The following is a 121,613-nucleotide window of genomic DNA, read 5'->3' on the forward strand; positions in this document are numbered from 1 at the left end:
TTAAACGTAGAAAATTATGTGGCAATTTCCTACCATAGAATTCATTATTTTCTGTAGAAATTCTGAATGCACGAGGAGTTGTCTTGCTTTGCCAATTCTTGCTGAATCACAGAGAATCGAAGTTAATATGCACTGACTTCCAATTGGAAGCTTTAAAATCCAGTACAGTTTTGCATGCCAAACTATGAACTACAGCTATTGACTAGCTTTAAGTCGTTACAGGTTACTTTTAAGAATTTGACTACATTTCAGAGCTTCACCTTCACTAAAATAAGGCAAAGCAAAACCATTTAAAATAAACTGATTTGGCTGGAGCTGTGATCTGTTTTACAATACATCTCGGTTGACTAACTCAAAATAAATTATTATAATATTTTTAATTACAGCTGCTGTATTTATGCTAAAATCATTAAGGATTACTCCTCCATTTGTGGTGAACAGACCATTCCTCTATATCTTATGCCACAATCCTACAGGTAAATAACTTTTTAAATAAGATATATTGAGTTTGTCACCATCTCTCAGTATTTTATGACTTGGTTGACTAGCAATAAGTAAATTTTTGAATTTAACTGAAGGAGGTAAACGCTTGGGAGAACTCACAATGGTCCATCATACCTAACTGCACATCTTTGTAGCAGAATCGAGCCTGGGTTCAATGACATTTTTCCATTTGAGATAAAGATTGTAAGCTCTTTCATCTTCAAAAATCATGTTTTGTGGTATTTGGTAGTATCTGCATTTCCAGAGCTACCTAATTTTAAAGTGTTTTAAGAAAGCTAGCTCTAAGCTTACATGGAATATCCACCTTTCTCTAGGAATCAGTTTGCACTTCGTAACATGCCACTGAATACCCTTAAAAACAGTGGCCATGGACATATTGAAGCACTGCTGGGCCTTCCCCTCCTATCTTGCAGAAGAATGTGAGCTATCTAAAGGAAAACAGTGCTGCTAAAAAGTATTTTATTGATGTACAGCAACAGAAGTAGTACACTATTAAATTAACAAATGCAAAAGCCAGATCCCTGGAATTCCCTTTAACAAACTCCATTATCTGGAGACCTCCAGTGTCTGAAAACTTGTGTTAAAATAATCATGAAATTAAGATATTAACTTTACAAGCAACACCTGTATACCTACTCCATGCAGTCTTTGTAATTTTACCACAAATCTCATTAAGCTGCATCAGCACATTGGTTAATTGAGACATCCAGTGATAGGAAAGAGGTATTGGACAAACCTGGATGGAATTTAAGAACATACCTTCAATAATTTAAAGAAAAATGGACTAAGACAATCCCCTGTCTTTCCAATAATTAGACGTATTGTATTTCTGAGCTGAATTGGAATGTTACTACACCAAGATTGGTCATCAAGCCCATTAAGTTATCTTTTGTCTTGCCTGAGGCGAATCCCACTCTTGCTCTTTTGATTTAAACCATTTTTTAAATGAAGTGATGGAATCTACTTCAGCTGTTTCTGGCAAACCATTCCACATTCTACCGTCCCTCTTTAGAAATTTTGCTAACCCCAGCCCCCTTTTTTTCATTCTTGCTATGGCCATCCTAAATTTGCTCCTTCCTGTTGTCTCATTGACCAAGAGAAATAATCTATCATTTTACCATGACCCTTCATAGGGCTGTACATCATATTTACCTTTGTACTCCCATCTGCACTACAGCTGAAGAAGTTGAACTTTTTTGGGTACATAACTGTAAGCTCTCAGCTGACATGCAAGTGAATCTATGCACATCTTTTCTTTCCACACAATGGTTAGCCCAGAATTACAAAGCAGTACTCAAACTGTCACCTAACTCAGGATTTCAAAAGGCATTTGTTACCAGTGGAATATAGCAGCATGGATAGAAAGTTGATTATGTCTGTGCAGAGTAAAAAAGTTAATTTTGCTGAAATATGCAAGGATTGGCAAGAAACTTTAAAATTGTTCTGCTGAAATCTTTGGTAATATGTAATGCATTTTGGGAGGACAAACGAGGAGTGGGAGTATGCTCCAATAGAAAGCCACTGAATGGTGTAGCAAGACCCAGCCCCACAAATACATAATTTCCTGAACTTGTAATTTGATGGTCTTTATAACAAGAATGTGACAGTAAAGAATTAATGATAAATATACACAGCTGTGGTTAGTTTATAGTTTGAGTACTATATGCAGATATTGAAGGATATAGCATACATTCAGTTAATATTGTCATCAATTATTCTAGCTCCATTGATTTACGTGCTAGTTTGGATTATCTTAATTTGGCAGTTTTTCATTTGATTCCCTTCATATATCCTGTTTTTTTTTTGTCAATCATCTTACCCTGTAACTTTTATTAGGTGTACACTTGGAACTTATTTCCCTTTCCATTTTGCCTTCTTTGTTTTTCTCTTGTCCTCTTCCCTCTGCCATATTATTTTAAATCTTTCTCCACAGTGCTTGATTATTTATCTTCAAATCTGTTCCAGGATCCTAAACCCTTCTACACCCATAGGGCTGATTTTGGGTTTGCTGTACTGAGAGGTTCAAACTGTCTTGGTGGTCTGGCCTCAGTAGTATACTGTCAGCCAAGGTGGGTAATTGCCAGTTCAGGAACAGGTGAAATCTAGCAGCTCTTTTGCTGACCCAATCAACTATGGACTTGGAGTGAGTGAAGGGTAATCATGAGGGGGGGTGGGGGGGGGAGAAATCCTGTTCTTTTTTTTTTTCCCCCACTCCTAGCCCCACAGAAATAAAAGGAGATAAAACTCTGCTGTTTGTAGTCAGGCCAGCAGCAGTCCCTGTAAGCACTACTGGTTTAGGCAGTTCCAGGGTGAGTGGGATGCATAGCATATTAATCTATAAAAAGTGTTGAGATTGTGTGCAACAGGTACCACTGATTTGTTTTTAATGTAGGCAATAGCAGAAATCCCTGGAAGTCAATCTTTAAAATGGCTGGTAAATAAATATATCTTGTGGGTGGTGGTGTTGGAATAGGTAATTTTAGCTCTAAACTATACAGACTTTCATCATAGACATTTATGTGTTTGTGGGAAAGCTAAATGTCTACAAAACAAGTACTTCAATTTCGAAGGAGAATGTTAAATACTTGCGATGCTCAAACTATACACTTGAAACCTGCTTAACTAAAATAATAACTTAGTATGATTTGCACACTAACTGGTTTTCTCTTCTAATTGCTTATGCAGGGACCGTCCTTTTTATTGGGCAAGTTTCAAAACCATAAGAAGCCAATTTCAATTGGATAAGGTTCAAAATGGTTTTTCAGTATCAATGGAGGAAAAGTCATTGCTGCCTTCAAGTGTCTTGGTGATGAAAAGCAGTGCTATTATGTACAAACACTGACTTTAAGAATGGAAACAGATATAGCCTTACAATAACACATGCATATATTTTTGCCTTACATAGAATGTTTAATTGTAATTCAAGTATTTTTTAACAGTATGAAATCATCATGTCTTTTTTGTATCTAAGTTTAATATTGCACCTGAGGGAAACAATAAACATTCAGTGTCATTTGGCTGAGTATTGCTATTGGAATTGAAATCAAATTCAGAAATTTTACATGAAAGTGCTCAAAGCTGTTTATTTGGAAAATGACTAAATTGGGGTTCTTGAAGATAACAGTTCTAAATGTTCAACGCCCTTTTATGATTTCAGGTAATTACCCTCTTGTTTGATTTCTTGGAATATTACCAACCGTCTCCATTCATGTCAATGAGGGGGGGCTTCTACGTAATTACTGTCAACCATTTCAAAGGCATGTAACTGGGGCGGGGTGGGGAGCAGTGTTGAAAAAAAATCTGCAAACCCCTACTTGCAGTTATACAAGAATTCAGACTACCCTTCAGGCCAAATTTTTATCAGTTTGGAGTTAAATGTTTTGGGATGTAAATTCTTGAATTTGATAATTACCTTGCTGTGCAAGTTGCTGCTCAAAGGTCTTTTCAATACTGAGCAGCTCTATAACTTTTGAGAAAAGTCATTCAAAGTCCTTGATTTAAATGCTGAAGTAATCATGCATTAGTATTTATTGCAACAAGGAATTGAATAGAGTTCGCTGAATGATTGTAGCAAAGACCTTTTGCTTTTTCAATTTCAAGATCGTTGTGCAATTTGATTTTGAAAGAATGCTTTGTACTAAATCAATATTTTTCATTAGCAATAACCTTTCCTTAAATGTTAGCAGAACCTGGTGCTCTACCTGAATGTTACCGTCTCATTGCTCACTTGTGAAAGCATGTAATGTAGGACAATATAAATGTAGTGTGGAGACTTTTTTAAATGCTCTTCGAGATAATTTGTTTAATTCCAAACCTGGGTTCAAGATGTAGGTTATTTTTGTGTGACCTATAATTTTGGAGGCTAAGTGTAAAACATTTGTCATAAACAGTGGAAATTTAAGTGTTTTAATAAAATGTGAATTTGGTCTACCATATCTACTGGACTGCCTTTTCTTGTGTCAGCCAAATATCTTTGTAGCAAAGAAGCACTTTGATGCTGTTCATTGGAGGTTTCAGTGGAATTCTGAATGATCAAAGCCAATTTTGCAATCTGATTTTGAGTCCAGTATCTAAATTCCAATGCATAATTTCCAAATTTAAGCCACCTTTGGCACTGCTCTGTAGTTCTGGTGCATAAATGTATACAGGATCAAAGATTGTGTTTAAAATCTTGTTGCAAAATTTATTTAATACACTTTTTTGCTGGAACTTTGGAAAAGTAACTTTGCCAGGCAGTGAAAATACTGAAGTTCTGCATGTTAATGATGCATAAGATTGCAAATTAGTGTACAATATTGCAATCCCAACCCCCTTTTCTGGAATCTGATCAGTGAGTTGCAAATACATTGACATTGTTTTGTGGAACATAATATTAGGTGATGTGTCAAAGTAACTGTTTAGATTTTGCCATGCTCAAGCATCAGACTTGTGGCTTTATGAAGTATAAATTCAAAACAGACATTTAATGGAGAATAGACCCGCTGTATTTGAAACAAAATGGAGTTGAGAGGTTGGGTAACCTTCCAATTCCATCAATATACATGGAACCACAAGGCCCTTGAAGCTAGCCAGTTTGTCTGAACAAGTCATTAAAATGCAACAAACCTTTCCTTTTGGATTATTGGTTGCTATTATTTAAATAATTACAGAAACTAGCTCACAATGGATGTGCAGACATCTTAGCTTTGGAATGGAATTCCCAAGAATGGATGTAGAGAGGAAAAAAGAATTATCATAAGGAAATGCAAAAGGGTAAAACTCTAATGCTATTATTGTGTGTCAATGGTCATGTTGTCAGAGATCATTTGTGAGGACAATGAGAAACACATGCTATGGTCACGCGACATTTAATATGACATTTTTAGGCAGGAGGAAAAGATCCAGACCAGCAAAGAAACAGGACTTGCCTGCGATCTAACAAAAGGCAGATCATTTGGGCAGGCCTTTTACCTATTAGAACCATATCAGGTTTTTGCTGCAGGAGCTTGCTTATGCCTTCATGGGTGAAACTAAAGAAACCTGCTGCTGCAAGCATTAAGCCACTGTGAATCCATCTTTATAAACCTCCTACCTCCTTTCTTCAATGGACCAAAAAGGAATCATAGGCCTGCAATATTCCAAGCCTTCGTCTTGGGTGGGTGGCAGTGAAGCAAGTACGACAGTGAATTTTTAGCCTTTTAAGATCCAAGTGCATGCTATCTCTTTAATCTCTTTAATCACTTGTGTCCAACTGAGAGTGTGTGCTGTTGTGTATGCATTCTGGCTGTTGAGTAATAAACCTTTCTCTTTTTATAAACTTTCAAAAAAAAAACTGTCATTGTCTGTTCCTAACCATTGCTGCACTTGGGGTTAAAACACTTTTTGTTTTTTTTTAAAAAATCTGTCGGTGCTTAGTCGTTAGGTGGAAAAGGGAGGAACCATCCTACCATCCATCCCGTGTCCATAAATATTTAGAATGTATGAATTTTCTTCCTCTTGCAACCTTGTGCCAAAAGATAAAGTACCTTTTTTTTTATTGAAACCAGTTCTGAGATAGTGGAAAACCTGTTTGTGATTTTAATTCTTTCATTTCCATCCTTTTTGGTTTATTCTGGTTGTTGTGATGTGGCAGATGATGTGTGACAGGCGTGGCCAAATCCACAAGGGAAACTTGGGGTCCTGCTATCACAACGGTTCTGCAATTTGTATTTGAGATTTGCAAACTGAATTCAGAAGTAATCAGTCCACCAAGACCTTTTTAGAGATTTTAAAAATTAATGTTTATTACCAAAATATAAAAGATTTCAAACATATACATAAGACTACAATTACTACTATAATTACTACTATAATAACCCCTAAAATTCCTAATTAACCTGACACACCGCCACCACCCCCCCCCCCCCCCCCCCCCCCCCCCCCCCACCTGCCAAAGTTACATTCCCTTTAAGGCAACAGTCCAGAATAGATTTTTGGATTTAAAAACAGAACCAGAAAGTTAACACCATACCCACTTGACAGTGGAAATACAAATGGCTTTTCCCCAACTTCAGTTTAGTTAGATAGCAGACTTGTGCACAAATGCTGGAAGCTTCATTAAGGCTATTTCACACACTTCAGTTAGATCTTACATGGCCTTCTAACATACAGCCTTTCATTCTCCTTTTTATATGTGTTTCTTTTTAATATGTAAATTCTATTATTCCATGTCTTTGAAACCATATCTTCCTCATAATATAAAAACTTTCATGTTGCCAATATTGTCAGTAACCTTTGGGAAAAACAAACACATTCCTTAGTCTGTTTATAACTAGCTAGATAAACAAGGTTAAGATCCCTTTGAAATCCAAATCTTTTTATTTAAAAATGCCAATTCCCTTCATACCTTTACATGCTAAGCTAGTATCCATGTTTACTCAGTATGTCAAGCCCCTAGCTTCTTTTGATAATTTGAAACTTGCAGTCCAATTGACTCTAAATGTGATTAAATCACATATAGACCCAATTATACTTACCCTCATAAACCTACTTCACAATAAACCAGAAAAATGTTATGGAAATTATTATACTTTCATCACATGATTTAATCTAAAGCTACTTAACTCAAACTTAAATTTAAATTTATGTGGGGCTAAATTCAATAGACCCTGAACTGGTGCCAGATCATGGAGATTAATCTGTATCCAGTTGTGATGCAGGTAGCCTGCCAATTTCCTTATGTGCCAGCTGTGAAATAGGTTTATGGGGGTAAGTATAGTTGGGTCTGTATATAATTTAATTACATTTAGCGTCAATTGGACTGCAAGTTTCAAATTATCAAAAGAAGCTAGGGGCTTGACATGCTGAGTAAACATGGATACTAGCTTAGCATGTAAAGGTATGAAGGGAATTGGCATTTTTAAATAAATGAAGAGATTTGGATTTCAAAGGGATCTTAACCTTATTTATCTAGCTAGTTATAAACAGACTAAGGAATGTGTTTATTTTTCCCAAAGGTTACTGACAATATTGGCAGCATGAAAGTTTTTATATTATGAGGAAAATATGGTTTCAAAGACATACTTGTTTGTCAATGTCTGCCAGAGAGTGCTGTCTTTTCAGCTGCCTTTGAAGCATTTGCAGTGTGAACCCCAGTCTCACTTACCAGGGCATAATTCATCGTGGAGTTACTTCTTTTGACATTCTGGAATCTACCATGTGTAATGCATGTCCTGTCCAGTGCAGTTAGCATTGCAAGAGAATGCACTCAATGCTGGGCTGGTGAAGACTTAATTGTTTGTGATGTGGCCCTGCCAACTGAAGATCATGACGGGTCAAAGGAAGTGTTGATGGGAAGCACTCCAGCAGTCACACTGGTTTGCTATATGGAATCCATGATTCTAATCCATGATTCTAAACCATACGAGAGCAGTGAGTACAACTTGTGTACTCTTCAAGTGGCAACCAAGGGAGCTTGTTGGCCTTCGACAGTCAATTGTCTACATCCTTGTGGCCAGTGATGTCATTTGAAATCATTCTAACTAGATGGGTAAACTGTTATACTGCATTGAGCTTGATGATGTCAATGCTGATCTGTGGTGGATTGTAATTTCCTATTGGTCACGGTTGGCTCGGTATCTATATTTCTTTTCAGGCTAATAATAGTAAGACCAAAGACGTTCGCAGCCTTAGAGAAACAGTTAGCAATGAGCTGAATTGCCTCCTCCATGTGTGCCAGAAGGTGCAATTATCAGCAAACAGAAGCTCCACACTAAGTTCCTCTGTGGTTTTGGAATGTTCTAATAGTCATTGCAGGTTAAAGAGACTGCTGTCTGTATGGAAGAGGATATCTATGCCCTTTGTTAAACCTGCCTTTGCCTCTTGAAGAATCATACCAAAGCAAATGAGGAAAAGGGTTGGTGCTAGGACATACTTGTTTAAAAACAAAAAACTGCAGATGCTGGAAATCCAAAACAACCTGGAAAATTACCTGGAAAAACTCAGGTCTGGCAGCATCAGCGGAGAAGAAAAGAGTTGACGTTTCGAGTCCTCATGACCCTTCAACAGAACTGGTTTAACTTGTTTAACATACTTGTTTAACACCATTTGAGATAAGGAGGTTGTCTGATTGAGAAGTTTCCATTCTGCTTGACCTGACCTTTCTGCCCTTTATGCAGTTGGTGGGGAATAGTGAGGAAGCTTGGTGGGCATCCAATCTAGCAGTACCCTCCGAAGCCTGTCCTGCTGACTGTACTGAATATCTGGTGAGATCTATACAAACAGGTCCATGTTTTGTTCTGTACACTTCTCCTGGATCAATCTCAGCACAAAAATCACATCTGTAGTTCCCCTATTGGGTCTGAAAGTGCACAGACTTTTTCTTCAGCTTCTGTCAGAACAAGTGTAGAATTGGAATCCCCTCCAACTGGGAAAATTATAGATTATGAAAATCCCAAAAACCCACGGACAAAAGAACTGTAAAGTAAAAGCCAAACCTCAGCACTAACACACACAGGCAGGCTATGCAGTAAGGGGTTAATTCTAAACATTGCAACAGAACTGATGCAATTAAGAGACTGGAAAGGAGAGCATTATCACAACAATGGTGCAAGGTAATTGCTTTTGCCTGGTAGTTAAAGGGCTGAATCATATACAATGGTACAGGACAGCTGCCATCACATAACCCAATTAAGAAAATAGGAATGCCATTAGTATAATAGCCTCAGATGATGGCCATTACACAGCATCATTCACTCCTGTCAAGGAAGGAGCCAGGGATCCTTCATCTTGGGGTGGAGTCCATTGTTTTCTGTTATGGAAGTAACATGAGAACTGGGTATGTCTACAGCTCTGTCTAGATCAGGGCATGGAAGTAACTGAAGGATGTCAAGGCACTAAATACCAGGTAATTCAGCAGAACAAAAACAGAATTACCTGGAAAAACTCAGCAGGTCTGGCAGCATCGGCGGAGAAGATTTTTTCTTCTCCCCGATGCTGCCAGACCTGCTGAGTTTTTCCAGGTAATTCTGTTTTTGTTTTGGATTTCCAGCATCCGCAGTTTTTTTGTTTTTATCTCTGAGGTAATTCAGCAGGTTGGCTGAGATGTGTTGGTGACATGTGCAATATGGGTTATTATAAAGGAGGATAAAACTGGATCAGGTTACTGCAGTCAGAAGTGTCAGGATCGGTTAGCATAACTCAGACCTACACTCAACAGCTGGGTTGGGTATTGCAAGCATTCCAGCCAAATCATAGTAGATTGGATCTGAGGTTTGTGTGAGGATTTGGGAGTAAGACGTAGGTCAGGATTTTCCATGCCCACCGGCATCGGACGTGTTCATTGGCATAAACGGACAATATGGCCTGATCGATTTGACGATGGCATGAAACCAGTTCATGATCATTCACTCACGCCACTGAATGGTCACGTTCTCTGCCATTGGACATCGGGAATCTCATTGGAATACATCAGCATATCGTTATTAGGCCTGGCTGCTGGAATCATACCCCGCCCCCACCCCCTCCCCCCTTGCTGGATTGTCCGCCCACGTTGGCAGGAAAGCACGCCAGTCTAGAACATGACTTGCCAACTGTGATGTGCGGAAGTTGAGACTTAACTGCCAGGGTTTTGTTCACATCGCGGACATCCGAGGAGCAGAAGATGCTGGAGCCCGGCACCAACGGCACACTGGAGGAACATTCATGACATGCTGGGTGGATTCTCATGGACATAGCTCTGCTGTGAAGCAGCTCATGGAAGTTGGATAGTCACCATTGATGCTCAAATCGGGTGATGGCCGAGGGGGTGGGAGAGGAAAAGCTTGGGTTGGCTGGGAGAGGTAGAGGTGTCGGTGGGGGTTGGGTGCGGGTGAGGTTGGGATGTGGGGGAATGAAGGTGTCAGGATGAGTGGAGGTTGGGAGGGGGGAATGAAGGTGTCAGGATGGATGGAGGTTGAGGTGGGGGGGCGTGAAACTGTCGGGGGGAGGGAGAATTGGGGGAGAAGATGGAAATTGGGGAGGTAGCCATAAGGGGGCTGGAAGGTGCAAGGGAAGGAGCGCGGAGGGGGGAGGGGAGGGTGTCCGGGGGGAGGGAGTGGGGAAGGGGCACAGAGAGGAGAGGAGAGAGTGTCCAGGGGGAGGGAGTGGGGAAGGGGCGTGAAGAGGGGAAGGGAGGGTGTCCGGGGGAGGGACTGGGGAAGGGGTGCGGAGAGGCGAGGGGAGAGTGTCCGGGGGGAGGGAGTGGGGAAGGGGCACAGAGAGGGGAGAGGAGGGAGGGAGTGGGGAAGGGGCGTGGAGAGGGGAGGGGAGGGTAGGGTGTCCGGGAGAAGGGGCACGGGGAGGGGAGGGTGTCTAGGGGGAGGGAGTGGGGAAGGGGAAGGGGAAGGGGCACGGAGAGGAGAGGGTGTCCGGGGGCAGGGGAAGGGGTGCAGAGAGGGGAGGGTGTCCAGGGGGTGGGAGAAGGGGTGCAGAAAGGGGAGGGGAGGGTGTCCAGGGGGTGGAAGGGATGCGGAGAGGGGAGGGAGAAAGGGTGGAGGAAGAAGTAAGAGTGGAAGAAGTAGTCAGGAAAGCAGTAGGACCAAGGCTGGAGGAAAAAGTGAGGCTGGAGGAAGAGGTAAGACTGGAGGAAGGAGTAGGGACTAAATGGAGGGGAGAATTCAAGTGTTGTGGGAGGACTGAGGGGTGAAGGTGTTCCAGTTGGGGGATGAGGTTCCTGAATGAGAAGGGGAAGGGGTTCTGCAGGCAGAAGTGGTTCTGGGGTGGGAAAGCATTTTTGGAGGGGGGAATGGGTGTGGAGGGGGGAAGGGGTGCGGAGACTGAAGGAGTGCAGAAGAGGTGGGGATGTGCAGGTGAAAGTGCACAGGAGGGGTCGGATAGGTCGATGTCTGCCTGTTGAGGGGTGAACTGAGGGTGGGCATGACCGAGGGCAGAGTGAGGCTGTAGGGTGGGAGGCTGAGTATTCGACAGTAGTGATATAAGGGAAAGCGAGGTTGGTTGGTGGGGATCTGGAGACAGACTCAGAACCATGGAGGAGGTTGGGGAGGTGAATGGGGATGGGATTTTCAGGAAGGAAGGGAATATGCACCTTCCCCTGGACATCCCTGAAGGAAAAAGGTTGGGGCTGGTAGGTCTCGGAGGGGAGGTGGATGGTTATGCCAGGGGGGTCAACTCTGTTGGGAGAAGGAAAATGGGTTACTGGGGTGGAACAAAGACAGGATAAACCAAATCCAGACCATGCTTTCCAAATCAAAAGTGAAATTAGAGCCGTGGTGGGCGAGATCAGGTGCTGCATGGGAGTGTGATCAGTGGGTGGATGGAAATGCAGGTCAGTTCAGATGGACAACTGAAAGTGAACCCCAGCAGGCAGCGTTCAAAATGCTCAGGACATTGAGATGAATATGAAGCGTGAAGGCTCTGCGTGCATGGGACAGTGCTTGCAGGAGGCTCCGAAAGGCCCTGCCATACACACACTTTTCCTTCCAGAATTATTCATGGGCCAGCTGCTCCCTGTGCTGTGACAGGTCTCCCAGGATGCTTATTTCCACCTCTTCACTGGAGGAGGTGTCCTCTTGGCTGCAGATGAGGATGTGGATGGAGCTGTGGGACTATCTGGCTGAGGATGTCGGTTGCTTGACAGAGCTCCCTGTGAACTGAAGTAGAGATAAGTAGTGCATGGCAGCAGAGTCAAAAGCAGGAGAGAGTGCACTCGTGGCTGCATTGAGGGAGGGATGATGTGGTGCAGGATCCTCAGGTGGGCATTTGCCACCGACCTCACCATTGCTGCAGGCAGGGTCCATGTCCTCACCAATCACCACGATGGTACGCTCCTCAAAGCAAGGGTTCGCTCCTCAAAGCTATGAGCCAAGTGTTGGTAAATGGGATTAGGTAGGTAGGTCAGGTGTCTCTCACATGTCGGTGCAGACTCAATGGGCCAAAGGGCCTCTTCTGCACTGTGATTCTGTGAGTGAGGGACCTAATGTGAGCCAGTCCACTCCCTGTGGGGGGCCTCTCCCTGCAGAAGTTAGCAAGCTTCTCCTGCATGAAAACAGATGGAAAGAATGAGCAGCATGCATGGCACTGTGTGGAATGTTTGTGTGGTGAATGGAGACATGGACAGGAATGAGGATGTGAGTTCCAGAGGATATGAGCCTGGTGGAGATGTGAGGGTGTTTGTGAGAGTTAGTGGTGTTGTCCCTTGAGGTGTGAGATCCCTGTGGATGTGTGATGGGTTTGTGAGTGTGTGAATTGAGAGTGATGAGAAGAGTGAGTTACCTCAGCAAAACAGATGAGACCATTCAACCTGTAGAGGCACTAGGTGGCTGCCCTTTTTTGCAGGGCATTGGTGCTGACCACCACTATCACCGGCTCCCAAGCCTGGTTGGTAACGCTTCTGCCCACCCTGCAGCCAGAGCTGGCGTAGAGGATATCACGGCGGGCCTCCATGGCATCTAAAAGGTGTTCCAGTGATGCATCATTAAACCCGGGGGCTGCAGTCTTTTAGCCTTTCACGGACATCTTCCCTGCAGTAGTCATGGGTTGGAAGCACTGAGATGTGTGCACGTGGCTGGACTTTAAATATGGCACCCTGTGTAATAAAACGGTGAGGTGATGATGTGATGGAACAATGAGAGTCCACCTGCCAGAGAAATGATGTGTTTCCTGGGAATACATAAGTAAGTTTGGGACGATACGGCGTGAAAGCCCGCCATCGTTTTACCTGCCTGCCACTGCAATTAGTGCAAATCTAGGATGATTCCGCCTGTAGTGTTTTGCTCATAATACTGGTGAGGTTTTTAGCAAGGCGTGGTGACTTTCCTCGACGAACTAGAAACCAAGGTCAAATCATGGAAGGGTCAGCTGTGAACTGGGGTCGTCCACCTCTGCTAACCGCAGAAGGGTTTGAACTGAGGCTAGTTAATTTTAATTTTGTGTAACTTTGTGTTTGTGTTGTCTGAACTAGGTTAGAGATATCTGTATTAGGTACTTAGTGCATTTAATAAAACATTAATCTTTGGTTGAGCCAAACAGTGTGTCTGTGCAATTTGATGCGATTTGTTCTTTGTGAATCCTAAAGTCCAAGAACCATTTGTAAGGGGAATGGGAGCCATCCTGCAAAAGGCAACAACAAAGAACTTCAGTACTTGCTAGAGTATAATCTGATTGGATGTCCATGTGTCATCAATACCCTCTAATGGCAAGGTACATGAAGGAGGAGGAACGATAGCATAAGATGATGGTAATTATTTAAAAAAGAATTTATTCCCATGTAGGTTTGTTTTTAGTAGACATGTGGCAAGCTTCTGAGAAAATATGAAATGCTACAAAAGCAATAAGTTAAAATTGGCATGCAACCAACAGCCCCCATGCATTCTTGCCACCCCTCCGCCACTTACAAACCCCACTCTTGAAAAATGCGTTCTGATGTGATTTCGTAACTTAATGCATGGGTGTCAATTCAATAATATTAAGTTTAAAATAATGGGGATGAATCTTTTCAAAGCAAGAGCCAAAATTAGCATCAGTGTAAAGGAAAAATGAGAACAAGTTGAAAATTCATTTATAATGCTTTATGCCTTCAGGATGCTTCAAGCACTTTACAAATAATAGGTTATTTTTGTCATCTGTGTAATAGTGCACTGTTGTTGGTAGCAATCATATGACAATTTTACCACAGGTCTTAAGACAGCTTTTCAATATGTTGTGTAACTATATTTTGACATGGGGATAGCCCTTGTTTTGTCAGCAGCTTCCTGTCCCAGCAACGCACAAGCCATAATGACTGCAATGCCTTCAGTCCCTTTTAAACTATCACAGGTCTTTTCATAAAGGCTTTTGTTTAAATAGTTACTTTCTGATTGTCTTTCAAATGACCACAGACTTTAACACAAACCAAGGCTGCTTTTGTATGTGGGGAACATTCTAACTTTAACAACTTCATTTGAAGTTCTCACTCAATATTTTCACAATAAAACACACGTACATAACTAGTTTTTGCTCAAATAAGTTCCAACTGAATTATCCTGCATGACTTTTAGACTAGATTTTCTTCACATGGCCTCTGTTTATTGCAAGTTCAAAGTGAGATATAATATTACTGTTTTTATTGATTTCAATGTGCCAAATTCAAAACATAAGTTGTGAAGAAATGATAATAGGATTGGCTACAGTCTGATGGTGTCAGTAGCAAAATCAATGGTTCAACTTTAGTTAAGGTCTAAGTTGAATGTTCGGAGAAGTGAATAAAAATTCTTTGTTATATAATCAATGAAGGATTAAGGGGTTTTGTCATTTTAAAAATAAACTACAATTTTATTCACAAGTGCTATGTGGCAGATGTAATATATTGCAATAAGACCAAAATTGAGTTCCCATGAGTGTCTATAGGAAGATCAGGTCTCATCCTTTACTCTTGAAAAGACAAGGCTGAGGAGGTCTTTATAATTATGAAAGCTTTTGATAGGGTAAGCAGAGTGAAAGTGTTTCCACTTCTGCGGAAGAGTAAAACTAGAGGCCATCAAATAAGATTATACATTAAAAAGGGAATTCAGATGAAATGTTGTCTCCTAAGACAGCGGAATTCCCTACCACAGTGAGTGGTTGAGGCAGATAGTTTAGACACACTTAAGTGGAGGCTGGATAAGATTGAGGAAGGAGAGAATGGAGGACATTGCAGCCCCTGCCTTGTTACACCTGCCCCATCACATCAGTTAACAACTGCAGAGGAAGAAGTGCTGAAGGTCAGTGGTATCTCTGGCCATTGGAAGTGAGGACTCCATAGCTGACTGGTGACAGAGTGAAATATGTGTAAACATGTTATGCAACACTTGGTCATGTTGACCTGATTGCAGCATGTCAGTGCAATATAATCATTTTCATTATAAGTTGCAACATTCTTACCTTGCTAGTATTAATTCATATTTTTTCTCTCTATCAGCTCCATCATACGTCAGCAGGAGTCCACAGACCTCATGTCTGACGATTCCTTATGAGATAAAAACACAATCCTTATGAGGATTGATTCCTTCTGAGAGCGCACTATAAAAGGACTCATGTTTAACACGCAGTAGTTCAGATACTCGCCAGCTAGGCAGTTAGTTGCTTTTTCACATAGTGATTCACATTTCACAAATAAACAAGAGAAAACAGTGGTGACAGGGACAGCGAAGAAGAGTCTACACCAGAGAACACAGCCTTTTCCAAGTTCTGCTCATCTGAATGCATATTGTGTCCCAATGGTCATCAATTGAAAGGATAATCATTGATGAATGTCACAAAAATGTGCAATGTAGAAACAGTTCTTTCCAAGTACACGATTCACAATTGCAGAGGGAATGGAAAAGTCTGCTTCAAACATAATGGAGTTAATATAGCAGGGCATTGTGATCATGTCACTTTGCATGGATAAAATGGCCAACATTGTTGAAAATTAATCACAGCAATCAAATAAGTCCATGCAAACCTTGGCCTTACAGTACCTCACTAATCTGCATCAAAGTGTTCTCCAGATGAGTGGTAGCAGCAAAATGCAGTTTGTAAGAGGAATGAAGGCAAAAGGGCTATGGAAGGAGGGACTTCTTCCACTTTTCACCCTTTGCCTCCTGAGCTACAATCATGTTTGTGAATCAGTAGCGAACATGCAGCTTCTTGACCCAATGGTTGAGTGTTCCCCTGTACAGGTTGGGTGAAATAGGCATCAAGACCCAGAGGACATCAGCCAAGAGCATTTCAGAAATAAAAGCCGTGATCTAAACAAGCCTGCCTCTACCTCTGTTGAAGTCACAAGAGTTACACCACAAAAAAGCAGTAGGAAAAGGAAAAGTTAAGCTTTGTAGTTTACTGAGGGTAAGCACATGGTTGCATGAGAAAATGTTATGTTGTAAAGTTTATTTTCTTTAGCAGAATTACATAAATTTTATTTGCATCACTTTCCTGTGTTGCCCATTCTGGGTGACTGGCCTTTTCACTTGTTTTGTTAATGAATGGGAAGACATAAATTAACAGGGACTGATGGGAGATGTAGAAGGTCTGGTTGGTTGTTTGCAGGACAACATTTTGTCAGTGGCATTGGGCGGCAGTTGGGTGGAAAGTGGGAGTTGCATATTATTTTAACATCAGTCAGTGGTAGTAACTAACTGAAATAAACAAAGACACAGCAGGCCTGGCAGAATCTATGGAGAGAGAAACAGAGTTCACATTTCAGGTCATGACCTTTCATCAGTATTACATCTGCTGCACATCTGAATTGCATTATAGCGCTCCTGGCCTTCATTGTTCCCTTTTCTCAAGGGGGTTATCAGGCAAGTTTGGAATGGACATCCATTGCCTTCTTGCAGCTATTCCTTGAGGTGGCTTGCAGGTCCATAGATGTCAAGCAGCATGGACTACAGCACGATGAATATAGTCTTTGCAGTTCCCTGGCAATCTAGCGCGCACCTGCAGAAATATCTTTCTATCATTGCACACCAGCTGTACACTCATGGAATGGAAGACCTTGTGATTTATGACTACTCCTGTCTGATCTTTGGCTGCAAGGTTGCCCTCTGCATTTAATTGATGATGCCATTTACCAGTGGGAAGCTTGTCAGAAATGAAAATCTGAGTGCCCACGCATTCTGACTGTTGTCACCACAAGTGAAAGTCACAGAACTGCCAGCTCTGGCAAACTCTCAATTTGTCAACTACTTTATGCATTTGCATCTGCCAACTGGAAGATTGTGGATATATTGTAGGTAGTGCCTTGGAAGGACCTGAAGACAAAAAGTAGAGGGTGGTGATTACTTTGCTACTAGTAATGTGCGTCCACTATATCCAGCAGGATGGAGGGTGCTAAAAAAATGTCATCTCCTATGAGGCCAAAGATGTCCGTCACCACCCGAGACTCTGGAACATCTGTTTTTCCAACTGGTCAGGGAAGCTGCAGTCTTTATCTGTTGCCTATTACACAATGTTTTGCAGATAATGCTTCTTACAAGTTGCACCGTTCAGCTGTTGCTCTCTTTGCCATGTCCAGCTGCAGTTTTGTCAACAGCAGCCTGTTCAAGGTCCAAGCTAAGGCCTAAGCCAAGTCATCACCCAAGCTGATCTGATCCTGTTACCTCCAAAGCGTAGAATGTAAGCTCCCGGCAAAAGTACTTTGAACAAATCCTTTCCAACCAGTTGGTTAGAAAGCACCTACTGTGTATTTATTGAAGTACATGTATCACTTTTGATCAGGCCCAAGAATTGCCCTTTTCTCTCCTAGGTTTCCATACCGAGGTCCAGGAAACTTGAGAATCCTGTGGATTCACTGTTAAAATTTGCGAGTTTGTTGAACTATCGCTTCAATTGCAAGATTAGTATATGTTCATAGCTAATCCATCTCTCCTGAGGGGTTTACATGCAACCAGCCCAAAGTGCCCAAGTTAATCACAGAAGTCAGAAGGTGGCATCATCTCTCAAACATGCTTAAATCCCAGCCTTGCCTAAACTCATATGCTGATTCACATTAAAACTCCCCCAAAGGTTTCTGTTTGTTCCATGCTAATTACTTTAGCCACAAAGATTTCTCATTCAAAGTGACCCATTGGTCAATTTTGAAATTTTAGGACAGTAGCTGGAAAATACTGTGTCTGATGGTGCGAAGCTAAATGTATGGGAAGAGATCTTAAACCATGGAAAAAAACTGACAACACTTGCATCCAGAATTCAAAGGGCAGCAAGAAATTACAGGATGCGAGAGTTCAATGTAAACGAGCAGCAAATAACTGTCAAATGAGATAAGTATGTGGAAATTCACTAAACTTAGGTAACAAAACGGCAAAAGATTTAATTATCTAAGTTTTGTTTACTGTGAAAATATGCCCAATCTGACTGATTTCTCTTCCCATTTAGGTCATCACTGTACGACTAAGCCTTTTATTTACTTAACAAAAACAAAAATACCTGGAAAAACTCAGCAGGTCTGACAGCATCTGCGGAGAGGAACACAGTTAACGTTTCAAATCTGTATGACTCTTCAACAGTACTAAGGAAAAATAGAAAAGGAGTGAAATATAAGCTGGTTTAAGGGGGGGGGTGGGATGAGTAGAGCTGGATAGAGGACCAGTGATAGGTGGAGATTGCCAAAAGATGTCATAGACAAAAGGACAAAAATTTGTTGACGGTGGTGGTATTAGCTAAGAAATGTGCTAATGGTGACATTAAGGGGAGAAAGCAGGACGAGCAAGGTAGCCCTTATGGGGGTGGGGTGGGGGGAGGGGATTGAAATAGGCTAAAAGGTAGAGATAAAACAATGGATAGAAATACATTTAAAAATAATGGAAATAGGTGGGAAAATAAATATATATATAAATTATTGGAAAAGGGGGGAATCGGAAAGGGGGTGGGGATGGAGGAGAGAGTTAATGATCTAAAGTTGTTGAACTCAATATTCAGTCCGGAAGGCTGTAAAGTGCCTAGTTGGAAGATGAGGTGCTGTTCCTTCAGGTTACAGTGAGCTTCATTGGAACATTGCAGCAGGCCAAGGACGGACATGTGGGCATGAGAGCAGGGTGGTGTGTTGATATGGCAAGCCGGGGGTTGAAGGGAAGATGTGTTTGGTGGTGGCTTTCGCGCTTCCACCCTCACGCCTTCCTCTCCCTCCCAGAACCATGATAGGGTCCCCCTTGTCTTCACTTATAATCCCACGAGCCTCCGCATTCAAAGGATCATCCTCCACCAACTCCAGCATGATGCCACCACCAAACACATCTTCCCTTCACCCCTCCGGCAGCATTACGCAGGGATCGTTCCCTCCGGGACACCCTGGTCCACTCCTCCATCACCCCCTACACCTTTCCCACAGCACCTTCCCATGCAACCGAAGAAGGTGCAACATCTGCCCCTTTACTTTCCCTCTCCTCACCGTCCAAGGGCCCAAAGACTCCTTTCAAGTGAAGGAGCATTTCACTTGCTCTTCCCTCAATTTAGTCTACTGCATTCGCTGCTCCCAATGCGGTCTCCTCTACATTGGAGAGACCAAACGCAGACTGGGTGACTGCTTTGTGGAACACCTTCGTTCTGTCCGCAAGCATGACCCAGACTTCCCTGTTGCTATCTTAACCTTGCTTGTCCTGCTTTCTACCCTTAATGTCACCATTAGCACATTTCTTAGCTAATATCACTACTGTCAACACCTTTTTGTCCTTTTGTCTATGACATCTTTTGGCAATCTCCACCTATCACTGGCCCTCTATCCAGCTTCTACCTGTCCCACCCCGCCTTAAACCAGCTTATACTTCACCTCTTTCCTATTTTTTCTTAGTGCTGGTGAAGAGTCATACAGACTTGAAATGTTAGCTGTATTCCTCTCTGCAGATGCTGTCAGACCTGCTGAGTTTTTCCAGCTATTTTTGTTTTTGTTTCGGATTCCCAGCATCCGCAGCTTTTTGCTTTTATCTTAGTGTTTAATTGACAGCCACTTCTCTTCAAGGAATTCCTACCTTGCTCCTCTCTCTGACAGGATTTCCGCCTCTCTCTTTTGCCCTGTTCACCTTCATTGCTTTCCATTTCTCTCCTGGTGTTTGACAAGGTGTTTACTAAAACCCGCTTTCACAGCCATATTTCCTTTCTCAGTGACTGTCTCCATCTCCGACTTACCCCACGTGGATTTCAATTGAAGTTCCATCCCTCGTGTTTCAAACCCACCCAGGATTACAGGTATCTCCAAGACATACAACCCTCCTCGGACTGCTGTCCTCGTTGCATCCTGAGATCCACACTCAGTGCCACGTGCTGCCATATGAACACAATCGACCTCTCCCTCCAGCAGCACCAATGCACCCTATTTCTAAGTTGTCCTTGTCCCCAGTTTCATTTTATTCTTCGTCTCATCCAACACCTCAACAAGAAACTTTGTTTCTTTCTTTCAGGTGCAAAGGAACACAAGCTCCAACAACTCATCGACACCAACACCCATCCAGGACCCTCCACTCCTGCCCATACCTCTGCCCCCACCCCTTCATCCAATCCCAGCCCCGGCTGTGTATTCACCATTCCCCCTGATTTAGGTGGTGAATCCCAATGAAGTGGGCAGCTTTGACCTGGATGGTGCCAAGTTTCCTAAGGGCAGAATTTTCACCTTGGCGGGCGTGCATCCGACCCGCTCAAACGTGAAATGATGTGCGATGATGTCAGGCGAGTGTCCTGACGCCAACGTGCAGTCACATGATAGTTCAGTCTGCGGGTGCACATGGGAATCGGCAGTGCACCCACAGACAATTAGAAGGCCTATTAAGGCCATTAAAGTGTTAATTAACTTAAATTTTTCGAAAAGGCCAAGCGGCCTTTGCATTTTTTTGGAAATGTCATCCATGGGCGAGATGAGGTTTCTAACATCAAATAAAAATAAAATAAAATTTTTGAAATTTCATTTATAACATGTCCCTACTCATGTGACAGTCACATGAAGGGACATGTTTTATAACATTTTTAAATATTTTATTTCTAATTTTTTAAACTTTTCATCTCCCTGAGACAGTTCTGTGCCTCAGGGAGATTTTCAGGCGCTCACTCGCGTGCATGCACGAAGTTCCCTGCTTGCCCTGCTCGCCCTTCTCCTCCCCCACACAAGCAGATCTGAGCGCTGCCACTTGCATTTCACGCTGGGCGGGCCTTAATTGGCCTATCGGCATGAAATGGCGGTTGGCTTCCCGGCCACTCCCGCCAAGCCTGCCCGACAATGGGAAAATTCTGTCCTAAATGTTTTTGGAGTTGGATCCCTCCTGGCAAGTGAAGAGTATTGCATCACATTTCTGATTTGTGCCTTTAGGTGATGGACAGGTTTTGTGGGTGACTCTTAAACAGCATAGAATATTCAAAAAGTGCCGTAAGAATAAAACCAGCCAGACCACTTGTCAGCAACTTAGGCAGCAGATTTGGACATGAAAGGGATTGTGGTGGAAAATTTTCCAATGGCTAGAGTCATACATGGTGCAAAGGAAGATTAGAAGGTGAGCCACTCACAGCAAAATTCCCTCTGACCTGCTCTTGTAGCCATTGCATTTATGTGACTGGCTCAGTTCAGTTTCTGGTCAATGGTAACCCCCAGTATGCTGATAGTGGGGAATTTGATGATGATAATGCCTTAGCATATCAATGGACAGCTGGTGGACCCTCTGTTGCAGATAGTCATTGTTTGACATGAATGTCAGATGCCGCTACCAAATATTGTCCAGGCCTTGCAGCCAGCGCGCATTGGATTGCTTCATTGCCTGAGGAATTGTAAATGGAACTGAACTCTACAATCATCAGCAAACATCCCTACTTCTGACCCTATGAAGGCAGAAAGGTAGAAGGAAGATTTAAATAAAAGCAAAATTCTGCAGATGCTGGAAATCTGAAATAAAAACAGAAAATGCTGGAAAAACTCAGCAGGTCTGACAGCATCTGACAACAGAGTTAATGTTTCACGTTAGTATGACCCTTTTTCAGAGCTTTCTTCAGCTACTACATCAGCAATTATGTCAATAACCTTCTTCAAGGTTATTGATGTAGTAGCTGAAAATTGCTGAATCTAGGACACTGCCCTGAGGGCTCTTAAAGCAATATCCTCGGGCTGAGATGATTGAATTCCAAAATCCACAACCACCTTCCTGTGTAGCCAGTAGAGAGTTTGCCACACTATCTGAATCCAATGCCTCGGTTGACGTCTAGTAATAACATTTGGTTTTGTTCTTATTTTATTTGGCCTTCCAGGCCATTTAAAAGTCAATCACATTGCCGTACATGGCTTTGGAGTCACATATCAGCTAGATCAGAAGGTTTCCTTCCCTGAATTAATGAACCAGTTGGGATTTTACAACTATCAGGTGTCTTTATGTTCACCATTGATACTTCTTATTTCAGATATTTTAACTGGAGTCCAATTCTCCAATTCACAAGTTGTCATGGTGGGATTTGATCTTGTGTCTCTAGATTATTGGTCCAGGCTCCCAGATCACTAGTCTAGTAACATAGCCACCATGTTCTTTAAAAGTTTATAGAATTTACTGAAGGTGCAAGAAATTCACCAGGCTCCTAAGACAGCACCTTCCAAACCCATGACCACTACCATTTAGAAGGACAAGGACAACAGACACATGGGAACCCCACCACCTGGAAGTTCCTCTCCAAGCCACTCACTATCCTGACATGGAAATATACCATCGTTGCCTGGAACTCCCTATCTAACAGCACTGTGGGTGTACCTACACCACATGGACTGCAGCAGTTCAAGAAGGCATCTCACCACCACCTGTTCAAGGGCAATTAGGGATGGGTATTAAATACTGGCCTAGGCTGAGCTGCACACATCCTGTAAATGAATTTTGAAAAATTACACTTGACCTCTCTCCCCAACACTCTTACCTTTAGTTATTTACATTACTCCCTGAACCTATGGTGATAACAGTGTGTTAAGTATTCTTTCAAATTTAAAACTATTCTGAATCAATACTTATTTTGTAAATAATCTTTTATCTGCAATCTATAATGTGGCATACCAATTATCCTTTTAAGTATAAAATTAAATGGTCACATTAGTAACCTGGGGAGTGATATATATCCAATGAACAGATTAGATGAATAATGAAGCAAAATTGAAGTTGCAGTTGTGTTTTGATGTTGTCTATGTCTGTTTACTCATTATTGCTTTTTCTAAGTGTTTTCTAGTTTTGCCTGAGGATAGATTCACAGTGCCAACTTGGAGCTCCCCATGCCATGAGTAAATATGGGGAATTTGAGTGTGAAGATCTAAAGGCCCATAGGATTTCCTGTCTATTTGCTTTAAATGGCAGATAAACTAATCTTCTCACCCAATTCTCCATCTGTGCTTACAGCCAGTGCAGCTCCACATTGAGTGCAGATTTATAAAACCTACTCCCATGGGCACAGAAGGAATTGAGTGCAAAGTTAAACCCATGAAACTAAGTCTGTGGCTTACTGCAAATTAAAGTGACAGCGTTTTGTTAAAGCAGCAAGTCATCTAAAATTTGTGTTCTGCTTCTGTTTGTCATGGCTATGACTGCAGAGACCAATAAATTGATTACCTAAGATTCACTGCTTCTGTGGATGCCACTGGAACATTTGTTACTTAATGTAGAACTCTGCACATCCCCAAAAGGAAACACCTGTTAGAATTTAAATGCCCTGCACATGCTGAAATAGATTAGTAAAAATTGTACATCATGGGTGTCACCTCCATGGGTTGAGCAATACAGCACTAGTATAAATTGTGTCCATTACTTAAGATTTTTGGCACTAGGCTTGGAAGGTGTCACAAAGAGGAAAAGAATGCAACACCTGAGATAAAAACAAAAAACTGCGGATGCTGGAAATCCAAAACAAAAACAGAATTACCTGGAAAAACTCAGCAGGTCTGGCAGCATCGGCGGAGAAGAAAAGAGTTGACGTTTCAAGTCCTCATGACCCTTCAACAGAACAGAAAGTTCTCAAGCTCACCCCTTGCCTGGGGTTTGGTAACCCTCAGGTTAAACTCACCACCAGTCGCCACTCTCTAATGAGAGAGCAGCCTTTAGTCCCCTGGGACTATGGCGACTATCAGTTTCATTAAGATATATTTTTTATTAGTTTAAATATATTTTGTATGTTTTCTTTACATGTAAATATTCTTCTATGCATTTATGTTTATAATGTTTGGAAATGGCTGAATAATTCAACAAGTAAATGTGCTTAAGCTTTCCTCACAAAATCTTATTTAAATATAGTAAAAAAATCCAATCACTACGATTTATTGGACCATAAATATTCACTCTTGCAAGAAGATTCAATTCTTTGCAAATGTTCTATAATGTCTATGTTTATTGATTCAGGCCCACTAAGTGTAAGAATGGTATTTTAATCACATGTACACTTTATAGAGGAAAATTCAGAAATATCTACAGCAAATACACTCAAATACTGCTAACTGTTGTAAACTACAGCTATAATAAAATCTTACAATATATATTTAGGAGTTATAGATCATTATAAAGTCAATTACGCTGTTTATCATTTGATACCATATCTAGCATCAATGAACCTTCCTTCTATTTCATGTGCAGGAAAATTGCCAGTAAGCAGACTAATTTTATGCAATATCAAAGAGGATTCATCCCACAGCACAGCTGAATTAGTGTTATGAGAACTGAAAATAACCTAGCATTATAATGGGACAAAAACATATTTGGAATAATTTTGACTTTGTATGATAGTGTAAAGGGGGCAATAATGAATCAGCAGCCCCTCTGACATCGTTTTTGATTTTTATTCCTATCGACATGTTGTGGTGTTGAAGTTGACAGCATTCAATGCCTCATCACCATTGCTGTTGTGTTGCTGATATTTAGGATTTCTTCAACATTCATCATACTTAGCTGTAAAAAAAGTCATACCAGATGTGTAATATATGATTACTCTGAAATAACGTAATATTTTCCATCAAATATTTAGAAATTTAACAATGGCAGACATTTAAGAAAATAGTTCATGACGTACAACAAAGATATATCCCAGTGAGGATGAAGGGTTCTAGGAAGGGGATAAATCACCATGGTTAACCAAGGAAGTTAAGGATAGTATCAAATTGAAAGTAAAAATATACAATGTGACAAAGATTAGTGGTAAGCCAGAGATTTGGGAAAGTTTTAAAAACCAACTAAAGATGACCAAAAAAAAGGGAGAAAATAAACTTTGAGGGTAAACTAGCAAGTAATATAAAAACAGACAGTAAGAGCTTCTTTAAATATATATAAAGGAAGAGAGGGGCCAAAATGAACATAGGCCCCTTAGAGAATGAGGCTGAGGAAATAATAATGGGGAACCAATAAAGTTGAATAAATACTTTGCATCAGTCTTCATGGTAGAAGACACTAATAGCATACCAAAAATACTAAATAATCATAGGGCAAAAGGGTGGGGGGGGAGGAAATAAATACAATAACTATCACTAGAGAAAAAGTACTGGGGAAGCTAATAGGGTTAAAGGACGACAAGTCCCCTGGACATGATGGGTTGCATCCTAGGGATATTAAAGGAGGTAGCTACACAGATAGTGGATGTACTCGTAGTAACCTTCCAAGAATCCTTCAATTCTGGAAAATCCCAGAGAATTGAAAAACTGCCAATGTAATGGTCTTAGTCAAAAAGTCAGGGAGACAAAAAACAGGAAACTATAGGCCAGCTAGCTTAATATTTGCAATTGGGAAAATGTTAGAGTCTATTATAAAGGATGTAATAGCAGAGCATTTAGAAATTCATAATATAATCCAGCAGAGTTAGCAGGCTTCATGAAGGGGAAATCATGCCTGACAAAGTTATTAGAATTCTTTGAGGAGGTAACAAGCAGGATAGATAAAGAGATAAAGGGGAACCAGTAGATGTAATATATTTGGATTTCCAAAAGGCATTCAATAAGGTACTGCACATAAGTCTACTTAGTAAGATAAGGGCCCATAGTGTTGGGGTAGTATATTAACCATGGATAGAGGATTGGCTAACTAATAGAAGACAGAGAGTTGAGATAAGGGGGGCATTTTCAGGATGGCAACCTGTAACTAGTGGAGTGCCACAGGGATCAGTGCTGGGGCCACAATTATTTACAATATATATTAATGACTTGGATGAGGGAAGTGAATATACAATCGCCAAGTTTATGGATGACACAAAAATAGGTGGAAAAGCAAGTGGTGAGGATGACACAAAGAGTCTACAGGGGGATATAGGCAGGTTAAGTGAGCGGGCAAAAATTTGGCAGATGGAATATAATGTGGGGAAATGTGAGGTTGTACACTTTGGCAGGAAGAATAGAGGAGCTGAATTATTTAAATGGAGAAAGACTGCAGAAAGCTGCAGCAGAGAGGGATTTGGGTGTCCTCATGCATGAATCCCAAAAAACTAACATACAAGATCCGCAGGTAATCGGGAAGACAAACAGAATGTCGGCCTTTATTTCAAGGGGAATGGAATATAAAAATAGGGAAGTCTTGCTAAAACTAAGCAAGGCACAATTTAGACCAAACCTAGAATACTGTGAACAGTTTTGGTCCCTTTATCTAAGGAAAGATATACTGGCATTGGATGCAGTCCAGAGAAGGTTCACTAGGTTGATCCTAGGTATGGAGGGATTTTCTTATGAGGTGGGGTTGAGACGGCTGGGTCTGTACTCATTGGAGTTCAGAATAATGAGAGGCAACCTTATTCAAACATATCAGATTCCTAGGGGGCTTGACAGGGTAGATGATGAGAGGTTGTTTCCTCTTGAAGGGGAGTCTAAGACCACATGGCATAATCTCAGAGTAAGGGGTCGCCCATTTAAGACAGACATGAGGAGGGATTTCTTCTCTCAGAGGGTAGTCAATCAGTGGAAATTTACCGCAGAGGGCTGTAGAGACTGGGTCCTTAAGTATGCTCAAGGCTGAGCTAGACAGATTTTTAATCAGTAAGGGAATCGAGGGTTATGGGGAAAAGGCAGGAAAGTGGAGTTGAGGATTATCAGATCAGCCATGATTTCACTGAATGGCAGAAAAGACTGGATGGGCCGAATGGCCTACTCCTGCTCCTGTGTCTTAAATTTAAAAGCAATTGCAATTAGCCATTGGGCGGGATTCTCCTCTCAGCATGCGGGTGCGCATCCAACACGAACGAGTATGAAATAGCACACAATGACATGGGATAAGCGTCCCGACGTCATCACGCACTTCCACAATATTTCAGTCAGCGGGCGTGCACAGGAGTTGGCAACGTACCTGCCGAGAATTAATAGGACTGGTAAGCCTATTAATAAATTAATTAAAGTGAATTTTTCCCTGCCCGTCCAACCTTACAGTTGGCAGGCAGGCGAAAAGGCCAAGCAGCCTTTGGGTTTTTGAGAAAACCTCATCCACGGACGGGATGAGGTTTCCGATGTTAATTAAAAATAACAATTTTTAAATCTAATTTTTAACATGTTCCTGCTCACCTGACAGAATCGCATGAAGGGATATGTTTACTTTAATTTTAAAATCTTTATTTTTCATGTTAAATTTCTTCAGCTCCCTGAGGCAGCTGTGCCTTCAGGGACTTTTCACTTGTATTTCGTGTGCATACATTGGCTTCTGCGCCTGCCCTCCTCTCCCCCCTTCTCAGGCAGCGCCGGGAGCATGATTCATGCTGGCTGTCCGTTAATTGGCCAGAGTGACTGCCCTTGACATCAAGGCAGCATTTGACTGAGTGTGGCATCAAGGAGCCCTAGCAAAACTGGAGTCATTGGGAATCAGAGGGAAAACTTTCCATTGGTAGGGGTCATACCTAGCACAAAGGAAGATGGTTGTGGTGGTTGGAGGTCAATCATCTCAGCTCCAGGACATCACTGCAGGAGTTCCTCTGGGCAGTGTGCTAGGCCCAATCATCTTCAGCTGGTTCATCAATGACCTTTCTGCCATCATAAGGTCAGAAGTGGGGATGTTCGCTGATAGCTGCACAATGTTCAGCACCATTCATGACTCCTCAGATACTGAAGCAATCCATATCTAAATGCAGCAAGACCTGCACAATATCCAGGCTTGGGCTGACAAGTGGCAAGCAATATTGTTGCCATGCAAATGTCAGGCAATAAGCATCTCCAGTAAGACAGAACCCAACCCTTGGTTTTCAATGACATTACCATCACTGAATCCCCCACTATCAACATCCTGGGGGCTACCATTGACCAGAAGCTGAACTGGACTAGCCGTATAAATACTGTGGCTACAAGAGCAGATCAGAGGCTTCCCGACCGCCCCCGCCAATCCCGCACGCCAAGAGAAAAATTTTGCCCATGGAATATTACCTCCATGAGCACACTAGGAAACTGGGTGAAAACCGTTAATTGTTTGCTGACATAACACACTAAGATGAATGAAAGAAATAAGCAGATGTATGCTTGTTCTGTAGGAGTAAAAACATTTTGGAACTTATTATGTTTATATAAAGCCAACATTTGGTATAAGGAACATAAAGAAAGAGAATTGTCCAAAACTTCAGGAAAAGGTGAGAAAAATCCATAACAAAATTAAAGCCCCTTCCAGGACTATAGTGAAAAAATTGTCTGGAAAATAGAATCTATGAATGTATTAACCAGTCTCTGGAAATATGAAAACCTGACAAAGTAAAGGTTGTGTTCTCTAATAAGCAGGCTGCCTACAACAAAATACTTACTTGGTCAAACTAAGAAGACATATCTATAGATAAAGAAGTGCATCAGAATGTGTACATGTATAAATAGGATCTGATATTCACAATATTATTGTCTGAACTAGGAAGGTAACAGCACAAACAAAATTAAAATTAGCATTTCACACAAAAACCTTCCCATTCAACTTCTCAATGAAAGGAAAGGACAAAAAGCCCTTGTGAAAAATTATTGTTGTTGCCAATTTTTCACAGTTGACTATAACCTTTTATGATAGCTCACAAAGGTACAGAACACTGCTTTCATGAAGCAATACAACTCTAGAATTGCTATAGACATGCCATCCAGATAACAAAAGGAGGAAACTGTGATTAGACATTCTCTGCATTCCTTAGAGTCCTCAGACAAATCATCTTAGAGCCTTTCTCATCTGTTGTGTTAATATAGTGTTCCACATCATTTGCCTGGATGGGTGCAGCTCCAACAACACTCAAGAAGCTTGACACCATCCAGGACAAAGCAGCCTGCTTGATTGGCATCCCATCCACAAACATTCACTCTCTCCACCACCGATGCACAGTAGCAGCAGTGTGTACCATATACAAGATGTTCTGCTGTAACTCTCCAAGGCTCCCTAGGCAGCACCTTCCAAACCCATGGCCGCTACCATCTAGAAGGACAAGGACAGCAGATGCATGGGAACAGCGATGTCCACGTCCTGTAAATGAATAATAAGAAAAATAATTTCTCATGGAGTTCAACCTCAAATTGTATGGAAAAGAAGTGGAGTACTTCAAGTGGAGTATTATCAATTCATAGTCATACTTCTATTATATACATATCCACATGTAATACTGAATGTGGACAGATATAAAAAGCCTAGCTCTCGTGTGATTGCATAGAAATACAAGTGCAGGATTAATTAAATACTTGCATTAATGTCTTGCACTTATTAACATGCATGTGAGTCCTCAGCTCTAGTAGTTTATTTCTACATATATAAAGTTTCTGAAATGTGTAGGTATACCTAAATGTTTCATGAGAACATAAGAATATGAGAAATAGGAGCAGGAGTAGGCTGTGTTTCTCCATGGGTCTGCTCCATCATTCAATAAGATTGTGTGTTCTGCGTCAACTCCAGTTTTCCACTTGATCCCTATATCCCTCAAATCCCTTATTGACCTCTGCCTTCTATACTATGCTCCATGACGAAGCATCACAGCTCTCTAGGTAGGGAATTCCAGAGAACTCTCTGATGGAAGAAATTTTTCATCATCTAAGATCAGAGGCCTACCTCTGATCCTGAGACTGTGAAACCCGTGTTCTAAACCTCCAGCCAGGGGTCTAAGGCTTAGATATGGGCCAAAACTGCATACTGTATTCTAGGTGTAGTCTCACCAAAGTCCTGTATAATTGCAGCAAGACTTCTTTTCTCTTGTGTCCAACCTCTTCCCAATAAAGGCCAACATACCATTTGCCATCCTAATTGCTCGCTGTAACTGCATGTTTTGTGTACAAGGACACTTAAATCTCTCTGAACAACAACATTTAATCATTTTGCACCATTTAAAAATATTTTTCTTTCCCATTCTTCCAGCTGAATTGAATAGCCCCCCTATTTCCCTCCCATTATGCTCTATCTAACACCTTCTTGCCCAATTACTTAACCTGTCTAAGCCATCCTTGTCCTCCTTACAGTTTACTTTCCTACCTAACTTTATATTGTCAGCAACCTTGGATACATTACATTCTGCCCTTCATCCAAGTTATTGACATAGATTTTAAATAGCTAAGGCCCAAGAACTGATCCCTGTGGCAATTCACCAGTAACAGCCTGCCAAATTTATTTCTACTCTCTGTGTTCTGTCCTTTAACCAATCCTATATCCATTCTATCCATGCCCTCAATCCAAATTACTCCAACTCCATTAGCCTTTATCTTTTATGACAAGTTTTTATGTGGCACCTTTTAAAATGCCTTTTGAAAATCCAAATATACTCCATCCACTGGTTCTCTTTTAACTATTCTGCTAGTTATTCAAAAACTCTAATAGTTTTGCTAAACATAATATCTCTTTTGTAGAACCATGTTGACTCAGCTCAATCATATTATGATTTTCCAGGTGCTTTGTTGCCACTTTTGTTATAATGGATTCCAGCATTTTCTCAATGTCTGATGTCAGGTTAACTGGCCTGTAGTTCCCTATTTTCTCCATCTACTTTCTTGAACAGTGGTGTTAAATTTGCCATCTTCTAATCAACTGGAGCTGTTCCAGAATCTTGGGAATTTTGTAAGATAATATCCAATGCATCCACTATCTCTGTAGTCACAGCTTTGAGAATTTTGGGATCTAGGTCATTTGTTGACTTTAGTCCCATTAACTGCTCTAGTACTTTTTCTTTAATGGTATTAATAAACTTTTAGTTCCTCACTCTCATTAGACTATTGGTTTGCCATTTTTTCTAATACGTTTTTAGTGTCTTCTATTATGAAGACAGGTACGAAACATATGTTTAACATCTCTGTCATTTTCTTATTCCCCATCATAATTTCTCCTGTCTGCACTTTTAAGGGTTCCACATTTACTGTTGCTACGCCTTTTCTTTTTATGTATTTGTAGAAGCTCTTACAATCTGTTTTTTATATTACTTGCTTGTTTACTCTCACATTGTTCTTCTCAATCAATTTCTTTTGGTCATCCTTCACTGCTTTCTAAAATTCTCCCAATCTTCAGGATTACTACTTTTCTTAAGATCCTCTTCTTTTCATCTAATAAAATCGCTAACCTCTTTAATTAGCAAAGGCTTTTCCCATTTCTCATGAATTTTTATTTCTCAACAGAATGTATAATCGTTGAGAATTATAAAATATTTCTTTAAATGTTCAACATTGCTATCCACCATACCTATTAATCTAATTTCACAATCCATATTAGCCAACTTGCCTATACATCTCATATCTATTTGATTGTCTTTAATTAAATTCAAGAGCCTAAGTTCAGGCTTAATTACATCACTCTCATACTCAATGATAATTTCTATCATATTACAATCACTTTTACCCAAAGGATCTCTTAGTATGAGTTTACCAATTAACCCTGTCTAATTGTACATAACTTGTTCCCTTGTTGGTTCCATGCTGAAATATTCTAGGAAACTGTCTCAAATGAATTCCCAAGAACTCATCTCCCAAACTACTTTGGCTAAGTTGTTTGTTCACTCTATATTAAATTAACATCCACCACAATTATTGCATTACCTTTCTTATAAAATCCTTTTATTTCATGATTAATATTTTGTTCAAGAGTATAACCACTGTTAGGCAGCCTATAAGCTACTCTCCTTCAATGTTTTCTTTCCCTTGCTATTCTTCCCCCCTGGCTATACTGATTCTACTTCTTCTGAGCTCAGGTCCTTTCTCATTACTGTCTTATGTCATCCTTTATTATCAGGGCTACTCCACCTTCTTTTTCTTTTCCATTTTGCCTGTCTTTTTGAAATGCCAAGTACTCTGGAATATTTAGTTCCCAACCTTGGTCACCAAGCAACCATGTCATTGTTTTGGCTAGTAGATCAAATCCTTTAACTTGACTTGTGCCATTAGTTCATTCACCTTGTTACAAATATTTCATACATTCAAATAAAGTGCCTTTAATTTTATTTTTTTAACCATATTTCCGTGATTGATCTTATTCACTGAAGCACCAATATTGCTAAACTTTCTGGTGGAAGAAATTTATTTTCATAATGCTTATGTGGACTGACGTCAATTTCCTGGGGCAGGCAGCACTGCAGTCACTAGATCCAGGATCTTCATGGCTTTCTTCACTGATATTATTAAAGAAAACCACATGCGTTGTCTAGGTAGTGGCTATAGCACTACCTGCTCCCTCGCTCCAGGGAATTTACTTAAGCCTGTGTCACACCATTAGGTGTGCTGATCTATGAACAAATTTCTCCCCTTCTGTCCCTTCCTGTTATACTCTGCTTATCTTTAACCTAATTGCTACACTGTTCTATGGCCTTAGCTTTTCTCTTTGGATTTATAAACTTCCTCTCACTTGAATTCCCATCTATCCTTCCCCCCGCTGTTATGATATGGCAGGTGGTATTTGCCAGGCTGACCAAATCCACTGGAGGAACTTAGCCACGCTATCACAATGATCTTGCAATTTGCATTTATTGTGAGAAGGCTTATGCACTGAAGTCAGAAGTAATGAGTCCACTACCACCTTTAGAATTTTTAAAGATTAAATTAAAATATTTATTAACAAAAGAGGAAAAAACTTAAACACACAGAAGATTACAGTTCCACAATTCTAACAGTTCCCAAAATTTCTACTTAGGGTAGATCTCCCTCAACCAGCTTATATTTCTCCTCATTTCTATTTTTCCTTAATTCTGATGAAGAGACATACGGACTTGAAATGTTAACTGTATTCCTCTCCGTAGATGCTGTCAGACCTGCTGAGTTTTTCCAGCTATTTTTGTTTTTGTTCCCAATTATACAGGCCCTTTAAGGCAACGGTACAAATAGATTCCAAATTTATAAAATAATCCAGCAATATTACCACAAGCACCCACTGAGCAAAAGAATTCCTAAGGCTCTTACCACAATTTTGGTTACTGCAACAACAAACTTCTGCAGGGTGGCTAGAGGCTTTTTCCTCAATTCCATTTCACACAGTAACCTTTCAAGATCTTACACGGCCACATTCACACAGCCTTATGGTCTACTTTAAATATAGTTCTCCCTTTTGATATGTAAATCCCATTGTTTCAACTTGCCCTTTAGAAGTTACTTTTCCCAGAATATAAAAATCTTTCATGTTATCATTATGGCCCAGCACTTTTGGGAAAAATCAGTGTAATCACTTTGCCTTATTTATCTTGTCAGTTGTAAATATTTTCCATGTCCATTTGAAAATCAAACACTTCTCCACTTATCTAAAAAGGCAAATTTACAGTTCACACTGTATCTGCTGACCTCACCCTAGCTCTACTCATCTCCATTTCAAATGCCTGTCTTACATCTAACTCCTTTGATAAATCTAACTGTCTTTAGTTTAATTAAATTAGCCACACGCACACACAAAACCATACACACACACAAATGTAAGCCTGCTTTAAAGTATCCTGCAGTAATATTAGGGAAAATATGACAGTTCTTTGACCACCACCCCCCCACCACACCCATCTATTTAATTCTCCAGGACACTGGTCCTAGCCTGATTTAAGTGGAGGCCATCCAACTCTTTCCAAGGCTCTGGTGTCAGTGCCCTAAGAATCTCATTACAGTCTCTAGGATATTTTATTTGCCTATTCATTTTGTTACATTTCACCACTAATCTGGGACCAGAACCTGTAGAGGGCAAAGCACAAACAACTGTACTCAAGTTATATTGTGGGCTGCAACCAACTGTGTATCACATTGTGCCAGCCTCATGTATGACATAAAAAGAAGCAATTACAATGTGAGTGCAGTGGGACATAAACTTGTCATGACTAAATCTAAAGCAGTATGTTTTATTTGTATTATATTAGGGTTAACACAGAGAAGTATACACAAATACATTTTTTGCAGTGGTGGATAGAATTTTTGTGCTATGATAATGCACAACTATTTTCTATGACGATTTGGGGAAATGCTCCTCCTAGGTGGTTGATGTCCATACTACACAATGAAAGTATCCGCTTTGAAACGTCAACATGTGTGAGGGAAATGTAATTATGTCACTCGGATATTCTATCATTGTGACAGATTAACACTTCCCTGGGAAGTCAATTCAAAATAAGCATTTAAATAAGAAATGTTTTGCACATTAGATAATGCCCTGTTGTTAGGGTTGTCAACTGTGATTAAACATATCCCTGGAGGTTTCACTACATGACTTGCCCCCACACTCCAGCCATTATTCAGCCTAAATATCCATCCTTGTAACAAATTGCCTACGTCAATTGGAATGCAAAAAGACTCATTACCCAATTGAATGATGTTTGCTATCAACCAAACAGCCTTGTCTCCCCCCATTTTCGATATTTTTATGTCTGGTAAAGGGAATATCAAAAGACAATGATTTAAAAATATCCTTTTTTTAATGTCCCATTGATTTTTCTCCAGGGTTGCACTCAGCAATGTCCTTGAAATGGATTTTTAAAAATTCATTCTTGGGATGTTGTCTTCATTGGCTGGGCCAACATTTATTGCCCATCGCTAATTGCCCTTGAGAAGCTGGTGGTGAGCTGCCTTCTTGAACCGCTGTAATCTATGTGATATAGGTACACCCACAGTGCTGTTAGGAAGGGAGTTCCAGGATTTTGACCCAGCGACATTGAAAGAACGGTGATATAGTTCCAAGTCAGGATGGGGAGTGACTTAGAGGGGAATTTCCAAATGGTGATGTTCCAATGTGTCTGCTGCCCTTGTCCTTCTAGATGGTAGCAGCCATGAGGTGCTGTCTAAGGAGCCTTGGTGAGTTCCTGTAGTGCATCATATAGGTAGTACACACTGCAGTCACAGTATTTTGATGGTGAAGGGAGTGAATGTTTGTTGATAGGGTGCCAATCAAACGGGCTGCTTTGTCCTGGATGGTGTCAAGCTTCTTGTGTGTTGTTGAATTTGCACTCATCCAGACAAGTGGAGAGTATTCCATCACACTCCCAACTCGTGCCTTGTAGATGGTGGACAGACTTTGGGGAGTCAAGAGGTGAGTTACTTACCACAAGATTCCAAGCCTCTGACCTGCTCTTGTAGCCACAGTATTTATATGGCTAGTCCAGTTCCGCTTCTGGTCAATGGTCACCATGTTGATAGTGGGGGATCTTCAATTCCTGGAGACTCCAGCCCAACCCTGGCAGGTTGGCAACCTCCATTGTTGCATCTGTGAATTTTTATTTTTTTATGTTAGACAATAAATACAATTCCCGTATTATCAAAAATAATACGTCCTGATTTTTGCAACACCATTTTTGCAACATAATTGCTTGAAAATAATTTCAAACCCTCTGGAGTGGTGATGGGGAGAAAATGGATAGATGGAACATTGAACGTTTTTTTTGGAAAATGTGTCCATAATAGTTGGGATGTGACTATGTTAAACTTGTTAAGAACTTTTTCGGACCATACCAAATGCTTATTTCGGAAAGAACATATCTGTTGCCGGAAGTGAGTTGCCAATCATCGGAGCACAACCCTTGCAGTTGCCGTTTCCCAACAGCCTCTATTTCAGCGAATACGGTAAATACAAAGTGAAACGGAGCCTGTCAGCTGATTGCTTTCTAAAAAGCAGAAAGATGGCGGCAGAAATCCACTCCCGGATGCAAACGAGCCGCCCGGTCCTGCTGAGCAAAATCGAAGGGCACCAGGACACGGTGAACGCGGCCGTCCTCATCCCCAAGGAAGACGGGGTGATCACAGTGAGCGAGGACAGGTATGAAGGAGCCCTGCGTTACTCCTGATTACGGGGAATCAATCGGTCTTTCTTCACGTATGAGACTGGAATACAGTGTTTCTCCCAAAAAAAAATTATAGCAAATGTTGGAAGGTGCAACTCTTGTAACAAAATTGGATGTGGGTTTGTTTGTGTGTGTGTTTCAGTAGCGGGGGATTTCTTTGTGCAATTGACTCGGTCCCTGCAGGGACTTCGCTTTGGTGAAGCAGCTTTTAGGTTTGTTTACATGTTAGTTCATGCCTTCCTGAAGTCAGTGTCACAACTAGTGACTTAAGGCTTTCAGCTCGTCAGGGTCCTGTGAACAAATGTGGATGGGGTACTTTTGTAAGAAACCGCTTTTTATGGCGAAAATATAGTTAATCCTTCTCATATTTGTTTTATGTTTTTTTATCGACTATATGCACTTTTTCATGGCCTGAAAGACATGCATCCTGAGCCTAGAATAGATGTACTAAAGTTTGACTAACGGGTAGATTGAGCAAGGTTTATGGTCAAAAAAAATCTTATCAAAATCTGATCCATGATTTTGAAAAGAACATCACATTTCGCAAAACAGCTGTTTCCCGGAGGGAGGGGGAGTGTTTTGAGAAGAGAGTTATGGTATCATTTTTGCCACCGAGATGGCATTGCATCACGAGCGTTTCTTGTTTACACTTATAGGAAAATGCTGCCCCTTTTTTAAATCTTAAAGATTAAAGCTCCACGGAAGCTGGTTTAACGGGTGCTATGATATTTAACAAAGATTTATAATTAAACTTCAGTCTTGAAATTATCTAACTTTTTTTGGCAGGTTTACTCCGCCACATTTGAAAGGTTCTTTTTTTTTACATACTTTTTCAAAACGCTTAAATCATCTTTTGAAATGTTTGAGTGGCCATGTGGAAGCCACAGTGTATCCTGAATTCTTGAAATATTTTGACAGTTTGGACACTCTTAAGTGCAGTATGAACTGTTTAAAGGACACACATGTTAACACCATTTCACTACTATGGTGTTAACATGAATGCCCTTTAAACAGTTCATACTGTACTGAAGAGTGTCCAAACTGTCAAAATATTTCAAGCATTCAGGATACACTGTAGCTTCCACATGGCCACTCAAACATTTCAAAAGATGATTTAAGCGTTTTGAAAAAGAGTGTGCAAAACAGAACCTTTCAAATGTGGTGGAGTAAACCTGCCAAAAAAAGTTAGATAATTTCAAGAATTAAGATAAAGTTTAATTAAATCTTTGTAAAATCTGCTCCCCTGCTCACCATCCCTTTCCATCCCTCTCCCTGGTAGCTATCTGAGGATGAACCAGAATGTTTGCAACCTTGGTGTCATATCTGACCCTGAGATGGGCTCCTAAGCACATCTGTGCCATCACTAAGACCACCTATTTCCACTTCTGTAACATTGCCAGACTTTGCCCTGCCTCGGTTCATCTGCTGCTGTAAACCTAATTCCTACCTTGGTTACCTCTAGATTTAAGTACTCCAATGCATTCCTCACCAGCCCACCTACTTTCTACCCTCCACACACTTGAGGTAATCTAAAATTGCTGCCTGCATCCTAACTCGCACCAAGTCCTGTTTACCTATCACTCCCCTGCTTGCTGACCTACTTGGATTCATGGTTAAACAAAACTGCTTTTTAAAATTCTCATCCTTGTTTTCAAATCCCCCCCCCCCCCCAGCTCCTCCCTATCATTGTGATCTCCTCCAGCCCCACAGCCCTCTGAGATATCTGCGCTTCTCATATTCTGGCATCTTGAGCACATCCTGATTTTAATCGCTGCACCATTGGCAGTCATGGCTTCAGCTGCCTAGGCTCTAAGCTCTGGAATTTCCTCCCTAAACCTCTCTGCCCCTCTAAGTCTCTTTGCTTTATTAAGATGGCCCTTAAAGCCTGCTTTTTTGACCAAGCTTTTGGTTTTGTGCCTTGATACCTTCATATGTGCCTCAGTAACACATTTGGTTTTATTATAATCCCACGAAGTGCCTAGGCATTTCTTTTATCATGTTAAAGGCACTGTGCAAATACAAGTTGGTTTTTAAAATTCTGTGGAGCTGCATGTTTGTTGAATGAATTAATAGCCTTTCCAGTGTGAATACATCTCAGACATTATTAAAGACAATGAGAGTTTCCTGAAGTTCTGAGTTGTCAAACATTACCGACTCTGGTGTGTTATCTTTTGTCTGTGGTATAATACCTCAAGCCAAGATCAAAGATTACTTGCAACTGGATGCCCAGATGTTAAAATATCCTGCTTCATTTAAGTTTTAACAAAAAGATTTCCTGACCTTGAAGCAGCTATTACTGAATATTTGGGGGTTAGAAAATGTTTTATATCTTGTTTATTTGTTTTTGGTGGTTCTGCTTTATGCCTTATTAAATGATTAGTCTATGGGTTTAATAATCAATGAGTTTGGCTTTTTTGAGGGTGGGAAACCCTGTATAGGCCTGTGTTGTGGTTTTGCTTCATAATCTAGAAGATGCTACAATTACTGAAATCTCTTAGCTTCAAGTAGAAGAAATGTTTTACAAATATTCACTGCTCTTTAAGGATCACGGTAGTAGGTCTGAATGTAACTGACGTTTTGATCCTAGATTTATTCTTTGTTTCTCCAATTTTGTGGAAAAAATTGTCAACAAAACCATACATTGAGCTGAATTTAAAAATAAGTTGTAATAGCCAAAATGACCACGCTGGAACTGATTCACTCCAACAATTTACAACCTTTAAAAATAAATACTGCTTATATTTGATTATAAATATGTCAAGTTTGTTTTTTGACTTTTATTGACCTTTCATGGTACTTCTGTTTAACCAACTTGGCCCTTAATTGGTTATCAAAATTATTTCTGGAAAAATGTGAACCTGGCTGATTTGAAAACAAATGTGATCTCATTGAAATATTTGTAAAGAGTGGGGAAAGAATTTTTTTAGACTCTTTACAATAACTTTGTTTTTAGCCTGCTTAAAACTCAGAGAATTTTGTGATCAAATATAAGCAGTATTTATTTTTAAAGGTTGTAAATTTTTGGAGTGAATCAGTTCCAGTGTGGTCATTTTGGCTATTACAACTTATTTTTAAATTCAGCTCAATATATGGTTTTGTTGACAATTTTTTCCACAAAATTGGAGAAACAAAGAATAAATCTAGGATCAAAACGTCAGTTACATTCAGACCTACTACCGTGATCCTTAAAGAGCAGTGAATATTTGTAAAACATTTCTTCTACTTGAAACAAAGAAGAGATTTCAATTCTCATGGTGTTCTTGTCTCTTGGCTGGGTTGCACTTATTGTCTCATATGCTTGCACTCTCTCTACGACAAGCTATGCCAACACACAGCTGCTATGAATTTTCAGGACTGTGCCCACTGTTTTCCTGTAATTAAGTTCAATGCATTGCTGTTAAAATTAAAGTGCAAGGATTAATGTAGAAGAAATGTATCCCTTGTGCAATTAAGCTTACATAGATGTGTGCCACATAGAAAGTATGAAATTCGAATCTTAATGGTCTGACACCCATGTCCTAGTTAAAAATTCTAATAGTCCCTGCAGTTCAGAACACTGTAAATTGCTTAATGTAGAAGAACTCTCCAGTCCTTTTCCCCCTGAAAGATGAGGGAAAATGAGAGCTAACTGAGGCCAGTGGATTCAACTTATAATGATTGAAGCTTATTTTTCAAGAAAGGGTTATTAATCCATGTTCCATTCTAATAGGAATGTACATCTTAGTGAGAATCTCCCATTTACTATTTACTAATGTCCTTGGTTCTTTCTGCAGAACAATACGTGTGTGGTTGAAGCGAGACAGTGGTCAGTATTGGCCAAGCATCTTTCACACTGTTTCAGGTGAGTAAAGCATCCAAAATAGTATTATAGGAATAAGTGTGATATATTTTAATAAATGGTTTTGATTGGAACCAGGAAAATTTTCCTTCATTTGTCGAATCAGTGTATAGAGGAATTAGCAACAGTGGACAGATTCTTTATCAATCTATCTTTCTCATCATTTTGTGATGATGTGAAGTCTCAAAGTGATCAAGATTGTTCCAGAAATCTGTACCGTTAAATGTACACATTGAGAAACTTAAATTATGAGGAGCTATGCTCTAATATATACTGACATTACCACTGCAGCAGCCTTTGAAACATAAAGAGTAACTGTTGGTTTGAAGTGATTGAAATCACAAAGTAGCCCCTATTCAGTGCAATGGGCATCGAGATCAGCTGACACAAATAGTAACAGAATGTCTGATCAGCTCGGGGAGATAATGATCAGCATAAACTGGACTACAATGCAATTCATTTGATATTTCTCTTGTCTCAGTGAACACTTGGCAGTAACTCTGATGTTATGGGTAAGGAGGCAAGTGTTCAAGGTCAAATGTGAATTTGAAATGTTTAATATACAAGCCGGTTAGCTCACTTTAAGGGCAATCCCAGAAGACACCCTATATTCACCCCAGCTGTCTGCTTCCTAATTTGTTCTGCTTTGTGCTTCTTCCCATTAACTGCACAATTAGGAATCTTTGTGTTCACTTGTTCAATTATTCATTACCCCAACTGTCTGCCCAGCCCATCACTCACCCCTTCATTTCATGGCTGCTACACCTTTTTCATAGCTTTTCTTGAATTACATCACTTCACCCATCCATGTATCAGTAATTCTATCTTTACCTTCCCCCAGACATTGCAACAATTCAAATCTTCTGTCTTCTGCTATAGACCAGCAAATTGGCTACTTTCCACACCACTGAATATCATACCAACTTGTCCAAACACCCCCTTTTTGTAGGACCTTGCTTCCCTTTGTGCGCACTGAGTATTTTCCATTATCTCCACTGACCATTTCAGACCGTTCCTGCATCCCCCCTATTCACTATTTCATCCTTGGTATCCCTCTCCACTGTGCATGGGATTTCACCCTGGCTTAATAAACCTCCTCCCCACTCTTCTGCAGAGCATTCAAGTAGGCACTGGGCAACTGATCTTTGAGAGATTCTCCTCCCTGGTCCTCTTTTCTTTTCTTCCCTCACCATCTCTCACTCTTTTCCCCCATTACTGTTGTCATCCTCTTGAGAGGAGAAAGGAGTTGACTGAGTATTCTATCAAGTGTTTAATGTTTTTTTCCTTTCTTTCAGTGTCTTTAACTTGCTGGCAGGGATTGCCTATAATTTGCGTTGTAGTGATAATTTGGTTCAGTTGTAGCATTCTCCTCTCCCGAGTCAGAAGGTTGTAGGTTCTAGCCCTCTTTTAGGCCTTGAGCACACAATCCATGCTGGCATTCCAAGGAAGTACTGAGGAAGTGCTGCATTATCACATGTACCACCTGATCAGGTGGGGATGTAAGAGTTTCCTTAGAATTATCTGAAGAGCAAATTATACTGGGTCTCACTTGTGACAGCATCAAAGTAGATTAATTTATGTTAGACACTATTTGCCAATTACAAAATTTATCAACATAAAGGCCAGAAATCTTCTGTTCGGCACGCAAGGGGGGGCCCCACATACCGACATGTAAAATGACGTGTGGTGATGTCAGGCGTGTGTCCCGACGTCACCACGTGTCATTCTAATCTTTAATTCGGCGGCGTGCACCAGAGTTGGCTGCGTGCCTGCCGAACTGTCAAAGGCCTGTTAAGGCCATTACTAATCAAATTAACCAATTTGACAGGGCTGCCCGTCCAACCTTACGATTGGTGGGCAGACAAAGAGCCCAGGCAGCCTTCGCATTTTTCATGAAACTTCATCCATGGGCGGGATGAGATTTCATGAAGGATTTAAATTAGTAAAAAATTTTCAAACAATTCATAAACATGTCCCAGCTTATGTGACTCTGTCACATGAGGGGACATGTGTAAATAATTTTCAATTTCCTTTATTGTAAGCTTTAAAACTGAAGTTAATGTCCCTGTGCCCCTCACCCCGGCCTGCACAGGTAGCGCTGAGCACTACCAGGCATGTGTCACGCCGGGAGTGCCTTAATTGGCCCTCCCACATAAAATGGTGGTACGGAGGCGATTGAAGGCAACGATAGGCTCCGTCCTTGTTCCCGACTGGCACACCCAACGGGGAGAAAATTCTCCCCGAAGTCTTCAAAAGTAATTTGTGTGCTATGAAGTGCTTTGGGACATACTGAGGACAGGAAGGATGCTATTTAAATGTAGTTCATTTTTCGGTAAGCATAAGAGTTGAATATTGCTGAAATAAGATATTTTGTTAAAGCTTTTCATCTTGCACTCATCAGGACAATCGCAAGAATACCATTATCAAGGGAAGTAACAACTTTATATTGTATGAAAAGAATTTGGTTGGCAACTGGACTCTGGTAGAGGCGTTGCCATGGAGAATGCACCAGTTAATGGTGACTGACAGTTAACTGCCAAGCATTGTTTGTTTGAAATTTAAACCAGGCAGCTCTGGGCAAGACATTGCTCTAAGGAATGAGTCAGCAAATGGCTGTCATTTATTTTGTTTAGTTGAAACAAGTGCAATGTGTGTACATGTTCTTTCTGTCTGCAAAGAACAGGGCCCAGTGTATTAATATATGTAGATTCCAGTACCCACAAATGCGTCACATTGTGAGCCCAACTGACAATTTTAAAATTGGTTGTCAGCATAATTCTCAGCACACTGAGGATTATTTAACAATTGTTGCCCAATCGCAGAATTACATCTAATGTTAGACACTGTTTTGAGTTTTGCAAGAATGGGCTGGTTGGGTACTATCTGTACTTTGCCCGTTGCAAACAGAGGAAGGAACATGCTGTTTGATATGATCCGCCAGTCTTTGGGGCATACAGGCTACATACCTATTGTCACACTGACACTGAAACTCATAGACCACATTACTCTTTTTTTGCCTTGACGGTAGCATCCTGTTAGTGGCGAAAGCCACTCATGTTGCCACTGCATAGTAGCAGAGTGAAACAGCTAGCTTCACCTGTTGTCAAATTTTTGAGATACCTTGCCCTTCCAGGGTACTGGGCATTTTTCAGAGCTGAAAGCGATGGCCTTTGGCCCATTCATGAGTTGGCATGATATACAGCGCAAAATGATCTGATCAGAGTAGTTAGTATCCTGCAGGATGTCTTTGATGCACCCTATTTCAGCATCAAGCTTGCATGGTGAACAAATGGCTTGGGCCCTATTTACAAGGTTGCCAATAAGACCAATCTGATGGCGTGTGGAACTGTTAGAATCGCAACATACGTATCGATCAGTGAAGGTAGGTTTGCAGTAGACCATGGTAGAGAACCCCCTGGCAGATTTCTCAACTAGTACATCGAGGAAAGGGGAGTTCATTTGACTGCTCAATTTCAAAGGTGAACTTGAGTGCAGGATGGAGACCCATTAGAACCATAGAAAGGTTATGGCAGAGAAAGGGTCCAATCAATCCATCATGTCTGTGCCAGCCAGAAAAATGATGAAAAAAGAAACTAGCTGCTCATTTTAAACCCACTTTCCAGCACCTGGTCCATAGCCGTGCGAGTTGCAGCACTTCAGATGCAGATCCAAGTACCTTTTAAATGAGTTGAGTGTTTCAGCCTAATCCATCGATTTAGGCAGTGAGTTCCAGACACCCACCACCCTCTGCGTGGAAAAAATGTTTCCTCATGACCCCCTCTAATCCTTCTATCAATCTACCTTAAATCTATGCGCCCTGGTAATTGACCCCTCAGCTACAGGAAACAACTCTTTACTGTATACCCTATCTAGGCCCCTCATAATTTTGTACACCTCAATTAGGTCACCCCTAAGCCTCCTCTCTTCTAAAGAAAACAACCCTAGCCTATCCAATCTTTCCTCATAGCCGCAATTTTCAAGCCCTGGCAACATTCTTGTAAATTTTTCTGTACTCTCTCTAGAGCAATTATGGCCTTCCTGTAATGTGGTGACCAGAACTGTGTAAACAATTCCAGCTGTGGCCTAACCAGCATTTTATACAGTTCCATCATTACCTCCCTGCTTTTGTATTCAATACCTCGTCTAATAAAGGAAAGCATTCTATATACTTTCTTTACCACCTTATCCACCTGTCCTGCCACTTTCAGGGAGCCGTGGACATGCACTGAAATGACTCTTGCTTCCTCACCCCCCTCAATATCCTCACACTTATTGAGTATTCCGCTGCTTTGTTTGCCCTCCCCAAATGCATTACCCCTCACTTTTCTGGATTGAATTCCATTTGCCACTTTTCTGCCGACTCAACGAAACCATTGATATTCTGGAGACAATAGCTATCCTCTTTACTATCAACTACACGGCCAATTTTTGTGTCATCTGCAAATTTCCCAATCACACTGCCCACATTTATGCCCAAATCATTAATATATGCAACAAACAGCAAGGGCCCACCTGTGGAACACCACTGGAAACTGTTTTCCATTTGCAAAAACATCCATCAACCATTACCCTTTGTTTCCTGTCGCTAAGCCAATTTTGGATTCAACTCACCACCTTCCCCTGTATCCCATGGGACATCACTTTTCTGACCAGTCTGCCATGTGGGATCTTGTCAAATGCCTTATTAAAATCCATGTAGACAACATCCACTGCACCACCATCATCAAACCTCCTTGTTACTTCCTCAAAAAATTATATTAAGTTAGTCATGATCTTCCCCTAACAAAACCATACTGACTGTCCCTGATCAACCTGTGCCTTTCTAAGTGACCATTTATCCTGTCTCTCAGAATTGATTCCAATAATTGCCCACCACTGAAGTCAGACTTGTTAGGGAAGGAAACAGTTGAAGAAGTTCAATTGTTAATTATTAGGTTGTTTAAATAAGTACCCATTTGTTTGTATAAAAGGGATAACAGCTGAGACTAATTCTGTGGGTGGAGAGATTTATGACAAACAATAAAACTTTGCATTGCTTTCGGTCTTCATTTCTAAACAATTATTGGATCTTATAACGATGGGAGCAGAGAATGGTTCCTGCTTGTAAGTAAGAACATTGGAAACTAAGCTTTCTTTGTACAAAAGACTATTTGGAGTTAATTTTAAGAGCAGAGTTGTTTCGAGTCACTCAAAAAAAAATTTAAAGGCTGAATCAAAATGTAGTGTGTCGGGGTATGATCACCCATGGATGATTTCTGAGCATCGACCATATGATCAATGGAAAAATGAAGTAACCATATGGATACGGGTTATGTCCTTGCCAAAGGAAAAACAGGGGATGGCTTTGGCACTTTCGCTACCATGTGAATGCAAAGTAAGATGCAAAGTATTTTGAGTTGGAGTATGAGCATTTGGACACAGATAAAGGTTTGGAAACTTATATTAGATTTTATGAATAAGATCAATCAAAAAGATTTATTAAATGTTTACATGGTCTGATTTTGACAAATTTAGAAAGTTGGAAGAAAATTCCATAGAAGATTACATAATGGAATTCAGTAGCCTATATGCCAGATTGGGGAATTTCTGGATGGAATTTTTGCAACCAATGCTGGCGTTCAAGTTAAGTTACTAGACTGTGCCAGAGCATCGAATATGGACAGGCTTCTGGTTCCAAGAGGAGTTAAGTTTGCAGAAAAACACATACTGCTAGAACAGATGCTCTTAAAAAAAATTCCTAGTCAAACATTCCTTTCCGGCAGCGCTCATGATGCAAATGAGCCATTTGGCGGTAAGACAGAAAATGGAGGGTAGTGTTAATGGGATGGCGAGATCATTTAGAAACAGGATGCAGGCATCAGTATGAAAGGAGATTTATAAATAGAAACAATGGGGACAGAAACAACTTGGACAGTTATGACAGGAGAAAAGAATCCGGGATTTACGACAAAAGAATGAGCCTCAGGAATGTGCAGGGTGTGGCTAATCAGTGTTTTAGATGAGATTCAAAATACCGTTCCACAATGAACTGTCCTAAATGATATAATGTGTTTGAAATTAAACATGAGACAGAAGACTCAGAAGAAGATGAAGATATTGACCAAAGAGAGGGCATTGTATCCATTACAAAAAGTTTCCGCCCAGTGATGGATGTCTTGGTTGCAGAGTTCTTCAACTGTGTGGCGCTAGATAATGGATGCATGTCTACAGTCTGTGGAATAGACTGGTTAAAATGCTTTCTAGACTCCTTAAATGACAAGGACCGGGATAAGGTTAAAGAATTTGAGAGTTCCAACAGTTTTAGATTTAGGATGATAATACCCTAAAATCTTTAAAAACGGTTGTGATTCCCTGTAGGATAGTTGAAGTCAATCATTTCATCAGCACAGATATAGTGTCCAGCGAAATACCATTACTGTTGAGCAGACCATCAATGAAGAAAGTGCAAATGAAGCTGGACATGGAGAATTACAACACCATTGTTTTTGGAAAACTGCGGATTTACCAATTACCCATTCTGGACAATACTATATTCCTTTAATGAAACCTAACTTTCCTACTAAGGAGATTAAAGAAATGTTATTAGCGTCACGGGATAGGAGTTTAGAAGACAAAAAGCAAATTGTGTTAAAACTGCATCGGCGGTTTGCCCACCCTTCTTTGCAAGGATTAAAAATTTTGCTACGGGATACATAATAAAGGAAGGAGAGTACGTTAAACTTAGAGGAGATAAGCAATAGTTGTGATATATGTAAGAAATACAGAAGGACACCGTCATGGTCGATAGTGAGTCTTTTGCGAGGGATTTCAGTTAAGTCATGGCAATGGATTTGGTGTGGGATAAAGAAAAGAACACTTTATTTTACATTTCATAGATTTGGCAACAAGTTTTAACTAGTCGACAATCATATACAGTAAAGAAAAGAAAATAATTGTGGATCACGTAATGGAGAAGTGGATAGAGACCGGTTTGGGACCAGCTGCAAAATTCCTCACAGATAATGGGGGGTGTATTTGCTAACGATGAGCTCCGGGAGATGTGCAAAACATGAATATCATAGTTATGAATACTGCAGCTGAAAGGCCTTTTAGTAATGGAGTGTGCGAAAGGAATCACATGGTTATAGATGAGATGCTATGTAAAATATTGTTGGATAGACCAAGCTGTAAATTAACATCAACTCGAGCATGGGCTGTCCATGCCAAGAATTCTGTAGATGGTTGGGGGGGTTACAGTCCATATCGATTGGTTTTTGGTAGAAATCCAAAAATTCCTTCAGTCCTGAGTGATTACCCCCCAGCTTGGGAGGGAACTATGATTAGCTCTACCTTTTCTGAGCATTTAAACGCACTGCACGAGTAGAAGTGGAAAGTTTCAGAAAGAATTTGATGAGTTCTAAGACACAATGTACGACCATGGGAAACTATTTTCAATCAGGAAGATGCGGTATACTATAAGAGAGAAGGACTTAATGAGTGGAAAGGCCCGGGAAAGATTATAGGTAAAGATGGTAGAACAGTCATTTTACAACATGGGAACCAGACTATTCGGGTACACTCATCAAGGTTAGTTAGTGCAGACTACAAATTTGCAGGGTCGGAAAGTGTAGGAAGAGATGAGGGACCATGTGCTTCTCATACCATATGTTGCGGGGTTATGAAGACCAAGTAGCTGAAGTTGATAGGGTATCTGAAGGTGGAGACAGTAATTTGGACGAAGAAGATGAGGTGATTTGGCTCAGAGGACATCTGCTGAAAAGCTGGTATTAAAGTTACATACTTGCCAGAAAGGGCCAGTCAATGGCAGGATGTGACGATTGTAGGTATAGCAGGGAAGGCCACTGGAAAACATAAAAACTGGTTAAATGTACAGGATAAAGGACAGGCGTTTAGGCCTATGGATTGATAACATGAAGTACAAAAATGGAAGGCACAGAAAAACAATATCAGTTCAGACAGAGAGTCTGCGAGTGAACATGCTTCTAGAAAGAGATCACGAACTGTTAAAAGAACATCTATAAATGTGAGAGGGAGATCAAACAGTAACAGTCTGGAGCATGATAGAAGGCAGGATATAAGGCGTAGCTTAACAAGGTCAAGGAATATGGCACAAACTGGTAACACTTCAAGGAGCAGAAGCCCATGTGATCGCGATGTCTTAGTAGCTTCAAATAAATTAGATGATAAATTAATAAAAATGTCAAACAGCAAGAACTACATAGTTGGAAAGAACTTAGGGTATACGGTATCAGATAGGGGACAATCAGCTCTGTCTCATAGATGGATATGCACAGAAAAGGTGCTTCCTGATGGGACTTATAAAGTTAAAGCCAGGCTACTGGCAAGAGGGTTTGAAGAAAAATTGGGTACTTGGATATAAAAGTAGATTTACCTACAGCAGGGAAAGTTATGCTAAAGATCTTTTTAGCTCTATTAGCTACAAATTCTTGGGAATGTAGGTCCTTTGATATTAAAGCTGCTTTTTTGCAGGGACATCAACTTCAAGGGGAAGTTTTTCTCTCTCCATCAAAAGAGGCGCCAAATGCAGAAGGGACATTCTGGATGCTAAATAAATGTTTAAGTGATGCCTCCAGAGTTTGGTATTTCTCAGTGAGGTCAGTTTTGTTAAAGTTGGGCTGTCTTCAGTTGGAAGCAGATCTGGCAATGCTTTATTGGCACCATGGAGGGAAACATGCAGCCACTTTTATGATGCACGTAGATATTTTTGTGGGTGGTGGTAGCGAATTTGGAACAGTTGTCGTTAATGGGTCAGAACGGAGTTTAAAATTGGAAGTCAGGCTTCTGGTGCGTTTAATACATTGAATTGGAAATCAGGCAGAGAGGATCACATGTCCTTTTACATTAGCAATCCTATTTAAAGAATGTCAATCTCATTGCAATTAGTCCTGGCAGGGCCTCTCAGAAAGATACAGCGGCTTCTGAAACAGTAAAAGAGGAACTCAGCAGGCGAATTGGGCAACTCAATTGGCTAGGCAAACAAACCAGGCCTGACGCCAGTTTTGACATTTTGGAATTGAGCTATAAAATGAGTGATCTCAAGGTTGAAGAAATTGCTCAGGTAAACAAAACATTGACAAAATTAAAAATGGAGCAATACATTTTGAAATTCCCATCTTTGGGTGATGTTAGAAAAATGAAACTGATTGTGTTCAGTGATGCATCTTATGCAAATCTATATGATGGATTTTCGAGTGCGGGGGGGATTTATAATATTTCTCATGGGGTGGGGGGGGAAAAGGGCAAATGCTGCCCTTTGGCATGGGAATCCAAAAAGATACGAAGAGTTGTAAAAAGTACATTAGCAGCAGAGACTCTCATCCTTGTTGAGGCAGTAGATATGGCATTCTTCATATAAAAGATACTGATTGAAGTTGTAAATGGAAAAAGGTATTCGGGAACAGTGCCTATCGAATGTCTTATTGATAAGAAGTTACTTTGGGAAAATGTCCATTCTACAAAGTGCGTTAACGAGAAGAGATCACGAATTGACATTGCAAGCTTAAAACAAATGCTCGAGAATGAGACTGCCAAGATCAAATGGATTGATAGCAGCTACCAATTATATGACTGCTTCACCAAAAGAGGAGCGAGCTCCAAGAAGTTACTAGAGATCCTCAAAAAGGGATGTCTTTTTCTTTAAGAAAAAATACGTTTGTGTTTTTTTAAGGAGGGGAATAAGATCAACTTATTGATGGAAAAATATATATTCACGTTTGTTATTACCGTTTTTTTTGACTCAGGGTTACTTTCTTTTAAGAAGTGGGGAATCTGTTAGGGAAGGAACCAGTTAAAGAAGTTGAATCGCTCATTATTAGGTTGTTTAAATAAGTACCATTTGGTTGTATAAAAGGGATAACAGCTGAGACTAGTTCTGTGGATGGAGAGTTTTATGACAAACAATAAAACTCTGCCTGAAGGAGTCTGTCTTGGTATCGGCCTTCATTTCTAAACAACTGTTGGAACTTAACAAGACTGACGGGTCTATAATTTTTTCACCTATCCCTTGCACCCTATTTAAATATTGTTACAACATCTGCAGATCTACTGTCCCCTGGTACCTCACTTCTATCTTGTGAGGATTAGAAAATGATCTGCAGAGCATCCGCTATTTCCTCCATAGCTTCCTTCAACAGCCTGGGATACAATCTGTCTGGTCCTGGTGACTTATCTACCTTCAAGATGTCAGTCCCTCCAGTACTTCCTCTCTTGCTATCCTTATTGTATCGAATGTTTCACACTCCTCCTCATTAACTAGAATATCTGCATCATCCCTCTCCTTTGTGAAGACGGAGACAAAGTACTCATTGAGAATCCTGTCCACATCTTCAGCATCAAAGCACAAGTTACCATTTGCATCTCTGATAGGCCCTGCCCTTTCGTTAGTTATTCTCTTGCTCTCAATGTACTGGCAAAACATTTGGGTTTTCTTTGACTTTTACCTGCCAATGTTTTTTCGTAATCTCTCTTTGCTTTCCTAATTTCCATTTTTACTTCACCTCTGTACTTTGTGTACTCCTCTAGGCGTTCTACAGTGTTAAGTCATTTGTGACACTCATAAGCTTTCTTTTTCTGCTTTATCTTGGCCTGTAAGCTTCTAGATTTGTAGTGGGCTCTAGATTTGTCAATACTGCCCTTTTTTGTGGGAACATGTCTACACTGTGCCTGTAGAATCTCACTTTTGAATGCCTCCCAGTGGTTTGACACTGTTTTCCTTTCTAATAGCTCAATTCAGTCCACTCTCACCAGCTCCCCTCTGAGTTTTGTAAAATTTGCCTTCCCCTAGTTTAGAACTTTCACTCCTGTTCTATCTTTGTCCTTTTCCATAATGATGCTAAATCTAACGGTATCATGGTCATTATCTCCAGAATGGTCCCCCACTGCTACTTCATCCACTTGTCCAGCTTCCTTTCCTAAAACTAAATCTAGAATTGTACCCCCTCTAGTTGGGCTTGTTACATGCTGGTTAAAAAAGTTCTCCTGAATGCAGTTCAAGAATGTTGTGCCCTCTGTGCCCTTCACACTGTTCGTGTCCCAATTGATATTGATATTAGGATAGTTGAAGTCCCCAACTATTACTGCCCTATTGTTTTTGCACTCAGAAATCTGCCTACATATTTGCTCTTCTAACTCTCTTCCACTATTTGGAAGTCCATAGTACACTAATAACAGTGTGGCTGCGCCTTTTTTATCTCTGAGCTCAACCCATATGGCCTCATTATATGGCTCACTTGGTATATCATCCCTCCTCACAATAATGCTACACCCCCACCTTTTTTATTCCCCTCCCTATCCTGTCTGAAAACTCTATACCCAGGGATGTTGAGCTGCCATTTTTGCCCTTCCGTAAGTTTCCGTTATAGCAATGATATCATGCTGCCATGTGTCCTCAGCTCATCGACTTTATTTGCTATACTCCTTGCATTTACATGTATACCTTTTAACACTGCCAAATTCCTGTGCTGTACACATTTTAGCCTGTGCTGCTTCTGTTTTTCAGAGCCACACTAATTCTTCATCTCCCGTTCCCAGCTCTGACTTTGCCTTCAGGTTCCCATCCCCCTGCCAATCTAGTTTAAACTACCACCCCCGCCCAATAGCACTAGCAAATCTCCCTGCGAGGATATTCTTCCCAGTCCTGTTCTGATGTAGACCGTCCAGCTTGTACAGGTCCCACCTTTCCCAGAACCGGTCCCAATGCCCCAGAAAACTGATACCCTCCCTCCTACACCAGCTTTCCAGCCATGTGTTTAATCGCTTAATTCTCCTATTTCTATAGTCACTTACATGTGGGACTGGGAGTAATCCTGAGATTACTGCTTTAGAGGTCCTACTTTTCAATCGCCTTTCTAGCTCTCTAAAGTCTGCTTTCAGGACCTCATCCCTTTTCCTACCTAAGTCATTGGTGCCAACCATGACCTCTGGCTGATCACCTTCCCCCAGAAGAATGTCCTTCAGCTGCTCCGTTACATCCTTGACCCTGGCACCAGGAAGGCAACATGCCATCCTGGAGTCATGTCTATGGCCACAGAAATGCCTGTCTCTTCCCCTAACTAATGAATCCCCTATCACTATAGTTCTTCCTTTCTCCTTCCCTCCCTCCAGTACAGCTGAGCTGCTTGCGGTGCCACAAACTTGGCTCTGACTGCACTCCTCTGAGGAACCAGTGCCCTCACCAGCTTACAAAATGGAAACCAATTTGTGAGCGGGACTCCAGGGAACTCCTAGACTACCTGCCCAGTTTTCTTGTCCTGCCTGGCAGTCACCCATTCCCTTTCTACCTCCAGGCTCCTAAGCTGTGGTGTGACCACCTCTCTGAACGTGCTATCCATGTAGCTCTTAGCCTCCCAGATGCGCCACTGTGACTTCAGCTGCCGCTCTAGCTCTGAAACCCAGAGTTCAAGGTTCTGTAGCTGGTGACACTTCCTGCACAAGTGGTCATCTAGGATATCATGAGTGTCCACGACTTCCCATTCATTACAGGGCATGCATTCCAGACAACTGAGCTTTCCTGCCATGGCTTCAATTTACTACTTTTACGTTTATTTATTTTGCTTTTGGTTTACTTCTGTTAACTTTATATTGCTTGGCCCTACTTAATAAACCTTATCAAAATTACAGTTGCTACCTTAATTTAAACCTTAGGAATAGCATAAACTTTAAACACTTACTAAATACTCACCAAGCAGCTAGCTACTTCTCCAACAAATCAATTTGCTTCTTACCTGTGATGTTACAATTTGTTTTTTTAACCTCCTTTCGAACCCAGCATGGGCTGGTTCTGAGCAGCTGACAGGTCCGCCTTTCCGATCGCTCTCTCAAAGATGAGTGATATAGGCAGCGTCTGTCTTTATTTTCTCCCTGCTCCGTGTATCTTCTGCAGGTTCATCTCCCCAACTGCTCTTCCCGAAGGTGAGTGATGACATGCAAGGAAATTATTACACTCTGCGACAGGTTTGAATATAGCAAATGTATCATCCACATATCGGAAATATGCAAGGGGCACTAAGTTAGGTGTCATTCCATCCAAGGCACTTTTCTCATGGAACCCAACAAAGATGTCTATGAGAGATGGGCCTAGAGGGGATCCCATGGCAACAGCATCTATTTGAGCATGCACGGTGGCGTTGAAGTTGAACTCAACGGCATGAGTTGCCATATTCACAAGCTCAATGAATATTGATTCACGCAAAGGTGCTGGGTCTACATTATCTATGGCTTCCTTAAGTGGAACATTGGTGAATAGGCTAGAAATGTCAAATAAGCATATGGACACAGTGTTGCCATTGATATGCAAGTCTTGTATGATCTTTGCAAATGTGAAGGAAACCTTCACCGTGCATGTGGAAAACTTGTTCAAGACTGGTTGTAACAGCTTACCCAGCCATTTGGCTAATTCATGGTGTGCAGAACCAGCTTTGGATAAAATGAGGCATAAAGGGACATCACTTTTGTGTCTTGGGAAACCCACACATGCGTGGACACAGCGAACCATGAGGGTGAACCTTGTCCTATATATCATGCGGCAACTTAGCGCTCTTACACAAGTCCAGCATTTTCTCAGCTTACTTTTGAGCAAGACTGACCGGTCATGTTGAGCAGCAGGTCCAATGGATATGAATTTGGACCTGTCATTAAGAATGGCGTGCATTTCAATGATATTGTCACACTTGTTAAGGATGACTATTCCCGTCCCTTTGTCAGGTTTACTGATGTGAATGTCGGGTTGGTCTTAAGGCCTCACAACGCTGTAAGACATTTGCGTTGCATGTGAAAATCAGACTGGTCATTCGGAATCCTGCAATATGCATGCACTAGATCAGCTAGGCATGCTTTTAAAGATTCAGTATCTTCAGTGGATGCTGATTTGTGGCAGGATAGTTGGGAATAGCAGAGTTTGAACTCAGCAGATACCTCTTCCCATTTGATTTGGGATGAAGGCACACCAAAATTGAAACCATACACAAGAACAAACTCCTTGCTTTCTAAGAGTACATAGTCTGAGAGATTTGTTACTTGTTTAATGGCATCATTAATTGCATTGCCAAACTGCAACAGTCTTTTTTCAGCAATACTCAAGTTTTGTATTACTAAGCATAAGATTCCTTCATTGTTCAATATGCTCTGACTTTACTAAGAAATATCAAAGAAAACCTCATTCCAGAGTCACAGTTGATGATATAATCCTCCCTGCACTGGCAACATATTTTATTGCTGCTAAGAGCTTCTTAATTCTCCAATCGGAATGAAAGAGTCAATTCAGATAATCTGGTTACATCTGAAATTGGACTAATATTGGGATACAAAACCTGCAACTACAGGGATGTGAGGTGATTATCTGAGACAGCCTTGACTTCATTTTACTTTTAAAGGTAGAAATGCTCTTGCTGTCATTAAAGGTTTCAGCATTGGTCACATAAACAAACAGATGATTCTTTTGAGCTGTAGGCATTATGATGTGTTATCCTGTGATACCAGCACATGAGGCTGCCAATTACTTCTGGCTGTTTGAATATTTCCATTTTGAAGCGTTTTTCAAAAGCACTGTTGCAACTACAATCTTCTCACATCCTTCTCTTATCCTGTCTTCTGAAAGCTTGTCTTTGAAAGCATATCCTGGGGAAACTGCAGCATTTTGTTAATGATCCAAGTTCAGCTGTTTGTCTTTGCGTATAGTGTTGCCACAGGAAACGTTAAAATCTATCATGATTTATTGAAGCATCACTTTTTCCCAAAATGACAGTTTAAATACAAATTAAGAATATTTTGAAATGATGTTGCACAATTTGAACTAATATTATGTGGAGATCTCATCTTGTGGTCAAAGGCACATTCTAGCCACGTGCATGACTCCATTACTTGGAGTTGAGCATAATTTCTACTCAAATAACTGCTTAATCTGGGCAGTATCAAAGCAAATAGCACTAAAGATTGTGGAATTTTAAGAAGAAGCGATTTGTGGGATTAACCACTTTTACACTTAATTATCTGTGATCCTTTACTCTAGCTCAAACATCCATTCAATCGAAGTGGTCCCTGTCCTCAAAGCTGGGCTGTGCAACCAGGTTGTACTAGCATGTAACTGCTGATTTGTGATCAATTTGAGGGAGGGTGGTGGGGAGTTTGAAGTTGTGGTACATTATATGCGCTCAAACTCTCAGACACATTGGTACATGTGATCACATTAATCCAGTGTTAGTTACCTGTACCTGCAGTAAATTGAAGCCACTGATTCAGGTCTCTTTCTCCTGCTGCAGAAAATAGTTTAATTTGGTCAATTGATTTATCCTTCTGGTACATAGGACCCATGAGCAGCAGCCAATCGAAGCCAAAAGAGTCTTCTGCTCTGCTGCAAAAAAATGAATCAGTTAATTGAATAAAGCAGTGTCCAGCAGTCACTTGGACAGAGAGAGAAGTTTGTGTACCTTGTGGCCTCCAGCCTCATTCTGACAGATTTTTCCCCAAGCCTTTGTACTACCCCATCTTGTTATCTTGAGGCCAGATTGGCTTTGGTCCAGTCAAAGTCCTTCATGGAAACTTCAGTGGAACTTTGCCCTGGCAAACTGGCTCCATGCATTCTGCTGAAAGTGCCCCTTGTGGAAACTTCAGTCACATCTTTGTACAGGAAGACGATGATTAACTCTGAAAGCTGGTCAATCCAGGGATTCTGTCATTTTTAAGATTGGCAGAGAATGCTTCCTGTACAAAATCAGTTTTTTTTCAAATTTAAAGCGTTACACTGCATCAAATGTGATTGCACTTTTTTCAAATAGCATATTTTGGAGTATTAAAAATATAAAACAAATATCTTTTAGAGGATAATGAATGATGAAGCGTAGCATGGTAGGGCAGCACAATATTGGGTATATTATTTGAATTCTGCAGCTGACTGGTACATTAGGCACTTTGTCAAGCACTCCAGTATAGTTACTCTGGATCAACTTTTGATGCATGTATTTTTTAAAATCAATCTGGGAGAGTTGTAATGTTTGGATGGATCTAGGAAGGTGAAACAGCCACCGATGCTTTAAAAAAGTAATCTCTATAAGCAGAAATGGGTATCAACTTTTATCCTTACAAATAAGTTTGGAATATTCCTTTAAAGAATAACGTAGATGTTTTCTGATGTGAGCAGCTTAATGTTAATTATCCACTTTTGTTTTTAAAGCACCCTGCTCTGCCATTTCCTACAATCCTGACAGCAAACGGATTTTTATAGGGCAGGATAATGGAGCAATTGTGGTATGTATGCCTGCATTATATATATGTCTGCATTATGACCTATCTCTGTTCTAGTCATAAGGATTAGGATTACTATTCTTGTTTGCTGAAACAAAATCAGGGATTGTATAAAAAAAAAATCTGTGCAATTGATGTTCAGTGTTGAGCATAATGTTCATCTCATTGCATTACTCAGGCTTCAGCAATGCCCTAAGTGTACTAGTTTATATTTTTGTTTCCCTGAATTATTTATATTTCTCCTCCTTTGTGATCTGTCTGTTTTCTCCGCCCCTGCTGCGCCCCCTCCTTTCCCACTCTACAGTTCAGTCCCCAGCTGAGATGATTACCTACTTCAAAGGATTTTCAGTATTCCACTTGAACCAGCTGTTATCCTCCAAGAATGGCCTTGGCTAACTTTTTCCAGAGGGAGAAGCAGTTTGTGTGTCCACTTCTAGTTCCCTAGATTTCTTAGCTCAGATCCTGAATTCTTTGGGTGATGATGGATTTAACCCTGTATTCCCTGATTCTGGAATGAGGATTTTGAGACAGCCATACTACTGCACTCAATGCAACATGCTGACTGTTTAAAGGCAGCAATGGCACAAACAGAATTGAGGCTTTCAAATTAAGTGCTTTGTTCACTGAATTCTTGAAGACAAGAATCATCTCAGTCCCAAGTCCCTGCTGCAAGAATTCCTCGGGTAATGTCCTAGACCCAACCATTTTCAGCTGCTTCATTAATGGCTTTTCCTCCAACGTGCAGTCAGAATTGGGGATGTTCAATAATTGCAATGTTCACCATTTACTGCTACCCACATATTGAAGCAGGCTAACCCTGTAAGCAGCAAGAACCGGACACCAATCGTGCTTGGGTTTATAAGTGGAAAGTAACATTCGCACCATGTAAGTGCCTGACGATGACCATCTCCAACAAAACAGGAATTAACCTCTCCCCTTGACATTCAGCAACATTATTATCACTGAATCCCCCACAATCAATATCTTGGGGATTACTATTGATCAGAAACTTAATTGGACAAGCCATATAAATAGTCTGGCTGCAAGGGCAAGTCAGATGCTGCGAATTCTGCAGACTGACTCGCCTCCTGACTCCCCAAAGCCTGTCCACTACCTACAAGGCACAAGTCAAGAGTGTAATGGAATACTCTCCACTTGCCTGGATGAGTGCAGTTCCAACAAAACTCAAGAAGCTCAACATTGTCAGGGACAAAGCAGCCCGCTTGATTGGCACCCCATCCACCACTCCCTCCAGCACGAATGCACAGTGGCAGCAGCGTGTACTCTCTAGAAGAAGCACTGCAGCAACTCAATAAAGCACCTTCAATAGCATCTTCCAAACTCGTGACCTCTATCATATAGAAGAACAAGGGCAGCTGATGCATAGAAACACCACCAGCTGCGATTTCCCTTCCAAGTCACACACCACCCTGACTTGGAACTATATCGTTATTCCTTCACAGTCACTGGGTCAAAATTCTGGAACACTCTCCCTGCCAAGGCTGTGGTATGTCTACACCACATGGGCTGCAGTATTCAAGAAGGCAGTTCACGCTGTTCAAAAGCAATGAGGGATGGACAATAAATGCTGGCCTTGCTGGTGAAGCATATGTCCAAAGAAAGTAATCTATACCCACCTCAGTGATAAGTCTTAAATTAATCATTACTATTGAAGTAATGCACATTTTCATTCTTTGCTGAAGAGCCCCCATTTATTGTTACCAGCTTCGGCTGTCTCACCTGATTTGATCTTACCTGAGTCACACGGTGCAGTTATTAGTTCAAGGCCATGACACTGCAACATGGACATTAACAAATTGAAAGGGAAACTCACGAGTTTAACAAGAATATAGAAAATAGGAGCAGGAGTAGACTGTATGGTCCCTCTAGCCTACTCTGTTATTCAGTATGATCACAGTTGATTTTTTGTCTGAACACTCTTTTTCCCACTATTTACTTTCTCCATATCCCTTGGTGCCCTGAGAGAAAAATCTATCAATCTTAGCTTTGAGTATACTCAACACTGAAGCATCTACAGCCCTCTTGAGGTAGAGAATTGCAAAGATTTCAACTCACTGAATGCATAAATTTCTCCTTATCCCAGTCCCAAATAGCATGTATCCTTTATAATGTGAAATAATGGGAACACCGACATTGAGGGAGGACTTTGGCCGCTAGCAGCCTCTCACTGAATCCTCTGGAGAGGGAGCCATTCTTTACCAAATCCCCTCCAATGTGAATCTGTATTTAGCATTTGGTGATGAGTAAATGTGCTGTGACCTGGATATCCAGGACAGCAGCTTGCTCCAATAATAACCATGCTTTGTGGTATTCCTTTCTCCCATTCTGAAGGCAAATGATTATCATTTGGCTGATGATAAAAACCTTGAATGAGCAGCTGCTTGATGAACAGCTGCTGGAAGGCATATTTGCAAGCTAGTTATTGAAGACGAGCTTGAAAGTCTACAGTTAAGTAGCAATAAACATTGCATTTTAGTGAGGTGAGTGGCTGCTCCACCCCTTTGGCTGCTGGAACCAGCGTTCAATGGGGCATGATGTGCATCCATGCTGTGGTCAAGGACTTGGTTCTGGTCAAATCTGTCATATTGGAAAATTTCTGTCAGATATTTTTAAGAAGATACAAAATAAAATCAAGCCCTCCTAAACTTCAGTGAACATTTTTCACCAATGGAGGATATATCCTAATTGACTTGATGATTTACACAAAGTAGTTTTTTTTAAAAAAAGCAATTTTGACTCTAACTCTCAAGGATTTGTTTAAGAACAAATAGCCTTTGAACTAGTCCAGGAGGGCCATATGACTGCAAAAATATACACAATAATTGCACACAGCTGTACTTAGTAGAAAAATAATACATTGTGGATTGTATGGCATCGAGTGAATCTTGGGCTCAGTGGTAGAATTCCAGCCTCCTGTATCGGGAGCTTCTCTCGACGTTCACAGTGAGTGGAGACCAGAGCTTTAGCTCTGAATTTCAAGTTGGCATCCAGCAGAATGCTCATGTCTGATAGATGTGGGAATCTATAAATTCTCCGTCTCTATAGGGCTAACCATCCTACATGCTGGTTAGAAAGATGCCTGCAAACCTTCCTACTATCTTATGGTACTCTCTAAGAATGTGCAGCTACAAAAACAGAAAGATAATGTTATGACACTCCTGATCTTTTAACACTGCATATTCTTTAACTTATGGAGATCTGCAATTGTACTTTAAGAGACCTGCTTGTGTTAATTACAGAGTAAGCATTTGTATGTATTTCTTTTTAGGAATTCCTCATGGCTGAAGATTTCAATAAGATGACTTATGTAAAGACTTATCCAGGTATGTTGCCTTGAGCATTGTGGTCACACCAAACTTTATTTTTGTCCTCACTATTTGAGACAAATGTCAACAGTACCAAAAATGTTCTTTAAAATTCTGAGTTGAGTCCATTGCCATATTGGCAAATCAGCTGGAGTATTGTGATTATTACTGGGCTTAGCTGACTATGAAGAGATGGATTATGATCGTGTATTTGCCGGAGGAAAATCTTGGCACTTTGTTACTGTGCTAGCTTTTAAATTGGGAATTTATGTTAATCAAAATGGCTCACATGGAAGATTTCTCTACATTAATTTCCTTTCTCCACCCTGGGTCCCACTGATACTATGCAAATTCTTCAGTTGGTGGCTTAAGTAGTGACCACCTACTAGGCAGTCTCCAAAGCTGCTTTGCAAACATCTGCAAAGTGATCATTGGTGATCGTGTCAATGATGAGGGTTTAATGTTATATATTTGGGATGAGAAAAGGTCATTAGGTCTGCATATTTAAAAAAAAAATACACAGACCTGTAGTCTGTTTAGGAATTGTCTGCTGAAAATTCTTGTCTGCCCTGATGCCTCAAATGATCAGGCCAGCCCAGGAGATGTCAAATTTGTTAAACTTTTTTTTTGCAATCTTTCTGTCCTGCACTGATCCTTTAGAAACATAGCTACTCACTGTTAAGCCTGAAAATCATATTAAATAATTTACTGCCAGCTTTATTAAAATACTTAAATTGTCAGCCCCCCTCCTTGGAGTGAGTTGGCTGCCTGCTCATTGTGTGCCTCTTTGAAACGTGGAAGTGGGCGGGTTGGGATCAGGGTTCAGATTTTTAAAGTTTTTAAAATCCTGACCCAAATCCAACCCACCTGTTTTTGTGGCTATAATTTAGCCCAGTGTTTCAAGTTGATAACTTTTCATCAGTACTGGAAGTCATTGGTGATGAAAAGCTTTTAATAAAGTACAAAGCCAGGGAGAAGGTGGGAGGGTGCAGGGAAAGAGCATGTATATAATAGCATGGAGGGCAGGAGATGGTAGTGTAGTGATAATATCACTGGACTAGTAATTCAGAGGCCCAGGCTAATGCTTTCTGGGCATGTGTTCAAATCCCACCAGCAGGTGGAATTTAAATTCAATTAATAAAATCTGGAATTTTAAACTAGTCTCAGTAATGGTGACCATGAAACTATCATCGATTTTTGTAAAAACCCATTTGATTCACTAACGTCCTTTAGGGAAAGATATCTGCTGTCCTTACCTGGTCTGGCCTACATGTGACTCTAGGCCCACAGCAATGTGGTTGATCCTTAACTCCCCTCTGAAATGACCTAGCAAGCCACTCAGTTCAAGGGTTAGCTCAAGAGGATGGCCAACAAATGCTGACCTCGCCAGCAACACCTACATCCCTTGAAAGAATAAACAACAATTAAATGTCAAAATTGAACAATGGTACAAGGCAAAAGGTGTGTGGCAATGGAACAAGTAAAGAAACAAAAGATTTTTCCAGAGAAGTTTATGCAGTGTTGTGCTTTTGTGCCTTTGAAATATCAGACTATTGGCCTTTCTACATATAGGATTAAGATATAACCTTTTTTTTAAGGCAAACTGAAATAAAATAGAGGTTTGTAAAGCTGAACAGAGTTCATGTTCGGGCTTCCAAAGTAATCTTTCAGCACCAATGCTTCAGTAAGGGCTCATTACACTTCATTTTACTTGACGATTCTGCAAACACTTGGAGAAGCAAACTTGCATCTGATGGAAGCAACGTTGGCTTGTTTTTAGTGAATGCATTAGAAGATTATGTGGTGATGTTGTAAGATTGAATACGTCTGTACCTACCTTTGAAAGTTATCATAATTGGGTTGATGCACACAGAGATGTCAGTGGTAATGTGAGTTCATTGTGGTCTTTCTACTAATCGTATTTGTGGGAATGTTTAAAATATGTTGTCAGTGAATGAAATTTCTTCTCTTCAATGAATGGTGATGTGCCAGGTGTATCAGCAGATTTTTAGATTATTAAATTGGAGGTATTTTCAGTTTTTTGAGAAATAAACTTTGTTGTGAAAAAATTAATCTTCGTTGAAAGGTGGCATTAAATGATCTCCTTAACAGTGGTTGCCCCAAGGCATGTGGTTGAAGGGCATATTTAGAATCTGAATTCTGTTTGAGTGAATTGAAGCTGCTATCACTTTTTTTTTTGGAACATAAATGCACATATCAGAACTTGAAGATAAATGCCTTAAGTACTCCACCACTCAGTAAAAATACCTGTAAAAATGTATCAGTACCTGAACAAACTGTTAATCCAAAGCTATTTTTAAAAATCATATTATATTCCTCTTTGTCTTCACTGGTTATTTCTGACCGATCACCTTGAAGATTTTTATCTTTTTGAATGCTTTCAAATCCTATTTATGTTGCCATTCCATCTGAACAATAACATAATGGGAAAGAAATCAATGTTTCCTTCTGTGCAAGGTGACTTATCCTAGGTGTATTTTCGTCTGTCGGCCTCAACTTATCAACATCAGCCAAAATGTATAAAAAAACAATGAAGCTGGTCAAGAAACTCATTGGAATGCCATGGGGTGAGCACAGCCAGAGAACTTCGCAGTGCAACAGTGGCCTAGTCTATGCTGCTACAGAATACTGCACTACCTTATGATCTTGCAGCCGCTACACAAAGATCATGGACATGCAACTCAATTCCGCCATGAGTTTAGTGTTAGGGACCTTTTAAGTCCACTACAACAAAGTGGCTCCCAACACTGTCCCATGTTTTCCCTCCAGCTATTTGCAGTGATACATTGTGCTCCATGAAATGGAAAAAATAATAAGTAACACTGACTTTCCCATTCACGAAAACTTGAAAAACCTATGAAGGAAGCACTTAAAATTGGCACCAGCCATTTTGGGAAACAGCAGCTAATATTCATACAGCTGATATTGAGCCACTACCCAGATTGATGGAACTGTGGGAGCTAATCAACATTTGAAAAAAAAATACTTTCCTCTGACCCAACAGCAGAGGTCCCTGGCTTCAACCTTTCTCAAAGGTTCAACTGAATCTGCACAGGGCTTGGACGATGCAGCCCCACCTCCATAAGTAGAAGATGAGGGACAACCCAAGTGCAATTGTGGCCATGAGTCCCAGACCATGGAACACATCACATCAACCTGCCCAGTGAGATCTGTTGCAGGAGGCATCTCTTTCCTCCACTCAGCATCTCAGGAGGCCATCAAATGTATAGCCAAACTGGATAACTCATTATAAGCTTTTCTTGTCATATGTAAGTAATTATTTTGATAGCTTTCAGGACATGTGCTTCACTTATGGTGAGACTTTGATGAAATGCTGAGGATTCACAACATTTTCTAATGCTTATTTTCTCCTAAGTTCCATGGCTGCTAAACATTGTAGAACAGACGAAATGGAAAAGATTATGCAGATTTAAGAGTTATGGGTGGAAGGAAAGTTCACAGAAGTTGCAAGTGACTACTTTCACAAAGGATCAGCAGGATTGATTGCTAAAGGGCAGGAAGACAGCAGGATTCTTATTTTCAATGTAGTTACATTTCAAAATTGCGTTTGTGCATTTCTTGATGTTATGAGCAGAGATGGGGTTGGCTTGAGATGATTTATACTGAGCAATGTGACAGATGCAATTGAATTTTTACAAGAAGCAGCCACTTGAACTAAGATATAATACTGGATTTAACGGGAAAATAAAGTATTAAATCTCCCGTGCCAGCTGGAATAACATCATTTACTTCACTGCAGAGTGAAACTGGACCAGGGAAAAAGAGCAAGCTCTCAAAGACCATCCCAGTTGACTGACACAGAATGCCAAGCAAGACGGGATTAGTTTGGAGTTGGATTTACTCCAGGATCACGAGTTAGGTTTGAGAGATTAAAGTAAATTTTAGCCTAATCCGTCAGCGGTGAAGCTGACATTGGCCTCAGTGAACAGTAATATTGGGAGGGGTGAGCATTCAACCCAATTCCATGGGTTTCCCACCCAGCAAACTTGGTTAAAAGAAAGCAAGCACAAAGACAGCAGCCTTGTCACTGATTGTAGCGAGATGCAGTGAGAGTTTGGTGAGTGAGGGAATTTTAATGGTTAATTTCTCTCTTAAAATCTATTCTAGTTTGCATTTAGCTACAACTTACTGTTTAAGTTCCGTTCAGTCTCAGTTAGGGATAAACAAGCTCTCTACAAGAGAGGCAGCTAGTTAATTAGGTAGCTAGTCTGAACTAGTTTGAACCAAGTGGTCCCACTAAGCGCATGAAGCAAGCAAGAAGACTGCAGCTTGTCACTAAGTGCAGCTAGGGCACAGGGTGAGCTTATGGATCTGATGAGTGAAAGAATTCAGTGCAGTGAGGGAGGAGGTGCTGTTCATTTAAGTAACTATCTTATAAAGAGGCTTCATAAAAGAGCACGAGAGCACCAGGCCAGGAGACTTCATAAAAGAGCTAGCTCAGTTTGTGACTCTATGGGGGACTGATCGAGTTCTGAGTAATTTTCCCTTATTCATTTATGGGATGTGGGCTTTGCTGGCTGGGCCAGCATTTATTACCCATCCCTAGTTGCCCATGAGCAGGTAATAGTGAGCTGCCTTCTTGAACCGCTACAGTCCATGTGGTGTAGGTACACCCACAGTGCTGATAGGAAGGGAGTTCCAGGATTTTGACCCAGTGACAGTGAAGGAACAGTAATGTACTTCCAAGTCAGTATGGTGAGTGACTTGGAGGAGAACTTCCAGTTGGTGGTGTTCCCATCTATCTGCTGCCCTTGACCTTCTAGATGATAGTGATCGTGGGTTTGGAAGGTGCTGTCGAAGAAGCCTTGGTGAATTCCTACAGTGCATCTTGTAGATGGTACACACTGCTGCTACTGTGCGTCGGTGGTGGAGGGACTGAATGGTTGTGGATGTGGTGCCAATCAAGCGGGCTGCTTTGCCCTGGATGGTGTCAAGCTTCTTCAGTGTTGTGGAAGCTGCACTCATCCAGGCAAGTGGATTGTATTCCATCACACTTCTGACTTGTGCCTTGTAGATGGTGGACAGGGTTTGGGGAGTCAGAAGATGAGTTACTCATCGCAGGATTCCTAACCTCTGACCTGCTCTTATAACCGCAGTATTTATATGTCTAGTCCAGTTCAGTTTCTGGTCAATGGTAACCCCCAGGATGTTGATAGTGGGGGATTCAGTAATGGTAATGCCATTGAACATCAAGGGGTGATGGTTGGATTCTCTCTTATTGGAGATGGTCATTGCCTGGCACTTGTGTGGGACAAATGTTACTTGCCACTTATCAGTCCAAGCCTGGATATTGTCCAGGTCTTTCTGCATTTGGGCATGGACTGTTTCAGCATCTGAGGAGTCAGGAAAGTTGCTGAACATCGTGCAACCATCAGTGAACATCCCCACTCCTGACCTTATGATTGAAGGAAGGTCAGTGATGAAGCAGCTGAAGCTGGTTGGGCTGAGGACACTACCCTGAGGAACTCCTGCAGGAATGTCCTGCAGCTGAGATGGCTGACCTCCAACAACCACAACCATCTTCCTTTGTGCTAGTGTCAGAGATTAAACACACCGAGGCATCATTTCATCGTAGAAACCCCATTTATTACTTGTGCACAAAGGAGAACAATACAACAAGAGTTATTGTACCGTTTCAAAGCAGAATACACAAAGACTTGCTTAAAAGCATTTTACAACCAATCAGTAAATTTTGTACATTTCAATCCACTTATTTGCATAAGTTTACTGACCAATCCATGTTCCAGTAAATTTCCATTCCTACACCACAAGTGCAGTTGTTTATAATTTGACTATCGCAACTTTGATTACATTCGGCCCAAGAGAGAGAGACACATGGAATGTCTCAGGGCTCATCCTGCTATAGCGGTCAGACAAGATGGTATTGTTCTTCAAGGTTGCAGTGTTTTTCTCTTAGGCTCAAGCGTTTAATTCAATTGCTCCATTAACCCTTTCAATACTGAGTGGGCCCCCCCCCTATAGTTGTCTTTATTTCTCCTGACCCATAGCCAGGCCTCCCCCTTAATAACCACAATGGTGAGCTCCCGTCTCCAAATGGGCATCTGCTGAATGAGGGCCCCTGTATTACCTAGGGACCATGCAGAATCTGAGGGGAAAGCCAGAAAATGCATCTCAGAGGAGGAGGTGTTAACAGGAAAATGAGTACAAATCCAACATTTAGTCCGATTAACTTGCGAGGCTACGGCCTGCATTCGTGGAATTACAGAGTTGATAGTCCATGCCCCCGCAAGGACCACACAAGACAGGATCCAAATCAGATTCAGCATTCTGACGGCTCAGTTAAAGTTCTTGTACAAACACTTCCGTCCGAGGTCAGCGTCCGCTTGACGTGCGATGCGTGGATCCACAAGGGTCATCTTTCAACCTTCACGGCCGTATGGGTGGTGAACAGGACTTGGAAAGGCCCCTCCCATTGAGGTTCCAAACAGTTTTTTCTCTTGAAGGTTTTTACCAGGACTGGGTCCCCGGGCTGGTATTGATGGCAATCTTCAATGGTGGGCTTTTTCTGAGCTTCTACTACCTGTATATGCAAGCTCTTGAGAGAATTAGTGAGCGCTATACAGTATGTAATCATTCCCTCATCCATAGCGTGGATGTCCATTTCCCTAGCAGACAAAGATGGCGCCACTGGGAGGTGCATAGGACATCCCATTACAGCTTCATAAGGAGAGAGGGAGGTTAGGGTGAGAGCGCATAGTCATGAGCGCCAAGGGTAGAGCTTCAGGCCATTTCAAACTGGTTTCTTCACATAATTTAGCTAGTTTGTTTTTCAGAATACCATTTTGTCTTAAGCACCACTGGGGCAGGACGATTCCTGATATGTTCAAGACTACGGGTACCAGCTCAAGGTGTACATTGTAATATAAAACTTCTGATTAACCAGTACCAAACCATTCGTCGGCCCTAGATGCATAGTCGGACAAGATGGGTCAGTCGGCGTGATTTGAGGGTCTTCAATTATCTCTACTCGGACTGTGAAAGTAGAGGTGGGAGGTGGCTGGGTAGTGCTGGACCTCCCATGCCTGAATCTGAAGCAAACCCTTACTACAATTTGAAAGCACTTGTTCTCCTAACTGTTACATTTATCATTCCCGTTGCGTGTCGCATTTAGCACTGTCCGTGCTGTACCAAAGTTCCTCCTGTGGTGCAGGATGAGCAGTGGTGATCCCCGACCTTGTTGCCAGTACTGATACGCCCACCACCAGGATTGTGGATCTGTGGAGACATTAACATTGGCTCTCGTTCTCATATCTACAAGTGCGCATGTATCATCTGTCGTAATTACCTCGTATGGTCCATGCTTGTTCACTCCGAGCTCACCCTGACCATCATCTTATTCCCCACGGGGGTGGGGGGTTGGGGGGCGCGGGGGTGGTCTTTGCTCTTTGGATTTGCCTGTTTCCATATCCTTAATCATCTGTCAGTCTCTAACTTCCTCTCTCAACTCATGTAATTGCCTGTTTTATTCCCTTACATTGTCCTGTATTTTTCCTTTCAGTGGCCCTACACCTCATACTATAATGCCTTCAGGTAATTGCATGGCCCTTCCTGTTATCATTTCAAATGGGATGATCCCGGTGGTCCTGCTTGGGGCAGCCCACGGCGCATTAGAATATTGGGCTGTTCCCTGTCTCTTGACTGATGTTTTTTTTAAAGTTCAGTTCACCTTTCCACCATCCCTGGACTCTGGGGGTGGTAAAGAATATGGAATTTCTGTTTAATCTCCATAAGATTACACACTTCTTTAATGACTCTCCCTGTGAAATGAGTTCCCTGTTCTGAATCCATCTGGGTAGGCACCCCCACTCCTTCCAGTTCACTCTCTCCTGCTGCTGTCTCATGTCAGACCTCAATTCCTTAAACAACTCTACAATGCACCTTTTTATGCTATCTTTCAATGGCTCAGTATCTTCACTTCCAGTGATGGTTCTCTCTGGGGACTGCTTAACTCTGCCTGTCATCAAGGTGTTAATCTTGTGGTCCCACTTCTTGTAGCTCGCAGGCACATTAATATAATCAGTAATACATCTATTTAGCCTTTTTCCAGCTTTCTCTTTACCTGTATCCATCTTGTGGTAAATTGTTGTTAAGTATTATTTCTCCTTACATTTCAATTGCCGCAACCACAGACACTGAATAATTTTACCTCTAAGGTTTTTTTCTGACCACGATCATCTTGATTCTCTCGAGTTCAGTTTCTCTATTGTCTTGGTTGTTTAAAATGTTTCCTTACTCGTTAGGCCATATTAACTATTCCATTTCAACAGGGATCTCTGTCTCTAGATCTTTGCTTATCTCCCCCTGCGCAGTTCCTGATGGCCAGATTATCAAATTCATCTCCCTTAAAACAGTTTGTACGTTATGACCTCTTTCCCTAACTCATTCTCCTACTTGCCTCATACCATTTTACACAGGCAACAGATACCATATTATCTTGTTCAGGTTGCTTGGAGAGACTTTAAAATAAATAAAATATTCTCCTAACAGTTTTAAAACAGAAATCAAGCATTGACATGTTTTGCTTCCTTATCTTCTCAAACAACATCTTATTGTCCCATTAAATTATGACTGACTTTTTTGCATTATCCCATATTTATTAACTCGGCCAAAAAATGGATTTCTGCCAAACTTTGTCAAGGTCTTGAGCTTAACTTCACATTTTGGGAACAGACTTACAAATACCAAAGCTTGCAGCATTTGAATAGTGCCAATTGTTGTCAAACCTTTTAAAATGAAAATTCCCTTTTGAGAACTTTATCAAGAACCAAAGCTCAAATATTTTAAACCTTGTAAGAACTGTAATTTACACTATCAAAATTAAAACAACTTTTTCATGTGTAATGATTTGTATCCAAGTTATAATTTCCGTATGTTTATTGACACATTCTTTATCTTAGATAGCATCCTAGTGATTCAAAAGTAACCTGTTAAATTACACTGCACTTTACATCTCAAAATTGTGCCAAATTCAAATTACAGTGCTGTTGGGATGCAGATTTCCTTTAATATTTAATTCATCTCTTCATAAGAAACCCCTTTTTATCCATTGGAACCACCTAGACCTTCTGTTTATGTCTTTTGGTTTTCCTAGAATCTTTCTGAATTTCAAGTAATTTTTTTTCCCTCAGAATTTTAGAATACGAACTTATATGTATTAATCCCAATCAGTTTGGAAGCTGATGATGAGGGTTATTCCCTACCAGTCTGCAAGGGGGTGGTACAAGTGTTGGTTCATCTCAAACAAAGGCAAGCCCTGTTTTATCTTTACACTACCTTCAAATTATGATTTTTGCCAGAAATCTCAACTCAAACCTTTTATTCAAAACTTTGGAGTATTTGAATAAACTTTTCTTTTAATCTAATATGGAGCTTTAGATTCTAAAGTGCTCGACTGCACACACAAAAGACAATTCAGGGAAGAACAGCTACACACAGAAAAGACAATTCAGGGAAGAAAACACATTAAAGCTCACATACAAATGCTTCATTGCGCACAAACAAACACATAGATAAAGGTATGCTTCGATACTCCTATAATATTGAACTTAACTCTAAACGAAGCTTCGAGTAGCAGTGGGGGAATAAAGGGATCTTGAAGGCTCCATCTATAGGGACCTTCAAACTGACGCAAGCTCACATTTTCTCTGCTGCTGCTTGTCAATTGCTCACTAAACCCCTCTCTCTCTCTCTCTCTCCTCGGCACAAACAGCTCTTGTAACTTAGATCAATTCACTTTTTTTAATAAGTTACAGAAAATTCAGTAGTGGACTATCTACTTCCCTTAAAACATATTAATATCAATTCTATTCTGATTAAAAGTTCTGCCTGGCAGGAAACTTTTACCCTTACCTTGGGTCCATTTTACCCAATCAGAAACATGTTGGACACTTTCAGACCCGTAATGGACATACATGTATACATTTGGTTTCCCTTCAAAGGGTGAACCTGGGGTTTCTTTGATGCCATATTTCCCATTTTTACTTAATAATATACACAAAAAACCCCAGAAATTACTTGCTTTTCACCTCCAGGCATCTTGAACCCCTGTGTATACTACTACTACTTTCTCACCTCCAGGGGACTCGAACTCCTGGGTATACTACTACTACTTTTTCACTTCCAGGGGACTCGAACCCCCGGGTATACTACTACTACTTTTTCACCTCCAGGAGACTTGAACCTCTGGGTATACTACTACTACTTTTTCACTTCCAGGAGACTTGAACCCCTGGGTATACCACTACTACTTTTTCACCTCCAGGGGTCTCAAACCCCTGGGTATACTACTGCTACTTTTTCACTAAATTATTGGCCAAATTAATCTCCCAAATATTTGAACAGATGACTTACTCTGTGAGTCAGCCGCTGGCAGGTGAAGGCAGATCGCAGGTCAACGAACCCCAGAAGCCCAAATGGGGCTGCCGCGGACTGAGGAGTCCTTGAACTGCGAGGTCCTAACGCTGGTGCTCCGTGACTCAACCCCAGGGGTTAGTCATCTCGGTGGAACCTCCAGAAACTGTCAGAGGTTAATCACACCGAAGCATCATTTCGTCGTAGAAACTCTATTTATTACTTGTGCACAAGGGAGAACAATGCAACAAGAGTTATTGTACCGTCTCAAAGCAGAATACACAAAGACTTGCTTAAAAGCATTTTACAACCAATCTGTAAATTTTGTACATCTCAATCCACTTATTTGCATAAGTTTACTGACCAATCCATGTTCCAGTAAATTTTCATTCCTACACCACAAGTGCAGTTGTTTATAATTTGACTATCACAACTTTGATTACATTCGGCCCAAGAGAGAGACACATGGAATGTCTCAGGGCTCATCCTGCTATAGTGGTAAGACAAGATGGTATTGTTTTTCTCTTAGGCTCAAGCGTTAATTCAATTGCTCCATTAACCCTTTCAGTACTGAGTGGGGCCGCCCCTATAGTTGTCTTTAGGCCACCACACTAGGTATGACTCCAACCAGCGGAGCATTTTCCCTATGATTCCCAATGACTCCAGTTTTGCTAGGGCTTTTTGATGCCACACTCGGCCTTGATGTCAGGGGCAATCACTCTTGCCTCACCTTGGGAGTTCAGCTCTTTTGTCCGTGTTTGAACCAAGGCTGTAATGAGGTCAGAAGCTGAGTGGCCCTGACGGAACCCAAACTGGGCGTCAGTGAGCGGGTTATTGCTAAGCAAGTGCTGCTCGAATGCACCATTCCATTACTTTACTGATGATTGAGAGTAGACTGATGGGGTGGGAATTGGCCAGCTTGGATTTGTCCTGCTTTATGTAAATTGTGTGATGTCACAGGAAAACAGGTTGTTGATTGGTTAATGAGTATTTTTCTCATTTATCTTTCAAAATTCGGGTAATTTTAGTGATTGTAAGGTTTTATTAGTAGTAGAAGATTTACTAAGAGTAATAAAGCTTATTGGATCGGCTGGTGAGTATTTCCTATTTATCTTAACTGGGGGATTTCAGTCTGCGTAAGTAAGACATTGAAATAATAAGAGTACAAACACAGGCAAGAATGTTAAGACTTAATTAAAGCCTAATCCATAAGAATAATTATTTAATCAATTAAACACTATAAAAATGCTTGGACAGGTGATGTGTGGAAGCTGCAGAATGTGGGAGCTCGTGGACACACGAGTGATCCAAAGCAAACACGTCTGCAGTAAGTGATAGTGGCTGGAGGAACCACAGCTCGGAGTCATTGAGCTGGAGGCTGGAGGCCAAGCTGCAGACACCACTGTGCATCAGAGAGGGGTAAAGTTATCTGGAAACATTGTTCCATGAGGCAGTCACACCCTGTAGGGGATCTGATTTGGTCCATGGTCAGGGACAGAGTGTGACTGCAAGCAAGGCAGGTAAGGGGACCAAGAAGGTAGAAGTGAAGGAATCTCAGCCTTTGCAATTGCCCAGAGGTTCGAGGTTCTTGCACCCTATATGGACGAAAGTGAGGGTGGCGGGGTGGATGAACGAACCATGGCATCATGGCGCAGGAATCCATTCAAACTGGAGGGAGTTAATTGGTGGTAGTGGGTGGGGGGGGGGGGGTGCGGCGGGGCAGTATAGTAAGGGAGATAGACACAGACTGGAATTTTCTGGCTCCATTGGTGTTAGGCACCATGTTGGGCCGGGAGCATACAATATGGTGAGAAGGCCAAAAATTGGTTTCACGCCATTGTGAACCAGTTTGCGATCGTCCACTCCTCCCATCAATGGTGGGACATGTTTTTCACCATCACACATCGGGAACCTAATTTCAATACTTCATATTATAAGCCCTGCTCCTTGGAATCATCACCTGTCCCACCACCTACACTGGATCATCCGGCACACACGCCAACGTGTTTCACATTCTACATAAATGATGTGCACCTAGTGAGCTGCAGCTTGCTCACCTTACTTTGGTCATCAGCGTCAGGCTTCACAGGCAGCAGCACCTCACTTTTGGGGATCACAGGCAGGTCTCTATCCACCAGAACAGCTGTAAGGCAGGTGTTGGTTTTTCAATGGCTGCAGGGCTATGGCTTGATTGGGGAAGGGATAGAAGTGGTCTCAGGGAAGGGAAGATGCTGCAGTGCAAGGATTGTACTGGGGAAGGAGGATATCCCAGGGTGTGTGTGGGGGCACATGGTAATCTATGCAAGTGGCCTCAAGATGGTGAGGGTTAAGGAGGCAGTCTCAAGCAGAGGTGAGGCCAAATAGAGATGTGAGGGTGGGTGTGAGAGAGTAATGTCCCACTGACAGTGAGTGAGATGGCCTTGAATGTGTGAGTTTAGAGTGCTAAGATGGTTGCCTTATCCTGGCAGCACGAATGAGATCATTCATTTGTTTTCTGCACTGGATGGCCAACCTCTTGTTTGCAGCATTGGCATTGACCACCTCTGCCACCTCCTCCCAAGCTGGAGTGGTGAGACTGATGGGCCTCCTGCGGCCAGAGCAGGGGTGGATGACATCACGGGTCTCCAGTGTCCAGAATGCGTTTCAGGGATGCATCACTGAATTAGGGGCTGCACTTTACCTTGGCTTTTGGGGCACTGGCTTCACTGGAGCAGTCCTGGGCTGCAAGCATTGAGAAATGTGCGTGCAGCTGTAGTTTAAATATGGTGCCCGGAGTGAGGAATCAGTGAGGTAACAGCGTGGTGGGCCAATTGGAAGCCACCCATCAGCCAGACGATGTGTTTCCTGAGGCTGCATAATTAATGAGGTGGGAATGGGACGATACAGTGCAAAACCCACCGTTGTGGATGGCAGGTAAAACAACTTCTTTCCTGCCTGCTACTGGACTTCGTGCAAATCTGGGATGATTCCATCCACAGTCCTCTGCAGCTATGAGTCCATTGTAAGGGTTTGGGACATCTGCTTAGGGCTGGAGAGGAACTTGCATTGGGGTGGGGAGGATCCAGTTGTCGTGGTTCACAAAGGTAATACTGACATTGCTAGGATGTGGAAAGAGGTTCTGCTTGAAGAGTATGAGCAGCTAGGGGCTAAATTAAAACGCATAACCTCAAAGATAATAATCGCTGAATTATAACCTGATCCACGAGCAAATTGGCATAGGTAAATAAAATGAGAGGGTTAAACAGAGGGCCCAAAGATTGGTGTGAGAGAAATGGGTTTTGATTCCTGAGATGCTGGCACCAGCACTGAGGAAAGTGGGAGCTGTACCATCAGGATGGCCTTCACCTGCACCGTGCTGGGACCAGGGCTCTGGAGAGTCATATAACTAGCGTGGTAAAGATGGCTTTAAACTAAATAGTAGGGATAAAGGATCATGTGAGGGAAGATTTGTTAAATTGGAGAGGAGAAAGCAAGAGAGCAAGATAGCAATAAGGGAAATGGTTATCAGTGGCAGGAAGGGACAGAGCTTACAAATTTAAGAGTATGCCAAGAGATCAGACTAGAGGCTGTGAAAATAATAATAAAAATAACTAAAGGCTCTACATCTGAATTCATGCAGCTTTCGCACCAAGGGCGATGAATTGATAGCACAAATAGAAGTAAACAGATATGGCCTAATTACTATTACAGGGTGACCAAGGCTAGGAACCGAATGTTGAAGGGTATTCGACATTTATGGAGGATAGGAAAAAAGGAAAAGGAGATGGGGTAGCACTGTTAACAAAGGATGAGATCAGTACATTAGTGAAAGAGGGTCTTAGATTGGAGGATCATGACATAGAATCAGTTTGGGTAGAGCTAAGAAACAGCAAGGGGCAGCAAACATTGGGTAGGAGTTGTTTATAGGCCACCAAATAGTAGTAGTCTAAATCAGGAAATTAGAGATGCATGTAACAAGGGGTAATACAGTAATCATGGACTTCAATCTACATATATACTGTGTAAATCTAATTAGTGCTAACGCTGTGGAGAACAAATTTCTGGAATGTATACAAGATGGTTTTCCAGAAGAGTGTGTTGAGGAACCAGCTACAGAACAGGTTATTTTAGATCTAATATTGTGCATTGAGGAAGGGCTAACAAATAGCCTCGTTGTAAAGGAGCTTTTAGAGAAGAGTGACCATAATAGGATAGAATATTACATGAAGTTTGAAAGTTATGAAGTTCAGTCTGAATCTAGGGTATTAAATCTAAACAAAGGAAATTATGAAGGTATGAGAGGCAAGTTGGCTGTGGTAGATTGGGAAATTACATTAAAAGGTATGACGATAGGCAGGCAATGGTTGGCATTTAACGAATTAATAAATAGGTTACAGCAAATATACATTCCTTTAAGGCACAAAAGCCCAGCAGGTAAATTGATCCACCCATGGCGAACAACAGAAGTTAAGGATTGTGTTAGATCAAAGGACGAGGCCATTAAAGTTGCCCAAAAGTTGTAAGCCTGAGGATCGAGAGCATTTTGGAATTCAACAAAGGAGGATCAAGAACTGATGAAGAAAGAGAAAATAGAATACAGAGTTAAATTAGCAAGAAACAAAGAAACATAAAAATAGACTGTAAAAGCTTCTATAAGTATTTAAAAAGGAAAAGATTAGCAAAGACAAATGTGGGCCCATATAGGCAGAGACGGGAGAATTTATAATGGGGATAAGGAAATGGCAGAGATATGAAACAAATACTTTTGTCTGTGTTCACGGAGAAGGATACATAAAAAACCTCCCTGAAACATGAGAACACCAAGGGATTAGTGAGATTGAGGAACTGAAAGAAATTAGTATTGGTTTAAAAAAAAAAGCAGTACTGGAGAAATTAATGGGACTGAAAATTAATAAATCCCCTGGACCTGATGACCTACATCCCAGAGTGTTGAAAGAAGTGGCTGTAGAGATAGTGGATACATTGGTGGTCATTTTCCAAAATTCTCTAGATTCTGGAATGGTTCCTGCAGATTGGAAAGTAGCAAATGTAACTGCACTATTTAAGTAAGAAGGGAGAAGAAAACAAGGAACTACGGACCTGTTAGCCTGACATCAGTAGTGGGGAAAGTGCTAGAACCTGTTATAAAGAATATGATAACTAGATCCTTAGAAAATCATGGTAGGATTGTGCAGAATCAATATGGATTTATGAAAGGGAAATCATGTTTGACAAACCTGTTAGTTTTTGGAGGGTGTAATTAGCAGAATAGGTAGGGGAGAACCAGTGGATGTGCTGTAATTGGATTTTCAGAAGGCTTTCAATAAGACCCCACACAAAAGGATAGTAAGCAAAATTAGAGCACGTAGGTTTGGGGGTAATATACTAGATTGAGGATTTGTTAATGAGCAGGAATAAATGGATCATTCTCAGGTTGGCAGGCTGTGACTAGTGGGGTACAGCAAGGATCAGTCCTTGGGCCCCAGTTATTCACAATCTGTATCAATGATTTGGATGTGGGGACCAAGTGTAAAATTTCCAGGTTAGCTGACAATGCAAAACTTGGTAGGGGTGTGAGTTGTGAGGAGGATACAAAAAGGCTTTAAGGGGATTTAGACAGTTTGAGTGAGTGGACAAGATCATTGCAGATGGAATATGATGTGAAAAAATGTGAAGTTATCCACTTTGGTAGGAAAACCAGAAATAGGAGCACTTCTTAAATGGTAAGAGATTGGGAACTGTTGTCCAAAGCGACCTGGTGTCCTTGTTCAAATGTCACTGAAAGCTAACAAGCAGGTGCAACAATCATATAGGAAAGCAAATGGAATGTTGGCCTTTATTGCAAGAAGATTGGACTACAAGAGTATGGAAGTCTTGCTGCAATTGTATAGAGCCTTGGTGAGACCACTTTTGGAGTATTGTGCACAGGTTTGATCTCCTTCCCTAAGGCAGGATATACTTGCCAAAGAGGTATTGTAACAAAGGTTCATCAGACTGATTCCTGGAATGGTGGGACTTTTCTATAAGGAGAGATTGAGGAGACTAGGCTTATTCTTCTAAGCTCTAGTGAATATGAAATGATCTTGTTGAGGCAAACAAAATTCTTACAGCAATTGCCAATGTAGACACAGGAAGGATATTTCCCTTGGCTGGGGATCTAGAACCTGGGACACAGTCCTATGTGATAGGCCTTTTAGGACTGAGATAAGGAAAAAAAAATTCACTCAGAAGGTGGTGATTCTTCGGAATTCTCTACCCTCGAGGACTGTGGAGGTTCATTCAGAAGCCTCTTTGCATCCTCCTCACAACTCCCACTCCTACCAAGTTTTGTGTCATCAGTATCCTGGAAATATTACATTTGGCCCCCACATCCAAATCATTGATACAGATTGTGAATAACTTGGGCCCAAGGTCTGTTCCTTGCAGTACCCCACTAGTCACAGCCTGCCAACCTGAGAATGAACCATTTATTCCTACTGTCTGTTTCCTGCCCATTAATAAATCTTCAATCCATACCAAGATATTACCCCAATCCCATGTGCTCTAATTTTGCTTACTAACCTCTTGTGTGGGCCTTGTTGAAAGCCTTCTGACTGTTTTCAAGACAGAGAATGATAGATTTCTAGATTTTAAAAATATCAAGAGACATGGAGATGGTGTGATGTTATGGCACAGCGGATGGTAAGTACTGAGCTGCTCAAATCCCAGAGGGAAACTTGAGACAGCTGCCACAATTGTTTTGCAATTTCTATTTTATTTAGAGGTGCATGCCTTGAATTCAGTAATAATAAGTCCACCGAATCTTCAAGATTTTTTTTACAAAACTAAATTAAACATTTATTAATAGAAGAAAAGATTTAAAGCACATACGTAGGCCTACAAATGACTACTATAATAACTCCTAAATAGGCTAATTAACCTGACTCCTAGTTACACGTCCGTTAAGGTGACAGTAAAAACAAATAAATTTCAACAGGCCCAGGCAAAGCGCACAATACCCTGGACAGTGATATTCATAATGAGTTTTTTTAGCTTCTGTAAACAGCAACTTGATATGTAGAGGCTGGAGGCTTTTCACACTTGTTAGAATTCCTTCACCTTTATACATAACCTCATCTCTTTTATGCATGTTTCTCCCTTTTTAATGTAACTTCCATGATTCTAATATGTCTTTGGAACTTTACTTTTGTCATAATATAAATCTTTCATAGTACTCATATTATCAGTAACCTTTGGGAAAAAATAAACACACTGTTTGGCTTAGCTTCTTATGGCTAGGTGTAACATCTTGCCACCTCTTTGAAATTCATCTAAAAATGCAAATGTTCCTCACACTTCACGTTCTAAAACTTCAGCCATGTTTACGTATTTAGCCTTTCAAACCTAGCTTCCCTTTTGATAACTCAAAAAGCTCCAGACCAGCTGCCTCCAATTCAATTAAAACCCGCACACACACACATCCACACACAGAAATTAATCCAAACCCCACCATTAACCTACCTTTACAATAAATCACAATAATATTATGAAAATTATTATATTTTCATGACAGTGAGAAAATGGCATTGAGATTTCTTTGAATGGCGAAGCACGCTTGAGAGGCCAAATGTCCTATCCCTGTTCTAAAATGATCCCGCCCCCCTGTACATATCTCAATTCTGGACTCGGGATTGTAGGTAAAGAAAATAACTATCTTCCTGTCCCTTAAATAACCTCAATAAGGAATTTGAGTAGACTGTTTTGAAGAATTGTGAGATTGCCCTTAAGAGGACAGTTTTGTGCAGTAGATTTAGGTTCTGGATTTCGGGCAAGATTTTTGCAGACAAGGGAGACTTTCTTCCAGCACACTGGGCTGTATTTGAAAGTCTCACCCACCATGTCACCCCATTTTCCTTATTTGTGTTTTGAACTGATGAATAAGCAGTGCAAAATTCGAAATTTTCTTCATTAATACTCTTAAGGAAGTATCTGGGTCCTGTTCTGTACTTTCACATGTATCCTCCGTCATTGAAGAACCTTTTTATTTTTCTTTTAAAAGCTCTGTTGCTTTGTTGAAAGAAAGCAGAAATTTAGATGTATAAATGGCTCTTTGTATTACTTTTTTTAACGTGATGTGTTTACTGCTGAATAATTCAATACTTGCGACTCATGTTAGTTAAGCCATTTTTAACTTAATTCTCTTGTCTGATGCTGTTCTTCATAAATGAGAATTGCAGGACCTGGCTTGAAGCCTGAGGTGAAGTATTCAGTTACAGTTATTATACAATTGGAGCAGACCTTTCTGCAAATGCAGCACATTTTACTTTAGCAAATTCTTCAACAGAGATGTTCAAAAGGATGTGATCACCCAGCTGCTTGAGCAATGATTCCAGTTCATTGGACTTGTCTCCAAGCTTTTTTTTTGTTGTCTTGCATTTCTGTTGCTGCTTTCCTTCATTTTTTTGCTATATTTTTATTTTCTGTGACTGCTTTGTCAGTGAAAGGTCAGGGAAGTAACTAAAAATAATTTTTATCTTCAGGGCCATGCTGGCTGTCTGAGATAGTTGGAACAACTATTTCAAATTTAATCATGCTACTAGGTTTGGCAATCTGATGATGTGCCATTATAATGTCTTTATGATAATCAGGGATTGGCATTGTACGCTGAACAGCTGGTTTTTCGTTGGCCTGGTCTAGTAATAGTATTTGTACATGAAAATAAAAAGTTTAATGTTGTAGCTTTAACTTACGCAACCAAAAATGAAAACTAAATGCCTTGAAGTTTCAAAACTGAACAAATACCACTCAATAAACATCTAATAATTTTTAAAAATTTCTTTTGAGACAGCTTCTCCCAAATCTTAATGAATAAAAATTGCTGCATGATTAGCTTACATTTTAATGCTATGAATCTGTAAAATATTTAAACACTTACCGAATGTTTTAAAGGCTAATAGTCTTTATTTTGGGCATTACCAGTAATTTTTCATTACAAACTGGTACATTTAACATCACCTTGACTTAATGTTGGCTTCTCAGTTCACTTCTCAGTCAATGGGTAATGTGTTCTTGGCCTGCTGCTGGACTTGAGCATGTAATCTATGCTGACAGTTCAGTGCATTGTCAAAGGAGTGCTATAGAACATTAACCTGAGTCCCCATCCACCTGTTCAGGTAGACATAAAAGATCCCATGACAATTATGCTGACATTGTGGCTATTTTACTGGACTATAATCCAGAGACCTGGAGACATGAGTTCAAATTCCATCATGGCAGCTGGGGAAATTTAAATTCAGTTAATTAAATAAAATCTGGAACAAAGAGCTAAAATCAGTAATGGTGACTTTGAAACTACTGGATTCTCACAAAAAACCCATCTGGTTCACTAATGTCCATTAGGGAAGAAAATATACTGTCCTTAGCTGGTCAGGCCTATATGTGACTCCAGACCCACAGCAATGTAGCTGACTCTTAGCTGCCCTCTGAAATAGCCTAGTGAGTCACACAAAGTATTTGAGAAACAAAACCGGACTGACCACTTGGCGTCGGACGTGATAAAGGCACATCCAGCTCAGCCAACTCTGCAAAGTCTTCCTTACAGATGCACCATGGCTGCAGTCTGTGCTATCTAAAAAATGCACTGCAGCAATTCACCAAGGCTTCTTTGTCAGCACCTACCCAACCTACAACCTGCACACCTAGAAGGACAAGAGCAGCAGATGTGTGGGAACACAACCACCTGCAAGTTCCCCTCCAAATCACACACCAGCTTGACTTGGAAATATATTGCCCTCCCTTTATCAATGCTAAGTCAAAACTTTGGAGCTTCCTACCTAACAGTACTCTTGGTGCTGGTGCTCCATCCCATGGATTGCAGCAAAATAAAAAGGTGGCATACCATCTCCTCCTTGAGGGTAATTAGGGATAGGCAACAATTGCTGACCCTGCCAACAATGCCAACATCCCATGGATGAATGAAGAAAAAAACTTTTGGGAAGAAAAAGGTAGGGAGCTAAGAACAAGAAATAGGAATAGGCCTTATGACCCCTTGAGCCTTCTCCACCATTCAACAAGATCATGGCTGAACTGAACTTGGATCTAAGTTCCACTTTCCTATCTGTTCCCATAAGCACTGGCTCCCCTGTAGTTCAAGAATCTGTCTTTCTCAGCCTTGAATATTTTCTATGACTAAGACACTGTAGCTCTCTGGGGTACAGAAGTCTAAAGATTCATGATCCACAGAGAAGCAATTCCTTCTCATCTCATAAATGGGCAGCTCCTTTATTCTGAAATGATGCCCCCCCCCAACCCCCCCTCACCATTATAGATTCCAATCCTCAGTATTTATCCTGCCACACCACCTCCGAATCTTACATGTTTGATAAAATTATCTCTCATTCTTCTAAAACTCCAATGAGTCTCGGCCCAACCTGCTCTTCATAAGACAAACCCTTCATCCTAGAAATCAACATAGTGAATCTTCTGTGAAATGATCCAACGGCCTGGCCAACATTCATTTCTCAACTAACAGCACCAAAATTAATTAACTGACTGTTCGTCTCTTAGGTACTTGTGAGCCCTTGGTCCGCACAATTATCTGCCATGTTTGCCTAGAAATGAACAAGTACACCTCAAAATATTTCATTTATTGCATGCTGCTTTGGAATGTCTTAAGAGTCCAAACTCATCCTTTTTAATGTATAACAATGTAAAATCATAGAAGCTAAATGGCTATTTCCTTTTAATTAACTTAAGGGCATGTTTTCCTCCATCTGCTACTATTAGCAAAAATGTTATCAAGACTGCACTTCATGTTTTCTCCTACCACTCAATTCATTACAGTAACAACAAGGTGATTTCCACTAGCAGGCCCACATTTCCTGTGAACGGACATTTAGAAACTTTATCTGCCGTGTGAATGGCTTATCTTACCACAGCACTGACCATGACTTGTCTATCAAATTACACACCAAAAATTGTACAGGATGTCCATGCTGTACTCCTAATCGCTTTTTCCCTAATATTACTTTCTGTTACCTCGCCATCTCTCCTATCATGTCTTAATTTTCATAACCAGTTGCTTATATGGTACCAAACACCTGAAAATTCCATTAATATATCTTTTCACACTCATTTTCTTTGAAGTTATTATTTAGTCAAACACAACCTTGCCTTTTAAAAATTCATGCTGACTGATTGGCCCATGACTTACTTTGAGTTCACTAATCTTATTTTATGTAATAGAATCTGGTACTTATCCCACAGCTGGAGTAAGACTAACTTTCATGGTTTGTTTTTTTTCCCTTTTCTTGAAAAGGAAGTAACTTTTGCCGCTTTTCCGTTCATTGGAATAATTTCAGTTTCCTGAGGCTGTAACAGAAATATTATAAATGTCAGCTTCACTCAGTGGTGGTGCACTTGCCTCTGATTCAGCAGATCATGGGTTTAAGTCCAACTGCAGGACCTGAGCGCGCACTTTTGGCTAACACTTATTTTGGCACGGAGGGATTGCTGCATTGTTGGTGCTGTTTTCAGCTGAGATGTTAAAAAGAGGCCTTGTCAGTGCAAAAGTTCCCATGCCACTATTTGAAGTTTAGCAGGAAAATTCTCCCAGTATCTTGGCCAGCGTTTTATCTCTAAATCTTACACCATCAATCTTACAGATTCCTGCTTTTGGAATATTGTTCATTTCTCATGATTGTACTTCAAAATAACTATTTGATATGAACTTTAGGACGTACTGAGGATATGAAAACTCAAATGGAATGTAAGTTTTTCTTTCGTTCGTTATAATGTTCAATAGGGGAGATCTTTTATTCCTGTGAGTTTAATGTGGAAAGCTCATTTTATAAATTCTACCCACTTTTTCATTAATGTGAGTAAACTGAGGGAAAAGTACTCTTGTGCAGTGCGTAGTGTAATGGCTCAAAAACATAGCTCCCACAAGTTTGCTTTACAGCTATTAACATTTCATAACAGTGACTCTTTTTCCCCCTCCAGCACATCAGAATCGTATTTCAGCAGTCATGTTTTCTCCAGACACTGAATGGGTTATAAGCACAGGACATGACAAATACCTCAGCTGGATGTGTACCAGGAGTGGATGTCTACGGGGAAGACACTGCTTTAGTGCATGGGCTTCATGCTTACAGTATCCTTAACCTTTGCCCTGATTCTCTTTTAGACATGTAGGCAAATAATCAGTATTAAGGTTGGTCAGTGAGAGTTCCTTGTGTGGCAGGATTGACCCAAAAGAGGTGCTTATGAATATGTCCAAAGGATACAGTTTCCTTGTCCTAATCATTTAGCCAATGTCTGTGCAGTGCCCAATATTATTTTGTCAGCTGGTCTGCATATTGGTTTAAATTATATGTGCTATACGTGCAGGACCAAGTTATTTTTTGTTGCAGCAAAAGTCTTTGAGGCTGGCATCCTCTTCAATTGAAACACAATACTTCTAGGTTGTTGAGTGAGCATAGTTTTGGAAACAAGGGTAGAATAACAGCATGTAATTGGATCCTGCTTTAAAAAAAAAACTGCTATAGGTTTTTAAAGCATCACACTGAATAACATACATGTCTTCCTACTCAAACTGGAAAATTCAAATAATGATCATTGGCTGGATTTTACGGCCCCTGACAGGCATGTTTTCAGTGCTGTCCCGCCCACCATCCACCCTTTCCTCATTAATACATTGGGTAGGTAAATTGCCCACTAGACAACCTATCCTTGGGCCTATTGAGATCCTTAACTGCCCAATTAAATGGCAGGTCTCATTCTGCCTCCAGTGCCATAATACACTGAGCAGTGGAAGGAGGACAGAAGCCAGAAGCCCATTTTTTTTCAGCATCTGAGGTGAAAAATCGGGAATGAAGAGGGGGTATCTTCTTCGGGGGTGCCCTGTATGCATCAGCAGCAGCACCCCCACCCCACCACCACCAAATCGTACTCCACTTCTATGCCTTCCCCCCCAACCCCTTGCCTCCAATCAGATTGGCTAACAGCTCTTGAGGGCGGAACCTCCTTTCACTGAAGGGTGGAAGTCCCACTCTGAGCTTGTTAAAAGTCACCTGTAGTATTGCTGTGTGGTGGCCTTTTTTTTAAAGTCGGTCAGTTTGCGACCAACTTTTCTACTGGGGTGAGGTGGCGAGTGATATGCTTCCCTGTAAAATTCACCCCCATGATGCAAGGAAAAGACCGTGGAGTACAATAGCTCTTATTGCAGAGTATCTATTTACCTCTTCTTAAAAAAAAAGCATCACATATTGCTTATCTAACAGTATTTTGGGACTGCCTAACAGAAGGTTTCTCAAAATTCTCATTAGAACCTTCCAGAGTTCCATCTCTCTGGCTGCTTTTCTGTTCTCCCATTATTTTAGTAACAGAACTGGAAATAAATTTCTCACCTGGTTTTTTTGCATACAGTGGTGATATTTAGTTTCCTTTCTGACATCTAATCTCCTTCAGTGTTACAATGCACCTTGTGTACTGAACCAAAATGACCAATTGTCCTTTTTCTTTCTAACGCCAGTTGATGATTCTGGAAGGAGATCAGGTATTCATTTTCAGGTAGCTTGCCTAACACCTGACTTTATCTCTTCTACAAATCAATTTTTAATTTCACAGCTACAGACTGATAATCTATAGAATTTGAAAAAAAAATAGTTACCCAGAATGTAACTTGTGTTGCAGTGGGTTCTGGAATCAGTTTAGTTGCTAAACCAAAAATGTTAAATTGGAGAAATCCATGATGTGAAGTGTGATGGAAACTGAGCTTTTTGCTTCATTGTAATATTTCAGAATTATATTTTCCTCAAATTTTTTAATTAGGTGAGAGTTCAGAGTTAAAGCTCTACTTGAAAAAGGATTTTTTTTTTGGTATTCATTCTTGGCTGGAGAATTTGTCTGCAAGTTAAAACACAGTATTGTCAGCAATTAACTAATATTAAAGGAACGTGGCCTGCCTTTGTCATTGCTGTAAATATACTCTCGGATCAAAATTTATTCATGTTTCAGGTTTGTAAAGGGATATTTTGATATACATTTATCTTGAGTATTAGTGCAAAGTTGGCAACAGCAAATTGGCAGTCACTTTGCATTCTGCCCAATTTTTGTTGCAATTGAAAATCATACTTTTATCATGTAGCTTGTTGTATTGGGTGGAGAATGCCATCAACTTTTATTCTTTTTAACTCCCGATTTATTCAGATATGATATAGAAACAAGTCATGCATTTGTGGGTGATTACTCTGGACAGATCACATTATTAAAGCTTGAACAGAATTCTTGCAGTATCATTTCAACATTAAAAGGACATGAAGGTGATGTGTACATACCTGCTGGCTGCTGCCTGATTGTGCTTCATGTCTGTCTGTCAATGATAACAGAGTTGTTTTCATTAATCAGCTAGTTACCAGATGCCACTTTCCCTTGTGTCAATCACATTTTTGAAAGCATTGTGCTTTCAAATAATCCAAGGACCCAATTGAATTGCAAAACTATCTCTAATATTATTTCTGATGGGTTTTAGATTATTTTCTACCAGTGTTTTGTATGGCATACAGCCTAATGTATACCTCAAAAATAAAATTAATAATGAATACAGAGAAAAAAAATCTCAAATTTGTACATAACTCTACTCATTCTATATCATGCAATCAACCCAACAATTTTTCTTTTCTGCCTTGTGAAGTCTCTGGGCCTCACTGAGCCTGCACCCTGTTAATATCATTACATAGAATGAACAGCACAGAAACAGGCCATTCAGCCCTACCAGCCCATGCTGGTGATTATGCTCCTCCAAGCCTCCTCTCACTCCTCCTCCATTAAGTCCTTTCAGCATAACCTTCTATTCCTTTGTTCCTTGTGTAATTGCTTATCTTTTCTTGATAGCAGACAGGATTAGAATCTAAGATAAAATCAAAATACTGCAGATGCTGGAAATCTGAAACAGAAACAGAAACTGCTGGGAAAACTCAGCAGGTCTAGCAGCATCTGTGGAGAGAGAAACCGAGTTAACGTTTCAAGTCTATATGACCCTTTTCAGAGCTGAAGAGCAGTGGAAATGTGATTAAATTTATATTGCTTTTAAGAGGGGTGGGGCAGGTGGAGCTGGATAAAAGGCCAGCATTAGGTGGGACAAAGGAGGGATTGACAAAGATGTCATGAACTAAAGGACAAAGGCAGTGTTAATGGTAGTGGTTAGTACTAGTGGTTATGCCACTATCAGCACCCTTTTTTAGCACTAACCACTACCATTAACACTGCCTTTGTCCTTTAGTTCATAACATCTTTGTCAATCCCTCCTTTGTCCCACCTATTGTTGGCCTTTTATCCAGCTGCACCTCCCCCACCTCTCTTAAAAGCAATATAAATTTAATCACATTTCCACTTCTCTTCAGCTTTGAAGAAAGGTCATGTGGACTTGAAACATTAATTCTGTTTCTCTCTCTACAGATGCTGTCAGACCTGCTGAGTTTTTCCAACATTTTCTGCTTTTGTTTCAGGATTAGAATTATTCTCCCCACTTCCTGATTTCAAATGTTGTGAAAAGTCATTACAGCACTTACTTTTTAAGACCACTGATCGAAATTTCACTTTTTTTTGAGGGTTCTGGCATTTATTCCACTCTTTTTCTCTCTCTCATCAATCAACCCCCCCCCCCCCCCCGCCATCTCCACACCACCTCCACCCAAAGGGCAGCCAAGGCATTGAACAATTCCATGAAAAACAGATAAATTCCTCACTGATTCCATCTCCTTGGGATCTGGGTCTACATTTCAATCAGACTAATGGAAATAGTGCTTCTATAGCTTGAGAGTTAGGGCAGTCTCAAATCGTATTCTGTTGGATGGAAATTCACAATGCATGCTGTTCATAATTCAGCATAAATGTTCGGATACATTTTGATACCTAAGGGTGCTTCAAATGGAAAAAGGAGCAAGGGAATCATATTGATACAGAAGGGAAGTACTGGTCTAAGGGTCACATTTTTGACACTGAATACAAGGAATATTCATCATTAGAATCATACAGCAGAGAAGGAGAGCATTTAGCTTATTTTTCCCCTTAAGTCCCAACTGGATTTTTTGCTAATAGCCATAATCTGTATCCTCTGGTTACCATCCACTATCCCATGGGAAACAGTAAATAGGAATAACTACCGAAGCCCTTAAGGATTTTGGACATTCCTCAAATATCAAATATCAGATCCCCCCTTTACCTTCCCTGTTCTCAGGAGAATAACCCCAGTTTATCTGACCTCTCCATGGAACTTCATCCCTGGTACCATTCTAGTTATGCACCCTCTCTTAAGTCCTTGAATTAATTCCTAAAGTTTGGTGCAAAGAACTGGGCACAGTGCATCAACTGAGACCTAACTAGTGCTTTGTAAACACTTGGCATAACTTGCCTGCTTTTGTACTCTAATTATAAAGCTTTTTTTTTTATTTTTAACAGTCTTCTTAAGTTGTCGAGCCTCCTTCAAAGATGTGTGTATGTACACCCTCAAGTCCCTCTGTTCCTGCAACCCCTTTTAAAATTGTACCATTTAGTCTACAATGCCCCTCTTTATTGATACTACCAAGGTGCATCATTACATGTTTCTCTGCATTAAAATTCAGCTGCCACGTGCCTGTCCATTTCACTAGCCTATGTCCTCCTGAAGTCTTCTCTATTCTCCTGTTTTACTATATTTCAGAGTTTTGTGTCATCAAAGTTTGAAAGTATGCTTTGTATACCTCAGATCAGGTCGTTAATATATATCAAAAAGAGCAGTGGTCCAACATTGATTCCTGGGGGACACCACTGCTCACTTCCTCCAGTGTTGAAAAACAGCTGTTCAGAACTGTTTCCTGTAAGGACTCCATTCCATTCTCTCAGTTCCTTCGCCTCTGTTGCATCTGTTCTGATGATGCCACTTTTCAAAACAGTTCCTCTGTCATATCTTCCTTCTTCCTTAAATGAGGCTTTCCACCCATGGTGGTTGACAGGGCCCTCAATCGTGTCCAGCCCATCTCCCGTGCATCCGCCCTCACTCCTTCCTCTCTCTCCCAGAACCATGATAGGGTCCCCCCTCGTCCTCACTTATCACCCCACCAGCCTCAGCATTCAAAGGATCATCCTCTGCCATCTCCAGCATGATGCCACCACCAAACACATCTCCCCTTCACCCCCACTGGCGGCATTCCACAGGGATCGTTCCCTCCGAGACATCCTGGTCCACTCCTCCATCACCCCCTACACCTCAACCCCCTCCCGCGGCACCTTCCCATGCAACTGCAGAATGTGTTACACCTGCCCCTTTACTTCGCCCCTCCTCACCATCCAAGGGCCAACACTCCTTTCAAGTGAAGCAACACTTCATTGCACTTCCCTCAATTTAGTCTACTGCACTCGCTGCTCCCAATGCAATCTCCTCTACATTGGAGAGACCAAACGCAGACTGGGTGACCGCTTTGCGGAACAGCTTCGGTCTGTCCGCAAGCATGACCCAGACCTCCCTGTCGCTTGACATTTCAACACACCACCCTGCTGTCATGCCCACATGTCCGTCCTTGGCTTGCTGCAATGTTCCAGTGAAGCTCAACGCAAACTGGAGGAAACACCTCATCTTCCAACTAGGCACTCTACAGCCTTCCGGACTTAAGATTGAGTTCAACAACTTCAGATCATGAACTCTCACCTCCATCCCCACCCTCTTTCCGATCCCCCTTTTTCCAATTATTTATATATTTTTAAAATATATTTTTCTTTTCCCACATATTTTAAATTTATTTTGATCTATCGTTTTAGCTCCACCTGTTGGCCCATTTCGATCCCTTCCCCCAGCCCACTAGGGCCATCTGCCACTTGTCCTGCTTTCTACCCTTAATGTCACCATTAGCACATTCCTTAGATAATATCACCATCGTCAACACCCCTTTGTCCTTTTGTCAACGACATCTTCGGCAATCTCTTCTTTGTCTCCACCTATCACTGGCCCTCTATCCAGCTCTACCTGTCCCACCCCCCTCAACCAGCTTATATTTCATCACATTTCTATATTTCTTTAGTTCTGATGAAGAGTCATTGGGACTCGAAACGTTAACTGTGTTCCTCTCCACAGATGCTGTCAGACCTGCTGAGTTTTTCTGGCTATTTTCATTTTTGTTCAGAACTGTTTCCTGTGTTGTGTTCCTTAGCCAATTTCATATCTGTACTGCTACTGTTGCTATAATCCCATGTGCTATAATTTTGCTCCAAGTCTATTAAGTGATATTTTGTCTAAATCCATGTACTCAACGGCAACTGCACTACCATCATCAGCCCTCTCCCTTACTTCTTCAAAGAGCTTGATCAAGTTAGTCGAACACAATTTGCCTTTAACAGATCTCTGTCCTAGCTTTCATTCATTAACCTGTATTTTTCCAAGTGCCAATTGATTTTGTTCTTGATTAATCTTTCAAAGTTTTCCCACCGATCTTAGGATAACTGGTCTATAGTTACAGGGTTTATCCCATTCCACTTTTCTCAGTACGGGTGTAACATTTGAAAACAGGCTGTTTGCAACTTCAGTGTCATATCTGACCCTAAGATGAGCTTTCAACCACATGTCTGGGCCATTACTAAGACTGCCTATTTTCACCTCTAACGTTGAATGATTTGACTCCATCTTAGCTCATTTACTGTTCAAATCCTCATCCATGCCTTTGTTACCTCTAGAATTAATGATTCCAATGTTGTCATAGTTAGCCTCACATGTTCCACTGTCCATAAATTTCAGCTCATTCAAAACTTTGCCTGCATCCTAACTTGCACCAAGTTCTGTTCACACACCAACCCGGTGCTTGCTGACCTACAGTGGCTCCCAGTTGAGCAGTGTCTCAATTTTAAAATTCTCATCCTTATTTTCAAATCAATCCCTATGTCTATAAACTCCTTGTTCCCAATAATTATCCAAGATATCTTGCTCCTCAAAAGTCTGACCTCTTGCACGTACCTGACTTTAATTGCTGCACCATTGGTACCCTAGATTCCTAAACTCTGGAAGTTCTCCCTAAACCTCTTCACCTCTCTTTAAGAAGCTTCTTAAAACCTATACCTTTGACCAAGCTTTTGGTCTTCTCCCCTAATATCCTGCTCTGTGTCATAGTGTCAAACTTTAGTAACGCTCTTGTGAAGTGCCTTGATGTTCATTCAGCAGAAATATAAATGCATGTTGATGTTGTTGCAACCTTCCAGTCTTCTGGCACTAGTTCCATACCTAATGAGAATTGAAAGATTGTGGCTCGAGTCACCACAATTTCCACCCTTGCTTCCCTCAGCAACTGAGGTTGCATCCCATCTGGACAGGTTGACTTTTCTACTTTGAGTCTTTCCAACCTTTTATGTACTAGTTTACATTTAATATGAACAGAATATGCTGCGCTGATTGGGCGGTGCTCGATTCTGATGCTTCTGTGTTTGTTGTGGAAGTGAGTTCCATTTTCATGCACTAATGCACCCTGCTCCCCCAAGCACCTAACCCCAACCTAAATAAAACACTGCATGTTGTGGCAAAATAATTTTCTTGCTGCAATATTTCATATTTTATTCCAGCAAACCTGCATTTGTGGTGTGCATCATTCTTCTGCTCTTTGTTCTAACAGGAAGTATAGGAGCCCTTTGGTGGGATCCTATCCATCGTCTACTGTTTTCTGGAGCATCTGACCACAGCATTATCATGTGGGACATTGGTGGGATGAAAGGCAGGACTTTACTGCTTCAGGGTCATCAGTAAGTGATGAGTCACATTTGTGCTACTGTCACACCCTTGTGTTACTGGAAACCTCTATCATCTCTCACTAATTAAAAGTTCAAAAGTTGGTTCTAATCTAAAATGTTGATAGCTGCTGCTGTCTGTATTAATTAGTTAACTTTCTAAATTAGCTTTGTTGGTTTGAGTTCTAGTTTATTTTAAGCCTATCATTCTCTTTCTTTTACACACGTTTAATGCAAACATTTGGAAAAGCTTTTTATTAGCCATTGCGTTGCAAGTGATGCAGTGATATATTTGATGTGATATGTATTGTAATGTTTGTTTGAATTTGTCAAAAAATTATTACTGACGATAGTGCAGCTTAATATTACAAAATGATTTTTCTTTCCTGTACAAAAGGCTAGTTTGAGTTAAAGTTGGCTATGTTTAATGAAATAGAGTTTATATCCTTGTGGATTAGGACATTGCAACACGTGATACATCAATATGCTATACCACAGGCTGTAGGGCAATAGGTTATATTTCCTGACTGAGATGGGAAAATGTATAATCATCATGGAAATAAAGTGCTTCTCTGCCTGAAGAGAAAAAGCCTGAAAGACTCAATCAATCCTCAACATCCAATGCCCCAGTAGCTGAGAAATGGCACTGGGAGAAGTTTGGGAAGAGGGCACCTATTCTCTTCACTGGGGAATTGTTTATTGTACAGAGAATCATAAGTAGATGAAATATTCGATTGGAATGTGACAATACAAAAAATCCTGATGGCTCAGCGACAAATGTGCCGCTGGTGAGATAATGAGCTCCACAAACTAAATAGGACATGGTTTTCATTTTGTGTCTGTGTGAAGCTGGCAATAATAGTTCAGTTTACATCGCATGTTTTCATGGCAGAAGAATTTTTCATAAATGAATTCTGAAGTATATTAATTGCTCTGGAGATACACTCAGCTGGTGTTGCTACATTTGGCTTTAATGTGCTTTGAATTAACAAAGGAAAAATCATCTGAGTTTGTTTTCATTGTGATCAAGGGACTCCTGTTGGAAGTAGTTCTATAGAGGCAGGCTAAGTAAGACTCATAGAATGAGATTTTAACTCACTCCAAGCCCAATCATTTGCAAGAGTTAAAATGCGGCCCATAGTGAGGCTTTTGGTGTAAATCCTGATTTTATTTTTTCTCCACCACCTCCCTTACCTCCCCCTGCAATACCCTCAAGTTTGAATCTCGTAAACTCTGAAGATCTAAAATTAGTGCACAGTCATTTTTAGGTTAGTTTATCTGTCCTCTGACTCTGGCCTCTTGGACTCTTCCCCCTGCCTTCCCACGCCCCTCCTTTGCATCACCTTTCTTTTAAATCCCTCTTTGATCACTCCTAATATTTTCTCCACTGCCTCAACATCTTTTTATTTTTGTACCTCTAAAGCACCATGGGATGTTTTTCTACATTTTAAAGGCATTCTAGTTGTTAACTGAATAATGCTATGATACTCTCTGCTGTGGTAATAACTTCCAGTAACTAGCTTGTTTGACAGGATATGGTATTTTTAGCCATCAATGAAAAAATGTGGATGAACAAAATCTTTCATCCACTTCTTAGTTTGCCAATCTCAAATTAGACTGGAAAAAGCTAGTCACTCTCAACAGCTCCGGCCAAATTACTAATAGGGCTGACATTAAGCTTATCTTCTTGCATGTTCGTCTTACTTATCCATTTTTAAAGTTATTTACTCTTTCTGTACCACTATGATCCATGCCACGTTTTCCAGCCCACAAACACTGGCATCTTATGTTTTTAATGGGTGACATATTTATGGAACAGCATTACTGGTCACCATAACCTTAGGAGCTACAAACATTTTGTTCAGTGTCTGGTGAAACTGCGGTGGCATCCTTTAACAAGGAGTGGTTGTCAGAGGAACAATGTATCAATTGATTGTTGTTCCTTGCGTATTGACATTGACTTGCACCTTACCTGCCCTGCTTATATACCCCGAAATGGACGGTCTTCATCTTCTTCCTTCTTCAGCCCCTCCACCTGCCTTTAATAATTGGGCATCCTTTCAAATGTGGTCATTTTATTCTTGGAATCATAGATTGATATCGAACGGCTGGAGGTCATTCATCCCACAATGCCTGTGTCTTCATTGCATGTCTTTCCAAAATAGTGAAAGAGCGGACTTCCTGCGTTTCACATATTTTAAATCTACATTGTCGTAGAAGTGTAACCTCTATAAAGAAGTTGTTTCTTTTACTGGATCATTTTAACCCAATTTATTAATTATATGGAAAATATAATGCGTATGATTGTAAAGCTGAACTTAGTGAATTTACTGACCCTTTTTAAATGGGTATTTATCTTTTTCTTGTCAGAATAAATTACACCTTTTACTATTCAAAGATAAACCTTCAGTGCACCAAAACAAAACTTTGAATGATTTTCATATTTAAAATATTGTCTTGGAACCCAAGTAATGTAGAAGTAACTATTTGACCTACTTCACTGGGTATGATCCTAAAGGGCAAGTTACTAAACAGGACTCTTGCGGGAATTTTTTATAGAAAGGTAACTTGTTTTTCTGGAACTGGATCTTCTAATGATAATACCAGTTGAAGGGTCATGAGGACTCGAAACGTCAACTCTTTTCTTCTCCGCTGATGCTGCCAGACCTGCTGAGTTTTTCCAGGTAATTCTGTTTTTGTTTTTGTTTTATATCTTTGAAAATGCTATTTGATAATTTTTGAGTATCCTCCGGTGGTCCCTTCTGAGGACAAGCTCTGATTTTTGCATTGGATTCCTTCAACAGAGTAAGACACCCATAAATCAGCCTTATCTCAGGCAGGCAGGCAGGCTGCTTGCCTATTTTCAGGTCTACCAGAACATGATATGAGGCAGATCTTGGCCATTAATGTGGTAGCCAATGTGTCCTATCCCCTCCCAATGTTCAATTCCTGGCAACTAATTTGACATGTATGCCTGTAAGTCAAATTTCTCCCCCAATGTGTCCATTCACCCTAATTTACATTAGATTGTTAATTTAAATCTCACATGGCTGAACTGATGGAAGTTGGAGATGCTAGTTCTTAAAATGCTCAATCTAAAAATCAATGTGGCGGGAATTATGTACATTATTTTGCTTCAAAAGAATACATGCAGCTGTGCAAGGTGAGAGGAAGATGACTAGCCCAGCAGGTTTCACTGCATGATGGGTAAAGGTGAGAAGGAAGGGGGATAGTTCCATTGGTGGGGTCCCCTATGCCCTTTGGGGGTACTCTGCCCCCCAAGATGCACTTCCCCCCACCCCACCTTGCTGGGGTCTCTGATTCCTCCCCCAACCAAAATGCCTGGACTCACCTTAAAGTCTGGTTTTATGTCTTGGGTAAATGAGTTCATTGGCCTGCCAAACTCTAACTGCATGCCTTCCTATGTTCTCCTCAATTACTGCTTGCAATCAATAATGGGGAGAGATTGATGCAAGAATAAACAGTGATGGTTTATTGAGACATAGGGCAAAGCTGCAGATCATACGTGCTCACTCAGAAACCTCCAGAACTTGACTTACAGTTCCCAGTAGCCTGTGGTGTACAGTGATTCATCAGTGCTGCCACATGCTCAGTACACTTATATTCTCTCAAAGGGTCAGGGTACCTCACCTTACCACATCCCACCACCTTTACTTAAAAGTACAACAGACAGGCTTAAAACACATTAACTGTTTACAGGTCAAGTCTCTCAGGAGGCTGTCTTTGGCGGGTTAAGCGTCGTAGCCCAACAACCTCGGCTGGTGTTTCCGAGACCTCCTTTTCATTGTCCTCAGTGGATGATTTCCCCACCTTTCGGGTGTAGTCATGTTCACTCCTGCTGCCCCTCCCCTCCAAGCGGAAACAGATAAAGGGCAGCAAGCACAATGCAACACAGTGATGAGCTACATGATGTGTGAGGAGAAAGAGGAAAAGGGAAAAGGAAAATTCTTTTTGTATTTCTTTCTTAGGACTGACAATTTCTCTATTTCTTCCTGTGTGTCCTTTTCATGGGAGCACTGACCCGTATCTCTGTCTTCTCTTTAGTTTTGCTGTTGGCTGGACTAGAGTAGGACATGAGCTCAGTAGTTGGGTTTTCCAGCAGCCCTTCTGAGAATTAAGGGCCTTCTAGCTTTAAAACTTCAGGGCTTTAAATCACAACTTCAGCTCTTCCAATTCTTTCCTATTCTCATTAATAGTTTTCTGGAGAATCTCATATTGTTGCCTCTTGTCAGCTAATTAGCAGGCCCTCAAGATTTATTTCTCCCAGCCAGTTCATTCCAAGGAGACTCTGTCCCCTGCCTGACATTACAAATAGGGGTAATTTTGCAGACTGGTCCTCATACTGCACCTTGATTTGACATACCCCTTTCACATTTAATTCTTTGCCTGTGTATGTTCTCAGCTTTATGCCCGAAACTTCTAACTGCAAAGGAATGGGTTCCTTTACTCAGATATCTAAATGTATTCTCTCCAATGACAGACATCGACGCTCCCACATCAACTTCCATCTTAATGGGTTGTCCACTAACTGTAATGACTACTTGGATTGGCTCAGTTCTACCCACTTAGAGGTTATATAGCGAATGGATGTCTAATTCTATTTCTTCTGGCTCCTCCTTGAGGCATATTTCACAATTTCTCCTTCTGTCTTTATAGTGTTGTTTTAGCCTTTTTCTGCAGTGCTGCCTTATGTGGCCATAGCAGTGGCAGAAAAAACATTTGACTTGTTTGAGTTGTCGTTCACTCACTGGAGGCCTGGATGTATTTCTCTCATTTATTTTGTGGGTTTTCACTGCAGTACCATTGTTTTTCAATGGTCTGGAGCTAGAGAGCGTTTCTTGTCTTTTCATGGAGTCCAAAGTTTTCGCACCTTTTGTTGCTGGACTGTCCAGCTTGACCAGATGGACAACACCATTTTGTGTATCTTTTATAACTTTGGAATTTCTAACGGCACACTCCATCGTGGCAGCTAATTCCATTGTCTTATTGAAGTCCGGCCAGCAAACACCTTTGGATAGCATCATCTCCAATCCTGCATATCAGCTGGTCTCTCAGCATATCACTAATGGATGTTCTGAATTTGCAATGCTCAATTAATGCCTTTAAAATGGCCACATAGCCAGTTATTGTCTCCTCCGGAAGCCTGCTCCTTGAATTAAACTTGAAGCGCTGCATTGTAACAGAGAGCTTTGGTCTCAGGTGGCTCTGTACAATTTTTATTAACTTGTCGAAAGTCTTCGAGTCTGGGGCGCTAGGTGACTTAAGGCTGCGGATCAGCCCGTATGTTTTGCTCCCACACGAGGGCAAAAGAATTGCCCTCCTCTTCTCCTTCCCTGCAATGTTGATAGTGGTTAAAGAAAAAAGTTACACGTTGGACATACTGAGACCAGTCTTCTGCAATGGGGTCGAATGGATCGACACGCCTGAACTGCGGCATTGTGAACGACTGCAAAGGAACTGCACTTCCGATAGACTTTTCAGATAATGACAAATTTAGCTGTTTGTCTTACTGCGGAGTTGCGCTCTCTGTGGGGTCTCTTCTAATTTTCTGCCCACAGCCATTTTTCACATATTTATCCTTTTAAATGCATTGACACTTTAAGAGCAGTCACCATTTTTTTTTAAACTCTGTGTCTCTGCAGCTGTTGGCTTTTTTCTGCTGGGCTTCATGCTCTTTTTGAGTTTTGGTGGGATTCCTGTAATCGTGATTCTGCAGGTTTTTTTAAAATTTTAAACTGCAGCACTGCTTTCTGCTCCGATTGGCTGTCGCCTATTTTCAAGGAAAGTATAAATGCTCTTTCCACTGCTTTGCTCACCAGTCTTGAAATTTATTTTCTTTTGTTCTTTATCCCTGTCGCCACTTTTATGTCTTGGGTGAATGAGTTCTTTGGACAACCGAACTCTAACTGCATGCCTTACTATGTTTTCATCAATTACTGCTTGCAATCAACAATGGGGAGAGACTGATGTTAGAATAAACAGTTATGGTTTATTGAGACAGGGCAGAGCATCAGATCATACGTACTCACTCAGAAACCTCCAGAACTATACTTACAGTTCCCAGCTGCGTGTGCTGCACCGTGATTAGTTAGTGCTGTCACATGATCCATACACTTGCATTCTCTTAAAGGGACAGGGTACCTCACTTTACCACATCCGGCTGCACGTGTTATTACTATCTTTAAAAAAAAATTATAGTAACTTCATTTTGGGGGAAATTTTACAATATTCCTTGCCCCACTCCCCCAGTCAAAAAGTCGGTCAGCGCTACGCTGACTTTAAATCTGGCTGCCCCTGCCTGGGGGCAGCCTTAATGAGATGCGAGTGGGACTTTGGCCCCTCATGCACAGGAAGGTCCACCCTCAAGATCTGTCAACCAATCAGTAGTCCAAGCAGTGCTGGTAGCAAGCAGTGGCTTTTGCTCAGACGACAAGGCAGTCCCCAGGAAGGAAGAACATGGATACTGGATGTTAAGGTAAGTCCAGGCATTTTGGCTGGGGTGGGACCAGAGATCCCAGTGAGGGGGGTGCAGGAGGTACAAGGTGGGGATATAGCATCTTGGGGGGCAGGATTCCTCCAATAGGCACAGGGGACCCCACCAAAGGAACTATCCCCCTTCTTTCTCACCTTTACCAGTGCAGTGAAACCTTCTGGGCTAGCCATCTTCCTCCTGCCTTGCCCTGCTGCATGTATTATTGTGGTGGAGGCAGAATAAGGTCCTTATGTGATCATTAATTAATAATGCAACCACTTAAGGGCCTCATTAAGCCTAGGGGCAGGCGGGTTGGCTGATGCCTTACCTACACCCCGTAAAACAGGTCAGGTGTGCACTGGAAGATGTTGGGCTGGCCACCCACTTTACAACCCCCCGCCTTCAAATATATGCTGTAAAATTCACCCTTTTGAATTTTAGATTTTTGCAGGTGGAGGTTTATGCAACTTGAGATTATATTATGCACATCCCATTTTAATTTCAATTAAAATGCCATGAGATAAAATGTAGTGAATTCATTTTCTCAATATGAGGGCTTTCTTTTTGTGAAACTGGTTACATTTCTTCAGGACAAGTTATTGAAAAGAGTAACTTGCTATTATTTATGTTCACTATTATCCTCTTTGGTTTCTGAATTATCTTTGTATTTTTATTTTTAAATTAACTAAATTAATTTTAACTTGGAAATGAATTTGTTATTTATGATATTTACCTATTGAGAGTGCACCAGACTGTTTGTTTAATGTTAACTAGTAGGTTGATTGCCAACCCTCTAAGGCAGAGATTGCTGAAATGTGCAGCCTTTGTATCATACTGGTCAAAGTCTGTTTATAGAAATCATTGTTAAATCATTGAAAAGGCGGGGGGGGGGTGTGGAAAGCTTCTATAAAAGAAATAGGGTGTTTTGGTGGAAATTCTTTGGTCTGACTGGAGATCAGTGACTAAGGAGACCTTCACTTTACAGAAAGGGATATGTGTAGTCATTATTAAGTGCTGACTTTGGTTCACAGTTGTTTTCAATGTCTAACTGTGGCTGCCAAAAAACTGCTTTAAGAGTAAATGCTGTTATGGAATCCAATATATGTATATTTTAGTAATGTGAGTCTCTAATGCTTAACAGACTTCTGATTTGTTTACAGTGACAAAGTGCAATCTCTGTGCTACTTGCAGCTAACACGGCAGTTGATTTCCTGTGCTGCTGATGGGGGTATTGTAGTTTGGAACATGGATGTCCAGAGAGAAGAGGTAATGAACTTGTGCTTCTTCAAACATGGACATAGTATCCTAATAAAATACTCTGTTGCACCTTATCACTTTCCAAAATTGTCAAGATCTGTATATTGAAATAGAGGATCTGTATATTGAGGTAAAGGATCAGCCAAGATCATATTGAATGGCGGATCAGGGTCAAAGGGCCAAATGGCCTATTCCTACTCCTAGTTTCTATGTTTCTAAAGTGAGCAAATATTGACCACAACTTATCCAAAGGTGGACTAAATGTGGCCAGTTCATTCATTATCCAGTGGGTCATAATAGTGGCTATATATCCTTAAACGATCCCCCAGAATATATCCTTTAATTGTAATTTGTGTGCGGAACTTTACTTCTATGACAATTTATTGTTACTCTATGCTGCTCGGTATTGCATTGGTGAAACTAGTCTAACATATAACAGTTACAGAAAATGTGATAACCAATTCAAATATTGATAGTAATTTTATGGTAACATGGAACAATATCCACAACAGCTCTATGGCTTACTAATGAAACTGTTCATATCTTGGGTTAAAATAGGCCTGCAATTTTAACACTGGGATTTTTTGGGATAGTTTCACCTCTTTAGTGCCTGCTTGTGACATAGTGGGGAACAATAAAATCTCCTCTTATGCTCATAATAATCCTTAATGAAACAAATGTATGTCTGTGCACATGTTGTAGGTGTGGAACATGCAGGTCTGGATAATAGTTATATCCAGATCTTCCACTTAGAGGCACTGTGACAAATATACTGGGCAAGTTTAAAAACATTAAAGACTATCCCTTGTGCCTAATGGCGTATATCAAGGAATCTTGAAGGAGATGAGGGAAGAAATACCTGAGAAATTGTCAATCTTTATGACTGCTAGTAAAGCGCCATCACATTGGAAGCAAATAGATAGTTAGATTTTCAAAAGGCTGACAAATCTGAGCTGGGCAACAATGGACCTATTACCCGAACTTTAATACTAGACCAAATAATGGTAATCGTACTGTTAGATTATTATACATGTACTTTTCTAGGTTACAAAATAAGAGATGATCAATATAGATTTAAAAGCAGATGACCATGCTTCCTGAATGTCTTTCTGGGCATAATTTCTATGTAATTCATCTCTTATGACATTGAAACAGGCCATTTAGCTGAACCAGTTCATGTTAGTGTTCATGTTCCAGCCCATCTTAGACTCATGCACCCACACAGTCCCCATATCACTATATCCCTTTTCCTTCATTCACCTATCTAACCTATTTATAAATGTTAACCTCATCTCTGCTTCCATCATTAACTCCAGCAGTGTATTCTACAGCCTCACGATCCTCTGTGTAGAAAGTATTTCTCCTGGCCTCAGTCCTGAATCATTTGCATTTAATCTTACATATACGTCTCCTGGTTTTAGAACTCTCTGTTGCTGGAAATAATCTGTTACTATCAAACAACTCTGCCCCATCCCCTCATTATTTTAAACATCTCTAACAAATTGTCCAGTAACTTTTTAAAAAAATTCAAAGCCAAGTGTTTACACTTTCTCATCCTGAGCAATATTTTCTCATCCCAAGCTGTATTGTTGTGAAACAGTGCTGTGCCCTCTCTATTTGGTGAAGTGGACAGTAAATTCTCTTTAATATAATTTTTGAACTTTCAGATGGATTTTTGCATCATTATAGATAGAATTATAATTTAATAATTTTAATAATTTATAAATTCTAATTAAGTTAATGGCCATGAAAATAAAGTGAAATTGGTTAAAATATAGGAATCTGAGTTCCAGTGAGAGTCTACCGCACAGAAAAAGGCCCTTTGGCCCATCAAGTCTGCGCCGGTGAAACAAGTACCTAACTATTCTAATCCCATTTTCCAGCACTAGGCCCATAGCCTTGTATGTCATGGCATCGCAAGTGCATATCCGACTACTTACTAAATGTTATGAGGGTTTCTGCCTCTACTACCCTTTTCAGGCAGTCAGTTCCAGATCCTAACCACCCTCTGGGTGAAAAAATTCTTCCTCACATCCCCTCTAAACTTCCTGCCCCTTACCTTAAATGGTAAAGATGAGGATGGGATGGGATGAGAGGTGCGATGTTGAGTGGCATCCCACAGGAATTTGTGCTTGGATCTCTGCTTTTTATTATTTATGTAAATGACCCGGATACCGAAAATCAATTTGGACATTAAAATAGAAAGGGTAATAGAAACTAAGGAAGCATCTTAAGATTTATATAAAACCAAGGCAAAGAAGAATATTCAATAATAAAAGAAAATGCTGGAAACACTCAGCATATCAGGCAGTATCTGTGGAGAGAGAAACAGTTAACCTTTAAGGTCGATTACCTTTCTGATTTATACATCCAGAACCTTATATAGTTAGTTACTCTAGTGATGACTCCTTTATTCTCCACCACCTCTTCACCTCTCATTATATGAAAAATTAAACACCTTTTCCTCATTAATTTTAATTCTCTTCTTAAAGTGGGTCAAACTGTCAGCTGTTTTCAAGAAGTCAATTGACCCCCCTTCCAAGCAACTACCTTCCCTGGGAATATATTCCAAATGTGCACTATCTTATGGGTGGAAATGTCTAGTTTCTAACCAAGACTTGTGCATTTTGTGTTTATGTTATCCAGTCTTGTGCTCCTTTTGTCCAATTTATATAACTCGCTTACTACAACCATATCTATGCCCCTCCACTATTTTATGATTGTGTCATGTTCCCTCCGCTTTTCATCAAAGAATGAATTAAAAAATTAACACAGTAAAATGAAGAAAAGTAGCTGGATATAATGATGAATTCAGCACTGACATACCCAATTTTTAATTGGGTTAATTGGAACTCCACTTGACTTCTGGGTTTTGGTTGCACTGGTTACAGATTCATCTGTCAGCCTATCTCTGCATTACCAACTTTGTTCAATTCTGGAGCAGAGGAAGTCAGAAAACAAAACATACTTGATTTAAATCTGTTTTTAGTTTATTTACTGTTTCTACAATTTGCAATTTATTATTCAGTATTATTCTTAAGTAATGTTTAACACTGCTGCTCCTAAGGAGAGTGTTAGCCTGCATTCCCAAACAATGGCTTGCTCTACAGTTTACCAGTAATCCTGTTTTGATTTTTCTGGTTTGCCACTGCTTTCTCTTGTTCAATGACAGCAATGATTATATTTTCTTCAAACTTTAATAACTCATTTGCTTATTATCTTCATTCTTCCCAATCTTTGTTTTTAACCATTCTCCAGGTTATTTGCTTACTATTTTTCAACAGTTCATTATTTTCAAGCGTTAATTACATATTTTATGAACACAGATGTTTGTTCTCTACATATCAAAAACAAAATGTTTAAAATTCTGATCAGCAATGCCCTTGTTAAAATCTTGCTGGGGCCTGCTATATCAACGGTGTCCTTGATTTTCAGCCACATAGACTTTAACTAGTCTGGGAACTTAAAAACTTTCCCCAATAGCATAATTTGACATGAGTACTTAACCCATTCCATGCAGTAAAGTTTATCAAAACTTAGTTCACATAGCACAATACACATCCATATATTATTATGCGCATCACTGGCAATGTCCAAACAAAAAGTTCATCAAATGTTTGTATATGTAGTTAGAACAGTGGAATGCAAGTTTACTGAAGCTCTGCTAAGATTGTGCAGTGCACTGGTCAGGCCACATCTGGAGCACAAACTATGTTCAGTTCTGCTCATCACATTGCAAAAAGATCAGCATGAATGGGGGTATAGCGATGAGCACTGAGAATGATTCAAGTTTAAGGAGAATGGCTGATGAGAAAAGATTGAACTAGCTCAGTCTCTACTGCTGAGAGAATAGCAGGAGAATGTTCCACAAGCATGACCCAGACCTCTCCTTTGGCTTGCCATTTCACTCCACTCTGCTATCATGCCCACATGTCTGTCCTTGGTCTGCATGCAATGTTCCAATGAAGCTCAACGCAAACTGGAGGAACAGCACCTCTTCTGACTAGGCACTTTACAACCTTCTGGACTGAATATTGAGTTCAACAACTTTAGATCATGAACTCTCTCCTCCATCCCCACCCCCCTTTTTTCCAATAATTTATATAGATTTTTCTTTTCCTGCCTATTTCCATTATTTTTAAATGTATTTCCACCCACTTGTTTTATCTCTACCTTTTAGCCTATTTCGATCTCTTCCCCCCACCCCCACTAGGGCTATCTGTACCTTGCTCATCCTGCTTTCTACCCTTAATGTCACCTATTAGCACATTTCTTAGCTAATATCACCACCGTCAACACCTCTTTGTCCTTTTGTCTATGACATCTTTTGGCTATCTCCACCTATCACTGGCCCTCTATCCAGCTCTACTTGTCCCCCCCCTCCCTCCCTCCTTCCTTCCCTCCCTCCCTCCCCACAAAACCAGTTTATATTTCACCTCTCTTCTATTTTTCCTTAGTTCTGTTGAAGAGTCATACGGACTCGAAACATTAACTGTATTCCTCTCTGCAGATGCTGTCAGACCTGCTGAGTTTTTCCAGGTATTTTTGTTTTTGTTGAGGAGAATGTTCTTACTGTTTTCAGTGTTATTTCAGTGCATAGTTGAAGCAAGTAACTTTTTGCAGCAGGAAAATGGGGCAGGAGCCATCTCTGTGGGTTTTCTGCACATGATCCTACTGAATTCCCTCATGCTTTTTTTTCTGCAATTCACCCACTGAACGTAAATATAAAGCCCACTTAACCAGTGTATAAACTGAGGTTGCAATGTTATGATACACCGATGGAAAAATGATAAATCTTCTTGTTCCTGACTTCATTGTATTCTTCTAATAGCAACAGCATCTACTTGTTTGCTCCAGTTTTGTTATAACTTTTTGATTATTGCTTCACAGGCTCCACAATGGCAGGAAAGTGATTCATGTCAAAACTGTAAACAGCCATTCTTCTGGAATTTCAAACAGATGTGGGATACAAGGAGCCTTGGTTTGCGACAGGTGTGTGGTGTAGCTCTTCATAAATCTAAAATATTTGACAGCTTTATTAGATGCTTAATACTATAACTCTTTTTGTATTAACGTATTTCAGTTTTCCGCAACCACAAATGGGTTCGGACAGAACTGTCCAAACTACTGAATGTGGGCTACATATACCTTCCTTAGCCTTTTTTTCAGATGTTTGAGGGCTGTTTTTTCAGGTCAGTGGTCTAAAGTTGAGAGACCCATCACTTGTCATTGATCACTCGTGGTTGTTTTAGGTTATCATCTCCTAAAGAAAATTGACTAATAAGTGCGATGATGACGTGCAGGAAGGCTGAAATAGCAGCCTGCAGCCATTGTGTATCTGTGTGTGTGTGCTGACATCTATGCGCAACAGTTAAATACATTTAGATGGGAGGATAATTTTGCACTGAATGTTAGAACGTATCAAGACAATGATTGGATGCCACACCATCTCATGACCACTTACAATAAGCTATTGAACACGGTGTGAGGGGGAGGTAATTTTGATTACTTGTCAAGCTTTACACATTGTGCTTGTGCAAAGTTATAGTCGGTTCTGTAACCTTGGCTGATCTAGTAAGATCATTGACAATTTTTCTTGCAATATTCCCCAGCGTGGTGGGGTGGCATTCATTCTGGGCTCTTGGAAGACTCTAGTACTTAGAGATAAAGAGAAGCCTCCACCATAGCAAACAGAGAACCAATAGCTGACTACAAGAAAGAGATTGTAGATAAGTGCCCACAAGCCTGGGGGACACCACTCATCATCCCAACCCAAACAATATACAGTTCAAGCCCTAATGACACCTAGGAAATAAAAACTGAGAAGGGGGTGTGTGGGGGACAGGGGGGAAACTCTTCAAAGGCTGGAGTCATACCTAGCACAAGGAAGGTTGGTTGTTGGAGACCAATCATCTCATCCCCAGGATATTGCTGTAGCAGTTTCTCAGGGCAGTATCTGAGGACCAACCATCTTCAGCTGCTTCATCAATGGCCTTCCCTCCAATGTAAGACCAGAAGAGAGGCTGTATGGTAATGATTGTACAGTATTGGTTCCATACATAACCTCTCCAATGTTGACACAGTCTGTACCTGCATACAGCAAGGCATGGACAATGTTCAGGCTTGGGCTGACAAGTGGCTGGTAAGATTTCTGCCAGACAAGTGCTACACAATGACCATCTCCAACAAGAAAAAGTCTAACTACTCCCCCATGGCATTCAATGGCACTACCATCACTGGAGCCCCCACCCTAGGATCACCATTGACACTGGGTTTTGCTGCAGGGTATAACTCATCTGCTGACTTCCCAAAGCCTGTCCACCAACTAAAAGATATAAGACATGAGTGTGATAGAATACTGTCCACTTGTGTGGATGAATACAGCTCCAACTATACTCCAGAAGCTTGGCACCATCCAATGCAAAGCAGCACTCTTTATTGCCACTCCATCCACCAGCTTAAACATTCACCACCAATGCACAGTGACTGCAGTGCATCTACAAGGTGCTGTGTAGCAATTCGTCAAGTCTCCTTGACAGCACTGCCCAAGCCTGCAACATTTACCACCTATAAGAACAAGGGCACTGGGTACATGGGAATACCACCACCTGCAATACCCCATCATGTCACACACCATCTTGACTTAGAAATATTCCAGCATTCCTTTACTGGGTCAAAATCCTGAAGCACACATTTGAAGTGCTGTTTGGTAGAATCTACAGACTGCAGTGCTTCAAAAAGGTGGCTCACTACCCATTTCTCAAGGACAGTTGAGATGGGCAGTGAATGGTGGCCTTGCAAACATTGCCCTAATCTGATAAATGACTAAACACAAACGTTCTAATGGGCTAGACATGGCAGCGGGAAACATCTAATCATGTGGATGTAAGACTCAAACGCAAAGCAATTAAAAACACTTGGTAGAAGTGCCACAGGTGCAAGAAGTCAGCCTGTTCAGGCTGTACCTAGATAAAAAAAAACCTAAGGCCAGGATTTTCTCCTCAGCGAGTGGGAGGGCAGAACGCCCGATGTCACCATGCCCCAATTAAATTTTCAGGTAGGCGGGGGGGCAGCAAAATCAGTTGTGTGCCTGCCGACCTGTCAATGGCCAATTGAGGCCATTGACAGAGACATTTAAGGGATGCGGTTTCTTGTATGTTTTAAAAAATTTAATTACTGTTTTTAAAAGTTATGGACATGTCCCAACTCATGAGACAGTGTCACATGAGGGGACATGTCACGGATTTTTTTTTCTATTTTAAATATTTTTTAATGTACAGCTGATCTCCCTGAGGCAGCACTTAGCCTTAGGGAGCTGAGTTGCTCTTTCGTGTGCATGTGCGAAAGAGTGCACTCTTGGCTGAGGGAATCCCCCCTGCCCGCACAGGGAGCACATAGCGCTTCCATGTGGATGTCGGCCTTAACTGACGCACCTACACTTCATCTCCACACCCCCCCCCCCCCCCCCCCCCCACCGCGCCTCCCTCACCCCCACGAATGGTGGGGGGGGGGGGGATTCTGCCCTAAGATTCTGACAGATGCAACAAAACCAACTGTCACATGAATGCCTGCCATTGCGCCAAATGCAAGAGCAGAAGACTGCCCAAACCAGAAGACATTTTTCCCCTGTGAGAAATGTGACCAATAATACGCAACTCAAAGGGGTCTCGATCAGTATGAGCAACAGTACCATGTCGCAGGGAGAAATGAATAAAAGAATATCAGCTTCGTTCTCCAGATGCTCTGTAGCAATTTCCCAGAAAGTTAATTTAGTCAGAGGAGAAAACAAAGTACCTGTTGGAACTAAAACAAAATTTCCAAGGCTTCTGAGACATTAACAAGAGGAACTGCAACTCACTGAAATCTTAGACAAATAAACCGATTTCAGACACTCGTCGCCTCCTCCAGAGAGTGACAGAACTAAAACAGTTTCAATTCATGTGGAAAGACTTTAACAAGATTGGTCTTGAAATAACAACGAACCCCATTATATGCATGTTAGAACAAGGAAATATAGAGGAACGATGAAACTAAATAGCAGGTCCATTAACTGCACATTGACTGCTAGTGACCAACAAGAACTACCATCCATCCAGGAAGAGGAAGTGGATTTGTGGGCAGAATTCACAAGTCAACCCAGTGAGAGTGTGAAACCTGGAAAATAGGTTTTCAGAATGAAAGCAATGGGAGTTAATGAGATGGGCAAAGTGCCAATGCCAATGCTTGAGCATCAAATATTACCATAGTGATAGAACGTCAAACTTGGACAGATACATCACAGAATGAAACAGTCCCAGTTCATAAGGGGAATGCTACTAAAATGCAGCCTATACCCATGCATTGTTACATGCGGTTGAAAAAATATGATTAAAAACACGTGGGAGATACTAGTTTGCAAATGAGATACTTGCCCACAAATCAGGACGGTGCATATCAATCAAAAGTGCACCAATCAAGCATCATTCTAAGATCCTGGAGAAACTGAAAGAACAGATGTCTAACATAACTGGAAGTCTAAAATAATTTTCAAGAAAAAACAACAGGTGGCAGTTGTAGATGTCATAGTCAGGTAGAAAGACAACAACTTGGCATTTGAGAAGGCATAGGCTGAGAAGTGCAAAAAAATGCAAGCACCTCATGCTTCAAGCTAAAGAAATGACCATTGCCGCCACAGTCAAATTCTTTGGTTTCCAAATAGAAGTAGAAAATGGCTGGAAAAAAACATGTTCGACGATTCTTTAAGAGTAGAAAGGTATGAGGCCTCTTCAAATCAAATATTCCGATTAACAGTGTCACCCATGAAAATCTTCAATGATATGTAACCTGTGATATAATGTCTTCAGCACTGATTGGATCCAAACTTTACACTGAGTCGACAAGCACTACCACATCAGGTAATGACTTGGATAATAATGGCTAACTTAAATAATGGTCGCTCAGCTTAATCTCTGGAAGGGAAATCCTAACCCTTGGTGGCATTCCAAACTTTCTGGCACTCATTGTGACATGCAAGGGTTCTGTCACACTTTCTCTCCCCCCACCCCACCATGGCTAATGACCCTCTTACCTGTGCCCACAGTGCAGTTGGACATTTCAACCCTCAAAGACTCAAAATGCACCTTATGATGAAAGATCCATTCCAGATGTTCTCAAATGGCCGGTCTAATGATTTGCTACTCACATTCACTTTGGATGAACCCACAAGACTAGCAATAAAAAGAAATTATGATGTTGGAAAAAAACTCAAAGGTTTTGCAGCAGAAAATTATTAAATTTAGTCAAAAAACCATATATTGCAATTGGTTTCTTTTTAAATTTATCTAAATTAATTCAGGGAAGATAGAAACATCTGTTCAGAAATCCATAGAAACTTGTTAAACAAAATCTGGAGTCTGGCGATTGATTCGAAGTTCATTAAAAATTCTGCCACTAGTTGAAAAATGTTTCTGCTCTATATAGGAGGTGGAATGAAAATTTATTTTGGCATTTTCTTCAATCCTTTCTTTTACACTTCTATTTAGCATCACTGCAGAAAGTGCGGCAAAGCTATATGTGGGAAATGCAGCACTAAGCGTACTACCTACCCTGTGATGGGCTTTGAGTTTCAGGTACGAGTCTGCAATGACTGCTTCGACGCAGTCAAGGATGAAGAGTGAGTACTGTTCATTTTAACTTCTTTTTGCTGTTCAGACTGCATTTCCCTGGTGACTTTTAAAAACAATGTGTGAAATTAATAAAAAGTAATTGCATTTCATTTAGAAAAGTGGCATAAACTAAGTGTATAAGATACTAACAGCTCTATTTGAATTACTCACTACCTATTGGTTATGGTTAGTGTGCCTGCTGCTTGTTTATGGATCCTAATGGATTAATTTTTGCTGGTTATAGTTAGGATTACAGGTATAGTGTCTCACATCTGGCTATCCAAAACCTGGTGATGTCCAAAAACAGGACATTTTTTTTAAGCTGCCATGCATGAATTTTAATTCTTATTAGTTAAGTAAAATAACATACCAGCTTGTTTGGCTAGGTGATACATTGGCACAATGGTGTGCTGAATAGTTATTGGCTTCGTGCGACTGTCTTTTCCTGCGCTGAGTGACACGAGCGACCCTTAACCCCACCCAAAAACTGGCTCCGCCCGACACATCCTATTTGGTGAATTAAAGCTCCAATTCCTTTCTTCTCCTAAAACCAGCATGATCCAAATCTGGGACAGAATCAGTCTCGAGGTTGCTGTTTTTGAGATCTGATTCAATATTTTCTAAATGCAGGAAGGGATGATCCATCACATCCATGCTTTAGGTTGATTTTAGGGAAGAGGGAAAATTCATTTGAATGAAATTCTATCTCCATGTTAAATGTGGCTTTTTCTCTGAATCAGAAACCTCTTCAACGTTAAAAATATTTTCCCTAATTTCCTCACTTTTCATTTTGTTATGAACTGCATTTGTTGTAGAGTCCCATTTTGTAAGCACTGAAATTTGAGCATAGCAATGCTTTTCTGTTGAATATCACATAATGTGGCATATTCTGCCAAAGTGTACGAGAACCAAATCCAAGATTTGTGTTAGCAGCCATGTTCCCCATGGAACCAGATGGTGCCCTTGGCTGTGCCGCCATCTTGGAAAGGAAAGGAAAAAAGTTGAATTACCCAGAACTGATCCTAAGTATTTGCAAGGAGTGGGTATGTGTAATATTGGGTGCAGGTCACTTTTAGTGAGGAGAAGGGTGGAATGCATGGAAGAGGGGAATAAGGAAGAAAGAAAAGCATAGAAAATATAAGCCAAAAAAAAGTGAGATTTTGATTTCCATGGGCTTAAATGATCCATTATCTGTCTGTAGAGTGCAGATGTGACATGTTTACTGACATGTTCATTTTTCAAAAATTCAATGGTCCAGATACTGAGACATAAACACGCAAAGCTACAAGGATAGAATGAGGGAATGGGACTGAGTAGATTGCTCTACAGAGAGCCAGCATGGACGAGATGGGCTGAATGATCTCTATGCCATTATGACTCCATGACATGATGTCCCATTTCATGCAGAATTGTTTACTGAGTTCACCTGGTTCTTTTAAGGAATATTTTAAATAATGCCCAAGGAGCAATGATGCTGGAGGCCAGCTTGCAAATCATTAGCGAAAATAATAAAATTGTATACATTGCTGTATACCTCTGGAATTTACACTTAGATGTAAAACCCCAGGAATAGAGGTAGAATATCATTTTTGTCACTGGTAATGCTTAAAATTCTGTTTCAGAAAATAATTTCTTACTTTGGGTCATAGAATAAAGACTCGACCTGTTAACCGTGAGTAGGAACATAGGATCCCCCACTCTACTGTTACCATCGAGCCAGGAGATCAACCCTGGTTCAATCAAGACTGCAGGAGGGCATGTCAGGAGCAGCACCAGGCATACCTAAAAATGAGGTGTCAATATGGTGAAGCTACAACACAGGACTACTTGCGTGCCAAACAGCAGAGGCAGCAAGTGATAAACAGAGCTAAGTGATTCCACAACCAACGGGTCAGATCCAAGCTTTGCAGTCCTGCCACATCCAGTCATGAATGGTGGTGGACAATTAAACAACTTATTGGAGGAGGAAGCTCCACAAATATCCCCAATCTAATGCAAAAGAAATGGCTGAAGCATTTACAAAGATTTTCAGCCGGAAGTGCCAAGTGGATGATCCATCTCACTCTCCTCTGGAGGTCCCCAGCATCACAGATGCTAGTCTTCAGCCAATTCAATTCAGTCCACGTGATATCAAGAAATGACTAAAGGTACTGGATACTGCAAAGGCTAAGTGCCCTGACAACATTCCAGCATCAGTAATGGAGTCTTGTGCTCCAGAACTAGCTGCACCCTTAGCCAAGCTGTGCCAATACAGCTACAACACTGGCAACTATCCACAGTGTAAAACTGTCTAGGTATATCCTGTCCACGAAAAGCAGGACAAATCCAACCTGGCCAATTACTGCCCCATCAATCTACTCTTGATCATCAGTAAAGTGATGGAAGGGGTCATGTGGCACTTACTCAGAAACAACTTGCTCAGTGATGCTCAGTTTGGGTTCCAACTCAACTCCTTAACTTGATCAACTCCTGACTTCATTACACCCTTAGTCCATGAACAGAAGAGCTGAACTCCAAAGGTGAGGTGAGAGTGACTACCTTTGACATCAAGGCAGCTTTAACTGAGTGTGGCATGGAGGTCAATCATCTCAGTCCCTGGACATCATTGCAGGAGTTCCTCAGGGTAGTGTCCTAGCCCCAACCATCTTCACCTACTTTTATCAATGACCTTCTTTCCATCATAAGGTCAGGAGTGGGGATGTTCACTGCTGATTACACAATGTTTAGCACCATTTGTGACTCCTCAGATACTGAAGCAGTCTGTGTCCATTTACAGCAAGACCTGGATAACATCCAAGCTTAGGCTGATAAGTGGCAAGTAACATTTGCGCTGCACAAGTGCCAGACAATGGCCGTCTCCAACAAGAGAGAACCCAACCATCTCCCTTTGACATTTAATGGCTTTACCAGCACTGAATACCCCACTGTCAACATTCTGGGGGTACCAGAAACTGAACTGGACCAACCTTATAAATACCGTGGTTACAAGAGCAGGTCAGAGACTGTAAATTCAGCACAGAGTAACTCACCTCCTGGTTTTCCAAGGCCAGTCCCTTATCTACAAGGCATAAGTCAAGAATGTGATGGAATACTCTTCACTTGCCTGGATGAGTGCACCTCCAACAATACTCAAGAAACTTGACACCGTCCAGGCCTGCTTGACTGGCACACCATCAAACACTTTAACATTTGCCCCCTCCAGCACTGATGCACAGTAGCAGCAGTGTGTATCATCTATAGGATGCACTGCAGCAACTCACTAAGGGTCCTTCGACCGCACTTTCCAAACCTGTGACCTCTACCGTCTAGAAGGCCAAGGGCAACAGATGCATGGGAACACCACTACCTCCAAGCTCCCCTCCAAGCCACACACCATCCTGACTTGGAACAATCACCGTTCCTTCACTGTCTCTGGGTCAAAGTCCTGGAACTCCGTCCCTAACAGATCTGTGGGTGTACCTAAGCACATGAACCGCAGCCATTCAAGAAGGTAGCTCACACCACCTTCTCTAGGGCAATTAGGAATGGGTATTATAAATGCTGGCCTAGTCAGTGATGCCTATGCCCCATGAAAGAATAAAAAAGGATCAGGAGTAAGCTGTTCCGCATTCAGTTAGTTCATGGCTGATTTGTATCATAACTACGTTTACTTGTCTTGGTTCCAAATTCCTTAATAAATGTATCAAAAAAGATTTTGTCAACCTTGGTTTCAAATTTTTTAATTGACCAAGATGCAACAGCTTTTTGGGGGGCCAGAGTTCCAGATTTTCACTGCGTTTGCATGAATAACTGCTCCCTCGCTTTACCCCAAATAGCTTAGCTCTGCTTTAAGTTCCCTTTCTTCTCGATTCCATTACTGATGGAAATAGTTTCTCTTCCTCTGCACCGAGAAATGTGTTTAAATGATATTGCCTCCTCTATATGGATCAATATATGCATATTCCTGGAGCAAACTATTGGGTTCAGTGGCATTTGTTAATTTGGTAAGGTAAATTAATTTGCCATTTAGAAGAGCATTTGAGGCAAATAATTTGAATGCTATTTATTATCTGCAAATAATGTTAATGGAAATTTGTTACAATGCAAGAAGATTTTGTCAACTGTGTTTGTTGATGCTGAAACTGAAGGGTGTTTATTACAATATTTAATACTACAGTCGAGCTTCTTTGGCAACATTTCATGAAGGCAAACATAATATTGCGCACATGAATCTGGATAACACAAGAGGACTGATGGTAACCTGTGGAAGTGATCGCATTGTGAAGGTATTTTTCCTTCTAAACCTCATATGCCTGCTCAGTTTGACTTCTTCACCCTTCAAGGCTTTGAGGGGTTTGTTTAATATACTTAAAGAAGCCGTCTTGCAAAGCTTTGTCTAATATTTGTAAAGTAAGCTACTGACAGAATGTTGTGTTCAGTGTCCTGCGTGAAAAGGTGAAACGTGCAAAAATAATGGACCAGACTTGGATGTCGCAGGGTGTCGAATCTGCCGTTATGTAGACTTACCCCTGCAACCATCAGCTCAAAAAAAGTTGCCCGCTAAGATTTTAGAAGTGTGTGTTGATAAAGGCGGAGCAACAGGAACAGCATCTTGGACTCGAGTTAACCAGGCACCCAACGGGTTTCTCCTTAACCAATCGGATTTAAAGATTGGGAAGTAAAAAGAGAAAAAACTGAGGAGGAGCGTGAATTAAAGGAAAGAGAAGGAAAGAAAGGTTGGATTAAGAGAGAAAATAGAGAGAGAGAAGGGAAACGTAAGAGTATTTTTGAAGATAAATTTTTAAAATTTCCTAAAACAATTCTCAACCTGAAGGAGTGAGACTCCACTCTTGTAATAGTGCCAGAGAGATGATCGTCAGTAATTAACACAGGTCATATCAGCTGTACTTAGCTTCTAATTTTTCTTTTGAATGCGTGGGCGATTTGTTTCAGTGGGTGGCCACACGTGCGCACTAACTTAATGGTCGATTTGTGCACTACCATGCAGGAATTTTTGAAAACATTACTTGTGCTACTATTTAAATCATATACAACTGTGCAAATACAATAACTCCATGTCTAAATGATTAATGGATATAGATTCTCTGCTATGTAGAAGGGGTTCACTGTGTGTATCTAGAAATGCTTTATAGTTGTATGGAGGAGTCAGATTTCAGGATTTCTTGGCCATTTTCCCATAATGTATTCAAACGTTTATTTTCAAAAAGCCAAAAAAGTAGATTAAAAAGACTAATACAAGAGTGGCACTATTACAAGAGTGGAGTCTCACTCCTTCAGGTTGAGAATTCAGGTTGTTTCCTCAAAGTCTAGAAATTATAAGCAATTTGTTGGCCTGCCTCAGAAATTGATTTCACACCCATTCCGCTGTGAGGACCTTGCTCCTGGGCATTCAAAAAATTGTTGGGTTTAGGATGTCCTTTTGGAGTAATGAACAAAGATGTAATAAAGGGGGTGCAACAATATATGTGAAAAACAGTCCAGTCGAAGAGCACATGGCTGATGTCAATGCATCCCAGCAGCTGAATAAGTTCAATTCAATATTTATTAAATTGGATTTTTAATATGTTGGAGCTGGATTCCTTAATTGAGCTTATTTTTCCTCAAAAACTAAAATCCACAGCATTCAAAATAATATGGTTGGTGACCTTGGCATGGCTTAAGCTACAGTTATGCCAATATCCCATCAGTGGTATTACTGGGGAAATGCTAAAGTACACACGATTACACAGTTATAAACAGTCGAGTGGGTGGCTGTTTTTTTTTTTTGCCCACATCCCCATTTATGCTATTTGTGTGGTATGTGCTAAAATAGCATAACTAGCTTTAGCCAACTCTGACAAATGCAGTGGTTTCTGGTATGCCAGAGATTGCATGAGCCCCAGTGTTCTCCATTTCAAAATGGCAAACATTGGCTGGTGGCTGGAATTTTCATATCCTGTGCAACAAGATTATTTGTACGGCTCAGATTGTGGGTGTGTATGGCAGAGAGACCTCAGCATGTAAAGGCTACTGGGGATTGAATTACCCGAGCCTCCAGGAAAGGACAGGTCCTGGTGCATACTTCGAGACTGAATAGAGCAGTTGGTAGCCACTGGCAGGACAGTCACTGTTATATCCTGTCCTGTACTTTATGGGTCCTGGGTCTGAGTCTGATCTTTTCTCAGAGGCTCCAATTATTTGTCCCCTGAGCAGATATTTCCACCTAAGTTAGTGGAGTGCATCCCCCACCTAGACAATAAGGGAGAATTCCTGTTGTTAGTTTGCCATTTTAAATTGGGGAACTGATCTTGCTGTAAGAACCAGGAAAGTTACTGAAATTAGTGCTATGTAAAGGAATGAACAAGGATTGTAAAAGACAGCTGGCTGCGCAAAAAGTGAACTTTGGCAACTGTAATATTGTAGCCTATTTTAGTACAGGTACTACTGTATGTAAAGATTGCCTCTTTACCATAACATTTTTACTTGACTTTTGTTTTGCTTTCTCTGCAGATCTGGGACATGTCGCCAGTCGTTGGCTGCAGTCTGGCGACAGGTTTTTCTCCCCGTTGACCTCCAATCTCCTTTAGCACTGCACCTTTCACCTACACCGCTCAGAACCAGTCCCGCCTACGTGTTACCATGGAGACAGTGCTATTAAAGTTGACTGGAAATTCAGGTGATAAGCCTCCACTTTGCCCAAAGGACTGAATAAATATTGCCCGAACCTATAAGCACAGCAAAAACTCTGCAAAAGATATTTTAAAAAAACTTTTCTGACTAAAATTGTAAAATAGCACCAATATTACATATACACTATATTTGTTCTATATTTATTCTGTGCATAACCTAACATGATTTAATTAATGTCTTTAATGAAGAAAAACTGCAAGATAATTTTTAGATACGAAATGTGTGATTTTTCCTGGTCATAATGCAATTTAGACATCGTAGTTAAAGTGATTCCTGGTCTGTTTACAGTACGATGGTTTTCAGTGTTTGCTTTAGTTGTACACTGCAAATTCCTGTCGTATGCAATTTGTGACCAGGCATGGATAAACAGAGGGCACTTTTTGGGGAATGTAAGCTGCATTTTTATAATGACACAGGAAATATTTGGGTTTACAATAAAACTTATCCCCATTAATCAATCTACTTCTTTTGCCAATGGTGATGAAGAAGTGGTGTTTTCCTTTAACATCTACGTAAGTGAATACGTTTCCTTTTGCAGTGGGACACATAATCCGATGCAGAAGGATGAAAGAATTTTGGGTTTATCATCATATTCTTTTGAATATGCCACATAGTCATGTTCTTCAGCATTATCATGAACCTTTTGAGGACTCATTGCAATTTTGCAGAAAACATTTTGAAATGAAGAAACCTCCACTCTTTGTGGGTATATTGAATTACAATCTCTGTTTAGCTATGTTTAGTTCACTCCAGGATTGCAGGAGCAGTCAGCATTCATTTTATGCAGGTTATAATTCCAGTAAAAGCACAGACATCTCTTACCTCAAATGATGCAATTAGAATTTTGATCGTAATACCTGTGAGTTGCTGCTTCGTGGTTTCCAGTGTTTGTAGTTGTCCTATTTAATATTTCCAGGCTTAGCAGATTAGGTTCTGCATTGAACAATTCACAGAAATGGAAGAATGGTCAAAATACAAGTCCTTGAGAATAACTGATGTATAATTTTTTTTTAATGTGTGAATGATGGACTGCAAACTTTGCATTATGTTGTTACGTGCTTCTATTAATCCTTCAATGAAGAAATCACTTCTGTCCCATTTTTGGTCTATATTTTTTTAAAGTTATCAAATTTGTTTGCCAGAAGATTTTTCACCAGTTTAATTTTAAGAAGCATAAGTTTGAAGAAGGTATTGATCAAAGGATGCTGTTGTCTTGTACTGAATTCATATGCTGGTGGTAGGGGATAGGAAGAGTGACATAAAGCAAACCACTTCAAATATATTAAAGTGCACCTATGAATCATCCCAAGTAACTAAATGACAACGTGGGACTGTTTAAATTTGCATATTTGTCTAAAGTAAGATTTACTATTGTCCTTCAAGTGTTTAATGTTCTCCTCCATTTTGGATAGTTAGAATATACAAACAGTAATGTTTTGATCAATTGCTTTGACTTTTATTTTCAATTGTGCATCAATCAATGAGTTAAGTTTTTAAATACCCTTTTTTTTAAGTATTTCCTTTCAAATGATGTGTTGGGAGATGGAAGGAAAATTGAAAATACGTTGTTTTGTCAAATGTTAAAATGAGAAACAGGTTCATTTTTCCTCCAAAAGGTTCATTTTTGTATTTACCAAACGTGTACTGGTACTTTGGTGTCAAAAAAACACTTTGAATCCAGATCATTTTCCCATCTCCTTCTCCTCACAACACTCAAAGATCTACTTTGCAGAATAACCTAATACTTGAAATCTTTCCTCCTGCTGAAGTATTGCCATATACCATGTTGGAAATAAGTCTTATTGTCTGAAGCTTGGAAAATGTGCAAAGAATGAGAAAATATGAATGGAACTGCATTATTGAAAGCTGTACACAGATGGCATCGATGAACAGACTTTTTAACTGTTGAAATAACATATATTACAATTCTGTTTTTAAGCAGTACATTTGAATAGTCTCTGTAAAGATCTCCCTGTAAGTATTCATATAAATCGTATATAATAGTACCATGGCTTAATGGCTTGGTATTTCACACACAAATCATCAATTCCTTTATGCTGATGCTGCTCCATTTATATGCTATATATCAAAATTGTAAGTAACTAGCTGCTATAAAATAAATTAGCTTCCTAAACATGAATTTCTTGGGTATGTTGTTGTTCTGAACGGAATGGATGTCACACATATCACTGTGATTTAAGCCTGAACATTTGATTTGAATGATCAAGGTCAGAGTAATAAAACTATCCAATCCCCATGAGATCTATCCATCATCCCTCAATGTAGTTTTCTAGTGTATGAAACAGCTCTTTAAACCTCTTCTAGATTTAAAGGTCGAACCACATTCAGGAGGTTTTCATTGGTGTAATATTCGTCCATAATGCTGCCTACTTGTTTCTTCTTAAATGGATAATTGAATGATTGTTTGACTGACTGCTTATCTGTAAGCACAGGTTAGAGATAACTGTTTGTTTTTGCACAGCCTCAATTTAAAATGATAAATTTAGCAAACTTGTAATGCCCTATCCTTTGGCTGGTGTCATTGGTCCAGATTTTGCGTTCAGGGGCTAAATAATGGCACTCATCTGTGACCTCGAAGAAAGCTACCCACAAATATCTAGCGATCGGTGGCACTGATTTCACCTTTCACAATGTTAGTTTGAATCCAGTGCCAAAGGGATCTCCTAGGCATCCAACAACATTGATGTCATCAAGCAGGGTAAGCAGCCAATCACATTGAAGTATTCTCACAGCAAACCAGGAAGTAAGATACACTGATTAGAGGCTGAAATATAAACATTTTTTTAAATTATTAAAAGTTGAAACTTTTCACAACGGGAAACTGTGACATTGCACAAGTATAAGTTAGTTTCCCAGGGCCAGAAAGGTACTTTAGCAGTTGTCGTGACTTAATACAATTTACAAACCCAGTCACATCTCATTAGTGAGATGTATCATTTTAGGGATTTTGAACAGCAATATTACAGATATAAAAACAAAAAAACTGCGGATGCTGGAAATCCAAAACAAAAACAGAATTACCTGGAAAAACTCAGCAGGTCTGGCAGCATCGGCGGAGAAGAAAAGAGTTGACGTTTCGAGTCCTCATGACCCTTCGACAGAACTTGAGTTCGAGTCCAGGAAAGAGCTGAAATATAAGCTGGTTTAAGGTGTGTGTGTGGGGGGCGGAGAGATAGAGAGACATATTACAGTGTTGAAGGGGAAGTTCTCATCAATTCAGTGATTTCTCATTGATTATGGTCTGTGGGTACTTCATATCCAGAGTGGCGAAGCATAGAATCACTGACCACAACTTCTGGATTTTGCTTATAGCCATGCGTGTGTGAACTCCAGACGTTAGTTCATGTCAGTTTCAGAAGAGTAATGATGACGAATACTGACCCGTTTGGGAGTATTTCAATACATCAAGAAGGGTCCTTCAACAGCGCCTTCCAAACCCATGACCTCTACAACCTAGAATGACAAAGGCAGCAGGCACATGGGAACACCATCACCTGTGAGGTCCCCTCCAAGCCACTCACCATCCTGACTTGGAACTATATCACCATTCCTTCATTGTCACTGGGTCAAAATCCTGGAATTCCCTTCTTAACAGCACTGTGGGTGTACTTACACCACCTGGGCTACAGCAGTTCAAGAAGGCAGCTCACCACCGCCTTCTCAAGGGCAATTAGGGATGGGCAACAAATGCTAGCAAAGCCCACATCTCATGGAAGTATACTTATGAGAGAATGCAAACAAAAGAAAACTATTTTTTCTAATTTTCTCCTCTTGAAGGCTTTGCCTCCTTTTTCTTGTGGTGATGGTATTCTATGGCCATTTTCAATGTGAAAGCCAGGGCAGAGGGTACAGTTAAGCTTGGGATGGTCTGCTAAGTTAATGGTACTATATAAATGCAAGCTGCTATTGCTGTTCATTTGACTATAGGGGTGTCAGTTAGTCTCATCTTCCTTACCCCACATATGGACTACAGTAAGGGTTATTGGATAGTCATCAGGAATGCTAATGTATTTTTTCCTCCTTCCTCCACTTAAACATGACTGTGGATAAACTATCAATATAATGGAGAATTTACTGAAGTATTAAATCATGTGACTGATGCAAGGTTACAACCTACTTATACTGAGGAAAATAAGTGTGTGCACCATTGATGGTAGAAGAAAGATTTGAAAGAAGAGAGTATAACTTTCTATTCCACATTTTATATTCACTTCAAGCAAAGTAGTAGACAAAGTACTTGACATTGGTACCACACAGCAACAATATAACTAAAGTCTGACAATCCTCCTCCACTAGGTGGAGACTAGTATTCATAAGTTCAATAAAATTTGAATGGACAGGTTTAACTGAAAATAACTATGTGAAAGCCATTGAATATTTTACTGCAGTTACTGTCACAACAAAAGGTCCTGCACCAATAACTTCTGTGTGGTGCTGTCTGGACTAGTTTTAAATGGAAAGTCTTAATTTGAACATTGACTAAACAGTTGTTATAATACCAAAGAACAGGTGTACATTCAATAGCATGCAAACAATACAACCTGGTTCCTAGTCTATGGAGTGATCAGTTCCAGTTCTGTAGTCTGTGGCGAACCTCTGACTATCCTGAGAATTCTGTAACTTTTCAGAGAGAACAGGCTCTGTCTTACTATTAGAATACCTTGAACACATCTCTCTTCCTGTCTCTTAGTCGTTAAACCCATCCCCGTGCTGACTTTGTGTTGGCTGACTGCACAGGGGCCACAAGGCTGCTTCATCCTCTCTGACTGTTTAACAATTTGGCCCTCTTGGGAATACCTGAGATTCTGTTATTAGAATACTAGTTACTTTATGGCTGTCAAATGTTACAAGTGAGGGAGGTTTCCCACGTTAGGTGCGTAGGTCTCCAAACAAGCAGCATTCTTTCTTTACCTAGGTAAGGATCATCCTCTTGACCTGAGAGTTACAGCAAAAGGGAACCTTAGCATTCACTGTTTCTAAGCTCCCCTTTGTTTGCAAGCACCAAGAATCCATCCCATCTGTTTCATTGGCCCTCTGACATTCGACTTGCCATACAAAACACCATTTAAAAAGACACTGGTCAAGTACAACTCGAACATTTGCTGCTTACCCCCAAATCTGCCACAAAGTACTGAAGATGTCACAATCTCGGGTTAGGTTTTCCTCCTCTCTACCACCCAAGATCATGCAGTATAGCAAAGAAAAATTGGGTAGAGAGACCTACCAACTTGCCCTTGCCCTTTTTTTCCTTCCAAACCCCTCCCCTCTGCCACCTTCCCAGTTGGTTGGGAGAATTGCAGAACATTCCTTCCCCACCCTGTTCACGAAAGAGAAGTGGGGTGTGTGGTAACCTGGCTGATTTCCCTACCTTAATTCCCTCTACTGGCATCACTAACTTGGGGACTGCCGGCAGAGGGGTTGTCATAGCCCCTAAGACAGTGGTAGAAAGTCACTAGATCTCATAATTGGACAAGAGGGTGCAGGAGTGGTCACCTCTCCTATTCCTCAGGTTTTAGCCACTTAGTAATGAAGACTTCAGTGAAGGCCTAGGTCAAAAAGTTTACGCGGGTACTTTCAATTCTTCAGGCCCCTTAAAGATCCCTCATCCTGAAGCTGCGGTGGATATCCCACTTCAGCTTGACAACATCTTTCTTTCTCAAAGTTGTGGGCTGTTTCTTGAAAGGACAGATAATTTCTGTCCTGGAAAACTGGATCAGGTTTGAAGTGCAGGTGGAATATTTATGCTGACCCTGATGAAAAGAACATACAGTACATTTTGCAAACCGCAAGATCCCACAAATAACAGAGATGAATGATTCACTAATTGGATTTGGTTGTAGTTGAGGAAAAAATTACAGCTTAGTGAATTGCCCATTCTTTTTGAATGATAGCATAGAAATCTTTAATATCGCTCAAGGAAGAATGGCACTGTTGTATATTTGAGTTGTACCTAATACACTCCCAATTGTGTGAACAGGAACTTCCTTGGACTTGTCAGGCAAGTGAGTGCACTGACCAAGCTGCATGGGGGAGGGGAGTTGCTGTGACGCAATGGTGCAGCAAACCGATCTGTAACCAAACTCTGGAATAAGTATGGTGCTGTGTCACCACATAATAAACAGCACTGATACATCACTCCATCAATTTTGTTCATGCACAACTGTCATGGTGCTTTCATTTGACCTTGGACCCTTGGTTGCATTAATCTTTCCCTCTGCGTCCAAAGTTGCCTTCTCAAAGAGTGAGAACTGGGCCAGCCCCTCTGGAGATAGTCTAAGGTGGGATGCCTTGTAAAATGGCAGTGGAAGGCATTGGGAAGGGATCCTGATATCGTCTTCCCGTTGCCACAGGAATCTTAGTGGCTGGCCACTTAAACTAACTTAATAGAGAGGGCCACTTCCTGCACTCACTGGGAGGGGCCACCACCATGTGGCAGACTGCCTGTCAACAGGTTCTCGGGAAGGTGGTCCTCTTCATGGCTGCTTTATGACATGGAGGAGTCCCCAGCAGCCATAGCGCTGCCACTGGAGGGTGTACCCCTTTCGATTGCCAAGGTCTACCTGGCAAGCCCTGAAACAGTCAATCAAAAAACTTACCTGGCTTTTGAGAGGATGTGCCCTCTTCTTCCAGCAACCTCAGCAGCAGCCACCTCTATTCCTGTTGCTGTCAAGGCTGCCGAGTTGGGAGGCAGGCTGCCATCCTCAATGGGACTGAAGTCCTGGCATTGGCCTCTTAATTGGCTACCGCTGGTGAAATGCCACCCAGGGTCAATCTGCCCACATGGGTTGGGTCCTGCTTTCGGTCCCAGTGGTGGGGCTTCTTACCTCTTGAAAAATTTCCAACCTATGATCCCTGCTGTTCTGATAGTGACCACATGCACCAGCTCACTAAAGCTATAAGAAATTGCACTCAGTTTCCAGAGTCATAATCAAAATAACAATAGATAAGCAGAAGCAGTGGTTCTGATGCCTAGATAGATTTGGGCAATAGGGAGGGAGTAATACTATTATACAGATGGCCAGAATTGTCAGTGTCATTTTACAATACAAGTCATTATCCTGGACCATCCAGAAGAGGAAGGCATTGGCCAGCAGCTAGCAGGCAATGTGGTTAAGATGGGGAAAGCTGCTTTGCCCAATTGTTGTAGTTCAAGTTCTTAATGATGGTACCTTGTTCCATTCATTACATAAACAATGCCATCTGTGAAATAACGTAAAGAAATATGCCTGTGACATCAATGCAAATGGAACCTTTCCATTGATGATGTTACATTACTGCAAACAGATGACTGACTTCACACAAGGTGAGCTAATGGAGACTATGTCTCCATTATAATGTGACAAAGCAGTTCTGTCTGTTTTTGGTCGCTTTGGAACAGGTACAATATACAAGTATAACACTTTCAATCGCTCAGTCTATAGTACTATACATGTTACAAAGTTTCTTGTTACTGTCTCCCTGGTAACCGGCTTAAAAAAGAATCTAACACACATTATCAAATAGATATAGACTTAATGATTGTTTTGGTCATGAATGTGACAACCTGTTATTTATCAAATAAGATTAATTGAAGGCTACAAAATGAAGATTTTGTTTCTTTTTCCTTTGGATTAAAAATCTAATCAATCTATACAGTAATCAATGGCCCAGAGTGATGAAATGTTGATATTATATATTAATATTCACCTACATTACAACAGCAATAACGTTTCAAAGTTCCTAATTGGCTGTAAAACGCTTTGAGATGTGAAGTCAGGATTCTAGAAAGTTGGTTTAAAAAATACAAGTTGTTTTCCTTTTTGTTCTTCCTCACAGTTGCCCATGGTTTAGAAAACAGCCATCAGTTTAGTTTCCTGGAATAGTCATGGTGTGAAATTACCATTCAAATGAGCTAGCACTCTATATAAGCTTTGGACTTCGTGAAACATTCAAGAAATATG

The 121,613-nt window shown here is 40.8% G+C and overlaps 2 protein-coding genes across 4 annotated transcripts in view; both read left to right on the plus strand.

Moving 5' to 3' along the window:
* Positions 1–4,439, plus strand: part of serpine2 (serpin peptidase inhibitor, clade E (nexin, plasminogen activator inhibitor type 1), member 2) — a 15,550-nt gene extending 11,111 nt beyond the window's left edge. For all 3 annotated transcript variants that reach the window (XM_041182830.1, XM_041182829.1, XM_041182831.1), the window contains 2 exons: positions 387–476; positions 3,190–4,439. In XM_041182830.1, coding sequence (XP_041038764.1) covers positions 387–476; positions 3,190–3,227 — 128 coding nt within the window. In that variant the 3' untranslated portion in view covers positions 3,228–4,439. The remainder of the gene's footprint in view (positions 1–386; positions 477–3,189) is intronic.
* A 31,370-nt stretch (positions 4,440–35,809) lies between these two features.
* wdfy1 (WD repeat and FYVE domain containing 1) lies at positions 35,810–115,792 on the plus strand. The gene is made up of 12 exons (XM_041213155.1): positions 35,810–36,032; positions 39,831–39,898; positions 56,082–56,155; positions 59,442–59,496; positions 81,850–82,000; positions 84,058–84,170; positions 89,478–89,604; positions 97,243–97,348; positions 102,230–102,331; positions 106,861–106,991; positions 111,140–111,248; positions 113,473–115,792. Exons 1-12 carry the CDS (start codon positions 35,896–35,898, stop codon positions 113,530–113,532), a joined length of 1,233 nt encoding a protein of 410 aa, XP_041069089.1. The 5' UTR covers positions 35,810–35,895; the 3' UTR covers positions 113,533–115,792.
* The last annotated feature ends 5,821 nt before the right edge of the window (positions 115,793–121,613 follow it).

Source organism: Carcharodon carcharias, chromosome 2 (assembly GCF_017639515.1).
Source record: "Carcharodon carcharias isolate sCarCar2 chromosome 2, sCarCar2.pri, whole genome shotgun sequence".
Lineage (NCBI taxonomy): Eukaryota > Metazoa > Chordata > Chondrichthyes > Lamniformes > Lamnidae > Carcharodon > Carcharodon carcharias.

Bases quoted from the DNA above. Each gene is read 5' to 3' on its own strand.
- wdfy1 (XM_041213155.1), top strand. From the start codon at position 35,896: ATGGCGGCAGAAATCCACTCCCGGATGCAAACGAGCCGCCCGGTCCTG. The intron at 84,171-89,477 runs GTGATGTGTACA...TTGTTCTAACAG, and splicing joins AACATTAAAAGGACATGAAG to GAAGTATAGGAGCCCTTTGG. The intron at 97,349-102,229 runs GTAATGAACTTG...ATTGCTTCACAG, and splicing joins TGGATGTCCAGAGAGAAGAG to GCTCCACAATGGCAGGAAAG.